This window comes from Pectinophora gossypiella, chromosome Z (assembly GCF_024362695.1).
Source record: "Pectinophora gossypiella chromosome Z, ilPecGoss1.1, whole genome shotgun sequence".
Classification (NCBI taxonomy): Eukaryota; Metazoa; Arthropoda; class Insecta; order Lepidoptera; family Gelechiidae; genus Pectinophora; species Pectinophora gossypiella.
The window spans coordinates 16209351-16332495 of record NC_065433.1 but is presented as its reverse complement, the minus strand read 5'-3'; the positions used below and the strand labels follow the sequence as shown (position 1 = coordinate 16332495).

Sequence of the window (123145 nt, the reverse complement as noted above, 5' to 3'; positions counted from 1 at the left end):
TACAGATCGACATCTTTACATATTTATAAGCATTTATCTACACCTAACCTACTTAAAATTGCGAACTTAGAGATTATGTGGAACAATAAAAAAATATAAATATCCATTTAATAATAATATACAGTAGACTATACTACTATAATGCCAGGAATTTCAGTTAAATTGCGTTTGAATACCTACCCCGAAAATCATTATTCGTGTTTGTCATTATACTTAACATTTACTTTTGCAAGTTTCTCGGCGAAATGCAGCCCTTCTCGTAAATTCAGAATAGCTTGTTCGTTCTTTATTACCACACTCATTACTCATACAAGTTTTCCACTCGTTATAAGTATTTATAATCGATTCAGTATTTGAATAATATTACAATACATATTGCTGAATGACGTCATCTATATTTACCTACAGTAAATATACAGGGTGTTAGTGACATCGTGACGGATACTGAGGGGGATGAATCATACCGTGATTCTGAGGTAATATCAAGGGGAATTTCTGTTTTTTTGGGTATTTTTTAATTATTTATCACTCTATACTTTTGCGATGGAAAATTCCACTTGGTATTAACTCAGAATAATGAGCTGAATCATCCCCTTAGTATTCGTTACGATGTCACTAACACCCTGTATTTATTGTGTGGGACTTAAACACAGCTGGTGAGGAGTGGGTGTATATAGTCTCTACCTCTGCCTACCGCTCTGGGGATACTGCCGTTATGCTATGTTTATGCTATTTGTGCCTTGCTGGATTATTTATATGAATTTCGATTTTGCTAGCCACTTCAGACGAGTCCACCACAACAACGATCCGGGATAAACATAGAGTCGCAGTCGAATAATGGCTTGGATGATACCTACTTAAATATTCATTCATTTGTTTAATCCACAAGAATATATTTGTGTCAAATATTTGTAATTCGTGGGTGAGATGTAAAAATTTTTAAAACTTGTGTTATGCCTGCTTTTCAAATCATGAGCCTTGTTTGGTAGATAAAAGGAAATCGGCATAGGAAATATTGGTACCTACTTCCTCTTGGAATGAAAACTAATGTACTTACTGGTTTTTGATTCTGCGTTGGCTGAAAAGTCCTATAATGGTCAGGTGACGTCAAAATATTCAATATATAAATTATTATCAATATTCAAGGTCTCGGAGACAAAAGCAAGTTTATTGAATATATCTATTTTCTATGATCTTAAGAGTGATTGGGAAAGTTGTCGACAGGATTCTTTTTTTAAAATTTAATTGGCAAATAAACTTAATAAGTATATTTATCGTTATTGTTTATCATATGCCGCGGTGAATATGGCGCGTATAGCTGTTACGAGAACCTTTGAAGGGCTCATACTTTTGACCCGTAACAGGTGTCCATTTGTAATGTTCAAAGAATATGCGTTACAACACGGATATCGTAACAACTACTTGTACCTAAAAGTTCATAAAATTATAAATTACCTTTAATAAGTTCCGTGATACAAGGAAAGTGGTTTTCTTTTTCAACCGTTTGCCTGTCGTAAACATGGTACTTAAATGTATCAAGTATCAAACTTTGTGGAATTACTTATCAGGTGTTAAGTACTCGTTTCGCTAGTTGACGTCTGTGACAACTTTATAAGTAAGTATGTTTATTTTGTAATTTAGTTAGTTAAATAAAGAAATATTATTCTGAATCTTACCAATATATAAATCGTGTTTATTTCATCTCATCTACTAGGTCAAAAAGTACTCTTCGGATGCTTTCAATGAAAGGTTTTTTTTATCTTGTACGATACTTAGGTAGGTACTTAATTTTTAATAATGAAACTTTTTTATTATACATACGAGAAATAACATTTTGATAGCTCGTTATATCCGACTTTGGAATGTTTCTGTAAAAGTATTTCCGTTTTATGAAAAGTTGTCTCATACGCTTTTGTTTTAATGATGTCATATTTACAGAGCAACACGCGCTTCCAGCGGAGCAAAGACGCCTGCGCATGGTTACTCTCTCCCTCACTCGTGCGTTTTGCTCTAACGATATTTATAAAATACAGACACATAAGCTTGAATCAAATAGGTACGTAGAATATTGTAAGGTATAATGGCCCCGATTCCTGCAGACACCGCCTAATTTTATTTTAGGTTATATCCGTCATTTTCGTATCCGTCGAAAAGGAAAGGGACGGATGATTCACAGCTCTTAATTTTAGAAAGAATGAGTAAATTAATGTGTCGGGTTATTGACTGACGTAAAATTTTTAGACGGTTGGTTTAGATTTGTGCTTAAAATTGACGTGTGTTCCATAAATTTTATGCTTGTCGATTACCCGTCCCTTTCCTTTTCGGCGGATAAGAAAAGGACAGATATAACTTAAAATAAAATTAGATGGTATTTACAGGAATTAGCACCATTGTGTAAGTAAGTATTTAAAAAGCATCATAACTTATAAATACTTATACTTAGCTAAGTATTGGGCATATGGTGCTTTATACTGATAACTTAAATATTATGGTTTTGCGTTATTAAAGATGCACCATTAACTCTTGGCAAAAAATAACGGGTTTTAATTTATGGTGAGCACTACTCCATTTATTATTTATGAAATAATTTAGAATTGTTATTTTAAGGAGTAAGTTCATTGTAAATATCAAAAATCATATAACCGGAGATCCGTTTGCAAAATATTAGAAAGTGCTATTTTAATTAAGGTTCTTCTGTTAGCCACCCGTTAAGCCTTTCAGGTTAAATTTTATGACATGGAAATAGAAAGGCATAGCTAGGTTTTAGTTCAAAGCTGACCAGAAATATTTTTTCGTTTGTAAACGGGCCAAATATGAAATACTCTATAGACCAAATCATTTTATTTTTTTATCTGTGCGCAATAGACTACATGTTGGTCTGCTATGAGCTTTTTTATTATTTATGAGATCGCTGTTTCAGTAAACACTTGTGTCAATGAGTGTTACTCGCCGCGTCTGATGATTCTAGCAAATGGTACAGTCTAATGATAATATAGGTTTTGTCTGAACCATCGGATCAATCTGATTAAAGCTCAATGCACACAGAGACTACCGGGGGCGTTACAGAGGCGGGGATGTTTGTAATATTCGAGATTATGTACACAAAATCACATCATAATTTCAGGCACGGCGTGGCGCAGTTTTATATAGGTAGGTATATAAAAATATTGTATAAAAATATATAGTAAGTATATTTAACACTATATATACTGTTATCTGCGCTTGAAACTTCAATCATACACAGTACATTTGAGGATAGTGTGTACAGTTGAGTTGATATAGCCGCTTGCGACTCTTTCGCCAGGCGGGTTTCGATGCACGTTTGATCGCCTTCTGCCATACAATCTTTGTAACGGAAACAAAAGTTTTGGGATGCAGCTGGCCTATCGTTGCAGGTTTGCATGAAAAAACAAGCAGCATCCAAACAAAATGCTTATTTTGATGTGAATTATTGTAGATTTACCATCCACAAATGACATTGTAAATTACTGTGCCATCCCGAAAGAAATATAAGTTTTTAGGGCATTTTTCTGTCGGGTGAGTTATGAGGTGGATTACCAACCTCAGCAACCCACTCACCACCACACTCACTCACTAAACATTTTAGAGATTGCTTTATGTTTTTTTTTATTACTTTATGTTATCCTTATCTTTGTATTTTGTGTCCATTGTGCTCAATAAAGTGTTTTATCTATCTATTGGGCTACATTTTGTTTGGCTATACTATAAAGCCGGTTACCAAGATTGCGAAGAATGTCCCCGTACGCCGTTATACTCTCCACGAATATGAAGGTGTATTCACCTTAACAATAAAGCGTAATACCAGTTAGGTTCAAATATTTATTGTAGGTACTTAAAAATCTTAGTTCAGTATCATACAGCAAAATAAAATAAGCACATAAGCTTTAAGGCGAACTAATGGTCAGTCTAAATACGGAGATTTTACGGAAAGGAAAACCGGAACTTACTTAGTATTTTTCACCAGAAATATGTTATTTCTCTCATGATATTTATTTTCAACAACTTGAAATATTTCATTTACAACATCGGTGCGAAGCAATAATAATCTTCCCTTTCTTCGTTCCATAAGTCCTTTATAAGTTCAACTTTAATGCTTTTTGAATGCACGTAGGTTTAGCGAACTAAGTTGCGAAATGTGAGCTTTGAAGGTCTTCGTGAACAATGACTACAGTCTATCATGTACTGTTTCTGTTTCACAGCTGTCAGGCTAACGGCCGTTTTCAATAATCTGTCTATCTAAGGTTTTCGCTTACTAAATTTGATACTTGTTTTGACGTATTTGCGTTTCAATAACGTATAGATTGATTAACAGATAGGATGCTTTGTCACGGGGCCGCCATTTTCATTATTGTTGGAGATTATAATTACAATTTAATGTACGTGCCACGTACATTTATTAAGTATGTACCTACTACACTTCTCATCAAAAAAATCGAAACACCTTGCAACTTTACGTTTTGTCAGGATTATCAGAAAAATGTGTACATTTAGGAATAAATGTTAAATGTCGTTTAATAGTGAGTAATATGAGCTTATCAAATCTTAATGTTAATGTTCTAAATTTAAATGAATTTTTCATAGGTTTCGTATTTTGTTAAATGAGTCATTTTTATTCCGTATTGAGTATAAAGGAAATGGATAAAACAACACACGTAAATGAAAAAAAAAGCTAAAAAACGTTTATTTAATAACTTGTATTCCCTCCCCGAGCTCTAATTACTGCTTCCATACGGTTCTTCATCGATCGGATGAGAGTCACGATCACATGCTGTGGTATATTGTCCCATTCCTCTTGGATTGCATCTTGCAGCTGGCTAAGTGTTTCTGGGGCAGGATCTCTTGCTCGAATTCGTCTCTTTAATTCATCCCACAGATGTTCAATGGGATTCATGTCCGGGCTTCTTGCTGGCCATTCCATAATAGAGATATCGACTTCGTTAAGATAATCTCGTACGACGCCCGCGGTGTGAGCCCTAGCATTGTCGTGCATGAATATGAAGCCGTTGCCAATAAAATGTGCATAGGGCATCGCATGAGGCTCGAGACACTCTTCGACGTACCGATGACAGTTTAGTGCAGGCAGACGTGGCCCAGACACGAAAGCAAGCTCTGTCTTACCGTCGGCGCTGATTCCTCCAAACCGTCCACGAACCGCCACCATAGCTGACCTTTTCTTCAATGCAGCATTGTGCATAGCGTTCTCCGTCTCTTTTGTAGACCTTGTTCCTTCCGTCGTTACCATACAGCATAATTTTACACTCATCAGAAAAGAGAACTTTGCTCCACTGTAGGTATGACCAATTTAGGTGCTCACGTGCAAAGTTAAGGCGCGCTCTTCGATGGTCTGCAGTTAATTTCGGCCCATTTGCTGGCTTATGCGGTACCAGTCCACGATCCTTCAACCTTCTTCTAATTGTAGAGTCACTTACAGCCACCCTTCGTACAACACGAAGCCGCTGCTGCAGTTGAAAAGCGTTAAGGCGTCGATTTCTTAAAGAAGTTGTTACAATAAATCGATCATCTCGCTCAGAAGTGACCCGATTCCTGCCAGATCCTGAACGGCGCGTGAACAAACCAGTCTCCCGATAACGTTTATAGACTCTATGAACAGATGACAGGCTTAGATGCAGTCTTGCAGCCACAACACGCTGACTAAGGCCAGAATCCAGCAATGCCACAACTTGGGCGGCTTCTGTGGGCGAAGTATCCATACGTTTTAGAAAAAAAACCTTTTTTCAGACGTCCCAAAGTCACAGTATTGAAATAAAAAAACAAAAAGTTTAAGGATAGGCGCCAATTTTTAGTTTTTAAACGCTAAATGTACTCCAACCCTAAACACACATTTGTCTCAAAACAGTGATTCATTTCGTTTATAAGATAAACAAATGAAATTCTAATTTTGAATTTAGAATTTTCGCTTATTACTGTAATGGCCAAACTGCCAGCTATACATTTATGTATTTTTTTTCATCGTATGAATTCTTTTTTGTGTTAAATTCGGACAGAAACAATGAAAACGGAAGTGTTTCGATTTTTTTGATGAGAAGTGTATTTATTAATTGATCTTAATCAACGAGCTCATTGTTTTTGTTCCATAATAATATTTTAGACCATAATTTTGAACCTGTTTAGCTGACTAAACTTGCACTATTTCGTACTCTGGACGGTATTAAATTAAATAAAAAGAATTATCTCAGTTCGATTTGTAGTCTACAAACATACATCTGTAAAATTTGGCGTAAGTTTAGAAGCCCACACAATCTAACATTATACGAATATTGGGCAATTTCAAGAATATTTACTATATAAATTACCATATACAAATCAAATTGTAATAACATTCTTTTTTAAAGTCGGTTAACAAAATGCCTTGACTGAAATCCATTACCATGTCCGCCGGAGGCCTTTGTTGCTCTATGAATACTGCCGATAGCTGAGGCCGATAGCTTTTTGGCATGAGCTGTCATGTCAATATCGTTTTGACAGGCTATCAGTAAGTAAAACAACCAGTGGTTGCATTTTCCTCTATCCGTCGATTCCTACAGATAACGTTCCGATGTTTATAACATCTGATGTTTGCGATAGGTTTGATTCCAGCTTTATCATAGTTATTGTGCAATTAATATTAATTTCAAAGTTTCTACTAAGTACAAAATGTTCTTAATGTTGATGTACCTATATGAGAGCCCTTTAATACACACCCATCCTGGTTTCTGGTACCTCCCAAGTAGCATTCGGGGTTCTATATAAGATGTCTAGTCGTTCACATGTACTCTACAAGCTGTGTATGTCAGCTGTATATGAGCTGTATAGCTTGCTATAATGCTTTTATTGAACCAGTTTGGGCACAAATTAGACAGCCTTAAGTTCACTATGGCTGTACATTAGAAGTATAATAGCATTATAATAGCAGTTTAAGTAGTAACATCGGACTTAAGGCTGACTTACGGCACTATATGGAACGCAGTGTGAACCATACAACGTACATGAGTGTAATAAAGAGTAATAAGTGGCTAAATACACAGCCTTTACAGTTAAAATCGGACAAAAGTACTCCAGTAAGCTACCTTAAATTCACTTGTGTCCTAAATTATTTCCACATTTTAATATATTAGTTTGACAATTGTACGGAGTGCACGGATTCGGGGCAAACTAACTCCGGCGGATTATTATTATAATATAACACGCGATTAGTACCTGTTTTATATACCATATCATGTTAATGCCATGGGAATGCAACTTTATCGTGAAATGTATACATATTGACAACTAAAAATTTCACGCGCCTCTGTAAAAACGCTTTATTCATTTTGAAATATTTAAAACTGGCTGAGAGGAAAATTTACATTTTCAGTTTTTGATATTTTATTGGAATTATAATTATACTACGGTAATTAATTTTAACATGAAACCAAAACTCATTCGCTCTATCTGCGTATTTTGTGATAAATCTGCATTAATCTTGTAGATTTATTTGGTAAATATTTTAGGTTACGTAGAACAAAATGGTGGAAATGAAATACGGCTATGTGAACTGTTATAACTCCTATTTAATGCGGTGAGCGTATATTAGGTTCACATGTGTTCTGTTAGAATGCTGTTATCTATATGAAGTCCCACATTTGTACCACTACAGCGCCAATGCCAATTAATTTATTCTAATGTGAACTTATGTACAGCTTTAAGATGTAGTTCAGGACAATTGTGTATCTTTAATTCTTTCTTCAAATACTGAAATTTTAGAGATCCGCAATAAAAATTATTAATGGCCGTTAAATGCCCAGTTAAAAATGCCCAGTTACTTATAGTCAAGTATGAATACCTAAAGTACAAATTTTGTAACAAACTAACAAAAATCACCTTTTCGTGTGAGACACACAGTTGGCGTCAGAGTATTTACATTACAAAAACACTACTCTGTTCAAGGAGGTATTTAAAATAATGTAAAAAAACTAGATAAACAGGGACAACATTATGCCCTGCGACAGAAAAGGACAGAAAATAATTTGTTTGCAATCACCATTATTTTGAAGGGAACTTTCAGGTTCAGGCATAATATTTTCCTCTGCATCATGTACGGAACCACCAACAACGGTTGCAATGGCGCTTGGGAAAAAGTGTAATAGAATATCACATTCACATTCATGTTCAGCTTACAGCAAATAAGAGTAGTACTTGTGGACAAATAAACTGCTATTGATGTTAATGGACAACACATATGGTCTTTCTAACAGCCTAGAGTCCACATGTGAATCATTTAAACACTTCTGTACAGATAGTAAAAAAAGGTTATTTTAAGTATCACAAACAAGTCCTAATACAGCTACTGGCTGTATAACAGTCTAAAACAAGTAAACATAACAGCCTTTGGCTTTATAAATGTCCACAAGTGTTATGTTAAAATGCTAGCTCTATAACATCGAACTAGTAGGCCGTTAAACAGCGGTTGCCGTATCTCTACCCTCCTATAATGCTCTTAGTCAGAAAGCTGACTAAAGGATAGTTGTTAGAGTATTATAACACCCATAATCGTATAAAAGTATTACTCTACACTCCTATACGTCCCTTAGACAGGTATAGGTGTAATTAATTGCAATAATGCAGCTAATACATCACGAGTGAACTGTAGTAATGCTTTAAGTTCACCTTGGAACTAAATGTGTACTCTTAAATGGAACAAAATGCTACTTGGGCTATTATAGAAGAATGTTAAATCTTTATACAAGAAAACGCAATTAAAAGATAAATAGGCTACCAATCATCTCAGACACTCATACTCGGGTAAGTTATTAAAGCGGCCGTTAGTGTTATTTCCCTTTTGTGTGGATTTTAACCAGTAGACATAGTCGGCTTCGGTCAGGTCATGTCTAGGACATCACACACCTACCTATACCTACGATCAAATCAGAGGCGCCGAGTTATATTTGAATTTGGGTCAAAATGGGAAACTGCACGACGCAGATCTAAGTATTTTCTTCGACGAAACTAGTGTTCCGGCATGATGTCTGGAGAAGCTACTACGGGAGAGTGGTCAGTTGTACCGCAGATTAGGTAATAAGTAGTGTTGTACTGTGCATGTGTGCCGATTACAGCCTTGGCGTAAGCACTACTAGGCCGATTACTTAGTATATATTTCGCCCAGTTCTTTCTCCCTGCCTAAACTAGTTATTTTTTCACGTGATTTAATGTAGATTTACTGCAAATTACTAACTTAATTAATAACTTGGCCATAGCCAAGTTAATGTCACTTGGCTGTAAATTGGCTATGGCCAAGTTAATGTCATTTAAAGGCAATTACTTGGAAAACGCTGTATATCTTCATTTCTATCATCAGGTGAGTTCGTAGCGAAACACAAAATATTTTGAATGAAAAAGAAATTGACAGGTAAGTAATATTACCTTGAACACTTCAATCAATAAGTGGGCAAAAATCTAATTTATTTGATTTTTGACAGAACTCAAATGTCCGTCGGAGCAGACAGTTACAAAATAGGCGTCTTCCTTAACACAAGACATGTCAGAGAGACGCGATCAGAACGTAATTGAAATAATTACTTTAGCATTCGATTACAGCTAGAGCACTTTTAAATACCAGTAATATAGTTATGACTGGATTTTCGAGGTTATTTTTATCCCGAGCTTCATTTTTGCGTCCTACGCTTGTAAAACAAAATCAAAATTTCATTCCCCTTTGAAATCCAGCAACAGATTTTCATATCCCGGTAAAAAACTACTGGCGAGTTTACAAAAAAAGCTTATGACGATATTTGTGTATTTTTCTAAGACATTACAAGTAAAAATAAACGTTATTTTTTCAATTCAAAACAAAACAACGTTATTGTTAGACTTTGTTAAGGTCGAGTGCAAGTGTTGAATTATTTGTAAGAAAATTAACGATAGATTGATTTCTTTCATCGTTTGCTTTGGTGGGGATTCCCGGTTCCTTTACACTTTGTACACTTGTTCAGTTATTTTTTCGTTTAGGTATTTGTTTTTAAGTATTTCACAGCGTCAGCCATAGTACGGGAAAGTGACAGTGACTTCAGAGGGAAACCATGTGAGATGCACTTAATTACAACCTTTTGAGCTTTTTATGGAAATTCCGCAGCAGTTAATTTTAGAACGCCTTTGGCTCAATATTATACTTGACACCAAGGTTGATAAGGTCGATCATAGATCTCACAACATGAGAGAAGAAGTTAATTCTTTGCAACGTTACGTCTCAATCCAGAATAGATAAACATACCATGTTACTGTTAGACTTTAGACTCAACATTTTAGACATATTCGGGCAATCTGTTGTATGTATGGCAGTGTTTTACCTCGAACATTGGTTATTTTCGAAAAAGTAATATTGTATGTGCCAATCAAGGCAAAGCAATTGGGCTACCACTGTTGGAAATCCGCTGTACTATCACTGTGAGGGCCTACAGGAATGATTTTAGTTTTTTTTTTCGATATTTTGTTTGGATCTTACATGATTACCAAGCGCAGAGTTCTTATGATATATGTTACGACGTGCTCAGCGGTGAAAGAAAATACGGTGAGGAAACCAAGATTCCCGAGAAATACGTTTCAGAGGTATGTGACCTCTATTGGGCTGGCTTTATCCCTTTGCGTGTTGGAAAGTCAGACAGGCAGTCGCTTCTGTAACCGGCCTGTCAAATCTTCAGGTTAGGTAGGGGGACCCTGTGAAAACTGGCATATTAATGCTAGGAAGTTGGTGATGCCAGTGCAAATCGTGCGTTATCAGACCAATTGCTAGCATGTACGAGTATACTCTCACGGCGCGACATAATCTGTTTGCAATCATTTCAATCCTCCAAAGCTAACTTCGCATAGGACAAGGGTTTTAACTCCTAACTATGAATATGGCAATACATTAAAATGATTACATAATAGATGGAATTACGAAGTTGATGGTTGACCATTTTCATTTTCAGCTCCATTATAAATTACGGCAGCATAGAGGGAAATTATACCTTTCGGGAATCCTACAATTATCATCGCCAGAGGATAAACATGACTAGGTAAAAAAAGAAACAACATACCTACATAAACTCACGATTGTGATACTGAAGGGTAGGTACAGCTTTATGTTATGTAAGTATCTTGGTTGATTATTACGACATGCCCGAGATAATAAGCAGCTGAACGCATTTTATGAAATTCAATCAGAATTAATATATACAGGAAGTTAGTGACATCGTAACGAATACTGAGGGGGATGATTCAGACCATGTTTTTGAGTTAATATCAAGTGGAATTCTTCGTCGCAAAGTTCATGATTTTTTTAAAACATTTATAAATTATTTTCATTTGTATACATGATTATGGATAAAGTATATTGTTGGCTATTGTCCTTCTTGTGCTTTCTTTGCTGTGGCAAACTGAATATAAAATACTCACATTTCCATGCATGTGTCAATTTTTGGATGCGTTCTGGGACAAAATCTTGTTATGCACAACATTAATTTGCTGTTGTGTGACATTCTTTAGTACAAAAGATGTTCCAATAGCAAGTCTTGAGCGGTCTTCAATATTTATTGATAAGAATGGCCATTTTCTATTGCATAGGGGTTAGCAGGCTTTGTTGTGAAAATGCATTTTACTTCCTGTTGCCGAAGCCAATTCTATTGCTAGATTTGTGACATAATCTTGATAGTAATCCGTTATCTCTTTCTACGCTTGCTCGGTAGCTTGAGGGATAGCATTGGGGAGTCGTAGACTTACATTATTTTTAATGTGCACATCATCATCATCATCATCATCATCAGCCCATTAACGTCCCCACTGCTGGGGCACGGGCCTTCCCTATGGATGGATAGGGAGATCGGGCCTTAAACCACCACGCGGGCCCAGTGCGGTGTTTATTAAAACACCGGGCCCAGTGCGGTGTTGGTGGTTATTAACGACTGCTAATGCAGCCAGGACCAACGGCTTAACGTGCCTTCCGAAGCACGGAGGAGCTCGAGATGAAAACTTTTTTTTTGTGGTCACCCATCCTATGACCGGCCTTTGCGAAAGTTGCTTAACTTCAACAATCGCAGACCGAGCGCGTATACCGCTGCGCCACCGAGCTCCTCAATTAATGTGCACACTTATACAAAATAATTGTTTTGTTCGAACCATGTGTTCGTTGCCACGAAGCATTGTAAAATCATGCTTACAGTGAGCCGCTGGTCCACTACCAGCCGCACATTCACAATGAGTTTCTTCAATTGTGCCACTATTTTTATTTTTTCTTCATCTGCGCTTTGCATTGCGCATTAAAATATGTGTGACTTCCCCCATAGTAACACGAAGAGTTACCAAGCATTTAGACTCATAAAGATGGTTTTCTTTGAGTGGTACTTGAAACCTAAAACAATAATAATAGTCATGACACTTCTTCACTATAGTCACACCAAGGGGAGCATTAATAAATAGGGATTGTTAAGAATTAACTACGTAGATATACTTACCTATACTTACCTGCATCAGCTGATGTCGGGCACCCCCGCGCGCCCCTCCTGCGTCGCCGCGCCGAAGTCATTCTACCAGTCATTCATTCGCTCTCTCTTTCATACTCACTCGCTCGACCACGCCCAAGCCGTACACGCACAATTTTATCATGTAAATTACCAGTATTGAAGAATAATTATTACAACAGCATTATCAAGAAAACGTCTTTTATTGAAGTTCCTGAACATAGTGGCCTTACGACCCGGAAGATTTACCTATGGATTGATTGGAAAAACATTCGAACATTCGAGCTCTCACTGGATGTCGACACGAAACAACGAGAATTTGCAAGAAAATATCTGTTCGTGAGCAAGAATTGATAGCAGTGGAGTGTACACGACAAACAAATGTGAATCCAAGTCATGGTACATGCGTGGAATACAAGGCAAGTGGTCTGAGTTAGTCAACAAATCAAAGTGAGTCCTGGTTTTATCATTAATATCGTAATTGTAGATTCCCCCGCGTGATTTCCATTAGTACAAGTAGTTTACACACCTAAATCTGTCTAGTTCTGTGCATATTGAGTTCCTAATTGCGTTATCTAATGATTTCAAACGCCAATACCTACTTCTTATAAGAATTTGACGCATTCAAGTAAGTCCAACATAAGCTGACCCGTCATTGCTACGCGCCAATATATAGCTGCGTATCTAGTTACACTGGACGTTAGATCGCGATCTATTTTGTTCGAATTTTGTTAAAATATTGCAATTAAATCGTTGATAGAGTAGTTTTTTCGATAGATTTACGTAATAATACTTTTCATATTAGATTTTTGATAGTTATTTCATATAATAAATGAGTAATTTGTGACTAATTAAGTGATGTAAACTAAATACCTACATGTTTAACAATTTTATAATTTGTTCATTATTCTGTGGCATTATCTAGGATATTTTGTTGTTCATACAACATATAAGCTATTAGCAATATAATAATAATAAAATTAAAGCTCTTATTTCATAAAACAATTTTGGTAACCTTAGTTCTAAATATTTCAACAATAAATTAAAGCAATAAGCAATAATAACAAGTAAATAACAATAAACATAACAATAATAGTGTATAACAATAAGTTCATCTTAATAAAACATTTACATAGACATAAATAATACAAATAATACTTTTAAAAAGCAAGATAATTTCATTCAAAAAGAAAATTGGTATAATACCTACTTACATATTAATAATTTAATTAAGTGGTTTAATTAGCCTAGTTTTATTCATATTCTTCAACCTAAATAACAGTTAAAATAGTTAATAATAGTTATAAAAAATAAAATATTATAGTCAGAGTTTAGTATCTAAGCGCATGGTAGTGTGCAAAACAAGTTCTTTAAACATTACTGGGAACTAATAGGCATTGGATGGTTTAGTATTGTGTGATTAAGAATTGTTCTAATTAAATAAATTAAGAAGCACATTTCTAAGTAATAAATATATAAGTAAATTAAGTAAATAAACTAAAATGAGTGAATTATCAGAATTAATTAAGAGGAGAGGAGTGTGTAAAAGTCGTCTTACAAACTTTGAGAAATATTTACATACCTTTGAAAGTGTTAGTAGTTGTAATGAGGTCCAAGCTCTAGAACTAAAATTGCGTATTACAAAAATTGATGAAAACTTTTCGGAATTTGAAAACATTCAGTCGAGTATAGAAAGTTTAACAGAGGGTGAAGAAGCATGTGAAGTACAGCAGGCACAAAGATCTGATTTTGAATCTCAATATTATCGAAATGTAGCCAGAGCGCAAGCATTATACCGCTCATTTAAGAAAACACCGTCGCATAAGTCTGACAAGAAAGAAAGTACATGCAATGCTTCTTTAGCTTCTAGTGAACATGAGGAGGATAATACAGTGAAGGAAACGAGTTGTTCTTTAAAAGGGGTAAAGTTACCTACCATACAAATACCTAAATTCTCCGGTGAATATTCAAACTGGCTCGAGTTCCGCGACACCTTCGTTTCGCTCATTCATAGCAACACGTCTATAAGCAGTATCCAGAAGTTCCACTACTTGCGAGCCTCTCTTGATGGAAGCGCTGCCCTGGTCATACGTGCTCTTGAGTTCTCGGCGTCGAACTATACCGTTGCATGGAGTTCCTTGTGCGAAAGGTACGACAATACGCGGATACTTATCCAAAATCACGTCAAAGCCATTTTTACCGAAGAACCTGTTAAAAAGGAATCCTCTGATTGTATTCGTAGACTTCTAGATGCATACAACAAAAATCTGCGGGCACTACAAATATTAGGTGAGCCTATAAGCTCGTGGGATACGCTAATAATATATATCGTTTCATCTAAATTGGACCCTCGTACGCTGCGGGAATGGGAGGAATACAAGATTAAATACAAGCAAATTTCATTCAAAGTATTTTCTAAATTCTTAAAAAACCGGGCTGATCTTTTAGAAACTATCGAGTTGAGTACAAGCAAACCACAAAATACATCAAATACAAGCAAAAATATTAAAGCTCTAGCCGCTACTACAGAAATAACACAAAATAAAACTTACCTTTGTCCGTTCTGCAAGGAAGAACATCCGCTGTATAGATGTGACAAGTTTACACAGACGCCTCTAAATGAAAGAGAACAGTTCGTGTTCGATAGGAAGCTGTGCATAAACTGTCTCAGATCCGGACACAACAAGCGTGTATGCCGGCTAGGTCCGTGTAGAAAATGCAAACAGAAACATAATTCTCTGTTGCACCGAGAAGTAACTGAGGCTGCTCAGGCGACAACCACCGCACTCTCTGTCAATAATCAAGGCGGTCAAGTGTTACTCGCCACTGCAATTGTGAAGATCAAGGATAGCCAAGATAAAACTCACGAAGTGAGAGCAGTTCTCGACTCAGGTAGTCAGGCTTCGTTTATGACCGAGTCGTTACTGTCCAAACTGTCCTTGAAATCACAAGACATAAATTTCACCGTTGCAGGCATTAATAATGCAGTCTCTTCGATTACAAAGAAGTGCGATACAATAATACAGTCCAGGCTCAATTCATATCAAACAAACGTTACGTTTTAGTGCTGCCAAGTATAACGACATCCTCGACTAAGGTCGTAGATGTGACTGCACTAAACATCCCGTCAAACATTACGCTGGCAGATCCTGAGTTCTATAATCCGTCAAGTCTAGACTTGCTCCTTGGCGCAGACATTTTCTGGGATCTGCTTGGCTCGAATCAGGTACGAGTGAACAAGAATTATCCAGTGTTACAAGAAACTAAACTGGGGTACATAGTCTCCGGTCCCACTGGAAATCCTCGTAACACACAAGTATGGTGCAATCTAAGCCAATTCGATACAATACAAGAACAACTGAGTAAATTTTGGGCTATCGAAGAAATACCAGAACCTCACAAGCCAGTTTACTCCAAAGAGGAAACCTCTTGTGAAGAGCACTTCGCCCACAACTTTGTTCGTGAAGATGATGGACGGTTTTCGGTGGCAATTCCCCTTAAGATGCCAGAAACTGTACTGGGTGACTCTTACGAGAGAGCAAAGAATTGTTTTCTTTCTTTGGAGAGGAGGTTTCAAAAACAAGAAAAACTGAAGGCCATGTACAAAGATTTCATGAAAGAATATGGCGATTTAGGGCATATGACTAAAGGTGACATCAACAAACCGCCCAAGAATTCATATTTTCTGCCACACCATGGCGTGCTGCGCGAACAGAGCACCACTACTAAATTGCGCGCTGTCTTTAACGCGAGCGCGTCCACTACTTCCGGACTATCACTGAATGATATTCAGATGGTAGGGCCGACGATACAGAGTGATTTGCTCTCCATACTTCTAAGATTTCGGCAGCATCGCTATGTTTTGGCAGGAGACATCGAGAAGATGTATAGGCAGGTGTTAATCCACAAGAATCAACGTCATTTGCAGCAAATTATTTGGCGTGATGATCCGTCAAAACCACTAGAAGTGTACACGTTAAATACAGTGACTTACGGCACTGCGTCTGCACCCTTTCTCTCGGTTCGATGTCTAAAGCAATTAGCCGACGAGTGCAAGAATGAGCAAATACGTCAGATTATCAACGAAGACTTCTATGTGGACGATTTGCTCACAGGGGACGCAACTGCTGAAGGTCTTACAAGTATTAAGTCACAAGTAACAGACGTGCTAGCATCAGGATGCTTCAACCTACGAAAGTTTAGATCAAACTTACCTGCTTGCAATTCTTCTGAATCCTCAGACGCTCGTTCTGTAGTCGATTCGAATGAACATCAGCAGTCGAGTGCACTTGGTTTGAAGTGGTCGCTTCCTGATGACCAGTTACAATTCACAGTTAATGAGAATCAATCTGCTAAGATTACAAAAAGAGTCATTTTATCGACGATCTCACAAGTATTCGATCCCTTAGGCCTTCTTAGCATCTTTATTATCATTGGAAAAGTTCTTCTTCAAAAGCTTTGGCTTCATAAATTACAATGGGATGACCCATTGCCTCGAGAAATCTACAATTTGTGGTCAAAATTCGTTAGTAGCTTGTCCCTTGTCAGTCAAATTAGCATTCCGAGACACGTGGTTTGTGATTCTCCTACAAATATTCAGTTGCATGTCTTCAGTGACGCATCAAAGGACGCTTACGGTGCCTGTGTCTATGTTAGATCTGAAGACACAGAAGGTAATGTCACGGTTCATTTGCTGTGTGCAAAGAGTAGAGTGGCGCCTTTGAAAGCGAATACAATACCGCGTCTTGAACTATGTGGAGCTGCTGCTGCTTCAAGGCTTCTAACGAAAGTTTTGATGTCCACACGTATAAACGTTAAAACATGCTTCTTATGGACGGATTCTTCTGTTGTCATAGGCTGGTTAAAGACACCACCAAACAAGTTGAAGCAATATGTTAAAAATAGAGTGGCTAGTATACAAGAATTGACCGAAAACCATACTTGGCGGCACGTGCCTACTGCATGTAATCCTGCAGACCTATTAAGTAGAGGTGTCACTACTTTAGACACCAACAAAATGACTTTATGGTGGAACGGTCCCCAGTTTCTAACACTCTCTGAAAACTCTTGGCCAAATAAATCTTTTGATTATGTCGAATCTGATCTTCCAGAAGTTGTAGCTAATGTCGCTTGCTCACAAGAATCTAATGAGTTATTTCCATTTTCGCGTTTTTCTCAACTAAGAAAACTAACTAATACCATGGTCTACGTCTTACGGTTTATTTCTAATTGCAAAGATTCCAAAAATGCAAATAAGGGTTTCATTACACATACAGAGAGGCAAAATGCATACAATACTTTACTTAAACTATCACAAGAAGAAACCTTTAAGGAAGAATCTAAATTATTAACTAATGGTCAACAGCTGCCACGCAAGAATAGGCTTCTGTCTTTAAGTCCATTTGTTGATGATACTGGAGTGATTAGAGTAGGAGGCCGTATAAAACATGGAAATTTCAGTTATTCCAAGAAGCATCCCGTCTTGCTTTCGTCTAAACATCCATTGACAAGGCTGATTTTTGAACAAGAACATCTCCGTCTATTGCACGCGGGACCTCAGTTACTTCTGTGTTCAATACGAGAACATTTGTGGCCTATCGGTGGTCGTAACTTAGCAAAGCACGTTGTGCACAAGTGTTTACGGTGCTTTCGCTTAAACGCGCAAACTGTTACTCCGATTATGGGCAATCTCCCAGAGCGACGCCTCCATCCAGGGTATCCTTTCCAGACTTCTGGAATGGACTATGCAGGTCCTATAACAGCGTTAAGTAAAAAAGGTCGCGGAAGTAAAACCGAGAAAGTATACATCGCTATATTCGTTTGCTTCACTACCAAATCCATTCATCTCGAGCTTGTAGGCGACTTAACCAAAGACTCCTTTCTTTCTGCTTTACGGAGATTCATAGCCAGACGATCTAAACCACAATGCTTATACTCCGATAACGGTACACAGTTTGTAGGCGCACGAAATGAATTACGTAAATTCTTTAAGGACAATGCTCACTTAATAACTAATGATATGTCACAAGAAGGTATAGATTTCAAGTTTCTACCAGCATATGCTCCTCATATGGCAGGACTAGCAGAGGCAGGTGTGAAATCTGTAAAGGCACACTTACGTCGTGTATTAGGTGATGCTCATTTAGTTTTCGAGGATTTGTATACTGTCCTAGTACAAATCGAGGCAGTTTTAAATTCAAGGCCCCTGACTGCCATGTCGACAGACCCACATGACTTGACTCCACTAACTCCAGGACACTTTTTGGTGGGACGACCTCTTACTGCTTTGCCGACTCCTGCGCTGATGGATGTCAACGAGAATCGACTCAAACGTTTTGAGAGATTAGAGCGCATGCGACAACAATTCTGGGCTCGCTGGGCCAAGGAGTACGTCGGTGAACTGCAGCAGCGTACAAAATGGCGTTCATCTAACGGAATCTTGCAAGAAGGGACACTCGTATTAATTAAAGAAGATTCAATTCCCCCGATGAAGTGGAGTCTAGGACGCGTGATCAAGGCTTATCCAGGCACAGATTCTATTACCAGAGTTGCAGATCTTCGCACAAGCAAAGGAATTGCTCGTCGTGCTTTTAATAGAATTTGCCCCTTGCCAATAGAAGCACCAACCGATGAGGAGTTGAAAGACAGGCCTTTCAACGCTGGGGGGCATGTTAAGAATTAACTACGTAGATATACTTACCTATACTTACCTGCATCAGCTGATGTCGGGCACCCCCGCGCGCCCCTCCTGCGTCGCCGCGCCGAAGTCATTCTACCAGTCATTCATTCGCTCTCTCTTTCATACTCACTCGCTCGACCACGCCCAAGCCGTACACGCACAATTTTATCATGTAAATTACCAGTATTGAAGAATAATTATTACAACAGCATTATCAAGAAAACGTCTTTTATTGAAGTTCCTGAACAGGGATAATAATAGTTTTTACATTTCTGCAAACTCTTCAATATGTACCTTTGCCATTAATGGAAGGACGGTGCTGGCGTTCACATCTCTGAACTTATCAATTACTTAATGGAAGAGTGGGAGTCTCATCTTCTAGCTCCTCTTCAACTCCCAATATGTTATTTCTTCATAAGACTTAAGTCAAAAAGCGATTAAAAAAAGCACTTCTACATAACCTGAAAGTATAACAATGAGATATTAATTTACTTACCTTTCAAGCAATGCTGCCTTTATACCAGCAGTGGCTGCATGTCTCTTCCTTAACTCGTCTTTGAGACGGCTTACACTCCACGTCGCATAGATTATTTTATGTTTTATTAGTAATTTAGATAATAACAAACGTACAACATGGCGAACCGGAGGAACTTGTTAGGAACACTCAACAGAAGCGCTCAGTTTTTAAACCAATTGACTTTGACATACTGAGACTGATCTGATCACTGGAAAAACATCAGTATATACAGGGTGTTAGTGACATCGTAACGAAAACTTTAAGGGGTGGTTCAGGCCATGATTCTGAGTTGATATCAAGTAGAAATTTCCGTCGCAAAAGTATGGATTGGAAAATAATTAAAAAGAAAAGAAAAATTTTTATGAATTTTTTGACACGAAATTCCACTTGATATCAACTCAGAATCATGGTCTGAACCATCCCCCTTAGTATTCGTTACGGTGTCACTAACATCCATACCTACTTATATGGCTACCGTATGTACTTGTACGGGGTGTAAGTGTCATCGTAACGAATACTGAGAGGGATGATTCATCAGATTATTCTAAGTTAATATCAAGTGGAATTTTCCATCGCAAAAGTATAGAATTGAAAATAATTTAAAAAAACTAAAAAAAAATCATGAATTTTGCGACGGAAAATTCCACTTGATTTTAACTCAGAATCATGGTCTGAATCAACCCCCTCAGTATTCGTTACGATGTCACTAACACCCAGTATAAATTTTATACAACATTATGATACCGTATCAGTCCATTCTCGGATTAACCAAATTGCAACCAACATTAACATGAAATGATTAACACGTTTCAGTACGTAATACTTACCTTATAGCGTACTTCACTTTGATTTCTATGTAACATTTAAGTACTTACATACTTAATAGTTATGCACACTTATAGCCCACCCAATAAACCAAAAACTGCCCAGGGGAAATAATTTGTGTACGAACGAATGTTGGCATAAATGGAACGAATGTTGGTATGAAATTAATAAATCAATTGTTTTAAATACTCATAGTTTTTGAGATACACGCAAAAAATACTAGAATAAGGGGCCTTGACACTTACTAGACATAACAATCACAATTGTACCATTCAAGTTATAAATACTAAAGTCATAGTGGCCAACGTATTGAATGAAGGAAATTAAGTACAGCGGATTTTCTACAAAATGCTTCTTCCCAGCAATAACCTTATAAAAGGAAATGGTATTGAAGAAATATTTTAGAATGTTAGACATGTAGGCTTCACAGTCGTATGTCGTCGTTAGATATGTAGGCATGTCGCCCCGATATAATGTAACTAGTATTATGTATATATTATTTATGTCATAAATCTCATTCTTACCGTTGAAGTGCGAGTGAGACAAACGGTCCACAAACCGAGGGAGGACTTGTGTCCTTTCTAAAATAACGGACCATTGCTTGGGCGATAACCTGATCATCTGTCAGTGTGTAGTGTTTAATCACATCAATCGGAGAAATCTGATTATTTGTGCTTCTGCCCACCCCTTTAGCAACAGCGCGTGAGAGTTTTATGTATACGTATGAAACATTTATTTTATTCAAATTACTCGGCTTCCACTCCCGCCAAGCCTTTAGGAATGGTGACAAATTTAGAAAAACGATTTATCTCTCTTTGCCCAAAAAATTAACAAGTCCGTCGTAAGTACCTACGTCTATTCTGTCGGCGTATTTTATGTTGAATTTGGTGCTCAATAATTAGTGCCCTGTCAATGCCGCCTAGTGCCTATCACCAGACATTTGCTTTCAACGTATTTTAGAAATAAAATAACAATAATTTAAGGTGACCAGCGATCCTGACGTCGTGTACATAGTTTAGAAGCCAAGATACGGAAATATTGATGAGCCAAAAATTGCTGCCCAAGAACTTATAACACGGACAACCTATAAATTAGTGTTAGTTATTTTGATCAGAATAATAATGTGTGGAAGATGTAATTTTGCCTGGGTGTAATAAAAAGGGTCATCATTTATACCCAAAAACAAAGATGAAAGATGCATAGTGTCTGTTATCCATAAAATTAGAAGGTTAAACGAAGGAAAATCTTTACAACGCCATATTTTTTTTTGAGAACTGGAAAGTCACTCATTTGTTTAAAAAATTCAAGAGCAAATCAGTTTTTTTACTGAAGTGTAGTCAAAGCTAGATGTATACTGTCATTGTTTATTCCCTTGATGGAAAACGGTAATTTAAATTAGAAAAATAATTGTGTTACAGAAGAACTAAGCTGTCGTTATATTTTTTCAATTAAGTACTTACTATTCAATCGACATCAGTCAATAGTGTAAGTCTTGTGTATCGGTGTCGAGTTTATTTCTCACAAAAGTATTTAACTACCACAACATGTATTGTATTGAATATTCTCGCTATTGTCCCGCATCAACAAATTAAAAAAAAAACGTACTTATAAAATTAATACCATAATATCCCGATCATTTGGTAGTTTTACCCAAAAAGTTTTTGCAAGCAGCACACATTTTACCACTTTGGAAGAATCTGTCGCGCAAACTATTCAGTATAAAAAAAAATATATATTAGAAACTTCAATATCGTTTTTAAAGACCTATCCATAAATATCCCACACGTATGGGTTTGATGAAAAATTTTTTTAGTTTCATTTCTAAGTATGGGCAACCCCCAGAATTTTGTATTATTTTCTATTTTCGTGTAAAAATATTAATGCGATTCACAGAATACTTCTACTTACCAAGTTTCAACAATATAGCTCTTATAGTTTCGGGAAAAAGTGGCTGTGAGTTACGGACGGACGGATGGACGGACAGATCGGAAGTTCACCACGCCACGATATCATTTATTTACCTGCATGATTAATTTATTGGTTTCGTCAAAAAAGGAAACTAGTAAAAGATTCGAAGCAATTCATCTAAAAAAGTAATATTGCTATTTGACATTTGTTTGCATTGCGCACTTACTTTTATATGCATGTCAAATTGCAATTATGCTTTTGTAGATGAACTGCTTCGATGAGGCCTTTTGACCTCCCAGTATTGGGAGTGAAGAATATTATTCAGCTGCATAAATTATTATCCCAGGAAACGTACTTAATTTCCAGCTAAGCTAAATCTCATGTAACAATATGGTTTGGATTCTCCGTAAGTAATAATCTTTGGTTCTGTGCAATTGCAATACACAAAATAATCCTGCCTATAGAGAGGATTTTCTAGGTGGAACGTCGGTCGATGGATTCCCTCGAGCGCGTCGTTTAGCGTTGGCAATCAAATCAACTAAAATCCTCTATCCGTTAAATCGAAGAAGCAGTTTAGTGCAATCATAATATTTAACACAAAAAAATCTTTGAGAATTGGGATGAAATGTTTTTGACTAAATGAAGCATCGGAATGTACCGTAATATAGTCGTGCTTTCATTCTAAATGCCAGCAAAAATCGTTTGGTGTACTTAATTTAATTTTAAATACTGTCGTCTTTATTTGCTGTTTTCTGTGGCGACATAGGAAAATATTTCGCTCTTCGTTTCTGTTTACCGATTACCTACTAGAGTCCGCTTGATTGAATCTAGTAGGTACGTCGCGTTCCGACTAGGTATACAGTAGAGAGTTCGATATTGGTTTAGAAGAGCATCAATAGGTACTTTATATCCGACTGCGGCGAAGCAAAAAGGAGTTAGTCGACGATGTTAAACGAATGAATGATGTACTTACAAACAAAACCTGCACAACAATTAAGTAGCCTTCATACACAGGCTCCAAAAATTTGCAATATTACGAGATTTTTCCATAATCACCTGAACTCACTGAGGTAGACATGGGGTGACAGTATGAATGCCATCTAAATATTAAGTATATCTTTACAAACAAAGTTTTACTTTAAGTATATCAGCTGATGACACATTGTCAGTAAACATCACGCATGTATATAAAAAAAAAATTGCTAACCCATGCCACCGTCGAGACCCGCGGTAACTCAGACTGAAGATCACTTGACTCTCGTTATGAGGTCGCAGGTTGGAATCCCAGCAGGGGCCTAAACCAATGATTTTAGAATTTGTTTTCGAATTCATGTTTGGATTATAAATAGTTATCACGTGCTCAGCGGTGAAAGAAAGCATCGTGAGGAAACCCACGTTCACGAGAAATGCGCTTCATGGAAGTATGTGACTTGACCTGTATGGGCTTGTTTTTCCCTTCGCGGGTTTGAAGGTCAGAAAAACTGGACCTGTCAAATCTTCAGATTGGGAAAGCGGGCCTCATAAAGGAACGCGATAACAGGGTAACAAATAGAGAGATGGTGATGATGTCCACAGATGATGACTCTTATTGCAAACAGATGCATAAAAAACAATCGGATGCTAGGCGAGTGTTATTATAAGCCGCGGGCGGGTTGACGCTGCTACTTTTATTGTAGGAAGGCCTAAACGAGAGAACCGGAGCTCGACGTCAATTTTGTTTGTGTGAAAATAATTTAACATCCCTTTGCCCGGTGCACAGTAACTAGAGAGTTCGAGTAACGAGTAGTTTTGTGACACTCTACTTTCCGTACTACGTGAAGTTAGTATGATATAATATTATGGAGATATAAAACATGTTATAAATCTCATACAGATCTTCAAAACAATGTTACGTACGTCTAATACCCTACTCTACAAATACGAGTAGTTTAATACCTGCCATATTAGTAGTCCGCTGAAGGACGGTACTGAAAAGTATCGGCGCTCTAAGGACGTAATATACGATCCCGACGACTCGATTACTCTAGCCATAGAGGCGGATAATCATCTCAGGACAACAAACACTTCAGAACCCCGATACCGACCCCGCCGGCGTGGTTGACGATTTCCCTCATTCACCGCTTATCGCTATCGATCCACTAGGGTCGATTAATTTTTTCAAACATTATCCTCTCAGACAACGCCCTGAGGCGAGGTTCGCGCCTAACTGGGCACCCTCAGGCTGCTGCCTTAAGTGTTGTATTGAGTAAGAGCCCTCAGCACTCCTCATTTGTCCGGCCAAATAGTTAACACTTTCAAGGACAGAACGTCTAATGACGTTCCGATCCCAAGGTGTCATATTACCTATTATGAACCATCAATGACCCATGATCTCTGTCCGTGAAAGGGTTAACGCCATTTGCGGCAAATACAGGGTGTTAGTGACATTGTAACATTGTAGTAATGAAAACTTTGAGGGATGAATCGAATTGCAAATAATTAAAATGAAACTAAAAAGATCATGAATTTTGCAACGGAAAATTCCATTTCATATTAACGCAGAAACACGGAATCATCCCCCTTAGTATTCGTTACGATGTCACTAACACTCGGTACTTATACAAGAAGTCACGTCAAAAAAAAGTCATAGTAGTAGTAGTGATACAGGAAAATCATGTTGCATGTTGCATAAGTTCAAATAAAAAAAAAGTTTTTGATAAAATTGAAATATTCATTACAATAATACTCGTAAATTCAATGAATAAATCATTTTAAGAAGAAGAATAAGAATAAAATAATTTTAAATCTGGTAATTTGTGAAATAATAGGGATTAACTATTTACGATTATATGTAATTACCTAATTAATTTTAAATATTAGTATTTTCAAACTTCCGTATTGAATTAATTGTATTAAGCTTTACTAAGTGACTACGCATAGGTATTTTGCCAGTTTTGTTACATTTACACAAGAAAGGTAAAGTGTTTTACTTATTAGATAAAGATGTCGTTACGAAACGGATTTGTTTACCTACTTACCTGTTTATTAAGTCAGAAAACGTTAAAACCGGCTACTCTGAACCGGAGTGCGTGTATGAAGCTATTGATGAATGTGGAGAAAGCAAGAGAAGTGAGTCAGGATCGAAGCAAATTGAATTCTATAGTCTCTGCTTACCCTGGCGGAAAATAGGTGTGAGTTTATGTAAGTATGTATGTAAAACGTTAAAAAGACCCAACCACAAATGACTCAGTTACTTACTTAGTCTCTAATTGTTTGTTCTTTCAATAAAAGTAATTCTTCGTCTATTATTACTCATGATATACGTCTGTGGGCCTACAAGCGAAATTTCTGATTATCCTGAAGTCTAGAGAAGAATATCCAGTAATCTACAGCAACATAACCCCCCGTTATCCAATAACTATCAAATCCTACTAGTTTGAAATTCGCAGAAATGGTATTTATAGCTTTTCCGTGTAACGAACAAAATACTTGCTATCGATTCATACAAACTGGAAACTCACTAAGTATGGGATTTTTGTTTTTATAACACTCACCCGCGATAAGGAAAACTCACAAAGACAAAATTCATTAGACAAGAAATCTGATACGGAAGGGATTTGAACCCGCAGCTCTTGTCAAGCAAGACAAGCGCACCATTATACCACCGGGTCCTCCTCATGTCCATGCTGTTAAGGTCTATAAAAATAAATACCTAATAATAACATAGCTATATAAAGCTTTCTCCAAAGCTTTCTTTTTTGAGGAGCTCGGTGGCGCAGCGGTTAACGCGCTCAGTCTGCGATTGTTGAAGTTAAGCAACTTTCGCAAAGGCCGGCCATAGGGTGACCACAAAAAAAAGAAAAAAGTTTTCATCTCGAGCTCCTTCGTGCTTCGGAAGGCACGTTAAGCCGTTGGTTCCGGCTGCATTAGCAGTCGTTAAGAACCACCAATCCGCACTGGGCCCGCGTGGTGGTTTAAGGCCCGATCTCCCTATCCATCCATAGGGAAGGCCCGTGCCCCAACAGTGGGGACGTTAATGGGCTGGTGATGATGATAAAGCTTTCGAGTCGCAGGTACGCGCTGTCAGTATTTTAAATATTTAACCCCCGCCCGGACTCTACGCGGAGAGGTGTTAAGTTTCATCCTTTTGTCTATCTGGCTGTCTTTCCTCGTAGCTCCAGAACAGATGGTTCGATATGGCGGCGGATTTTTTTTAACAGCCTCCGTGGTGTAGTAATTAGAGCGTTAGGCTCATGATCTGGAGGTCCGGGTTCGATTCTCGATGGGGACATTGTTGAAATTACTTTGTGAGACTGTCCTTTGTTTGGTAAGGACTTTTCAGGCTTGAATCACCTGATTGTCCGAAAATGTAAGATGATTCCGTGCTTCGGAGGGCACGTTAAGCCGTTGGTCCCGGCTATTAGCCGTAAAAACACCTCCACCAACCCGCATTGAAGCAGCGTGGTGGAGTATGCTCCATACTCCCTCCGGTTGATTGAAGGGAGGCCTGTGCCCAGCAGTACCTAAGACGTATATAGGCTGTTTATGTTATGTGTGTATGATATTTGCGAGAAAGTTGTCAGACATGATTGAATGATCCAGGGTCTGATAATGACCTGAATGAGGAATTTGACAAAAAATGACAAAAGACCTCCGAGTTAGACCTTGTTTGGCATGTCTTGATGAGCACTCTGACCCTAGGTGGTGGTGTAGTGTGTATTCGGAGTGAGATGATGACCAGGCGGTCATAGGATGCAAAACCCCCAAGTTTGGGTTTGTAATAGATCAGTCCATCAGCAACAAATTAATCCATCGCCTTAAAAAGAATGTGATCTTAATCAGTCAGTCAGTCCTCAAAAATCCTTTTAGTTTTCTTCCAGGGGATTTGACAGGAGAAGTTTTGACAAATTGATTAAATGATGACTTTGTGGGTTCATAATCAGAAATAGTGGTGAGTATTTTGTTTTTTTTAACCCTCAACGCTCCCCATTACTCCGGCCAAGTAGTGAATGCTAACTGAAGCAAATCTACAACTTATAATGCATTATATTATATTAATGACTTAACTATGTATCACGACGGAAAACAAAAACAAAATAATATTTTGAGTCTGGTTTTTGAACAGTGTTATCGGAGTTTTCACCTGTAGTTCGAAATGTGTGGTTTGGATGTGTAACACATGTAACTCGAGAGCAACTGCGATGGTTTGTTGTAGTTTTTTACCAAAATAAATGTTTTGAGGTGCCACCTAGCTAATTCGATAAAACCTTCTGCATGAAAAAGGGAAGGATTTCTATGAGAAATGTAAAATCGTTCTATTTTTCCATATTAAAACAAAATACAATTGATTGATAGAACTAGGAAAATCAAATGTGATAGGTAGTAACACCAACCAAAATTAATGTTACTGACGGTTGCAAGTCAATATTATTTATGAAAATATTATACAGTGTGTCCGTAAAAATGTATTTCTTTTTCCGAAAAACTGAAAGACATACTTACACAAAAATAAAATTACTATTCTTTTTTTACATTAAGTAAATTATATTCATATTTTTTGGTAAAAAGTATGCATAAGCATAACAAAAAGTAGGTATAAGCATATTGAAAATAAATTTAAAGCTTATTACTTGTATGATTATCTTAATAATAAAAAATGCCTGCTATTAAATGTGTTCCTCTAGTTCAAATAACTTGTAATGTACACCTAAATTGATTTAAAAGATGTATTGCTGTTGCAGTTTCTTGACATTTCTTCTCCTCTGCCATAACACCTTGGGAAATAACGTAGCTTCAAAAATGGTAAATTGACCCTCAACTAGTTTATCGATGATAATTACGTGAAATAAATGATTCTGATTATTCTGGCACTGCTATTAGTATCGACATCTAGTATCAAGTAGCGCAATCAAAAGTGCATAGTAATGTAGTTACTCCATGCTTAGACGATGACTACAGCAAGATACACTCAAAAATACATTTAATAAAAACACCTGTGACGCCATTAAATTATGCCTTTGTCAATCTACTAAATAAAAGAGCAAAAACTTTATAAAAGAGTGGTAATATGGCGTTCATTCAATGCGACATTTTCCATTTTGAAAATAGGTCTCTAGTGGGAAAAGCTAGAACTAATATAGTGCAGAGCTGCAACTGCACTCGCAGCAAAGTTGTGTAGTTTTGTAACTAGTTCCGCATAACGCCAACAGATGTCATAATTCAAAACTGAGATCTTGCTGAAATCTGTGTTGCTCTATGGTGTGAATACAATAGAGGAAATACGCCATTGGACTCCTCAAGACGATTTTTGTAACGATTCGCCGAGTGGACGAGAAGGAACGACTGCGTTTGCTCGGTTCGTATAGCTCATGTGTTATTTATGTGTAATATTATAAGTTCTAGTTGGTTAAGATGGACGGTTTACATACAAGTTAATACTACCTTGCCGTCGGCCTAAAAGTTGTTTTATAAAAAAAAACATTGCTGTATATTATATTACTGTATTATTGCCTCCAAATTCACCCAAGTCCTTAACTTTTTCGAAATGAAAGAATTTGTGTAATAAAATAATTACCTATTTTTCTTTCAAAATCTCTGTGGCGCAATAGAAATTGTCATTTCTAAAAAATAAAAAATATTTTTAGTCTTTGATTGATTATCAATATTTTTAGTAGACGTCTAATACGATATTTCACTTTAATACTGAATTTTCTTTATATTCTATTAAAAAAAATATTGAAATCACTGATTTATACATTTTGGAATAAGTTTTTTCCCAAAAGGAATGTTCGTACAAACAGCAAAATTACTTCAATCATCACGTCTGATTCTTCAGACGTATTCGATTGAACCAGCGGTACCCCAGTTGTATGTCAGGTAATTATTTGGTTACGTACCTACTATATGCTAAACCACGGCCGTATGGAGATCCCGGACTCAAAAAGCGTTTTAAATGCGCCACTGCTCGATTAGCCCATATCCAGATAAAGAAAATAATCAGGAGGATGGGATCCGAAAAGGGTTTCTCCAAAATCGATAATGGAATGCTGTAACGCCATGAACTATAAAACTCCAATGTTGTTCATTACCACACTCCAGACACATCATACAAAAACACCTCGTTTTACACAGACACTAAACATTGACATTATCATACACGCGCATCTGTGTGTGTGACGTTTGACGCCATACGAAAGACGTCTAAGCTATGTCCGAGGGGGGTGAGGTAAATATAGCTCAGCCGCTGGTGGGGAGCGGAGGGTTGCCGTTCTAAACGTAGTTATTCCTTATTTTATGCCACTACGTTAACATTTCGAATACTTAAATTAAATGAATACTTAATTAATATTTTACGTCTTTGTTTTGTTCTTAGGTTACGGACGTACAGCAACTTATGTAATCGAGTTATTCCTCAGTCGAAGTATTTTCCGGTCATAATAACTACTGCCAGCTACAGGCAATGTAACCCTTCTTCAAAGCAAACTGGTGATGGGGCATCAAAACATAAGATTGTATACAAACCCTACGTAAAGAAAATGGTTCTTCCCCACGATGCAAAGAACATGAAATTAAAAAGGCCAATGTCGCCACATTTGACAGTTTACGGTCCTACTTTGCCAGCGATGACATCAATTCTTCAGCGAATTACTGGTAAGGCACTTGCAAAATCCCAATCATAATTTCATATGGGATTTCTTATACTTAAATAATAATTTGTGATCGTTTTAATCGATCATATTGTTATTAATATCACGTAGTCGTTCGAAAAAGGTTCGGCCTAGCTCGATCATAGTATCGTATTCACAGCAGCAGCTATGGGCGTTGAATCATGTTGTATAGTTTGCATTGTATTAAGCTTGGTGACATGGCTTTACCTCAATGCGGGTTAAAAGTTTCCATGGTTAAAAGCCTATCGCTGGCGTAATAACGTCGCTTGGCGTCACAAGGTTCAAGTGGAATTCCAAAATATACACGAAAAAGATATGTATTAGTCAACGAGAGACTTTCCAGGCTACGTTCCCTAAAAATAATAAAGATGGCGTTGTCCAAATTTAACGTGATAATTACCTGTTTTCTCATTACTCGGAGTATATAATATATAATATAAAATATAATGTAACGGCAGAAACATACGTATATAAAAATATTTTTGCATGTACAGAATTATTTTGCTACCTATGTTGCTTCTCTTAATTTATTTTATTTTGAGTTTTATTTAAAATGAATATTTATTTCTATTAAGACACATTACGATTTCGAAATTAAAAAGTAAACTATGTAGAGAATCAGAAACATACGTACTTCGTCACGTCCAACTAGGCGTTTAAGTGTTTTGAATCTGACCTGGTCCAAACTAACCCATTACACTAGCGGCATTGCCCCGTTGCTCAGCCACTGACAGGCGTTGGACCAGGTAAGACTCAGACCTAGGGTCACCCCCTGACTTTGAGTCTCCAGCCGATCTCCCTGATCAATTCCCTCGCCTCACTACCCCAAGGACCTGCAGTCTCAAAAGCCACGGGCATAAACACGTATGCAGTTTTGCAGTGCACGTGTGTTTCTCTTTATTTTGATTAGAATAATAATGGGTGGAATATGTATTGTGCGTGAATGTTATAAAAATGGTCATCATTTATACCCAAAACCAAAGATCAAATGAATTAGAAGGTCAAATGAAGGCATTCTTTTTTACAGCGACATCTAAGTATACAGGGTGTTAGTGACATCGTAACGAATAGGGGGATGATTCAGACCATGATTCTGAGTTAATATCAAGTGGAATTTTCCGTCGCAAAATTCATGGTTTTTTTTTAGTTTTTTTTAATTATTTTTAATTCTATATTTTTGCAATCGAAAATTCCACTTGATATTAACTCAGAATACTGAGCTAAATCAGCCCCCTCAGTATTCGTTACGATGTCACTTACACCCCTTACCAGTACTACAGGTAGCCATACAAGTAGGTATGGGTGTTAGTGACACCGTAACGAATACTGAGGGGGATGATTCAGACCATGATTCTGAGTTGATAATAAGTGGAATTTCCTGTCGGAAAATTATGATTTTTTTTTATGTTTTTTTAAATTATTTTCCGTTCCATACTTTTGCGACGGAAAAATCCACTTGATATCAACTCAGAATCATGGTCTGAATCATCCCTCAAAGTTTTCGTTACGATGTCACTAACACCCTGTATGTTTTTGCAAACGTAGGCTAGAAGGTCTTCTATTATTTCTACAATATTATCTTTGATTTGTTAACAGGTACTATGGTGACAATGTATGCGTTGGGTATGGCATCGGTAGCTTTATTCGTACCTAAAGGCGTGACGGGTTTGGTAGAGTACATCCAGAGTTGGGATTTTCCAAGTGTCCTTATTATAGGTGTCAAAACCATAATAGCGTCTAGTTTCGCTTTTCATTACTTGTTTGGGATTCGGTTTACGGGATTCAATTTGGGCAAATTTCTGGAAATGAAAACTGCGTACAGCACTGCGTACGTATGCATCGCTCTATCTATTGTCGGTGGGGTAGCCGGTGGTCTAATAGGTCATGTTTATTCATTCATGTAGTTCGTTCATAATAGTTAAAGACACATCCATAATTTCTTAAAAACTACGCGTCACAGAATAAGAAGGTTTTCGTAAAATATGTGAAGATAATGATTAAACTATAATACGCATTATTCTTACACAAAATATAACGAAAAACCTCGCATTATTCGTCGCAATAAAGTAAATATGATAAATAAAACCCGAATTTCTACTTTTTGATTTTAGTCTTTTGTAATAATATTATAATGACTATAGACAAGTAATATATAGTAGCTCTTCAAGAAAATGTCAAGCAGAAGTCAAATAATTATGCTTCATAATCATATGGGTACATTAATTGTACAAAATAGATACTTACGTTTGAAAATATTATGAAATGAATATAAAACTTTAAATTATTATGTGTATCACCATAACATTGTAACGGCTAATAGCCGATAAAATATGGTATTGTATGAATATGATGTGATTATAATCTAACAGAAAATTGTAATCTAGAAAAAAATGCTTATAATATTATTAAATAAAATTTACGAGTAAATGTGTCAAAATCGTGTATCGTTATCGTGGCTAGCCGTTAAATAGGAAAAGAACATGCGCACAGGCATGCATACGTATCAGACCATTAAGTTACCTATAAATTAAATATAAAGTATACCTAGGTGTTCTGTTACAATCTGTTATTAGTTATAACGCGATTTTCCTAGTTAAGAGACTTTTACGCTTTTTAAACCTAAAATTTAGGTCAATGCAGTAGACTAACCTAACCGACTTGGTAACAAAGCTAAGCTAGCCTATAAGGGGTATTTTTAGGAAATTTCAACTTATAACAGGCTAAACGCGTTTTAACTAATGATGGGTTTAACTAAAACCTGTGATGAAACCATATTTATTTATATTTTATTTAGTTTTAATTCAACTATATTACATTTGTTTTCGATATCAGTTATACAGAGTGTTAGTGACATCATAACGAAAAGTATGGGGGATGATTCAGCTCATTATTCCGAGTTAATATCAAGTGGAGTTTTCCATCGCAAAAGTATAGAATTGAAAATAATTTAAAAATACACCTAAATATCGCGAATTTTGCGACGGAATATTCCACTTGATATTAATTCAGAATCATGGTCTGAATCATCCCCCTCAGTATTTGGTACGATGTCACTAACACTGTATAGTGTGATGGTTTGACCCAATATGGTGTTTAATGGCTTTTTAATCATAACTATAATAAAATATAAGTACTTGAATTTATGAATTTTTACAGCAATAATAATAAGAAAATCTGTTGCGGTAATGCTTGGTAATATATAACATACAAATAACAAAAAACTCTTACCTAATATTTTTAATTTAGTTAAATTAGATGTAAACTTCAATTGATTTAAAATTAGTTTGGGTCAAAGCTTGAAAGCGGTTAAGGTTACGCTTCGATTATTATCGGTATGAAATCCCAGTACCGGTTTCCTATTGGTACCTACATAAGACGGTAGCTTAACCGCTTGTAGCTACACCTTCACCGTTTTCAAGCTGTGGTTTCGGTACACATTATAATGTAGTATCATCATCATCATCTTCCTATCATTATTCCGTTTTTCACAGGGTCCGCTTACCTAAACCGAAGATTTGACAGGTCCGTTTTTTACAAAAGCCTGTCTGACCTTCTAACTCGTGAAGGGAAAAGCAGCCCAACACAGGTTAGGTCACATACCTTGGAAAATTTATTTCTCCGGAATGTGGATTTCCCCCACGATGTTACATTATAATGTACTACCAATTTACATTTTTATTTAAGTTATATAAATAATACAAGTTTATTTTTCCACTGAAGTTTTTTTCATTTGGGGAGTTATAGTAGAAAGTTGTTAGTTTATATTTATTTAATTAGAGTGATTGTAAAACTTTAATTATTATACAGTCTTTTTTGTTATTGTTTGTATAAAGGCGATGATTTCAATTTCTATCTGGTGCTCGAATGGTCGCTCGCATTTCCGAAATTCTTTTGAACATCTTATACCTGCATATCGTAGTCCACATAAATAAGTAGTTTCCTATGTCAAAGGTAAATTATGAAAATCTAATTACTGAATAAAGACAGATCTAAAGGTGACAAAAACGTTTTATTTTTTATTTATGGATTTCAATTTAAAAAATATGAAACCCTGACACCAGGGTTGATAAGGTTGGTAATCCACATCACGACCCACACGATAGAAGAAGATAAAGAAAAATGTAATAATAAGTGCGACATTATGTCACGTTTTTCTATGACGTCACAGGTTGATTTTTCATTCAAATTCCAGGGGAATTTCGTGTTTTGACGTTTAGTAAAAAGTAACTGATTTGACTAAGAAACTGCCCTATTAGGTAAGTATGCATCATTTTCTCCCAATGCGATAACTAATAAGTATTTTTATTTCCTTTCCTATCATCAGCGCGTAGTATCATATCGCTAGTCGCTAGTGTGTAGACATAATTCGAGGCCTTGATACGAAGAAACGTCTGAACGATACGGGGACACCAAGCATGCCGCACGGTACTGTAGAAATAAACAAATTCTACTGTGAAATGTTAAGCCAGTTAAAAGAAAATCTTAGCGTCGCATTGATAGGATTTACTTTAGCACACAGAACTATAAACCTAGTATCGGTAGCAAAACTATAATACGGCTGAAGCCAGGTCATTATTTACCATTACGTTTGATTTTATATAAAAAATAAAAAATAATAATCACGCCTAAAAGAAGAGGTGTATAGTAATATGTACTGCTCGCTAGCTATGTTTAAATCCCATTTAATAGGGAGCACAAATGCCAATAGAGTCAATAGATATCTTGATTTACAAGCAACAGGGTAAATAAGTAATATTAGCCCCGATTCCTGCAGACACTTCCTAATTTTATTTTAAATTATACACTTCATTTTCTTATTCGCCGAAGAGGAAAGGGACGGAGGACTGACAACTGTAAATTTTAAAATGAAAGTATAAACATAAATAGGCTTCCCCTCAATCAACCGGAGGGGATATGGAGCATACTCCACCACGCTGCTCCACTGCGGGTTGGTGGAGAAAAATGAAAGAATAACCCGGGCAAATAAAATAGGCATCTCGCTCATATGTAATCCGTTTGACACGTTCTGTCGGGTTTTTGGCCAATATCTGGAAGGGCTTTTTATTTCTGCCTAAAATTGACGTGTGTCCCGTAGTTTTTATGCCTGTCGATTACCCGTCCCTTTCATTTCCGGCGGATTAGAAAATGACAGGTATAACAAAAAATTTACTTAGACGGTGTGTACAGGAATCACCACCATCGCCATATAAAATGTGATAATTTTCTTCTAATCTGAGTATCAAGTCCTTATCAACGAGTTTTGGTGGATACTTCTTCTATCGCACACGATACACAACAACAACCCACAGGTTGTGAGGTGAATTACCAATCTCATCAACCAGGGTTGATGAAACCACGATGAAACAAGGCTTTCAGGCTTATTACTGAGCCGCCAATGGCCCCTGATGACTCATGTAACGATTATACTTAAATCAGTAATTAGTATCTTATCTTACTTTTTGGACAATCAGGTGATCAGCGTGTAATGTCCTAACCAAACTAGGGATCACAAAGTGATTTTTGTGATATGTACCCACCAGGATTCGAACCCGGGACCTCCGGATCGTGAGCCCAACGCTCAACCACTGGACCACGGAGGCCATTAAAGTGCCACCGAGGCGGATAAAGGTAAGAAGAATTGGTGGAGGAGCATAGACGGCGCGGTGAAACTGCGCACTGGTATACCCAGATTGTTATACTATGTAGATACTTCACATCAAACCCACTATCCGTATGTCGGTCGGCGTTAAGTCTGAGACGTTCGCATGAATGCAGTGGTTTGAAAACTCGGTCAACTGGATGACTAGACACTGCCTACTATACCTACTGCAGAAAGTTGCTCTGTTATACAGGATGTTAGTGACATCATACCGAATGGAGGGGGATGTTTCAGCTCATGATTCTGGGTTAGTATCAAATGGTATTTTGCGTCGCAAAAGTTTGAAACCAAGATTGGTACGTACGATTTGTTAATATAAAAGCTCAATTGTCAATAAAACTAAATTCTAAAAACTTGATTTAGTAAATAAATAGTATTGACTAACGTGGGGTTGTTTAGGGCACTGAAATACCTTAGCCATTACCACACACCGGACACTCCATAGAAAAATCTCATTCTAATTGCGAGCGAGACAGTCTGCGCGCGCTCCCACTTACTTCTTAGCGACTTACGCCCACTTAGACCAAAAGACGCAGATGGGAGCCATCGGTATGGAGCAAGTCACGAAAGGGGCAAGTCACATCGACTGTAACCTGGAGCCTGACAGAGGGCAGCAGTAACTGTCAGTACTATTCAGAGTAGTCTATCGGACAGCACAGTCGGACAGGAGTCCTAGTATGGCTTTATAATAGACTAGGTACTCTGGGCGCCGTCCCACTCGCGTCAGACAGAGTACTGCGGGGCGGAAGGCAAAAGGGAAACCACCGCCCTATTTTTCCCTAAAAAAGCAGCATGGAAAGTGCTGCACCAACAAGAGCGTGGCTCATAAATTGATGATGCCATTACAGAAAGCATTCAAATAACGCCTGGTTCTACGCCGCTACGACTCCACTCGTGCACAACTTTTGTCTCTAGACACCTAACCAAGGGAGCCGGTGAATTTTGCAGAGAAAACTTATATGCACTCGAAAGCCTCGTCTTTCCATCGCGTGTGGTTGCATTATTTAGGTTGCATTTTATATGAGAACTGTCACGTCAATGTGACAGTTCTCATATAAAAACAGAGACTTGAGTATGATCTTGAGGGGAGTCTCAGCTGAGATTCGTTTATTAATACCGCCCTTAATTCTAGCAAATGGCGGTTTTGAACGTTTTGACTGCGCTTACGCACGATGTTTGACATTTACCACTTGGTGTAAATGTTCGATTTTAAAATATCACTGCGTTTTCTTTTTCCGGTTATTACAGATAAGTCATAAGTAGTACGTAAGTACTTATAATACTTACGTACTACTTACAAAAGTGACTGATTATTTTCGAGGGGACATAGTGGTGTTCATTGGGGGATGGACGTTTGGGGGTTGAGACGAAGTATAGGCTCATATGTGGGCACATGACACGATGATGCAACGGATCGTCGCAATAGATCGATACAATTCGTTGTACTTACTTTTACACGACTTTTAAAATGACACTAAAATGCGTACGCCATTTCGGAACGCAGCTACATATTATTATGCGAAGCAATATAAAGACGTAACTAAATATGTAAGAAGTCCCAAATCGGAAACGAAAGTCCTACTGATTGATGGATATTACCATAGATTTAGGATGTGCTAAAAATCTATGAATATTACGAAGAAACTAGTGCAAAAAATTATCAATTCTTCATAGGCGTAATAAATAGCCTAAAGCTCTACGAACGGGAGTCATTGAACTCGATCTTCGATTCTCCGCACCAGGGTACCTACTATCCGCATTACGCTCCACTAAAGTATAATCTGCTTTTAAAGTAATATAGTATGTAAAGATATACTTTAAAGATATTATTTATAAAGATAAATAACGTTGCTTTTACAAACATTCACACCACATAAGGAACGAATATTCAAAGCTAGGCGCTATTATATTTCAAAATTTGAATTTAGTAATTACATTAACTTCTACATTAACCTTGATGTCAAATAATCACATCCATTTTCAAATTATTGATCACAAAATAAGTCTGAAAGTTAATTTATAACCCACTTAATAGTATCCAAGGCAACCCAACGTATTTATGGTTAATTTCAAATACGTACATCTACATTATATAAGAAATAACAGATTTTTGCAATACGAATACTTAAAGTCATACATAAAATTACGCCCGTAAACCGCGATGGGGTTGCCCCAAGTAACCAGGAGACAACTAGCAATTACTCTTCGTACGCCATTAATGTATAATAATATTAGTAACGTTTACTATAAATATATTTTTTTTAATCGAAATTATAATAACCCAATTGTTCCATATCCTTGTGTTGTGTATATCTATATGTTAATGTTTGTGCAACAAAGTAAGTATATTTGATTTTTGGTTTAATAACTCAAAAACTGTCAATAGTATCGACGTAATGCATCGCTATAATATGTTGATAGCTATGAAAACTATAAATTAAGCTATATTCTTATTATCGGTCAAGTATCGATGATCAACAACACTAGTTTGTACTTACCGTATAAAATATCTCAAGGTCAACCCATTGCACGTATTTACTACTAACTACGAGTATTGCATTATTTACTTATTGGATTACCTACATACATAGCATCGCCTGGTTTACGTAAGTATACATCCGCAGTTATTCTAAAAGATCGCGAACCTATAATTCTAACCTTATTAAAAGTTTCTGTAACATTAAAACTACGTAAACTACTTCAAAATAATTCGGAATAATTTCGAAAATTCACATTAGCCTCCTAAAATACTCTAGAATAACTATAGAGACTTGAGGAGCGATCGATGCTTACGACAAAATCTTAACGACTTCCCAATGTTAACTCAGCTTACATGCAGATATCGATTTAGGCGGTTTTTTTAAATATTTAGTACATTTTTGTGTATAATACTTACCTCACAACAGCTAGCAGCCAGTCAAAATCTACATTTCCATGGCACTATGTTAAATGTTATCACTGGTTAAGGCACTGTCTTGGTTTGGTTCTGCGGTCGCAAGTGGAAGTTGGGGACGGAGCGGCGCGTGATCGCTGTCCGCCGAGTATTAACCTAGTGAGGGGAAATCGGATGAGTCGGGTCTTTTGTCACCCGCCAGCCCGCCACTTAGCAGACTTCACCCTCACACCCACGCTTACAAGCTTAGGCGGCTCAAAGTCACTTTTCAAGAAGTTAAAATTTTAAATACTCGTGACTAAATAATATGCAAGTAACAAAGAAAATGTAGAAATTGCATAACTAAATATTTGATGCCGACGTTCTTTGTCCGAACAATAGGTTTAGGAAAATCGACCGAAATATTTCAAGTAAAAAAAGCGTGTAACCCTAAGAACAACCCTATAATGCGTACCTACAACGCATGCGCGCAACGTGCCGGCCTCGCCCCTCTTGCTTGATCCCTCAATGAGTGACGTCATAGACGAAAAAAAGGGGACAAAATGGGCATCCAATTATGGATTTGATCAACTGTTGAGTATTCTAGATCCATGTAAAAGTCTTTGGAGTATTTATTTTCTAATATTTAGTTGTATTAAATTTGTTATTGTCAGAGTTGTATGGCAATGCCGGTAGGTGAGGGGGTTATAGTAGTAGAATAAGCAGCCGCAACTTTCGCTTTCACCGGTATCGATCGTGTTCCCGGAATGCAATGCAGGGGTCGCCACTACGCGTAATCGGCACGCGGCATCGTAATTCTCTGTTCTACTATAAACTCCCTTTCATTTACGAATAAATCTTGGTCGTATTTACTTAAAAAATGTATATTTTTTTAAATATTATTTCTATATTTTTTATTTTTTTCACGTTAGTCATCTTACGACGGATGTACCTTCCTTTGACTACCTTATTGGAAATATAGCCGTAAGCGTTATTTTTTAATAGATTTAGGCATTTTATCCAGCCATAAATTATTAGAATATAATTGATTGAGTCCGTTCAGAAAAGTTACCTAAACTCTAGTGCAGGTAATCAATGGATGGGTAACCCTTTAGTAGCTTTTATAGTAGCTCCTCGCCTTGGAAGAAATGTATAGAGTAGGTGGGGAGGGGGGCCTGTTGTATTTCCTAATGTTTATAGTCCTAAAGTCGATTTTCCGAACATCATTTTCCTAATATTTAATTGTACTAATGTTCGATCATCCTAAATATTGATTATCCTACCGTAATACTTGTCCTAATATTCTTTAGTTCTAATATTAATGTCCCTAAAGTTTGAAATTCCGAATTTTTCATTCCCTATATGATCTATTTGACATATTTTGGTTAGTTGTGACCATCGAGGCCCGAAGGGCCGAGAGGCGGCGGTGAAGATTTGTTTCGTAACGACAGCAGTCACGGGTGCGAGCGAAGCGAGCACGGAAATTCGCGGCACCCCGACACTGTAGATATAGGTTACGAAGGCTGTATGGCAGGGGGCGAGCAAAGCGAGCCCCCTGCCATATAGCCGAGTGGGTTAGGTTACTTGTGACCATCGAGGCCCGAAGGGCCGAGAGGCGGCGGTGAAGGTTCTCTATTGTATTCCCTAAAATTTCTTATCCTACTTTTTATTTTCCTTCACATTTTATTTAGGACTATACATTTTAGGAATATAAACGATTGTAACTATGGACATTAGGGCTTACCATCATTAGGATGAAAAAAAATAGGGCAATGAACACTAGGAGTTAACAAAATTGGACTAGGATCATTAGGACATTCGATACTTAGGACTAAAATGTGAAGGAAAATAAAAAGTAGGATAAGAAATTTTAGGGAATACAATAGAGAACCGGTGGGGAGTTGGTAGGTATACCAACCATACCCCTTTCGGTTGATTAAAGAGATGCCTGTCCAGCAGGGAGACTTATACAAATAAGTTATTTACATTTATGTCTTATGTAGATATAATGCTACACTTCATGCTCGTTATAAATACACAACGCTGTCGGAGAATACATATTAACCACTGACATAATAATATTATAAATTTATAATATTTTGCGAATATAATGTTTTGCGAATGTAATATTTTGAGAATATAATATTAAGAGAACGAAGGTTATATTTTACAATAAAATACCATATAATATTTTTAATTTGTCAGAAAATAAATTTAAAGCTCATGTGAAGTTTACGAGATTAGTGATTACCTAAATGATAAAAACGTGTCTAGTAATGTCTAGTTATTAAATAACTTGTATTGTATATCTAAATTGATTTAAAAGATGCAGTTTAAAAGGTGTTGTTGTTGCAGTTTCTTGACATTTCATTTTCCTCAGCCATAACACCTTGCGAAATGACGTAGATCCAAAATTATAAAATTGACCTTCAACAAGTTCCATGATAATTACGTTGAACAAATGATTCTGATTTCTGAAAATTGAAAATGGAACCCTATTTATTATCTACTGATAATAACCTAAACAGCTGGGCCAAGTTGTATAAGAATTGGTAGGTACGTATGTAAGTATTTACATTATGTTGTAACCAGGGACACAAAATGGCTAGTCTCAAAGTTCCAGGGACGGACTTGGAGTGCTTACTACGATGTAACCGAAGTCGCGAACAAGGTCACGAACGGAAATAAATTTTAACGTCAGAAAGAAGGAAAGAAAATATGTATTTTTAATTATTTAATGAAACAGCGTAAGGATAACAGTACTACTGGAGGCATAGACCAGTCTAGTCAGATTAGTTGCAGTATCAACAAACAGATTGGCTCAAGTTGTGTGTGTTCTGTCGATCGTAGAACACACACAACTTGCAAATAATGTTATAAGACAAATATGATGAACCTTATGGGCATTACCAGCTTGTTATATGATGTAGCAGGATTGTATAATCCGCTTAGCCGGCTAGCAGTTTTAGAAAACAGGGCCGTTTTGTAATGCGGCGGGTTATGACAGTGTTCATTCTATCGATCGCAGTACGTGAGCAATATCCAAAAACTCATCATCATCATCTCGCTAAGGTTATCCCGTTTTTCACAGCATTATAAAGGCGTAATGCTATATTATTTTTATTCTTTATTTTTATTTATTTATTTATTAAATCTATACAGGGTGTAAGTTACATCGTAACGAAAACTTTGAGGGATGCTTCAGACTATTATTCTGAGTTGATAGTAAAAAGTAGATAAGTAATTAGAGTTAATGTAGAACTAATCGCCTATCTAGATTTTGTTTTTTCAAAGTGCGTAATTCAAAAGTACATCGCTGGCTAACTGTTACAGGAGAAGTATTTTTTTATATAAACTAAAACGGAACAAATGGTGTATTATACATATTTCGATAAAACAAATATAGAACTAATTATTTAATATATTCGTTAAAACGCAGGCCATGGTCAATCGCTAGGTACAGATACATGAATTTTCCGACAAGAAATTCCACTTGATATTAACTCAGAATCATGGACTGGACCATCCCCTCAGTATTCGTTACGGTGTCACAAACACCCATACCTATTTGTATGACTACCTGTAGGTATGTAGTGGTATGGGGTGTAAATGACATCGTAACGAATACTGAGAGGGATGATTCAGCTCATTATTCTGAGTTAACATCTAGTGGAATTTTTATCGCAAAAGTATTGAATTGATAATAATTTAAAAAAATACTAAAATAAAAACAATAATTTTGCGACGGAAAATTCAGAATCATGGTCATGAATCATCCCCCTCAGTATTCGTTACGATGTCACTAACACCCTGTATATATTATAATAAGCTGGTAATACCAATAAGGTTCATCACATTTGTCTTATAACGGTATGATTTATTTCATACATACCTAAATATTATGTTCCGTGTTATTGGCGGACTCTGTGAAAAAAGGGATAACGGACGGGTAAGCAGAGGCGTAATAGTACACCCACTCCTAGATCGTAATAGGGGCGAGCATTGCCATGGCCACATACATTTAATACTTTAAGAGGAGCAGACTATACATACCTACGGAATTGTCATGACAAGAGACACACAGCAAAAACTTGTCACACAAATACATCAACATGGGCCGAACTTAGGGTAGATATTTTTCAATATTTTACTTTACAATAATTATCAATGTTGTGAGATATTTATATTTAGTCTGCTCCTTGTTTTGAATGTCTGGTAACCACGTGATATCAGTTATCTATGATCAAGGTGTACTATAACAGTACAAGCCAGATTTCGAACCCGTGACACTCCGATCGAAGTCACGTGGCACGAATACAAAAAAAAACATCTTGGCATTGATTTACAAAACATCTAGGTATGTGTAGCTAACACAGAGCAACAAGAAACTTCGGCAGATGTGAAACTAAAAAGCCACTAAAATTATTAAGTAGGTACTTAATATTTTCACGTTGCAAAATGGTACTTCACAAAAAAATATTTCGATCCACTTCCTTCCATCCTTTCTGTTTTGAACATCCACTACTAAAATCGAGCATTTATTATTTCAACTATTACCTTTCAAAATGAAATAGATAAATGTAAGTAAGTAAACATTTATTTCGATAACACTTTTTATATTTTGGACAAATAATAAAAAAATACATAAAAAACAAATACATATTCACAAACGTCACCTTACATCACCAATTTGACATTGGCGTTTTAGATAATATTAATAATATATTTTTAACGAAATATTGAGATTTACATAACTTATTACGTAATAATAGTAAATTGTTGTTGTTTATATATTTTTTAATACAATGATCATTTTAACGAAGGTATGTGATAATCTGTTTAATTGGGACATATAAAAATGGGAGATATTTTATAATGTTTATTTTTATTTTAGCTCGTTCGACCTACTCTGACGTGGAATTTAAAAACCGTACCTTCAAAACGTAAGTATTATTTTTATCAACAGCCTACTATTTAGTATTTACTCAAAATTCTTATTTAGTATATTAGTATTTAACTAGCTTCAATTTGGCCAAGAGTACTTACTACATGCTTCTGTTTATTATGTGGGTTGTGAGGTGGAATACCAGCCTCATCAACCCTAGTGTCCGGGTTATGATTGAGCCGCCAAAGGCCCCTGACATGGCTCATGTAACGATTACTCACTTACATCAGTAAATAGTAACCGGGACCAACGGCTTAACGTGCCTTCTGAAGCACGGATCATCTTACTTTCGGACAATCAGGGGATCAGCCTGTAATGTCCTTACCAAACCAGGGATCACAAAGTAAACTTTGCGATATAACTACATCGGGATTCGAATCCCGGACCTCGGGATTATAACCCCAGCGCTCAACTACTGAACCACGAAAGCCCAGTAGTGACACATGTATGATGGTTACTTTTGTATGGTTATGATTTAGCGCTCAAAATATTATTTTTGCCATGGACACCGGCCAAATGGATCACCAGAATTAGGTAACAAAATTGAGCAATGTATGGGATCAACATTATCCCAAAGTTCGATAGTTCAAAGCTCGCTCCGCTGACCCTGATTGTCCGGATCATTAGACCTGACACTCTATAAAACATTCCGAACAATGCATGTAAACTGGGTAACGACTTCGTTCATTTGCTGTTTTGACAAAAGGTTTTTTGTATGCCTAGTACATTAGGTGAACGTTTTTTTTTTTTTGACGTTGCTTATTGAGGATTTGCCGCAGATGGCATTAACTACTTGGCCGGATTAAGTGAACGTAAAGTTAGAAGCGTAGTAAGGTAACAACGTAAAAGGAAAGAAGACAAAATGTTCGTTCTCTGTGTAAAAAAGATTAGAAAAGGCATATGAGATACAAAGCGCTGTAGGTTTCTTTTCCCTTAAATTATTTTCTTTATTGCAATTGGGTCGTGTACTAGTTTCAAAATAAATTATGAAATTCTGATTACTAAATAAGGACTAAAACTAAACTAACGATAAACGTTTATTTTGTCTATTTAAGTAACTTATTTATGAATTTTAATAAGAAAGAACGTAATAATAAGTCTGACATTTTACCACGTTTTTCTATGACGTCACAGTGTGCTTTTTCATACAAATTCTATAGTAATTTCATGTTTTGACGTTTAGTAAAAATTAAGCGATTTGACTAGTTGGAAACTGGTCTATTATTTGACACGAATTTGTGAACTACGTCCCATCGGGATAAGCGGGGATCTTCGATCCTCACTCAACAAAAAAAATATACATTTTTAACATAATACATTATAATATAATGTTAAGAACTAGTACTTCTTCTCGTTTTGCCTTTACAATCAGCAATACTTATAATTCTAAGAGTGTTTCTCCACCAACCAGTCTTCAAACGGAATGCGGCATACGAGATCACCCACCACCAGCACGACTGTGTGGTTATTGGCGCCGGTGGAGCGGGACTGCGTGCTGCGGTGGGACTAGCGGAGAAGGGGTACTCCGTTGCCATGGTTTCCAAGCTGTTCCCCACCAGATCTCATACCATCGCTGCGCAGGGAGGAATGAATGCCGCTATCGGTAAACCAAAAACTAGTCGTAAGAACAAAAAAGGGTTTTTACGACTAGTTTTTATGTGTAGACAGGTTGATTTTTTTTTTTATATTTTATTTTTTTATTCGGGGAGCTTACAGCATTATTTACACATTCAAAACCTTAATAATAAATAAAGGCTAATTACAAGCTACCACAGATAGACACCTGAGTTTAAGGCAAAAGGAAATAAAAAATCCGCTGAGCCGCCAGTACCTATTTGAAATATACCCATGCACACAAAAGTTTCATGGATAACCACTGAAATATGAAAGCAACACTTTTTATGACTGCCGTACGCAGAATATGTGGAAACTGCTTTTGTTTGGTTCGCAATAACATTTTTTTGCTATAATTTTGGACGTAACCTACCTTTAATATTCTTTTTGTTTGTATTAGTTGTCTGATTTTATTTTTACAAACAATTCATAAGTGTGCTCTCTGGATAATGACATTGTACTTGGGTCAAACTAAATAGTTCGTATATCTAGGTAAAGCGGTACTTAGTTTCGAATACCCGAACCATCGAAATAATATCTTCTACGTCTCTAGTATCAATTTGTGTACAATTTTATTGGCAGGAAGCATGCACGAAGACTACTGGCAATGGCACTTCTATGACACCGTAAAAGGGTCGGATTGGCTCGGTGACCAGGTACCTACTTTAGTAATCTATTTCATCTATTTTTTCTCTTTTTTATCTCACTATTATAATAACTATAGTGCCGGCGTGCGTGTATGAAGCGATTGATGAATGTGGAGGAAGCAAGAGAACTGTGTCAGGATCGCAGCAAATGGAATTCTATAGTCTCTGCTTACCCCGGTGGGAAATAGGCGTGAGTTATGTATGTATGTATATAATAACTCATACTCACACTAATACTTTTTTACTTATTGGCAGGACAAATGGGGAGTGTTGAGGGCTCAAAATTTAAGACAACAGGCCTGAGGGTGCCCAGTTCACCTCTCCACCAAAAATAGGCTTTTGGCACATATAATAGGCATGTTACATACATACAAATAGGCATGTTATGTTAAAAACTCGCAGTAAAATTTCATTTTGCTCTCTAGAGAAGAAAAGTCATGAGAATTTTGAAAACCACTTTCAAGCTACATTTTTCTGATATACTTGTTATCGTATCATCTAGGATTCGATTCAGTACCTGACGCAGCAAGCTCCGAGCATCGCCTATGAACTAGAGAACATGGGAATGCCGTTTTCCAGGACTGCTGACGGCAAGATCTACCAGAGGCAATTTGGAGGCGGCAGCACCCATCAAGGAAAAAAAATTGCCAAGAGGACTTGCTGTGTAGCAGACCGGTAACAATCAGGCCCAGACTCCACCAATGCAGAATTGCTTAGCTGTGTATTACGTAACCTCTATTCATTGTTTATTTATTCAGTTAAGCATAGCTCAACGTAGGTGGAGTTCAGGCCCTATTGAACATTTGTGCCGCAAAAGGGTGAATTATAGTTCACTTTAAAAAGTCGTTTACTGTAGGTATGAAAAAGTCATTCACCTTTTTACTGCCATCTGCACCAAAAATGTGAAATTATTGAAGAGGGTAGTCACCCTTTACATTAATTTCACAGATTGTGAGAGTCCTCACAACACGACCCCTAGCGCGGTGGCAGTTATAAGAGGAAATAGTTCTCACTCTCTCCGAGAGAGGGCGCTACTTTCTATGGCGATTAAACACCGGGGTAAAGCGTAGAGGTTTAGCCCTTTCATAAAGATTTTTATTTTTTACTATTTAGATTTGCTTTTTAAATTAATTTTTAAGTTAAAACGTATGAGGTTAGTTTTACAAACATCCTCACCAAACTGGTACAGTCAGATGACAAATAGCACTTGAATTCTTATTAACTTACACACTTCCCGGGCAAATGCTTATAATGTATCTTTATTATTGTTATAAGTGAATTAAGGTACACAAATACTAACACAATTAGTATTGAAGCTAGAATAGTTACATAGAAAACTCGATTATTGAGTAAAGGGAGTTTTGTTTCACAATGATAGCCCTCGTCCGCTTGTAAACACCTCGCAGCTTCTTCACTACTTGGTCGGACAAATGAGGAGTGCTAAGGACGCTTAGCGTATCACTTCAGACAACAGGCCTGAGTGTGACTAGTTCGCGCTGAATGAGGGAAAATGTCGAGCACGCCGGCAGGATCGGTTTCAGGGTCCTGAAGTGTTTGTTGTCGCAAGCTGACTGGCCGCCTCTATCCGATCATCAATGCAACGTCCGGCGCAGTTAGTACTTAAATTATAAATCGTTTCTGAAACAAGACTGTTAATAGAGAACCAGCTCTTTCAAGATACAGACTTTCAGAAGAACTTTAAAACAGTATATGATTATAGACTCTCAAACAGCGGTGTAATGAGATTAAAATATAAGTAAAGTTTTAATTCATTCATAAATATTTTGTCTTGCAAGTACCGGGCACGCCCTTCTGCACACCCTGTATGGATATTTGACGAAGTACAAGCACGTAGCTATGTTCACCGAGTTCTTTGTGATGGACATCCTCATGCAAGATGGCGCAGTGGTCGGAGCACTCGCCATGGACATGGATGATAGCAGCTTACACAGGTTAGAGGGACTAGCTTAATGCCACACGTTTATAATTGTAACCCATGCGAATTAACTAAACTTCTTGACTCTAAGTATCTATAAATTTAATATAAAATATTGAGAAATAAATTATTTTTTATAGGAGTATATATTTAATTCACATCGGTTATATATCATCATCATCATCATCATCATCAACAGCCTATATACGTAGCATACTCCACCACGCTGTTCCAATGCGGGTTGGTGGAGGTGTTTTTACGGCTAATAGCCGGGACCAACGGCTTAACGTGCCCTCCGAAGCACGGAATCATCTTACTTTTTCGGACAATCAGATGATTCAAGCCTGAAAAGTCCTTACCAAACAAAGGACAGTCTCACAAAGTGATTTCGACAATGTCCCCATCGGGAATCGAACCCGGACCTCCAGATCGTTAGCCTAACGCTCTGACCACTAGACCACGGAGGCTGTTATATAACCCCTACCCTTGGGGTTATATATACTCTTAAACATTTTAGCGCTTGTGGCCGGATACAAACATTACCTACATATTATTCGTACCGAGACACGTGGAGCGTACGGGACATGCGGGGCATATGTGCCCGCAGGCCTCGCAATGTGATACTTACCTGCATATTACACGTATTGAGGCATACCTCAGTACGAGTACGAGTAATATGCAGGTAAGTATCAATTGCGAGGCCTGCGGCGTAACACGCGCGACGCGCATTGCTCGCAATTTTTGTATCCATCTTAACCCGCGTACGTATCAGAGTCAATCCAACGGGTTAGGCATGAAAAGGCCAGACTATTCGAATTAGTTTTATATTAATATTTGCAATATTAAGTCATGCAGATTACACTATCATGTGATACATTAAAATAATTATTTATTTTAGCAATAAATAAAACTTTTTTGCACACCCCATTGGGAGTTATGTGCGTGAATTATGTGATTTAAACTAGTACAACATATGAAATTGCACTTTTATCAAAAGACAACTTTCCTGCACCACTTCAAAATCTAAAGTTATCCATACATTCACTCACAACACGCACGTACATAAACTTACATCCAACATCGTTCAGTATCCAAATTATACATCTGTTGGCCACTAGATTCCAAGCTAAGAACATAGTGATAGCGACTGGAGGCTATCCCAGGATGTTCTTCTCCTGCACGGCCGCCCACACGTGCACGGGCGATGGGTGTGCCATGGTTTCACGTCATGGCATTGGCCTCCAAGACATGGAGTTTATACAGTTCCATCCTACCGGTAATTACTTTGTTATTTGTATAGTTTGTATTCCTGGTATGTGTGTATTATTAGACTCACCGACCTACTGCGGGGCAAAACCCTTATTACATTGTTTTAAGTTTACGCGGTTATTATCATAATAAAATTAAAACACATAATAACGGGTTCTTACCGCGTTTAAATGGGGATATGAGACTCCCGATATTTCGACACTGTTGCAAGTGTCATGGTCCCATTTAAACGCGGTAAGAACCCGTTAGTATGTGTTTTAATTAAAACCCTTATTCCATTCAATCCTGTTTTTCTTTATTAAATCCGATCGTCGTGGAGATCCTTGGGGGAGGCCTATGCCCAGCAGTGGGCGTCATACGGCTGAAATCCTGAATTATTTCCCTCCAAATTCTTCGATGTATTACTATACCTACAGTACAATCAATTATACAACAGGTGAATCGTATAGAATTTGTGTTTATAATTTAGTTTTGTTTCACGTGTGGGTTGTGAAGTGGATTACCAACCTCATCAAACCTGGGGTGTCAGGATTATTATTGACCCGCCAAAGGCCGGTAACCGGGGCCAACAGCTTAACGTGCCTTCCGAAGCACTTCTTCATACTTTCGGACAATCAGGTGATCAGCCTGTAATGTCCTGACCAAACTAGGGATCACAAAGTGATTTTTGAGATATGTTCCAATCGGGGTTCGAACCTGGGACTTCCGGATCGTGAGGCCAACGCTTAACCACTAGACCACGGGTGTACACATAAACTGTGTGCAGGTATGTACGGGTCTGGCTGTTTGATGACTGAAGGCTGCCGAGGGGAGGGAGGCTTCCTAGTGAACAGTGAAGGGGAGAGGTTCATGGAGAAATACGCGCCAAAAGCTAAAGACTTGGCCAGCCGTGACGTGGTGTCTAGATCCATGGCGACCGAAATCCGGCAAGGTAAGACAATTACTTAGTTAAGTTTGGTTTGTTTTGATGAGCAGTCTGGCCAAGTGGCTGTTGGGGGTTGGTATTCAGGGTCTGATAATGACCAGGTGGCAATTTGTACGGAACCCTCGGTGCGAGAGTCAGACTCGCAGATGACCGGCTCTTTAATACCATTTTCTCCTTTGCTGCGAAAAACAAAATAAAGAACTCTGTCAGCTAAGCAGCTAAAAAGCATCTACTTGGGTAAAATTAACCAAGTGATTGTGTCCCTTCAAAAATTATAGACCACTATAGGGCAATGGGCTATACACTGGTGGGACTCGCACTTGACCGCTTTTTTATTACCGTGACAGGACGCGGTGTTGGTGAAAGAAAAGACCACATATATCTCCAATTACATCACCTGCCAGCACATGTGATTTCTGAAAGATTGCCCGGAGTATCCGAGTCTGCTCATACATTTACTGGAGTGGACGTGTATACCCAGTCTGTGCCAGTCATACCTACCGTCCACTACACCATGGGAGGCATACCTATTAACTGGAAAGGAGAAGTAAGACAGAGTTATTCTTTATTCACCCATTGTTTCAAGGATCAATATGCCATTGCCATTGGTTTTGAACAATGTCACCCAGGAAGCCATGATCTTCTTCTTTAGTCTTTCACATCTGTAAAACATGATGTATTACGTTACAGGATATCCTATCCCATTTTCTACAAGGTTACATAATATTGTCCCACTTATCCATGTATAACCAATAATTAGGATCTTTTTTTACCATTCTAGAGCCAATAAATTTATTTCATTTCGTTTCATTACGCATTTGGCAAGACATTTGAAATCAAGCTGTACTTACACATGTTATCCGACTATCGGATTTGAAATTATCACAACCTCTCACCACTATCACATATCTCCAGGTAATAGTCCACGAGAATGGAAGCGACCATCCTATACCAGGGCTTCATGCAGCCGGGGAAGCGGTCAGCAATTGCCACGGTGCAAACAGACTCGGTGCCAACTCCATCCTCGACGTAGCTGTCTTCGGCCGGTCCATCGCCAACAACATCTGCGAAATAAGCAAGCCCGGTGACAAGCAACCCAAAATAAGGGATGTGAGTATATAAATTAATGCTTTTCTAAACTAGGGTAAGGAGGTAATATAACATAAACAACCTATATACGTTCCAATGCATAACGCGTCTTTCGATTATACCCGGGGAGAGAGAGAGAGAGAGTGGAGCTTATTAACCGTAGAAAAAGAGTGCGGAGCATACTCCACCATGCTACGTCAACGTGAGTCGACGGAGGTACTATTTGGCCCAATATTATTCCTTATTCTATGCCAGTAGCCAACTCATTCGCCACAGTTTTTCAAACCATCGACCGAAGATTTTTCAACTTATATTTTATTTATTTATTTATTTATTTATTTATTTGTACACAATGAAACAGACACAAGAAACATACAAAGAAAACAGATATATGGATATAGTTTATGTTTCAGAATATCGTGGAGGCTTCGTTAGATAATTTAGAAATAGTTCGTACAGCAAAAGGGAGTGTTCCCACTGACGTGCTGCGTTTAGAAATGAGACACGTGATGCAGAACAAGATCGGAGTATTTAGAGAAGAAAATTTTTTGGCGCAAGGTACTTCAGACTTGAAATTTTATGTACTTGTAATGGTACAAGTTACTTGTAATTTAATGCCAGATCAAAACCAACCAACAACCAACAAAAACTTAACAATTTGTTTTTATATATCTCAAACTCCAATATCTTCAAACTCCAATAAATAACAAAAAGAACCAAAAGTCGAACCTACAACAGTGGTAGTGCTACGTACAAAAGTTTCTTCTTTTCCAGGCCTTGCAGAAGTTACTAAATGTTTCAATAAATTCAAGGACATTAAGGTGACAGATCGTCACAAAAACTGGAACTCTGATTTGATCGAGACATTGGAGCTGCAGAACATGTTGCAGTGTGCAGTACAAGTCGCCGCATGCGCAAAGAACCGCACGGAGAGCCGCGGCGCCCACTTCAGGGACGACCACCCTAAACGAATTGACGAAATGGACTATAGCACATCGACGGAGGGACAGGTAAAATAAAAAATGCAATATTTTACTAATTTAATTCCTTGTATCCATTACAAATAGTAAATAATACCGTTTACCGATCTACGAGTACAATGTCCTTTGCAAGACTTCAACCAAAATGTGATCGCAAATATCCATTCTAAATGACAGATATTACACAGATACCGATATTCTAGATGGCTAGCTGTACCTGTCGTAGTAGGTTGAGTCACAATCATGAATAAGATAAATAAGCAGCCACCCCTGATAATCACATTGATGCCAAAGTACATTATGATGGACGGTGACCGGAAGAAGAGAACAGACCGGTTATCAACATTTTTTTAAAGATCTTTTCAAATGTAATACTTTGCTGCCACGCCAACATTCCCATATCCAACTGTAACTACTTATTGCTAGAAAGCTAAGTTCCATAAGATTTTCTACCTTTTTGATTAAGTGATCAAAAAAATCCTCGCAACTTTTATTAATGCATCCAAGACTTGAACATTCACACGCTTATGTTTGTTCCTCAATCCCACAGACAAAGAAGCCTATAGAACAGCACTGGAGGAAGCATAGCATCAGCTGGGTTGACCTCGACACCGGCGCGGTTAAAATCGGATATCGTCCAGTTATCGACACTCCTATGAACAATGACGTTGATTGGGTTCCACCGGTCCCAAGAGTGTATTAGTTTTCCAAATTAACGTTGGATTTCTCTAGGCATTTGCCTTTACTTTGCTAAATACTATATGAAGTATGGATGGAAGAGAAAATCTTAAGCTTTCGTAATATTGATAGACACAAAATTGTATCTGTTGTGAAATACAAATACAAACGGAGGAGAGCGTCATTTGAGATGTGAATTGTAAGTTTAATTTGAGGAAATGTACTTATACTTTAAATATTACACGTTCTAATATGTTCCAATATTTTTTCATGATTCCCTTTGCGCTTTGCGTAACCGTAAGCTACATTTAGCTTCAATTGTAAGAAACTCTGTCGCTTTACTGTTGAAGTAGTTTTTGCCCTTTTTCTTCGAACTTTAGATTAATAATTAATATATAAAGATATATTATTAAGAAACGGAAGTTAATACTTAAAATTGACAGCGTATTCAAATAGTAAACACAGTACAATAGTATTACTATCATTCATCGCTGTAGTTTTCAACAAAGGTTTGAAGAAAGTGGGTAAAGTCTACTTCAAAACTAATTCAACAGTAAAGAGACAGTATTTCGATATCCTTATATGACAAAAGTGTATGTTGTCGGATAATATAACTTTGGATATTCCTTATAAGATCAATAATATACTCCCTGTTTTTGCCCAATGGCTCAAATTAGCTTCAAAACGTTTTTTCGATTCTGCTCCGCACCACCCAAATCCCCTGGTAGTTGCGGCTTCCGAATACGTTCCGCTTAGGGACGGTACTGAAAAGTATCGGCGTCCGAAGGACGTAATAAACGATCCCGACGACCCGATTACTCTAGCCATAGAGGCAGCCAATCAGCTCGCGACACCAAACACTTCAGGACGTGGTCGACGATTTCCCTCATTCAGCGCTTATCGCTATCGACCCACTAGGGTCGATTAATTCTTTCAAGTATTTTTCCTCTCAGATGACGCCCTGAGCCGAGGTTCGCGCCCAACTGGGCACCCTCAGGCCTGTTGTCTTAAACGTTGTACCGGGTGAGAGCCTTCAGCGCTCCCCATTTCTCCGGCCAAGTAATTAATGCAATCTGCGGCATACCTACAATAAGTCACGTCATAAAAAAAACTTCCTGCATTTAACAGTTTACTGTTGTACGTCATTGAACAATAGGATCGAAGGGCACCGCTCACTAAACCCTGTGTAGTGTGGGCCGCACCTTACTACCCACTGCCAGGTGTTACATCAACTCGATCGAATCAATCAGCTAAGGTTGGGCTCCGAAATCTGCGAGTAACACTCGCCGTGAGACGCATTGTCATGAAACGTAATCGAAACTCTTCTTAGAAATATTAAAATATCGGGGTCTTCGTAGAAATATTAAAATATTGGGGTATTGTTCCTTATACTTCTTCAGCGTTATTTTTTACTCAGATTCTAGTGCAATACGTTGAGATTGCTACTTAGCAATAAGGTCGCCTATTGTAGTACTGTTTATAACACTAAGCTAGACTATACTGCTTATCGTGGGAATATTGTAGACATCAATCTAGAAATAATTTTACGGTACTTTTTTATACGTTTTCTATGACGTCATAGTGTGTTTTTTTACACATATTCCAAATGTGTTTTGACATTTAGTAAAAAGTACCTGATTTGACTAGTTGGAAACTACCCTATTCTGATCTGCTAACCTTCATTTTAGGAGCCACAGTGCCAGGATATTGGCGGTAAATTAAATATGATTAAATATGCACGGGGCTCTCCTCTTTGTTTTTATTGAAAGGTCATGACGTGATGGTTATTTTTGATCGGCCCAAAAAATTAAGCACGGTTAAAATGCGCCATTAATATTGTGAGTGACTCGTCGATAAATATTGCAGTATTTGATGAGATATATATATCAGTTTTCTGAGTAACTGACTATAAACTTTATGCAAAGTGTCTTTCAAATAGTTTTTTTGAATCTAACTAATCACTAGAAACGATCTAATCACGTATAGAGTAGAATACGTTGGTTGTGTTCCTTGGTTGATTTTATTCTTGATGTAATTTGTTACACGACAACGTCTATGCATGAGCTGAAGACGCAAGGCTAACACGGGATCACACTTTTTTATCGAAAACGAGTCAAATAGAATGAAAAGTTGTGGTCTGATATTTTAAGCAGTGTTAAGTACAACACTCATAACTCTGCTTAATCTGAGGGTAGTATTAATAAAACGAATCTCAGTTGAGACTGCTCTCAAGATCATGCTCAAACTAAGTCCCCGTTTTTATATAAGAACTGTCACATTGGCATGATCTTGAGGGTAGTCTCGAAGCTAAGATTAATATGTTAATACCACCCTAAAACGGATTACAGGTGATTGAACGCACATATCTTAATATAAGTAAGTAATAACTTAAACAAATGAGTATTACTACCATGGACGCGGCATTGAGGCTCTATATTGAAGTAGGTAATGTATACAAAGTCACGACTGGTAGGTAATTAGGCATGCTCAATGAAAGCTCGGCGATAATCAGCGGGGCGTCGAGGGCGGCGCCCTGCGCGCCACCGCGGTCCCCAGTACTCGATACTTTGTTCTCACTTCATTTTAATGTGTCAAAGACAAGCACTTTATAAGGTTAGTGCTGATTAACGTTTTCAGAGCGTGAATGTGGCTATTAAAGAAAAAGTTGATGCTCTCAAAACATAAGTACTTGATGAGTTACTGTGATGTTACAGTGATACAATAAATTACTTATATCACCTCGTAAAAGTTTTAACACTGAAAATATCAGGGTTTTCCGACAAAACATAGCACAAAAAAGGTGAAGTAGAGTGTTTGTTTCTACGTGGATGTTATGTAGAGCACTTTGTTGTGTCCGGGTACATCTCAGCACGGGTAGTCCCGGGCTGCCTCCCTACGGGGCTGCGGGCGATAATCCTGCGCAGGCGGGCGCAGTCCCCGCCCGTAGGCGTGGCCACCATTTCCGCGCCGCCCCGCACCCCTCTGCCTCCGTCAACCGGACGAGCCGCCTTTCTATTATCCCTGTTTCCTGTCCGCGAGCACTCGCCTGCTCCTCCGATATATCGATTTGTTTATTTTTTTCCCGCGCAAACAAGACTGATAGTTTGGACGTGTGGTGTCACCTTGGCAGTGTTGTGGGTGAGGTGTCGACCCCGGGTGTCACCCGTCACCCAACCCGCCATGCCCTGCGCCTTGCACCTGACGGCCCACGGGCCGACACTCGCAGCCAATCAATGAAGGTAATTAATTGCAACATATCTCTTATATCCTGACACGTACTCACACACTATGAGATAAACTTTACAACTACTTTACAACAATAAAACTGTCTTAGTACTTTATAACAATATGTATAGGTATGTACTAATTTTACGGATGATCACTATTTGATTTATATAGGGTTTGCCCGCAATGAGCCCAATTGAGTATCAATTATAACTTAATAATTAAACGATATAGACTTATCAGACCAGGTAACTCTCTACTGTTGCATTGGGCCCTGTACCTCTGAATTGTTATCCAGATTCATATAGGTAAATGAATGAAACAAATATTTCAATGATCTTCAGCACTATGTAAAGTCTCTTCACCAGGCTACTTCACACAACAACTGCTGACTTCTTGTGTCATGTTGTCTATTTATATACGTGTACCCTATAAAAATACACAATAATGATACGATTGAAGTACGTTTGCTGTTTACAAGTAACAGTTCGAGTAGGGTAAGTACAAATAAAAATCCAGGGTAATCAACTTTGTCTGTTAGCACCAGTGGGTGACGTGCCGTTCGCGGGGATATACCCACTTTGAGAACATTTACACAAATCAAGAAAAACTTAATAATAAGTCGGACATTTTATCACGTTTTTCTATGACGTCACAATGTGCTTTTTCATACAAATCCCACAGAAATTTCGTGTTTTGACGTTTAGTAAAAAGTAACTGATTTGACTAGCAGGAAACTAGCCTTATTACCTTGATATTGCCAACGTGTTACATAACTCACTCTGTGGAAGAACCGTTTGTCCCAACGCAAAGAAATCGTGTACCCATAGTTGATATTGAAATCCTAAGACGGACGTGATTCGTCACGTTAATTTGCGCTATAATTGGCACGTGCCAAGATAAATAATACAATTAACTGAATAACTAGTGATTGATTACCAATCGACACTTACGTTACATCACGTAAAACCCGATTTCTACGTCAGCTCCGGAATGGTTAAGAGAAGAAATGCTTAATTCCAATTTACATAATCTACATAGGTGTTAAACATAGCTGGCGAGTAGTGGTGGTATAAACTATACAACGCTTCCTACCCCTAACGGGATACAGGCGCGATGCTACGTCATGTTTATGTTAAAAAAGCTACGACTAAATACGATTAACAATGTTGGTATGGAAAGCTCGCTAGAACCATTCTGTAGCTAAGTACAACATGCATACATGACACAGGTTGTACTGAATGCAATAATTAATTCAAAACTGATTTATGCGAATATTATTCAACCCAGCTAGTACATACAAAGCTGACTTCAAGTACATCGCAGTAGATTTATGCCTCTATGGTAATCCACGTGGATGGTACGCGCATACATTTGCGTTGGTAAGTGGAACAGCATAATATAAACCAGTGTTATCTTTCTACTTGGCTCTCCTTAGTCTTAAATTTTCCTGCTAAGGAAACGAAATTTCATCGAGCGCTTTATTTCCATTTAAAAAGTATATTTCTACGTTGATTTACAACATTTTTGTATTAAAGAAACTGCATGGAATTATTAGCATATACTCGTAATACATGATAGTAATAAGTAAGTAAGATAGTAATATATAATAGTAGCATGTAACTACCACGTAAGTACCTACATGTGTATTGGCGAATGTACATAATATTTCCCTTTGTTTCCCTAGGCACTACTGCTTCGCACTACCAGTCGATTTTTCTTTCCCATGACATGACTATTCTCATTGGCTAATTACACTCGTACATATTATTTACCCGTGAACCGATTCACTACCGTTGAGACTACTACTAAGTAGATTTAAAAAGTACACATATTTTAATTCATTAGGTAGGTCAGGTCTATTGTAAATAAAATAACTGGTAATAATACCGTACTAGTACGAGTAGTAACAGAGGAACGTATTCACATCGTGATCCTAAACAATTATTTATATTTTTTTGGCTTGAATGTGACGTGATATAATTTGCTAGGACAATTCCTTAGGTGTACATACAAACCTTTTCGGTTTTTTTACACTGTTTTTGTATATCTGTTTTTGAACTAAATAATGAAAATAACTAAATAAGGAATACCTTCAAATTATAACAAAAAAATTGATGATTAAAGATAAGTAAATATGTACTTAGAAAAGCTTTAAAGTTGCTGCTTTTCACTTCATCATCCTTGTATGGTATTAATAATAGGAATATCAATAGTTTCCGGCAATACAATATAGCACTTAATACAATGTGATATGAAAAAGTTAGCTGAACACCGTAAGTCACATTGCAATGTAAACGCAGGCCTAGATTATGAAGTAAAATAGACACGGCAACGTATACGCATGTAGCTTGAAGCACAGGCTTGCTTGGCATGGTTCACACCACGCCAAGCCAAAACCACATTATTCGCTGTTTACTGGCATATTATAACATGTTCTGTAATTTGAAACAATGAATGGCGTGACACAGGCACGAAAAGAAACAAGAGAAATTGGGTTTTCAAAGAAAATGAACTTTTACTCCTTGTGTTTAAAGTTTTTGCTTGATGGATTCGTCAGCGAACCCAATGGTTCGCCATGAACCATTGAGCCATTGGGAAGCTTCAAAACGTTTTTTCGATTCTACTCCGCACCACCCAAATCCTCTGGTAGTTGCGGCTTCCGAATACGTCCCGCTTAGGGACGGTACTGACAAGTATCGGCATCCGAAGGACGTAATATACGATCCCGACGAACCGATTACTCTAGAGGAAGCCAATCAGCTCCCTACTCGAAACACTTCAGGACCCCGATACCGACCCCGCCGGCGTGGTCGACGATTTCCCTCAATCAGCGTTTATCGCTATTAACCCACTAGGGTCGATTAATTCTTTCAAATATTTTTCCTCTCAAACGACGCCCTGACATGAGGTTCGCGCCCAACTGGGCACCCTCAGGCCTGTTGTCTTAAATGTTGTACCGGGTGAGAGCCTTCAGCGCTCCCCATTTGTCCGGCCAAGTAGTTAATATCTACAATAAGTCACGTCAAAAAAAAGCTTGATGGATTCGAGACCCATATGACCTATGAAAGGTCACAATCTTGTAAAATATAATTTGTAGCTTCACAACTCTCGTTAGGTACAACGCGCGCGAATGTGTTGTATATTGATTAACACTAAATCTATTTTGTGCAGAAATATCAAACAATACGTTTCTACAGCCGGTTCGATAGGTAGATATATAAAAGTGTTTCGGAGATAGAATGTTCGGAACCCCCCGGCCAAAGTCCGAGCTCGATTTTGCGGTCGATTTGCTTCGTGATAAGTTACTACCAGTGATGTGTCGTTCCGGGGAATTTTCCCATTTTGGGAACGTTCCTGGCAGTAAAAAGGCGCAAAACTTAAACAGAGCTTTATTATCTAACTTTTAGGCAGATAATACCAAAGTACAGGAAAGAATAAATTTAAAAAGAAAAGCAGCCTGTGTCCTTACTATTATAAAAGAGTTTTTAGAACGGGAACATCCCCATTTTGGGAACATTCTCGGGGACGACACTTCACTAGGTACTACTGGCTTCTAAACTATACGTTAGTATAGTATATTATCCCTTAACGTATATATATATAGTGCCTACAATGTCTGGTCCGAGATGTTTCTGTATTTGCCGGCGTTCCCTCAATTACTTTCGGAAACGTGACGATAATGAAAGCTAAGGTAAACAAAGTAGGTATTTATATTATGCGATAGTAAAGAAATAATAAAAAATATTTTACCAATGGTTAGCAAGTCTCCATGAATCTCCACTTATGTCAAAATGTACAATCAATTCTATACAAATATTGTGTTTCAAATCGACATAAGGAATGTTACTTTCGTATGAAATGACCTCTATGGTATGTCTGGTTAGTTCTGCATCCAATGCAGTTTTATATATTCATATATAATAGTAACAACGTCACGACGCGAGTACGGGCTATTGGCCATGTCAGTTATAATCTATTCGATGTAGTTAGTATTAGTCTCTATGTCAAGACTAAGGTGAAGGCCAGAAGTGAGGCCGTGGACTGAGCAGCGAGACCGACAGCGGATGACACTTTTAGCCGCATATAATAAGGTAATGCTCAGACTTCCGGCGGCAAAGCAGCGCGCGCGCCGCGCGCCGGTGCGACATTCGCCCACATCGACAAACACATCGCACCACAAAATATCAGGAAGGCACAAAATCTATGGAATCTGGGCATACGTGATACATCCGGGTATATTTTATATAACACACAGCTCTGTAGCTCGGGGAAACTTAGACAAGATCGAAAATAGAATATTGCAAACTTATTTATTACAATATTTATTAATTTACTTACCTTTTTAAAAACATGCCGGTCTGCCCTAAATAAAACTAAATAACAAATATTAAGAACATAAATTATTAGTCCTACCTTCTAAAGAAACTATAATTAAACGGCATTTTACTTGCCGTCTACTTATACAAAAAATAATATTATATAAATTATTATAAGCTATTCATGCTAGATTAATAACGACAAGACTATTACATTAAACATTTAGTACTTATTAAAAGTTATCTATTAACGTCGTTTATTAGACGCAGGTATCTCTCTACATAAACAAACACAATCTATTATATTATAAACACATCTGTTTGAAGAGACGGTTCATGTCCGTGGTCAAATCGAGCAGTATATAAATTGGTTATACGAGTTATACGACACATTTCCCTTAGCCCGGATGCAATCAATTGAACGGTATAGCGCACGGCGCAAGCGCTTCGCCTACAGTTGTCGAAAGGCCACTGTAAAAAGACCATCGTATCGTTTTTTGGCCGACAAAAGCAAGCACTAGTCACTTCCTGGACTTGAAACAATAGTTTATAATATATTGTGACTTTCTACTAATAAAATATACTATACGTTCTGAAGCGGGCGCGACACGGAAGCTCATAATCTAATCATTGAGCATGTAGTTCCTGTGTAAAAAGTGAAAACATTAATTTTATTTGCGGTGCGGTGTGTTGAACAGTGTTAATTTTTGTCAGTTTAATAGTTTTAAATAAGTTTGTTTACGGCGAGTGGTATCACTGCAATGTGATACCACAAGACAATCTTAACCACGGAGAAGGTGAAGAAAGACACAAAGCGAGCAAAGGGCAGAAGAATATCCGACATGAGGTGAAGTTCTCACTTAAATATTTAATACAATAAACTTAGAGGCAAAACAGGAGAATGGAGATTTATTTTTAGTATCACGTAGATTAATATAGTGAATAGGCATTTGCTAGGTAAGCGTGGATACCCTAGACCAAATCGTCATTTACCATCAGGTGAAATTGTGGTCAAACTCGACCCTTTATTATTTGAAAAAAAAAATCAAAAACTATAGACAATTGAAACAGTTAGTATGTCGTGTTGATTGCTTAGGATATTAAGTTATTTTTGGGCTTGCATTTAACCACAATCTCACCTGAAGGTAAGCACATGTGGTACTAGATACAGGTTTACCTAGTAAATAGCTACTCACTCTACTTTTGAAGGTTCCAAGATTGTAGTGAGAGGGAAACAGACTGCGACAGGTCATTGTATTCCGCAGCCGTTCTTATAAGAAACGAATATACGAAACCACAAGGGATGACCACAATGTACGGGTTAATGTCTGCCGACGGTTGATCTTAGATGGAATGACGTGGTTGGGTTCAAATCATGAAGTACCTGCACACACTCCCCGAACTGTATCCTGTAAAAGACAAATGCTGTTGATTATCCCGAACATATCGTTAATCACATCCTACGGTATTCCATAATGTGCGTGCTGAATATATTAAATATAGAAGAAGAGTTGTTAGTTTGTCACTATCATGGTCACTACACATTAATTACACCATTATTTAACTTTAGCCATAACAATACGCGTTGTAGATTATGTGCATTCATTAAATTGCAATTGTAATATGAATATAATAGCTCATACAGTAAATCGTATTCCAATCTTCTTAGAGACAGTTCATTGAAATCGTGTTACTAATACTAAACTAATGCATTTCGGAAAACATCATAAAACTTAAATAACGTTCTACTTTTTATCATAGTTGACAAGTATCAAAGTTTCACGTTTTTCATTAATGAAATAAATTTAATAGGCGAATGTGAAAACAAAATCGAAATTCGTCGAAAAATGGAATAGTTACAGCCATCCGAAATCAGGGAGTTAGAAAGAAATGGCATGAGAATCTCGGGACGTCACAGTGCCTAAAGCTTCAATCAGCTACTGTACAAATACAAATATCATTTTGCTGAAACGGGACGGACAATTCCGCCACTACTGACTATAACGAAAAAAGGATTTCGGATTATCGTGTGTTGATTGATGGAAAGTAAAAGGAAAACAGTCAACTATCCCATACGTATTGTGATCATTTTGGTTCCATGAAAAACCGTACAGTACATGTACATATGTTATTATGCGTAGGTGCGTAATTTAGAACATACTACATAAATTGCAAAGCCAGCTTTTTGTGGTAGGATATCGTAAGCTGCTATTCCAAGCTGGAAAAAGTAATAAATAAAGCGACACTTTGTCCCCAGGGTTGACTTCCGCGGACTAAAGTGTGCGACCGCCGTGCGCGCCGGTGTCAAAGCTGCAATGTACGAAAGCAGCTGCTCCTACGCTGGGGCGTTGGAACTTAAACGCAGCGCACTCAAGGAGGAACCCTGGCCGACTACAGAATGGCCTCCTTATCGCCTCCACCAGTCGACCTTCGAGCAACTCAAACAAAGTGTAGAGAAAGCCAAAGCAGCCCTCCAGGACAGGTCAGGCCTCCTCGGTACTGCGACGGCATTTGGAGATTTCTACGGAGGACAACTTGGCCAAGACGCCACCAGCACCATAGGCTTCGGAAGAACCGCACGGACAGATGACTCCATGCTTGGATCTATAGATAAAAATAAAGGAGTTGGTAAGTGATAAATTGTTATTCATCTTATTCTATAAAGTGTATTCATTTGAGGACTAAATTATTTTTACCCTATCATTTTATAAAATACTTGAAGTTATCATTGACAGTTTTACGAGTAAGTTTACGTAGTTCTCTGCTGTGCCCATATTTTAAACATCTATTGTAGACTTGGAGGAGATAGATGCTGTATATCATGATATATAACGGGCGACATTCATAAAGAATAGTATCGATTACCTAGCTCACGTGCAATGGAGAGTGCGCAAAATGTGCTCTTAGGCCGCAGCTCGAAGTTCTATTTTAGCACTAAGAGACCTGCTACGTTGAAACCCTTTCAGATTAAACGGTTGATGTTGCGTAGGTATAAAGAGATAGAAGCAAGGTGGGGAGCGAACATCTTCTACACAGATAACAATCTGAGTGAAGGGAGCGACGCGGGGGCGTGCGGGATTTTACCCCATGGTTGTCATAGCAACGCACCCGCCCACACCCCGCCCTCGAGATCATCGCATCGGTACACAGCCTTAATAAATACTAGTTGTGAAAATAAAATTTTATTATCTCGGCGAAGTTCATTATTTCGAAACTTAGCCGGGGGTAAGCACAGTTCCCGGGATTTAACGAGCTCTTGATTGTGAGAGAAAACTTTGCACTAAAAAAATTCAGCGAGGTGCAGTTGATGCACATAAATACGAATTTGGAAACAGCTCTGGAAAATAATTATTGTACTATTAAACTCTTTTAGAATTGGTTTAAAAAGATGGCGACTTTTGAAAGATGTGTAAAACAAAAAATGAGGCATCAATGTAATATATATTTTAAATTCAATATTGGTTTATATTAAAGTACCTATTTAATAAAATGTTATCAAACATCTTTTACCTACATTTTAATGTATGTTCTCAGGCTATTTACAAAAGAATTATTACAGAGCACGACGGCGACGGCCCTCTCAGAAAGACAATAACCTTTTTGCCGTTACAAAAACATTCACAATTTATGAAAAAAATGTAAATTCAGCGAAGAATGATTTTCATTGTTTTCTTGGCAGAGGTGCTTCCAACAGGGAAGATAGAGTCTTTCCGCTTTGGAGGTTAAACGAAATAAAAGCAGTTTGAATTTTGAATTGAACTTAAAAGCTATTTTTCCTTAATAAAGTGGTTCGCAGTCGAGAAAGTTTTACGAGTACCTACATTCAAATCATACCGTACTTTGCATTGTAAAATATGATTTACCATTTGAAAAAAGTAAAAAACTTTCACGAATCTTTTTAATGGAATACGATTTTGGGGTAACGCCAATTAACATTTCAACAAGTAATAAGAATATTAGAACAAACAGCAGTAACAGCCGAACACGAGTCCATTTGCATAATATTCAAATAAGTGCAAAAATCCTCGCGCTCCCCGGGCGTAGGTAGCCCTAATCTTACAGTCATTAAGAGCAACATATTAAAATTTATAAGCTCGGGGGGCTTAACTAAAGAGTTGTTAACACGAAAATGATTGTGAAACGCCCCCTAGCGCCGGCTACCAGCGTTTTCCACGGCTATCACACTTAAATATCTATACGGTGTACGGTGCAATTGTCATCAATTATGATGCCATACTTTAGATGGTATCGTGATAAAATATATATCAATAAATCATACAACAACTGGGCTGATACGCGTGTTATTGATTTTTTAACGTTTATTGCATAAACGAAAGGGCTGGGGCTTGGTTTGTTGTTCCACAATTTATATTCATTAGAGTAGACGGACGCGGGCCGAGTCACCGCCGCCGCCGCCGAGTGCTCGCGCGGCTCGGGAAACACGTCGTTCCGAACTTCAGCCAGGTGAGCGGCGGAAAGTGCTTTGTTCCGCAAGCCGGTTCCTTCAACAACTGCACTATAACGTGACATAATATTAGTTTACAAACCCGTAAATGGTACTGGATGATTTCATACTGAAACTTTGCATTTAAAAGATTGATCAGGTCAATCGATAATGCGCTTGGCTGCTGGGCAGAAGGTTTACAGCTCTCTTTCTAGATTTGGCCTGCAGTGATTTGGACTTACTCGTATTTGTGGACGTCTTCATGAACCTCCTAGATACTCAACATTGGCAGTTCGATCGATTATATTTGTCTATATTTTTAAATATTGAAAAAACAATTCAAATAAGTAAGTAAAAAAGAATAAATCGCGAGATCAAACTAAGTACAGTACAATATCATCAGTGAAGCTCGTCAAGCTTAGAAGAATTTATATATTTACGCGCGACTAAAAGGGAAATTTATTTATCAGCAATATATCAAGCTATAAAGAAATAAAGAGTTTTACCTACAGTTTGATAACGGCAAGGCAAAGAAATGGTCGGGAAGGGAAAGGTAAAAATTCCTGGGCATCGTGAGTGTTAGACGTAAACACCCTAGTCATGAGTCATGATCCGGCGCCCCGCAGTCTGACGGAATCAATATCTGCGGATCACGCCTGATATGATAACAGCTGTTAGTAGACGCTTTCAATATATTAGAAAACGAGGCGCGTCGTCAATTCATCGGCGTGTACTCGTAGTTAGTAGTTACCTGAACTTACAACAACATACACATACATACATAAACTCACGCCCGTATTCCCTGAAGGGGTGGACAAATAATCAAGAAACTATTTACAGCCACTTTTGATACAAAGTCCTAAGGTGGATAATGATAAACCGTATGATGATGAGGGATCAACCTATCGCTCTTACAGATGATCCATCATGTTCGACAGGACGCACAACAAACGTAGTAGAAACATGTGTAGCTTTGTATCTATTTCTGTACTGGTTGATATTTAACAACTACATTTTTTTCAAATAAGTACAATCCAACCGAAAGAATTTGTATTTAATTTCTTTATTTTTTCAATACAGATACAATTAAATCAAACAATTCATAAATAAAACATCAAGCTTAAACCACTTTACACCACTAAACCAATAAACTAATCCGCTCACTTGAAAATTCTCACAGGACCATCCCCATCACTGCATAACGCAAACAAACAATTATTGTACAATCAATACCCACTCGCGCGCACAAAGTATAAATCAGAGTCAATAATAGCGCGCATTACGCAGGGTGACATCATTTTTAGTTTTCAAGCACTGACATTAGGTGGCGCGCGTCCGATGCGCGCGCGCACGCTCGCAAACTGCGTTTGTTATGGTTCCATTTCATGGGAACCGTGATGCAGACAATATAAAGTTAATTGTGCGACAGAAACACCAGTAATGATAATACTCTTCCCCTCGCCAAAGATTTATGAGTTGACTATGACCATCCGAAAAGTGCCCCGACTCATTTATATTGTGCATATAAATAGCAGTAAACATATTGTGGAGAGTGATTTCTAATTTCAAATGATGGATGGCATATTTTCAATAAGGGATTATCTGCACTACAAATTATTAGATTACTTACTGTATTTTTTTATAAGTATTAACCTGTATTTGCTTTCTTAGGGTCAGACAAGTTATCAGGAGGTCTCAGCAAGGGCTACACGACACCAACCCTCTCGGATACATTGCGGGCCACGAAATGTACAGGTTAGTACCTAGGATTCCATCTAGGGGGTTAAAATGACCACATCGAAGTAATTCATCTAAAAAAACAATTATTGCTATCTGAAATTTGTTTGCATCGCACACTTACTTTTATATGCGCAAATGCCAAAATGCAATATTTCCTTTTTATATGAATTGCTTATATGTGGCCTTTTAACTCCCTTAACACACAATCTAAAAATACACTTTGTGTCTTTATATTATTGTTAATATAATACTTACATGGTAACGTATCGTCACTGGAAAGGCAAAATTGCGTAAGCGCCATAATATCCTAAATTAGCAGTCCATGCTATTGTTAGACAGAAACTATGAAAAACAGTGAAATCTTCCGTTGACATCATCTAAATTGGATAAATAGGTAAAAGTTATAATGATATAAGAAAACTTTAAAAGGGTTTTCTCTTAATCTTTCTTTCCAGTGACGAAATATACATAATTAAAACACATAATAACGGGTTCTTACCGCGTTTAAAGCAGGCATATGAGACTCCCATAAACGCTTTAAACGCGGTAAGAACCCTTTATAATGTGTTTTAATTATGATTATAACCGCGTAAACTTAAAACCACGATATATACAATTTAACTATAATATAAATGTTTACTGAAATGTAATTGAATAGACCTCGATATATTCCGAAATTGCACAACGTTACCCAACTTTTTGCATCGTTATTTTTAACTCGTATCATTATGAACTTTTCTACCTGATATCGAAGAGCAAGTTCCGTGCAGACAGGGCTAATTTCATAACAGTGTTAGGGCAAAACTTGGATGTCAGTCCACATGGCATGTTGCGGAAGGAAGTGTGTGATATACTTTACAAACACTGTGGTGTTTACCAAGGTTGTGTGGTCTGTCAACACAAGGAAATAAAAGCACGTTCACGTAACATACTCTGTGTAGAGTATGCTATTATGTTATAATGTATTTTAATATTTTCAATGTGCATCGCCGGAGAAGCACAAGAAATGCCAATATTAAAATGAAAGAAAGAAAGTTTATTCAGTACAACAAACAAGTAACAATTATAAATAAGGCCCTGGCTCCTAAACTAGTATAACTGTATTTCTGTATTTCAGAAATAAGAATTTACTTAATGATATTTGTAAGTAGGTATGTATTCATAGCTAAAGGTCATATTTTTTGTATGGGGCTTGTCGACAGGACTAAACAAACATTGGCTGAAAATAATAGCTACTTGCTTTTCACCGACATCGGCATCATATCATTAATATCGATATCGAAATATAATTGTCATATTTTCATTTACAAATTGGAAAATAAATTAACAGTAAATACTTTAGACAAGAAGTAGCTTGAATACATCAAGTCAAATTGTTCTTAACTGTAAATACATAATATCGTATCTTCATTATACCTAGTAGATGGTAGATACCCTAACACATAATACTTTATTCATGCTGCGGATCTCGTGCACAGTAAACCTACTTTTATCTCTAATTTATTCGTTGAGGGGAGTAGGTATTATTTTCATGTAAATACGCGTAGGAGGGCGCTCTCCGCTTTCGGTTATCTCGCGCCGATGACGTCATCGCGCTAACCTGATTAATGACGTCACATCCCTACCACTCCCTATGTGCTTAGGGTCTTACTTGGATAACTAGAACAGTTTATTATACTAATTACCGTAATAGATTGATAATGTGCTTTTGTTTGCTCAAGACAGCACAGCACTGCTATCAACTAACATATTGCTAGATTAATATTCCCTAGTCGATATATAACTGTCTATCACCATTGGAGAGCATTTCGTATAAATACGATGCATAAAAATTGTGTAGTTATGGCATGACATTGTATGTACCTATTATTAAAAATGCTTAATCTAGTGATTAAGCATTTTTAGGTTATTAGTAAGTTGGTACCTACCAGCACACGTTAACCACTTATTTGCACTTAAAAAATACGCCTACTTCACAGTAAAGTTAGTATGTATATTTACAAAAATGACAATAATAAAATAATTTTGTGCAAATATTATAATTCACCGAAGGCTTCACACCTGTGTTAACAAAAGACATCAACGCAAACCGGAAATAAATTATATTTTCGTCTAATTACTTACGGCAAGTATGTATTTTTGTATCCGTGGTAGCCCAGTTGGTAGAACGCTTCCTCTCAATTTTAGATTGCAGGTTCCTAAACCAATGATTTTCGAATTTGTTTTCGAATTCATGTTTGGATCATAAATGATTATCACGTGCTCAGCGATGAAGAAACCCACATTACCGAGAAATGTATTTCGGAAGTATGGTACCTAACCTACCTGGACTAGTTTTCCTTTCGCGGCCTGGAGGGTCAGTCAAGCAATCGCTTCTGTAAAAAAGCGGACCTGTCAAATCTTCAGATTAGGTAAGCGGTCACCGTGGAAACATTTTCGTATTTTTTTTTTAAATAAGTATTTCCAAGCAATCTGCAATCGAATTAATTCAATTAAAACTAAGCTTACTTTTAAATTTCAATTATAAGTAGGCGAAAAATTATGTGACTCTTAAATACGAGTATCGTATTTCACCCACAAAACGGCTTTTTATTTAAAATTGCTTGGAAAATAGTTGAGAATATTTAACAATCGGCACTCCCCAAAGAGTCGAGCGCAGTATTCCAAGCGTGAACTCAAAGGCTGAGGATCAGAGAGCCATTGCAATGAGACAATTAAAAGTTACCTTTGTACCATCAAAGCGATAGTCATTACGCTTGGTAGCTCGGTCAAATAGTAGTTATCATTGTCACAGTCACTAAACCGGAGGGCAATTTGGGGAGTACTCCTGATATCGTTTCTAGTGCATAATAAATACCTATTCATTTACGAAAAAAATATATTGTTACCAAAAAATACTTTCTTTACAAAAGTGAGACATTTTCCATTTAGCTTGATCAGCAATATGGTGTCTTATTTGATACGGTCAAAGATAAATTGTAAAATTCTAATCTAGAAATAGAATCCAGTATATCATGATCAAAAATCTATCTCTCTATGACATATTTTCGAAATTTAATTAAGAATGCAGTAACAATAAGTACACTTTTACTGATGACGTCACATGAAATACTGGCCAGTATTTCCATACAAATTCCATGAAAAAAAATCTATTTGACGTTTCGTAAAAGAATCTCATTTGACAAAGTAGTTCAATAGCCTACCTTAAATTAGTCAGTATGCTCTTGTTTTTTTTTTTTATGACTCTTCAAATATTTTTCTATAGTATTCTAATGACAGCCACGTGCTGCGACATGTAAGCTGTTAATGAACAGCTCTCGATACTTTGAGACCAACCACTCGAAGTACTTCAGTGCGAACCCCATCAGATTGCGAGTCATTACTTAATAGGACCCGATTTTGCCACTCCAATCTTTCCACCATTTACGACCATTCGTATTTATTTGTAGGTAGGTAATCCTTTTGATGTATTTAGATCACAACGACATGACGTTACCCTTTTTAACTGTTTTATTTGACATTACCCGTTCTAATGGCCTCCGTGGTCCAGTGGTTGAGCGTTTGGCTCACGATCCGGAGGTCCCAGGTTCGAATCCCGGTGGGGACATATCAGAAAAATCACTTTGTGATCTAGTTTGGTTAGGAAATTACAGGCTGATCACAAGATTGTCCAAAAAGTAAGATTATCCGTGCTTCGGAAGGCACGTTAAGCCGTTGGTCCCAGTTACTACTTACTGATGTAAGTAAGTACTTAGTTGTTACATGAGTCATGTCAGGGGCCTTTGGCGGTTCGGTTGGTACCTCACAAACCACACGATAGAAGAAGACTGTTTTATTCTTTAGTTCCTATTTTACTACTTATGACCATAAAATAAGGAATAACACTATATATAGAACGGCAACGTTCCACCCCCCATCAGCAGCTGGGCTTTTACCTCACCCCCCTTGGTCTTACTTTATTCTTCAATCGTATAGCGTCACACGTGACATACACTGATGCGCGTGTACGATAACTACAATGTATTTGTGTAAAAGGAGGCTTTTTGTATGACGAGCCCGAGATGTGTTCGTGTGTTGTATTTTAATACAAAGTTATGTAGTGCGGGTATAATTAAAATCTTATGGCGTCTTTTACATTGTTTTGGCAAATAAACTCATCACGACGGAGAGAACATAGATAATTCCTTCGTACTTAACTTAAACGACATGCCGGATAGAAAAACCTCTGTCTACAAACGCCATAATGAAGCAACTCATCTAAAAGAGCAATATTGCTATTTGGCATTTATTAAGTTAAGTTGAGTTGCTTAAATGTGGCCTTTCTAAATCGCCTCACCGTGCTCTGATTCCCAGTTCAACAAAAAATTAAATGATAAGATAAGTTATTATATTATTTCAATTACCATAACATTTTAATAAACTTTTCAAGTTCTTTTTTATTATCAGGGGTGTCATCCCCTACCACGCGTATCAAATGGCTGCGCGTGCGACGCTGCGAACCGCGCCAATTTGCGGTGACAACCATAATACGGCGGAGATTTTTTCTCATACTAGTATAATGAATATCTCGATATCTCGATTAGGGTCCGAGAGAGATAGGCACATATTTTAGGGTTGAATTGATTCGGTAATTGTTTCGCTTCCGCCATGCGACGGTGAGAATATTTTGTTGCATAATCATTGGTTTTATGTTTGGTACCTCCTATTTATTATATTACTGTAAAATATTTAAAGATAGACCGCATAAAACAGTGAATTGGTTGAAATAAGAATAGGTTGCATTTTATCTTAAGTATATTTTCTAACTATTGGACTTTATTTGAACTTTACTGCAGTTTTTCGCGTTCTGTAATCTTATAATAAATTATATTTCATTTAAACACAAATACTCTAAACGCTGACTTTTTAATACCTTCTCTCACTGAAATTAACTTCATGTTCAACTGCATAGGGAAAACGAAATGAGAGTTTATCATACATTAGTCCGTATCGAATCCCGATCCCTCGGCAGTCCATTAGACAGTCAATCATTCTGCCATTTGGTTCCGGTAGGTCTCAGTAACTGGTTGGGTGGAGCCCACTACTGATTTGTCAAGGATACGGATTAGCTTTTGTTGGTATTCGTAATGAAGATACTACCCGTGAGAACTTGGGAAATTAGCTGTTTTTGAATAGCGTTATATTATTGGAAAAATAAACTATAGACATTAGTATTTTCAAGTTCTACTATCGTGTGGGTTGTGAGGTCGACTACGAACCTCATTAACCCTGGTGTCAGGGTTACTATTAAGCCGCCGCCGTTTATGTGACGACTACTTACTTACATCAGTAAGTAGTAACAGGGACCAACGGCTTAACGTGCCTTCCGAAGCACGGATCATCTTACTTTCGGGCAATCAGGTGATCAGCCTGTAATGTCCTAACCAAACTAGGGACCACAAAGTAATTTTTGTGTCCCCACCGGGAATCGAACCCGGGACATCCGGATCGTAAGCCCAACGCTCAACCACTGAACCAAGGAGGTCGTTTTATTATTATCAAGTGAACTGTGTGCACGAAACAGGCGTAACGCGTTGTTTTATTTTTGCGTCTACCTCTTTTGATAGACGATAGGTGTAACTTCACTTACTTACCTTTATCCATTCCTTTATCTTCGTTTTACCAAATATCATGCAAAAAGATCAAAAATATTTTTATTCAGTAGGTAACATAGTTACGCTCCTCCCATGCCTCCAGTACATATTGGTCGAGCCGACTCCAACGAGATTCATAATTCACTACGTTTACAAGCTCGGCCAACATGTACTGGGGACTTTCGAAAACATAATTCAAACATAGAGAAACAAATTAATCCTTTGTTATAAAAATATTTTATTCTACTCGACATTCCTGGACGGTAATTCGAAATACCAGTATGCTAAGTAGTAGGATAGGACATCAATACAAACATTAAGATTACAAACTATTCATGCCTCGTGATCCCTTTAATGCGACCCCTGCAAACTTTATCGTGCGAGACCAAGTTAACAAAATAAATGGCTTAAATTTCTACAGGGATACAGTATAAATCATTGTTGCGATGTATTTTGAACGATGCTTTTTGATAAAACTTCCATGTTACAAGCAGAAGCGGAATGGTCGTTTCTTTAAACGGAAGTCATAAACTTATTACTGGAAATTTTAAACAGTAGCCTCTCATATTTTTTTCGCTTTCACATCACTATTATACTCTATTCGCAGACATTTAATACTTGAAGAAGAGCAGACTTAATATAAGTATGTACGGATTTGTCATGGCAAAAGTCTATCAGCAAAGACTTGACACACAGATACCTCAGCGTGGGCCGAACTTAAGCTAGATATTTTTCAATATTTTACTTTATAATAAAACAGGGGAAAAATTAAAAACAATACAACTTAAATTATTTAAAATTCGGTTGGTACCTATATTGCTAAGGACATTGTATCGTGATCAGGACGCAATAATTGCTACACATTATCAATGTTATATGATATTTTTATGTTTAGACTGCTCCTCTTAAATTCTTAAATGTCTGTGATTCTATGCACACTACATGTAAATCGTACAAAAAATATTGTCAAAGATTCCTATAACAAACACATCGATTACGTAAAGTAATCCTAATATATAAAAACAGAATATAAACTCACGACTATAAGGTACCTTATTAGGCGCAGAGATACATTCATGAACTGAACTGAGTTTTCACGTTGTAAGTGGCATACACGTGCGTGACACATAAATATTGATACAATATATTCTTCGAATAAACATATTCATTACTGTCTAGACTCAGGTTTTTTCGCGCATCACTGTTATATACTGTTTTATGGCCCCTCTTTATTTTTCTTCTTCTTCTTTACTATAGTAACATATCGCATTGAATGGTTATACCATCGATCAGTTTGTGATTTATTTACCTAATAAGATACATGGGACATTGAGGGCTATTAATAATAATAATAATAAAAGATACAAGTTTCGGGTGGCTGAGATCACCACCAAGGATGGCCTCGTAAAGACTACACTAATAAGTACACAATGCTAGTGCACTGCGCCCCATTTTTATGTAAGTGAATAATTCCCGCTGGCTGCTAGTCGCTTGCGCCGCGGATACTGGAACATCGAACGGGCACGCGGCACGCGGCATACTCCGGATGTGCTAGGAGCGTGCGCCGGCGACGATTCCACTGCTCAATGGAACGTACGGAGGCGCACTTAAAACATTCTTATTGTACATACCCCGGTCATTGTCGACAATCCCTTCGGAATTTGTTTAAGACTTGAATTTTTATATTATTCCAAACCGTTACATGTTACATAAACAAGTCTATGCGTCTTCCTTCTAGTAAAAGGTATCCCCTTTGACTAAAGTAAGAGCATATTTCTTAACGGATTCAATATTGTATCAATAATGTATAGCAGTTAAGAAATGGGCATGCGTTATATGTTGCATCTGGCAAAGCTTGCAGAACAAATAAATTCATGCTGCTTCCTCTTTGCAACATTATGTCTGAGTAATTTCTACTAAATTTGACTTTTTACAAACATAGTTTTTTTCTTCTACGATACTTCGACTTGACATGTACTCTGTCTATAAATATGTCATTATTTTATAGTTAATTTGTAACCTAGATTAGTGTAGGTTATTTATATTGTAAATATTAATTTAAAATCTTACCCTCATGATAGAATACGTTTGATTTCCCTAAAACTGGGATGCGACTGTCAAGAAATTATACAGTTCACGGATTACAGCCATAATGGCTAGCAAAGATTATTATGCATGTTGGCTAGAATACAAGAAACAGTTAGCAGTAGCTCTAGCGGAAGATGCTCGCTTGCAACTACTGGCGAAGGCCCTGGTCGGCATCAAACCTCAGGCGACGGCTGTGGAGATAGTGGCCAGGGTGTATACCAAGTTCTGCAACTTATACAACAAGCTATGTGAAATCTACGACCAAATGCTGCAACCCCAAAGGCAAGAGTATATCAAAAAGATTATAGACGCTATAACGTGTCGTTTATTAGAATTAAAGTCCGCGCTAGAAAATGTTGAAGCTTTCGAATATACTTATACTGATAATGCTCTGCAGCAAATGTTAATGGTCCCACAGGACGTACAAATATTATGTCCCTTCTTTTATCCATTCGAAATTCGTCAACAAGAATTACAGTATATAGTTGATCAAATATTAGCCGGAAATCGACTTGGAGATCCATCACCCACCGCCTCGGAAATTGAACGCAGAGAAGAAGAGCGACTAGAAGAAGAAAGAATAAAACAGGAAGAAAAAGACGCGGAAATAAGAAGAAAATTGGCTTTAGGTGAAGACATTATAGAATCTGAACCGTCTATTATATACACTCCTGCACAATTAGAAGCAATGCGGAAGGAGGAAGAATATACCAGACATACAAGAAATATTCAGAGAATGGAAAGAGCGCGAAGTATCACTTTTTTTAAAATTCAAAAAAAAGGGCGAGATCTTAATTTGTATTTAGATTTAGCTGGTCTAAAAAAGCCTAAAGCTAGAGAACCTCTCAGAGCACGAGCTGTGGCTTTAATACAAACGGTATATAGAAAATTTATGTATTACAAAAGAGAACATTTAAAAGAAGAACAGCTAAAAGCAAAGCTTGGGATGATTATAACAGCGTGTCAACCCCCATCAGCCACTATTCAATTGGAAAAAGTTAAAGAAGCACGTAGAGTTTTTAGACGCGCATATTATAAAAAATGGATTGATGAAAATGTTAAAGAAAGAACTAAAATTCTTAGGTGGAAGGAAGGTGAAATTTTAGAAGACATTTCTGCTGAAATACGGCAGTGGTTCAAGGAATGGTACGATGAAGTCAAAGTGTTTGATGAATTTCCCTGGCCAGATGAAGGTGGTTCTATATTGGTCGTCCGAGGTGACACATTCACATTAGAAGAATATATTGAGTGGAAAAAGGCTGAAGAAATAAAACAAAAAAAGGAAGCTCAGAATCCAAAGACTAAAGAAGATATTAAAGCGGAAAAACTCGCAGCGCGTGAAGAAAAACGAAGAATAGCGAGGGAAGCAAAAGAAAAAGAAAAAAAACGTATCCTTGATTACAAGAAAATGCGACTTAATCCAGATAATGATCCAGGAGTGTACATAGACATCGGTAAAAATGTTGATCAAGTGCAAGATATGTGGTTCAACTATGAAAACCAATGGAAAGCCCTGGATGTGCCTGGACCTGCCATAGAAATAATTAAGGGTCATATAATGGAGCTCATAACAGAAAATAAATATCAAGAAATACAATTAGAATTCCGACCTATAGTAGATGAAATGATGAGGCTAGAGTTAAATTTGCTGAAAGCTTCTTTAAAAATAGACTACGCCTTTGCAGGGGCCAAAATACCAATTACTAAAAAAAGAAAGAAACCTAAAAAGGTAAAACCGCCTAAACCAGAAAAAACTCCGCCTGCTGTATTGTTTCAAAAATTAGTCGACGCCGGAATTGTAGTAAAGTACCCTCATACTACTCTTAACGATTATTGGGGTGATAGGAATTTTGCTGCTGCTGATACCAGAGCAATCCCGTGGGTTCCAACTTTTCCTCCTCCTTGTATGGGTGACGTTCAGGAACAAGTTAGAATTCGATGCCTTTTGACTCTTGGTTCGAATTGTTCAAATGCAGTCCGGTCTCAATTACTAGTAGGGCCAAAACATTCAGGCAAGCGGACCTTAGCATACGCTATCGCCACAGAAACAAATTCAATTTTGATGGACTTGTCGCCAATGTACGTTTACGACAAAATGCCTGGAGCCAAAGGTCTAAAAACTATGTTTAACCTGGTTAACAGAGTCAGTCGAATCATGCAACCGACTGTAATTTTAGTGGATGGAGCAGATAGATTGTTTTATAAAAAAGTACCTAAAGAAGAAAAGATTTTTGACCCTACTAGGCTATCAAAGGATTTCTTTAAAGAAATCGTTAAACCGCTAAAAGGGCCTGATAAAGTTTTAGTAATCGGAACAGCCTCAGAACCGTGGTTAGCGAAGACACCACAAATGCGCAAAGCATTTCCTAGTGTAATTTTACTTCCAAGAACGGAGTACGCAAGCATATCATTTATTTTGACTAAAGTTCTCATGCGATATCACGGTATTGACAGAGATTTTAACGTTCACAGTGTGGCACAAGCTTTACGGGGATATGATATTAGCACAATATTAAAGAGTGTACGCAATGTTTTGAATGGTAAGAGAATCGCTGAGTTGAAGTACAAGCCACTTCATCCCATGGAACTTGTCAATGCCGTGCTTGATAACGAAGGAGCTGTTTGTACGGAAGCTTTCGACTATGAACAGTTTAAGACGTGGTACTTATCTTATTCTCCATTCGGAGGTAGATACGTGGAATACATGACCATGCTGGAGTCGCAATTAGCATGTAAACTAAAAGCAGAGAAACAGAAGAAGAAAAAATAGTAGGTTTTATGATTCATGTGGGTGACAAAATTTTCCAAAGAATAATAAAACTTGTATTCCTTATTATAATTCCCATTGTTTACTTTAGCCTTTTACTTTTATTTTGGTATATCTTGCAATTGATACGTTATCACAAGTATATAATGTAGGTAAGTATACCTTGTATTTTCACCTATCAAAAGTCAGCAATAATATTTAGTTCTTCCGGTGCAACTTTATTCAATAAAGTTCTTTTTATAAAGTTTTGTTTTTGCAACATTGAGTTTCTCATTTCACGCATTGTTGTAATTATCATCGTTCTTTTTTATATTTGTCTTTCGAATATTTATTTATATATTACAACCGTGTTTCGTGTTCTACAAATAATATAAAAAATATTGTCTGAAAAATATATTAGACGGCTCAGTTACACGCCCTTTTGTGAAACCCTCTCATTCAATACGAATGCTGGCACAGCGTACAAAGGGTGCGAATTTGAAGAGGGGTTCAAACCGTGCACGTTTGTTTCCTCGAAGTGTATGAAGTTCGTAGTAATTTTGGTAGAGGGCGTTATTCGGCATAGTGTCTCAGGAGCTTTTAGTTTCGAACTAAAACACGAACTTTTTGTCAGATGGCGCCTGTTTATTATTTTTTCAGTGCAACTATTATTTTCTTACTTTTATTATCAATACTAATACAATGCGTGTATAGAAACCGAGCAAAATGTATTATAATGGTTTATATTGTAGGTACTGCTCGCTTACGCCTAAAAACAGAACATTTACAATTTTGTAGCAAGTAGATAATAACCTTGATCCCCATAAAATGCACATATTCATTAAAAATCGTTTACTATGAAGAAGTTGTTATTAATAGACATGTCTGAAATAGAAGGAGACGTGACAATTCGTCAGGCGAAACGCCCGAACCCAACAGTACAAATTACGTACCTATAGTGATGTCTAGTGATCTGTCGATTATTTGGTATAGTAGCCATCTAATTTGATTTTGTCGACTAATAACTGTTTCATGCAACAAGGGCTATTGTTTCCAAGCCCATAATGTCCGATTTACCATACTCGTTTTCCAGTAAGCATTCTAATTCAGTGTATGAATAGTGCTTTAGAAGGTTATTGGAGTATTATGAACCAGGAGTGGAATGCATTTACTAGAATGAACACATTCAAGTCCTCGTTTACATTATTCCAGTAACACTCCAGCGCTGGATTCAACTGGACTGGATATTATAATACGTACTGGAATAATATGAATCGAGCATAAAACTAAACCACGAGCTGAATAATCTAAGAGCTATTATAAAATTGACATTGTTAGACCGCAAAGTTTAAGACTCCTCAGTTTTTTTACATAAACTAAATCACACCATCCTCTGAAATTTTAAGTGGGGACAAACCATTTTTTACTTATGTACCTACTGCTGATTTGGACCCATGGTTTTGATGCCTCGTGAAGCATTCTGAGTCGTAAACTAAAATGAGGTTTACGAGTGTAGGCAGTTGACGCTGGCAGTTCGCATGAAAAAGTGTTGCCTGGTCAAAAATATCGACACAACCGCCTAAGCGTGTCGCAACACTAGCTACCCAAAAGTGGGTCGTAGATAGGTGCTTACTGAACAATGGGCGGGTGTCGACTGAACCCACTACCGTTGGCTTCACCTCTCCGGACGCCGCTGTCTCCGTTCCCCGCCGCCATTTCCGCCCGCGGGGGAGGGGGGGCTTCCGTGAACCGCCGCCACAACTACAATGGACCCTTTATATCTTCCTACCGCTAATCTACTAGCTGATAATATGATTAGTACGATCCTTTGTAAGCTGCTCGTATGTATGACGCGGTTTTCAGGCGGTGGTGTAACTGCACACAAAGTTACGCAACGTTCTCAAATATTATGTTCTGGGATTTCTTGCAATAAAACTATATTATTTTAAGGAAAAGCGACTTTTGTAATTCCATCGGCTGCATTGCGTAGTTTATTATAAGAGTTTACTTAATATATTGTATTTAAAATAAATACAATGTTCTTCTATTTTTTTCCTTCTTCTTCTTCTATTGTCGATATTGTCTATGTCGAAGGTTGATAACCGACCACACCAACCTTGCAACCAATTTCTTCTTTCTCTATCAACCAATATTGATATTTCTAGTTAGTTACCTCTGTACCTACTTAATTACAAAATAATGTAAGCAAGTGTTGACTATTTAATTTTTTTCTTCTTTTTTCCATCGGACGATTACTTTCCATTCACTCCAAGCGGGTCCCAGTCGCATCGACTGCTTGATGCACGTTTTTCCAGCAGTTTTTCTCAATGTGAAATGATGAGACAACGCCGAAATGATCATTGGGGGTTGTTGATATTGGAGTCCATTTTAGTACATTTGTTACATAACTATACCAGTACGCATTTGAATGTCGGATCATCAATAAGATAATAATTATTTTTTATTTCCTACCTATATTGCCCCACTTCAAGGCCTCCCATCCCTCCACCTCTCACAACGGTTTTCGGGTAACTGTCACCAATCTGTACGATATACATCAAGATCGTCACGCCATCTTTTTCAGGGTCTATCTCATTTTCGGTACTCGTCCTGAGTCCTAAGGTAGCGAGAACGTATCGTTATCGGATTTCTTAGAGCCTCGTTTCTCCGACATAATCATCTGAGACTGCGCCGTGAGCCGTGGTTCGCTATCATCTAGACATCGTCAAAAATATTCATAAACTGCCTATATACGTCCCACTGCTGGGCACAGGCCTCCCCTCAATCAACCGGAGGGGGTATGGAGCATACTCCACCACGCTGCTCCACTGCGGGTTGGTGGAGGTGTTTTTTTTACGGCTAATAGCCGGGACCGACGGCTTAACGTGCCCTCCGAAGCACGGAATCATCTTATTTTTTCGGACAATCAGGTGATTCAAGCCTGAAAAGTCCTTACCAAACAAAGGACAGTCTCACAAAGTGATTTCGACAATGTCCCCATCGGGAATCGAACCCGGACCTCCAGATCGTGAGCCTAACGCTCTAACCACTAGACCATGGAGGCTGTCAAAAATATTATCCTAATTTATTTTCCGCTGCTTCAGTACTACACCAGTAGTTGTGAGATTAGACCCAACACATCCATTTACAACCTCCGTGGTCTAGTGGTTAGAGCGATAGACTCACGATCATGAGGTCCGAGTTCGATTCCCGATGCGGACATTATCGCAATCACAGTCTCACTAGAGACTGTCCTTGGTTTGGTAAGGAATTTTCAGGCTTGAATCACCTGATTGTCTGCAAAAGTAAGATGATTCCTTGCTTCGGAGGGCGCGTTATGCGGTTGGTCCTGGCTATAAGCCGTAAAAAACCTCCACCAGCCCCCAGTGGAGCAGCGTGGTGGAGCATACTCTATACCCCCTCCGGTTAATTGAGGAGAGGCACGTACCCAGCTGTGGGACGTAATAGGCTGTTTATGTTATATTATGTGCATCCATTCACTGATTGTCATCCGATCATCAACCTGGCGTGGCGTAGAATGCATCGAACTTCCTCTTCAATGCAATCAAGACCAATAAGCTGACTAATCCGCGAAGCCGCCTCATAATTTCTTTATAGTTTCTATGTTTTTATATTTCTTGTAAGTACGTGCAATAACGTATGTTGTGTTATGAAAGCCACATATCAGGACGATGGTCTTTCAGCGCGCATCGCTATCAACTCAATACTCCGAGCCGCTTCTTTCTTTCTCAGACAACGCCCTAAATCGAAGTTCGCGGCTTGCTAGGCACCCACAGACCTGTTGTCTTCAATTTTGTACCTTGAGAACCCTCAGCGTCCCCATTTATAAGTACTTACTAGATTAGCAGTCACTTGACGCAAATCTACAATAAACATCATGACGTAAATATTACCTTACTAGTATGATTGGTGAAGTGGGTCAGGATCGAAGCAAATGGAATTCTATAGTCTCTGCTTACCCCGGTGGGAAATAGGCGTGAGTTTACGTATGTATGTATGTAGTATGATTGGTTAACGTTATGGCTTTACTGGTATAAAGTCTGATATTTTATAAATATGTATATTCGGTATTTACAGTATAACTTCCTAACTAGCCCTGCCAACAGAATACTTGCGTTCAGTTCGCACTGTGAGGTTCGCTCCGTAAACTAATTAAAATCTTTCAGGGAAAGCTTTTCAATGAAACTTCGTCTTTGTTTGAACCTCTGCCAACTATGACGCTCGTGAAGCCTTTGAATAAACCCATTATACTTTGTGAGTATATTATACTCACCGTCATCATGAACCGATATTAGGATTCAACCAGTTGTTTAAATATAAACTCAGATTAAATTGACATAACCTAGTACTTACTTAGAGGAGCTCGGTGGCGCAGCGGTATACGCGCTCGGTCTGCGATTGTTGAAGTTAAGCAACTTTCACAAAGGCCAGTCATATGATGGGTGACCACAAAAAGAAAGTTTTCATCTCGAGCTCCTCCGTGCTTCGGAAGGCACGTTAAGCAGTTGGTCCCGGCTGCATTAGCAGTCGTTAATAACCACCAATCCCGCACTGGGCCCGCGTGGTGGTTTAAGGCCCGATCTCTCTACCCATCCATAGGGAAGGCCCGTGCCCCAGCAGTGGGGACTTTAATGGGCTGGTGATGATGATGAGTACTTAGTATAATATGATTCTTTAATGGAGTGATTGATTAGTAGTCGTTACATGAGCCATGTCAGCGGCCTTTGGCGGCTAAATAGTAACCCTGACATCAGGGTTGATGAGGTTGGTAATCCACCTCACAACCCACACTATAGAAGAAGTAGACCCATTGATACCAGCGGGGAGCATGCTCCACACCCCCATAGAATGCGTACAGCCACTTATCTTCCTCGGTACATGATAAATCGGGCGATGCGAAGACCACCGGTCACTAGAAGATTCACCACATCTCTTAGAACTTTGTATCAAATTCTAAATACTACTTACGAGGACTCCGACAAGACTTGATGTCAACATTCTAAAAAGGCAGCAGACCGTATTTGCTTCCTTACCAGCACAAAATAAACGCTATGGACATTTTCTGTTCTGAGCATCAAGTGAATTCTTGAAATCAGTGATTTAAAACAAAGTACGCGAAGACACTAAGAACAAAAATACCTTAGGTACTTTTACTGAGCAACTTCGTGAAATCCGGTAGAGTAAACATTCATGATTTATGAAAATTACATGTATTTTATGTGAGACTTCCTTCTTCTGCGAAAATAAATGGAAACGAACGGGGAAAACATCACGAATGAATTTCGCGCGCAAATAAGCGTTGGTTATCGAATTATATCGTCGATTCCAACTAATTCGGAGGTCGGCTGTGCACCGCCCCCCACACGTTGCTCCTAGGGAGGGGGGGTCCCACTTCACCCCTCCCCTCACCCTAGTCCTCACCCCGCAACTCTAAACTCATTTCCTGTGCGCCGCCTGGTTGTATTAATTTTAAATTAAGTACGGCTAAAGCGACGAGCTGTCGAATAACATGTAAACAAATGTACTTACTCGTATAGTTATGTAATTAATGTACCTACTTACTAAAATTGACTCGTATAATCAACACCTCATGATCATTTTGGATTTGCTTCGCCATTTCACATAAGTAGATCATCTAATAATATACACACAAATTTTGAAATAAATAGAATATTTAATTTTATTCTACAAATCTTCTAAAGTCTTACGTGCGTTTTGAAAAAAACGTTAAAAAGGAAAGAAATTAAATTAGATTACAGAATACATCCAATACCTATTATAATAATCGAATTAATTAAACATACCTACTAAAGAATTTGAATATTCTAATGTTTAAGCAGATTACCGAATTTACAATCATCACGCGTCAAAAAAATCCAACAAAGGATAGGCTCAACAAGCTGAAAATTAAAAATCACGAATCGAAAAGGCTTTAATCCTGAGCTCGCCGCCTAGCAGCGAAGCGGCAACGTCGCGTGACCGGAAGCGCCCGGAGCGGCAACGTCGCGCCCGCATCGATCATGGCTGTGCACGCACACACCCACACACCCCTATCTATGTCCCACGCACACACTCGCAGGGCTTCTTAACGCCTTGAGGTGTCAGAGGTTATTTAAATTAAGCCGGAGCTGTAGGTACAGACGTATATTATTTACCCATGTACTAGCAACGGAAGTTCTCCCGGCTGAGTCTCGCATATTGAATTGTTTTTTTTGATATCTGTTCTAGACACCATTGCTTTATTAAGCAACAGCAATAATTTATTATAAAACCAGACAAGAATAATAATTTATACCTTATTGTACTACTGGCACACACTTCATCTCTGTAATTTTCAGTGATTTAGTAAATCTCTCTCAAATCTAAATATATAAAAGTTTTATTTTTCATTGGTAGTCATGGAGGCGTTGGCAAATCTATCAGCAAATTGTTTAATTACAGGCTGCCATCAACCAAAAAAATCTTGCTTGCTAACTGGTAGGTTACCCTACCACGTCGATCGCTAAAGCTCGGTGAGGTGACGGTACTCAGTTCACCTTGCGAAGAATGTATCTCTCCCAATTCCATTCCCAAATCTCTTTGTCACAAATGGAATTTATGAGCTTATGTTTTATGTTACAGGCTGCATTAAAAATGGAAGGCTTTTTATAGAAACGTGTCCGCATGACAGCTTCAATTACAGACACCGACGTTTTGTCGGAGTAGAGTAGTTAAAACATGTCGCATGTCGTAATTATGTATTGTGGGAATAAAGAAGTGTCGGATCTTCATATTGCCGAAGTCAAATCTTGTCGGATAACAGTTTGTCAGACTTCAGTTTTTAACCCACCGCACACAAATTTTTGTATGGATGTAGCGTTATTTTTAGTTTTTTAATAGTTTAGCTTTCCTGGCGAGAATTTATACCGGGTTGCTCGGCATAAGAAATCTAGATAAGCAAACCCCCTGAAAAACAAATAACGTTAGGGCGACGATGATATTTCTGTAAAAAATATCTCATTTCCATTCCAACTTCACTTTATTCGTCCATCGAATAACAACTTCTCGTTTGAAATCACTCCAATACCGTTCGCGTTGGCAAACAAAAATAAAGCTACTCAGCAGCAAAGGCTACCAAATGAACAGTTTGATTTGAATGAATTCGAAATACTCGGTTAAAAAGAGCGTGGATATTGGAATACATCTATCTACAAAGCTAATTTCAGACGCGTTCACACATTGGATGAGTACCCGTTTTGTAACTTGCATTTTACTACATTAGTTAGTATTTTTATACGCACATAAAACCATCAAATAGACAAATACATTTTGGAGGGCTGAAAAACTCCAACCAGAAGCCTTCACCCGTTGAATGGTTGCATTATTACCACCACAACGGCCTTCGTAGTCCAATAGTTGAGTGTTGTACTCACGATCCGGAGGTCGCGGGTTCGCATTCCGGTGGGAACTTATCACACTTTGTGATACCTGGTCTAGTTATGACATTGCAGGCTTACCAGCCGATTGTCAAATAATGATGACAACATCTCCGGAGAAAGGGATCTATAAAAGACAATTTTATCAGCTTTCTCTGCTTTTAAAATATTTTTGTCAAGCGTACTCTGATAGGTAAGCGGATCATGTTAATGGAGGATACCATTAGGAAGTTGATGATGACTCCGATAGCTTTTTGTCTAGCCAAGTAGTTAAGTAATACCATCTGCGGAAAATCTACATTAAGTCACGTCAATAAAAAAATCTGATAGCCACTTACTGGTCACCCCGGGTCTCAGGTGTGTGATAAAATGTCCTGAAATCACTAGTGCTAGAGCAGAGGAGGTTATACCAACGCTTTACCCCGCTCTCAATATTCAATGTATTATAATATAATATAGATCAAAACCCAAAATTCTTTGTTACGACACTAGCGACACGATAGTGTATTTTATATCATAATCATAAATCATAAACAGCCTATACGTCACACTGCTGGGCACAGGCCTCCCCTTAGTCAACCGGAAGGGGTATGGAGCATACTCCACCACACTGCTTCACTGCAGGTCGGTGAAGGTGATTTTACGGCTAATAGCTGGGACCAACCGCTTAACGTGCCCTCCGAACCACGGAATCATATTACTTTTTCAGACAATCAGGTGATTCAAGCCTGAAATATCCTTACCAAACAAGGACAGTCTCATAAAGTGATTACGACAATGTCCCCATCGGGAGTCAAACCCGGACCTCCAGATCGTGAGCCTAATTCTCAGACCACTAGGCCACGGAGGATGTTGTGTATTTCATCTACTATTGTTTTGTTGAAGAAACCAACAATGGAGCAATGTGTTGACAGTACTCCAGTACTGTCCATGCCCCCTCCGATTTTTAAAGTTTTTTGAAAGTAAGTAAGTAAAATTAAACATTTTACTTACTTACTTTCTTACAATACGTTTTGTCTCGAAAACTTCGATGGAGGGGACGCCTGTCCGTTTAATGTTATGTATATTAATGTTATTATTTCATGGAAGAGGCAATAATAAGGCATACAATTACGGTGTTTGAAAAACAGTCACACCTGCCATCGTACAGTCGCTAGCTGTATTCAAGCGACTGTCTGTTGAAAGCTTTGTCTTTCTCATTGCGCTGTCGACTGTCGATTCTCTCTGCTGGCATTTAACAGCAATGAAATGAGGTCAAAACCTTTCAGCAAATTTTAACGGCGGTTTATTAGCTCGCTGTTGTTCATAGGCTATGATAAAGCTTGTAACCTCTTTGTATAACAATTTTAAGGTGATGTTAACAAAATAAAAATAATGCACATTATATACTTTCAAGTTTCTTTAGTAATTATTGACTTTAGTATGATGCTCCAGGTGTAAGAGACTTTAGCTAAGCTACAAACGATTAGGAAAAACGACAGATGCAGCTATAAATATATGGAATGGCACATTATTTCAATCTCATAAATGTTATTGCCATCACTGTCTCTTTTCAAAATCGTTTGTATAGAGGCAGTGACGGTTAACCCCTCTGATAATATTACATTATTAATATTTATTCATTTTAATATTATAACTACATAAACAATAACTTTTAGCACAGTATAATGTCAATTTGGAAACAAAAAATATAGAGGTATGTTGCATCACCCACGCTAACTCGCGGTTCGTAGCAAGTTGCTACGTGCTACATACGTAGCACACGACAGATATCCGAACCGACACCTTTTATCATGTTTCGCCTTGTAGACGTATTATCATTTAGCTTTCCATCTCCTCCTACTTGATACATAACAACATAACATAATATAAGCTCACGACTGTATCTCAATTGGGGTAGTCAGAGGTACGTCCCTCACAAGATGAACTAAGTACCCACACCTCATCGAGCGTTCTATTAGATCAACGTGATAGATGGTGAGCCGTATCTCTGTCTACAATGGTCGAGACAACTGTGCTAGTGATAATAACTAATAGTTCATTGGTGCAAAACCGGAACCGAGGTTGATATATGATTGAGTTAATAGACCCATTAAAAGTTCAGTTAATTTACTTTTTATGTAAAAAAATCTTTTTAATATTTACACAAAAGCATATTCATTTTAAATACGGTAAGACCCGTTTGTAACAAACAAAGCACCTGTAAAGGTGATCCAAAATTCAACGAACAATATGCCTAAATTCAACCAATTATATGGACAATTATCGCGATAGAAAAAGCCGCGCAATTCGTAAAAATAATAAAACTCGACACAAAAGGCTCGGGGCCCGGTGCTGTCATTGTTCCAGGGTTCGAATACCGAGTCAAATTTAAAATAAAAACAATATGCAGATGATGACAAACGATTGCCTCGAGCCAACAGCCGACGATTCTTCGATTGCCAACGTTTGTGAAACTAGAATACCTACATTTAAAATTGTATCGCAGTACTGGTAGAGTAGGGAGAGTATTAGAAAAAAAGTAAGATTTTTGGGGGGGGGACCCGGGATTAATACAGAGTAGGTATGTTATATATATATTTCTCTATCTCAATCTCCATTTCAAATAAAGAACGTCTATTTTCGTCAAAAAGTAAACGCCGTTCGCTACGGAACCCCAAAATATTAAAGAATCGAAATTCAAACGGCATAAAACAATTTTTGCCAAACGGCCGGGTGGATAAGCCGCTAGCTAACAGGCTGTCGCGGCCCACAAAGCGTCCTGATTACCGACGACGTCGAAGCTCCTAGTCATTATCTCCCGCCCACCCTGTTTATTTTTCTCAGATAAAGATTAGCCAGAGTGCCTTGCGATTGGCGGGGTGGCGTGTTGTAGCGAGTGGGGGAGGGTAGTGGGCGTGGTCCGGGCCATGCCCCGCCCCCCGTCCGTCGCGGGTGGCTGAGTGTATCGGCGTCATGCGCGCCGCGCGAACCGACATGTGGTTGCAGCACCCGTAGCCATGATAGATATCAAAAGCTCTGCCGACTATCTCAGTCGGTCAGGCACATTTACCAACTTCTCTATGCTGTTTGCGGGTGAATATACCTTTTATTATTAGTGAGGTGTTGTGCAGTGCTATGGTGTGTGAATGGGTGTTTTTTCAGGGTGTTACAATGTGTCATATTGGTCTGATTTCCTTGATGAACCGTCTATATAATGTTCAGTTTGTTAAATAGTTTTTCTTTGAGACGATTTTATAAAGGATCAAAATTTAAGTACTTCCCCAGACTTTTACAAAACGTACCTATCTATGTCTTTTATAACAAAAATTTTAAGTGTTTTTCGTCAGTTCTGCCTAATATAAAACTAGAACGTGTCAAAAGAGGCTGGTGAGAGTGAGATTGCGGTGATATCGTCCCCCTCACAGGGCCCCCGAGAGCTTTCAGCCACTTCGCTTTATGACACCTCGAGCCAGCGTAATGAGCCCTGAGTGTCTCTATCTCTTAATAGCTTCACTTCCCTTTCTGTCGTCCCTTACAGTACAAACTAAAGTAGAGAACACGGTTTTGTGTCATAATACGCTATTTAAATAGGTATAATAGTAGCCATAATACCTACTTTACTCCCGACAGTAATTTAAATATTCAAAATTGCAGTTTAATTAGTTTAAAACAGTATTAAAATGAGTAAATTTATTTATTTTACTTTGTTATGCCTTCAACGAACATGAGCATATTTGAATTTAAATTAATTGAGTATGATTATTTGTAGTAAACGTTAATTTTATAACGTAAATTTAAGTTTAATATGATAGGTTAGCCGATTTTATAGCAGCTCGCAATGAAATCCCTCAATTTTAAAACACGTAGCAGTATATAATTTTCAGTTTCTTTGCGAATAGGTACATACATTAGATCTCCGTGTGAGAAGAATTTAATTGTGTTTTTCTTTTAAAAGCATATTATCAACATTTTTTTTTAGTATTAGGTACATAGAGTCACACCGAAATCCCTAACGGCGGAATAGAATAGAATATGTTTATTTAACAAAAAACTTAATACTGGCGGACCCCGCACTAGGGTTTCCCCTGTATCTCGGAAATCCTGAACATTTGTTGCCGCAAGTCATAAATGAAAGATCCCGTGGAGCCGTTCATGATGAACCGAATTCTAGAAGGTGATCAGCCCGTCGCCCATATAAATAGTTCATCATTTTTGAAAGCTCATTTGTGATAGCTCATTTGTGATTTGCTGGACAGCTGATGCCCCCTATAATATGAATACACTCATAATAATTTATAGTAACATAATGACTACATTTTGACCACATCATTACCGTTAATAGTGTTTGAGTTAAATTATCAATTTAAGACGAAAAAAGTAATCTTTACTGTTTTTCGATTGACAAATAGTTTATTAAGTACAGAAATAAACATATTTTTTTTATTGTTCTTAACTAGCTTTTCATTTTCATTCCCTTGGGGGGTGATTTCAGGGATAAAATCTATTCTTTGTTGTTTCTCAAGTCTTAAACCAACTCCATACTTAATTTCATCTAAATCGATCAAAAAAGTAAGAAAACAAAATTACTTTCGCGTGTATAATATTAGTGTGTCTAACTTTAATCCAGTCTTAAATGATTGTTGTTGTTTGTGTGTTTTGGGTAATTCTTAATAACTATCATCATCAGCCGTACGACGCCCACTGCTGGGCATAGGCCTCCCCCAAGGATCTCCACGACGATCGGTCGGTTAATAACTATATACATATATAATTTCAAGCCGGCTTCCCACGGGGGTAAGCAGAGATTATCGATTTCCACTTGTTTGTTTCGATCTTGACTTTCTCTTGCTTCCTTCGCATTCATCAACTGCTTTATACTCCGTATTAAAATAAACTTTATTATAGGTATGTATTTTGAATGTTTGAGTGATATAAAGTATAAGTAACGGGTATACAAATATTCAGACGCTATTTCCGTCGGCTCGGCAGAGCCACAAGAGCTGTAGTTTCTTTTGGTATAATGTTCTTTTAAAATCCCCATTGTTTAACAATTGTGTCTGGAAATCTCGGCCTTAGGAGATTAAGAGGTATAATTCTAATGAAATGTTTCATGTAACAAAGTTGACCCGACCATTATAGACGGCGATACGGTACAGTCATGAGCAATATCATGTACCCACTTTAGAACCCTGTCGCACTATCATATTTGACATTTAATGAGACTTACGGTTTAATTTGTCAAAAAAGTTAATGTGACATGGCATCAAAGTGTATACATATTAATACTCGTGACCGTACCACCTATCACGTCCGTCTAACAGTAAGCTCGGTGAAGTGTGGATACTTACTTACTGCATTTTGCGATGGATGTACACTGGTACATCACTAGACCAGACCAGGTGGAAATATAGTCATAAGCGCATGTTGTTGTAATGTTATAATTAGGTAACACTTTCAAGGACAGAACGTCTAATGACGTTCCGATCCCAAGATGTCGGATATTGGCTATTATGAACCATCAATGACCCATGTCCGTCAAAGGATTAAGTCAGATACATTCAGTCGACTTCTAAGGATGATAAACTTCATGAAACACATAATATTTCTGTTCGTAAGATATACAACTGAAGGTTATATAAAACTATTTAAGCATACAATAACTCAAAATATAACATAACATAACATATGGTGTATTGCACACACAGGGAAATACAAATTACAAAACAAAAGTGATATAGAAAGAGTACAATTTGCGGCCTTATTGCTAAGTAGCAATCTAATATTATACAAATTATTATATTAGAGGTACATAATAACCATCATTCTGTACTTTTTAAGAAATGTTAATCATTATTTTATTTTATATCTTCATGCTTCGTATCCTGTCGGTGGTACGCGTGTAATATAACTTATGTTATGGCATAACAAGTTATAGTGATTTTATAGTGATTAGTAATAGTGATTTTACATACTTACATATAGGTATAATCTTACTTTAAAAACAGTAGTTTTAGGCGGATGAGACGTTCGTTATGTAAAATTGACGATTCAAAGTATAACTATGTTACCTATTGAATAAAGATATTTTTGAATTTGAATTTGAATATTTTTTGCGTTTTTGATGTCGCCCATACAGCCTTCCGAACACTATACAAAAGACATCAACGAATGCACTCTGGAATTATTTTGTCCATTCAAATATATAAATTAATTAAATACTTCAAACTCGGATACATTATTTTACTTACTTATTGACATTTAAAATATAGCAGTACGTATCATAATAACAAAAACGAATAGCTGTGAATGAAAAGTTACCCGTTTGTAGATAGATACCTTTGGTTTTGTTTCGTTTAGATGAACATAAGTATAGTTTTGCGCAATTATAAACTGTTTTTAACTAACATAACTATTGCAAAAGATTATCAAATACTTAACAGTTATTTCCTTCTGCCGTCGGCAATTATTATGGATACTTTATTAACATGATGTTATTATAAGGATCAGCTGAAATGTTACTAATTATCGGTATATATGTTTATAATTATAAACATGTTTATACGAAACAAAGAAGAAATAGGGTGACGTTTGTCGAAGGGATAATTTGATAAGTTTATTCGACCTCCGACGCGTAGTACACCTTCAGTGTCTAAAAATGGATCCAGAGACGTGAGAGATGATTTAGATTGTAAGGCCTAGCCTTTGTTTTGTTTTGACGAAGCCTGTGGTGTACTTACATTCTGTTTTTCAAATTAAAAATATTTATTTCTGAAACTGGTCCATATTTAGTTAGTAACAAAAAGCTTTTTCAATTCAATTCAATTCAAATTATTTATTTCAGATTAATATCCATAATTATAAGTATAAGTACATCAGATTAGATTAGATAATTAAAAATAAATTATATATAAATATATATGAATATAATAATATATATAATAATTATAAATATAATAATTATATCATACTTACAAAAGTTTTAGGAAACACCATGTTTATAGAGAGGGACTCCGATCTACCTTTTCCCTGAGGGTCTCGGGCGGAAGAAAGGAGAAAATGCCGACCCAGGTCGAGTGAAAAAAATGATTCATAATATAATATATAAAAATATATTTTTTTATAATTATTATTATTTTTTAGTATTTTTTGTGCAATTAAATAAAGGTTTTTATATAATATACATTTATATTTACCCAACTGCGGCAGAAGGATTATAATTTCGAGTGTATGTATGTACATGTAACATACATACATTCGAAAGTGTATGTATGGAACACTGTATGTTCTTTGGTACGTTGATGGATGAATTTGAGCATATGAGATGTCATTAGATTAGCTAGATAGATATTTGTATGAATAAGTATACTGAAACTCTCTGGGTACCATCTTAGTACACTGTATACAATGTTTATAATATTATATTACTATATTATATAACGGATTAACCGAATGACCATCTTCCAGGAAATAATAAAGATTTTAGTATATTATTTAGAACCAGTACATTATAGTGCGGGCATTTATCAATAGTCATGAGATTAGTAGACTTTTAAGAGCAAGAGGTATGATGTAATAATTGTACATCTATCACAAATATTATTATTCTATGCTGGGTATTGAGCGAATAAAAAGTAGAGCGCATTTAGATGCTAATCTTTCGAGGCACGGATTACGATTTATCATAACCATCTTAGGACTTCTGGCCGAAAGGGGCTTTAACACTTTCAAGGACAGAACGTCTGCAGATGTTCAGCGATGACCCGAACCTAAGTGTCATAATATTATGAATAAAAGGTCAATGATCGGTGTTCAGTGTCTGAAAGTGTTAAGTTGTCTTTTGATTCCTTGTAGAGCTGAAGATTACGAGCGTGATTTTGTAAATGCGCCGAAAATAAACATACAACAACATAAACAGACTACGTATATACGTCCCACTGCTGGGCACAGGCCTCCCCGGAGGGGGTATGAAGCATACTCCACCACGCTGCTCCAATGCTGGTTAGTGGAGGTGTTTTTTCGGCTAATAGCCGGGTTAAGCCGTTGCTTAACGTGCCCTCCGAAGCACGGAATCATCTTACTTTTTTGGACAATCAGGTGATTCAAGCTTGAAGTCTTTACCAAACAAAGGACAGTCTCACAAAGTGATTTCGACAATGTCCCCATCGGGAATCGAACCCGGACCTCCAGATCGTGAGCCTAACGCTCTAACCACGGTGGCTGTGTGTGACCGAAAATAAAATACACTTAAAATTACATGTACTTAAATAATATTGATTAAGTTGTATAATTTGTTTTCAGATGCCTCATACAAGAGTACGTGGTCCACTCATGCAACGTCACAGGGTTCACAAGGTCAGTTCATTACCATTCATCAATTAATAGATTAGGTAATACGTTAGAAAAGAAGATAAATAGATAATGTATATTTTAATTCAGCCAAAACAGATTTGCTCTGCCATTATTAGATGCCAATGCAACCTACAGCGCAACACGTTTTACCTATTTAACGTTACTTTTGCCCAAGTCTTTTGCGTAATGGCCAAAAAGACGTCAGGAATGAAGATAAGTGTATAAATCAACGCATCTGACTCTTTCAATTTCTTCTCCTCGCGGTGTAGGTACGTACTTAGTACCTATATGTTAGGAACAAATTCATTTTGATTTTTAGTGTACACGCGGTTCAACTACCCAAAAAGATAAATCTTCACAAATAAACATACCCGCCAAATGAAATTCGTAGTGTCGTCGACCCAAACATTATTCGTCAGATTGAAGCCAAAACAGTAGGTAACACTGAACAGAAAAAGTCGATTTCTCTTGGTAACACCAAAAAATAACGTGACTGACTTTTTATTCGCGCCGAAATCAAAACAATGCGCCCCTAAAATGTAGCACGCGAGCGCTTGCAAGCGTCGCGCCGGCACGTGGCGGCCCGAGCCGACAATATGAACTTAATTCTTTGATTGACATTTACAATATTTCGGTAAGTGATGCAATATTTTGATGATTATCACGGGGGAAGGCGAGCCATTATCGCTTCGCACGCTTCGCTCGTCGCGTCCTATTGTCGATGACGATCCACGCTCTTGACTTTCATTTGTTGAACGCGAAAATTGCGCATTTCATTTGTATTATCATAGTGCGATTATCTTAGTTGCTCGAGTGTGTGCGGATTGAGAAACTAACCAAAAAATCTAATGTTATGTGGTAAAAAAACATAATATTATAACATAATAATATATTTTTACTTATAAGAATGCGTGGTATAAATTTGCAAATTATACGTTATAGTCGTTACTATAAAGGGTCAAACATTACAAAGGTACGCAGTACACGGTCTACAAATTTCGATAACATTTTAATGTAATAAACAAGTTTCTCGTCTTTCACTTCCAAGCATTTTGTAGTGTTAATAACCATAATCAATTAATATCACATTAAATACAGCAAATGAAATATCACTCTCGGGGGACTGGCGAAGAGTGACGACTCTCCGTGACGATTTAATGCAGTACACAATAGCTACAAACTACCGCTCCAAGGGGACACATTATAACAGGCGTCGATGACAAACCACTCGATATCGTAACGTATTTTGTCACCCAAATAAATATGAAATACGTTTGGTAGCATCATCGCTTCCCGCCAAATCAGAACTAATATGGTGAAACGTGAAAATGTTAGATAGAATAGCCAAATGTCTGAACAGTGAGGTTAAAAAGGCCACGTCGAAGCAATTCATCTCAAAAAGGCAATTTGACATTTGCTCATTTAAAAGTTAGCGCGCAATGCAAACAAATGTCAAATAGCATTATTGCTTTTTTAGATGAATTGCTTCAATGCGGATTTAATCCCCCTGTTCTTTTTTGACTTAATAAGTAAGTAATAAAAGTCTGTAAGTACACCAGTGAACTTGTAACTATTAAAGCCTTTTTTAGTTGGATGTTTTAATCTGCATGAAGTAATAACAGCAATTCAATGGAATAGTCTGTGTTTTCTCCTTAGCGAGTGAGAGCTCTCTGTGCTCCCGATTTGTCCGGCCAAGTAGTTAATGCCATATGCGACAACTCCCTCCCGCCGGCGTGGTCGACCTTTTCACTCCTACACCGGTGTCGTCATCGACCTACTCATAGTCGCTTTTCTCAAACATAATCTTCTCAAACGATGCTGTACTTAAGTCGAAATTCTGCAGGCGTTTTGCAGGGTTAGAGCCGCCAGCTCTCCATATTTATCTGGCCAACCAGCGAATATCAACTGAGGCAAATGGATAATTTGTCAGGATAAAAAATAAAACTGTATCTTCTTTCACCCTAAGGTTGCCTGGCAAAAATTGCTGTTTAGCAATAAGGCCGCCTATTGTGCTTATGTTTTATTCGTATGTTTATGTCCTTTGTATATGTTGTTGTGCAATAAAGTATTATTGATTGATTGATTGATTGATTGAACTGTGCTTCCTGATCACGCTTACGTCAATGTTCTTACAAGTTTTCAAAATTATCAGCTTCTATTAAATATAAGCTGATTTTTCGTATAGTATTAAAGAATAGCACCCCAAAATGAACTTGTGAGTTTGTGACCCCACTGCCCTCAGTCGCCTTCCCCTGTGGCGTGTTCCAAATTAACTATAAATTGACCCACAGCTTTATTTTAACTAAACGTTATTTATTAGCTGAGATTTTTCAATTGAACCTTGATGTATCATTAAGCGATAATGTTAGTTTTTGTACGTGTTTTGATTTTATAGGATGATGCTCGGAAATAAAATATTATTTGGATTTATTTTATAAAAATAAGATACATGTAAGTAAGTTTTTGAACATAAGCTAACATAAGCTCACGACTATATCCCAATTGGGGTAGACAGGGGTAAATACATCGCATAATGAACTAAATACCCACACCTCACCGAGCTTTTTGCCATAAAAAAGTAGCTTAAAATAGCGGCAGTATAAAAAACCCATATTTTAAATCAGGGGTTCAGCTAAAATGAGACGTCGGGACTAGCGGCGGCTGCGAAAATTAGCTGAAAGTGGCTTTTGGCTGCCATTTTATGTCTCTCTTTTCGCCGTACTCGGCCAACGAGGAAGAGTGAGAAGAAATAGGAGGAAAAACCGCTTGAGGCTAGGAGGGTAACAGCAAGCACCCTATTGTTTTGCGTGCCGTGAAGCGAAAACGAGAGCTTCATATGAGCGGCTTAGAAAGAGAGATTTGTAATTTCAAATTAAAGTCTGAATGTTTTCGTACAGCTGGTGTTATTTTTGTCATTTACGCTGCCATAGCAAATATCTTTCTTTATTCGTCGTCAAAAATATTTGGATTGTAGTCTTATTGACCGTCTCATCCGCCTAAAACTACCAGCTTCTCAACCTGTATACCTAGAGGAAAAGTAGCTGCAAGAAAAACCTCGACACAGGGTCTTAAACGTTTTAGATAAAAAAATATAATTTCAGTTATTTGGCTGCCTCCATCACATTTCTTTAAAAACAATCTAATGTTTTTACATATAATTTTATTGGATATTTATACTGTGATGCTAATGTTACAATATTTTTATTTTTAAATTTCTAAGTCACGTCTTGGGTCTCAATTTCTAAATTGCTCGAATGGCTCGCATTTGCAGAACATCTACAGAAGTATATTTGCGAAATACTCGATCGACGCCGTAATTAACTTCGGCACCAGACTCTGCTTCTAAATGACTTTGAAGGACAGTAAATGGAAAAGCTAAAATTCCAAATCAAAAAAGGGAATAAAACTGAAAACCTGTTAGCAGCCGGCTTGCAATTAATTATGGATTGAAACTCTGTTGACTGCCATTTAACAGCATTTACATCCGGAGTGAAAGTGGCAAAAAAACTAAACAAGTAAGAACCGAAGTCCTCTACTTAGTTATAGATATACAAGGGAAGATTGCTTTATAAAATAAATTGAATCAATCCGCGTGGACGGGTGTCCGCTATGAATTTCATTCCGCCACTCACCCCTATCTCTAGCATCACAGCCAAACGCCTTCACAAACACGACAATCCTTTGATCTATTGTAATGAGATATCACATTGCGGTATGTTCTCTCGCCGCACTTCCATACGAAAACATTATTAAAGAGATGTTGACGGATTATATTGTCCTTTTTAACATCATAGATCGTTATTGTATGGGCGGTTGGGGATCACTTAGCATCATACGATCCATCACTTTATGCTTAGGACTTCTTATCAAAATTGGCTACCAGTTGCGAAATCATATAATTTAAACATTAGCTAAATAATATACTTATATTGTACTTGTACTAACTGGTCAATAAATGCACATAGAATTCGACATATCTGATCACGTGCTGAAGGTGAAGGAAAACGTCGTGAGGAAACTTACATTCCCGAGAAGTGCATTTTCGAAGGCTGGTTTTCCCTTCACGAGTTAGAAGGTCAGACAGGCAGTCGCTTCGGTGGAAAACCGGACCTATCAAATTCTATTAGGTAAGCGAACCCTATAAAAAACAAGATGATGACAATTCGATATACCCTGAAAGCTAGTTTTCGATAGTCTTGTTATTATAGGTATATTTGTTTAATATTTATGATGCGCAAACAAGTTAGGTGATAGCTTACGTTCGATCGTGGTCGCCAGATAGTGTTACGGATGATTGATGCTGCAGTTAGGGCCCTGTCTCACTAGGAATCCGTCATGGTTGCGCCACCAGCGTAAAATTGTTCAGGATTCGGTTGCCGGCCACAAATTGGTTGCGAAACCAGGTGAGGTAGCCTTCATACATTTTTTTGATGTCACAACCGTGGAAGCTTCACCATGACGTTCTAGTGAGAAAGGACCCTTTGTAGCTATGTTGGCGTGTTGTAGAGAAATTAATAAGCATCTACCAAAGTGAGTTTGGTCAAGTACATTTTTGGTTATGTTCTATTTCTGTGTAATTAATTGGGTGCAATAATAAATAAACAAAAACAAATCATGCATAGACTAGGTACTTATTACTTTTTTGTCTGTTTTTTATTCGAGGCAGCGCTAACCATTCGTAAAGATTGAACAATAAACACCGAATATTTTTCCTACAATCTCAACATTGAACATCAAAAAAGCATGTCACTATCACACTATTCATGTCCCCTAAAATCAGGCAGCGTAAGACATGAAATCAAAAATACACCCAAAATCAAAAGGAGTTTCCACAATGTTGCTCTAACACTAACAACGCGTGAAATCTGATTGTGAGCTTCAAAGAGAAATCCTAATCCTCGGTGGGGGTTTTATTCAAAATCATTCTTTAGTAGAAAGGTATTGGGGGTAGATTTGTGTAGCCCCCAGCCCCGAATTGCCTTAGGCGTTATCCTCAGTTGAACAAAGTCAGGGAGCAGATTTTGATGCACCAAGCGCTGACGAGGTGGCTTGCATAATTATAAAGCAGTTTGGGGCGAACAAATTATTGAAAACCTAATTAACTATTTATATTTTCACTTTTGAAATCCAGTCATTGTTTTTTTGTTCAATAATACGTATACATCACACAACGTCACGTCATTTGAATCAAAGTCGATTTATGTAAAATATGTACTTTAATCATGCTAAAACATAGCAATTTACCTACTTAATACTTCAAATAAATAACTTAATAATACTACCTATTATTTAACGTTTAATAGAATTCGAAAAATACAAAATGGCTTTTTGGGATGGTGCTACCCATCCAAGTTTGTAAAGATGACTTCAAAGACTCCGCAATTTATTTTGAGATCGACCAATTTCATGGACGCAATTATTAATTATATTTTATTGTGTTTTTGAGTTGTTATTGATCTTTTGTAAAGTATTGTTTTACGGGTACCGTACCACGAAAGGAGAAGTCAGAAAATACTTGATTATTGTTTTTATTGTTGCAGGCTATGGCACCAATTCTTTATCTGCTATGTCGAAATCGACACTGGATGCTCACACGCATCTCCGTCAACCAGGTAAGTGGATTTTTAAAACTTTCTAGGTACATAATCATATAGTTCCTCCTGTGGTAAGTTTTGATTACTTAATGATGTAAAGTTTTTGAAGATGTCTATATCGTTACATCGTCTTCTTCATGTAAAATTGAAGGATAGCGTTGAAGGAAGGCGTACTTACGCGTAAAAGCAATATTACTTACTTACAATTTGAAAATAAAATACACCAAGTAGGTAACTCTTGATTATCTTTTACCACATAAATCATAAAAAATACATAAAACAGTCATCTCGCAGGCTAACAGAAGACTCAACCGAATCCGAGTGAAATATCTAACGAACTATAAATCTTGGACATAACGGCGCGGGTCCCTCGCCAAACACTCCTCGTACCTCTGTTTGTTGGGCACGGTCAGTTACCCAGGGCACATAAAAGCTTATTTGTGTCTCGGCCCATTGTGTCCAAACATATTCTTTTCTGCTCCGGGTCGCACTCGGTGAAAGCGGTCGAAATGTTGATTTCACACGAAACGTTTGCTTTCATCACCTTTAAAGCCCCACATGGCGAGTTAACACGCTAAGAGATGAAAAATTACAGTCGTTTTTGTTTTGAACTTTTAATATACACGTATTTAAATAAAGTTCCTCGTTCCTTCGCGCCGGTTCTTACTACATGACCAGTGGTAGAATTGGCGATAATTCCAATATGCATAGCAATTACGCAGGAAGAGTGAATGCGGTATCACAGTTCTGAATTATGAGGTTGATGACATGTCCCGCGACGATGCGTCTTTTACAGCGAGTGGCTTGGCGTTGAAAATTAATCAAAAAAACAATTATTTAATTCAAAATATTTATTGTAATATACATAAATTTATTACATACATTTATTGTACAAACAGGCACTGAACAGAAAGATTAATTTCTATTTTAATAGAATGACTATGAAACCATGGAAGGCATTGCCCAAAATTTGACTGTAGGTACCTACTACAATACCCACCAATTACAATAAATGTTTTCTGTCCTTATACATAAGGATAGACGCAACGTACCTTGTCCTTATACATAAGGACAGATCCACTCACTATAAAGAAACCCTTCGTAGCATGAATCGACATTCGGTGACTCGCTGTCCAAGCCATAATTCGCAGTTTTCCTTATTACCTTCTCGCTAACCAGTTACCTACGTATTTTTACCTAACATTACATTTTACATAAATTAACTGTTGCATTTAAAATAAGTATTAATAGGTATCGGTAACTACTATTGATACGAAAATCTGACTCCAATCAGCGATCTACTTGTGATTTGAATCAGTGAGCTTTCTGAATTTCTTTAAATTAAACTCAACAACTAAAATCAACTAGCAAACTGAAATGACAAATACAATTGTTATTTACCAACGCGACTGAGGGAATCTAAAACTCTATAAACATCAGCTGTCAACGGCTTGACGTAGACTAGATAATGGCGAGTAGTCTGTTAATCTGCACTGATCGTTGCTGCAAAAGAGCGTATCACGTGCTGGCGCCGCACAGGGCGCTATGCCCCGTCCCCAACCAGCGGCCACACGTCGGCGACATGCCACGCGCCCGTCACGAGCGCAAACAACGTACCACGCACTATATTTTCTAATGAAATCGAGACATGATACCCCACTACCACGAAACTTCACGCCAAAACGTGAAGCATCTCTTTTGTTTAAATAATACATTTACATCCATGAAATCATACAAGTACTTAAATGAGAAGATAATTGCCACCACAATTAAAAATCTGTGTTAACAGCCTCCGTGGTCTAGTGGTTAGAGCGTTGGGTTCGATTCCCGATGGGGACATGTCGAAATTACTTTGTGAGACTGTCCTTTGTTTACTAAGAACATTGCAGGCTAGAGTCACCTGATGGTCCGAAAAACGTAAGACGATTCCGTGCTTCGGAAGGCACGCTAAGCCGTTGGTCCCGGGCTACTAGCCCAAACACCTTCACCAACCCGCAGTGGAGCAGCGTGGTGTAGTATGCTCCATACCCCCTCTCCGGTTGATTGAGGGGAGGCCTGTGCCCAGCAGTGGGACGTGTATAGGCTGTTTATATTATGTTATGCATGTAAATAATCTGTGAAAAAATATATTATGTTTCTACAGTTTCCTACGTAATATGCTCATTTTGTACCTATTGTTCGTATTTTTTAACATTGATATACGTAAGCGTTTTTTAACGAACAAAGTCATTTTATACTGATTATTCTGGTCGATGTACATTTATAACAAACTATTTTACATACATACATACATAAACTCACGCCTATTTCCCACCGGGGTAAGCAGAGACTATAGAATTCCATTTGCTTCGATCCTGACACACTTCTCTTGCTTCCTCCACATTCATCAATCGCTTCATACACGCACGCCGGTTCAGAGTAGATCGTATTGAACCTTTTCTAAGGACATCTCCAATTTGGTCATCATAAGTCCTTCTCGGTCTTCCTCTGCCAGCCCTACCATCAACTTTCGCTTTATATACCGCTTTTGCAATCCTATTATCCTTCATCCGCTCTACGTGTCCAAACCAACCTAACATTCCCTTCTCAAAACTATTAAACAAACTACAAACAAAAACAAACTATTTTCTTCTCACATAATCCTTATACTTATTAAGTAAAACAATCACGTCTGAAGTAAAGTGGGGTCTAGTTAACTTGATGGCTATTAGGACGGTACGTAATGAAAACCTCTTCATTTGGGATCTGAGAGATGTTTCTTTATTCATTGAAGGAAATTATTCACTAAGATTTCAGAAAACGCTGGCGCAATCTCTTTTTTCTGACACTAGATTGTTTAGGGTTCTTACTTGATGATAAATGTCTAAAAACTTATCTGCCAAATAAGTTTCTGAGAGCAGTAGATACTTCTATCTGTTGGTTAAGTTACGGATAGGCTATCAAATAGTTATCAGCGGGAAGCATCGTAAACGTCTGTTGAGTTATTGAAAAATCTTTCAGCTAAGGTTATATTTAGATGTGTATTTTTGTTTAATTATCCTCCGTAAGCAAACAGCAACTGCCCGAAAAACTATTTTAAAACGTGTCACATTAACATTCTTGGTTAATTCGCTAACATATTCGCTTACGTGTTCAAAACGCAGATAAATACACTGTAACTCAAACCAAAGGCGCCTCGGAACATGGTTTCAGATATTACCTACTATGCGTGTTGGAACTTGAACGACTGCGAAACATGCAATCCATACTTAGACATCTGAAAATGCTATTTGAATTCTGTTTGTCACACCCAAAAGTAACATAAACGTGATAAAATAGAGGCGTTGAATGACGTTGTCATTATTTGGTTCGTGTTTGATAATGTTAAACACAATGTTTGGGAAGCGATTGATCGCGCCCACCCACAGGAGCTCTGACGACCGCACCGCAAAGTCAAACAAGGGACCAGCCAAGTAGGGCTGGCTAAAGCTAAGTGTTGTTTTCAACGCCCTAATAATGTATAGCTGGTAATATAACAATGATCGCCTCGTGGAAAGAATGGCATTATACATGAGTGAGTAGATTATTATCATCTTTTAGGTTTACTGCTTGTCTTAAAATCAGAGTGATTGTGTCTTTACAAATATGACGGAAAATTGTTATGGGCTGATAAGATTGATCATATCCAACTCAGGATTTTGTATCAACAGTGGCTGCAAGTTGTCTTTGTTTACTTGTGACTCTGCTCATCCCATTAGCGATTACACGCATGAGTTTATGTATGTATGTAATGGAAAATGGAAGATAAAAACAAAGGAGACAGTCCCAACGCTCAGGTGATAATAATTATAAATGGTAAGACAGTTTGCAATAGAATTACTTATATTCAAGCTTAATAGCAAAATAAACAAAAAGACATTATATCTGTACTACATACAAAGACTGACACGTTACAGAAGTCAATTGCAGGCATCTTGTCGTAAATAGTGCAACGATACTTAATTAACGACACATTATGTTTAGTATTAGTAACGGAAAATCGTTTTCTGACGACTACTCCAAGAAAGGAGTTTATTACTGTGGATTCATAAACAATGTATCGCTGCTTACATTTCCAATGGTTGGTACTATGTAGTTATTTCCTCTCACGAAGTAACCTTCAATTTAAATGTAGTCTTCCTTCAATTTCAACGCCAGGAAGCGCATCCGCCGCAACTAGATCGTCTAGAATCGTTGAAGATTGAATCGTTATAAATATAACGCCAAAAGAATAAAAAATCTTCGAACAACTTATGGTCCATGTTCCACCAATTGAACATCGAACGTACAAAACAATTACCGAGCAATAATCATATGTCTTAACAAAACGTCAAAATATATCTGCGGGGTGGTTTTTATTGAATCCGAGATTGGGGTTCAGCGAATCGCAATCAAATAGCTAATGCTATAGGGGTCTCGGAATTGCACTAACGACGGCGAAGGGGACTGGCCGTAATGCACTGAAATCGATTAATTATCCTTTTATTATTATTTTATGGCCTCATAAGAAGTACTCGTTTGTTGTCCTCGAACCTCGTATTGCGGGACACTATCTTGCCTTTATCTTATTTTAGACGTTAAAAGACGGCATCGAAAATTACGGTGATAAAATAAAAACCTATTTGCCAGACAACGGAATGATTATCACTACCTTGTCATCGGGAAGGATTTAAATGAGGACAGCATAGAATTGAAAAACTAACCAAAATAATGTTTTGATAAATTGGTATATAATGGAAATAGAAGACGACCATCTGTAGAGCAATAAGTATTTGGCATAGAATCTAAAATAAAATTAAAAAACTATATTTCAATGGGACATTGTCATGGATGGACTTGTGACTATAGCGGGTGTCATAATTGGAATACAAATTCGCTCTTTGACGCGGCCGCACGTCGGAGGGCCGTGATTTGGCCTTTTGTGCGTCACGCATTAACTCCTTCGAGCCTCTGGCTACACCCTGTATTCACCCACACAATACACTCCATGTTAAACTCTAACCCCTCGGTTTAAGGTCAAAGTTTCCATACATTCATGCATGACTAGCAACTTTAGATTTACGGTCAACGCAATATGAACTACATTTCACCTTCAGAAAAATCGACCTTTGGAGCTTGTAGTTTCACGTTAGTGGCATAATGTACTGTGTACGGAGCGAATAAGACTTGATTCGCCTTTTGCGTGTACTACTATCGGCGAAAGATTGGTGCTGGTAATGGACAAGTAATTACTGTAGAAAAGGCTAACATCGTAAGGTTCATTTGGTGCACCAATCAGTGGTAATGCCGGCCGAAGGGGTTCGAGTGCCGACGGCCCTTGTAACCTCGTACCGGTACTTAAACACAGTGAAACGTGACCTTCTTGGTCTTCGATTAAGGATTACTTGAGGTTTATTGGGAAAACAATATGAGTATACAGAATACAGATAAGGACGTTGTAAAATAATATACCATAAATAATGTGTAGCACTACCTTGCTTATTAACCTACCTAGGTAATGGTTTGATAAATCACTAGTAGCCTGAAATCACTACGAATTTATATGTGGTACTCACTGCAAACTATCGAAATAAAAAGCTTTTCAAAATCTGTTCCACGTGTGAGGGTAGGTACCGTTGCCCCTGCGGTAGTACAATAAATTTCATATAGACAGGCACAGTGTTTGCTGTAGGAATGTTTTGTTGACCCAATGTCGCGGGGAAGTGACGGAGCGTCCCGCCGACACAGCGGGGGAGATATATTGTCCATTGTAGGCTCGCGAAAATACAAACGAAAATACACCAGATAAAATATACTGCCATTTACGTTTAGTTTGATAACAAAATTTCACGCGTGAACCTTACTGAATCTTCTTTAAAGTTCTTCAAGCTGAAGTATAATAAAATCGATGAAACATATTAAAAAACTCAGTTGAGACTTTCCTGCAGCCAACGAAGTGTAATAAACCAAACACGATCGAGTACAAACAAAATAAAAACAATCGCATCACCAACGAATAACTGGGAACAGAAGTCACGCCGGGACGTTCGTCCCACCAATTTTGATCTCAAATGGAAAACGTAATCACTTTCGACAATTCTATTTGGAGAGTTCACGGGATGTAACTTCGTTTGTGTTGCAGGTGCGGTGATTCCTGTCTGCTTTTCTTCCAGAAAGATATAGAATATCATAAAAATCTTTGTCAAAACGATGTTCCAACCATCGTACGCAGAACAATAATGGAAGCAATAAGTAAGAGTATAATGAATTACGAATAATCTGAATTTGAAGTAATCAAGTGAAATCACAGGCTCGTGCCTTTTGTGCCGCTTATAAATATAATCATCTCGCTCGTCCGTCCGGATGCTAATGCCAATCGTAGCGAAGAAGCGTCAAACGGTGACATTTATAAACGGGTGGCGTGTCACCCTAAGCGACTAGCGGGCTCTGACTTTTCTAATAGAGGAAAGGTAAAGTCCACCTTTTGAAGTTATAAGTAACTCGTGAGCCTTTGAGAAGCCTAGCATAAAGTTTGTTTTTAACAGTTTATCTTACAATGTTCGTATTGGTCAGTAGTAGCAACAGGTTCGAAGCCATTTAACGCAGATTTTTGATTGAACTGGATCGTGTGTTTAACCCTAATTCTAGCAGAGTTTTCTAACAAATTGACATTGTCATTGACTCAAAAAAAATAGTACTTAAGTACTTACTTGCTTTTTACAACATCCCCCACTGTCGCACAATTAGGTCGTAGCATATCGACTCCGGTCTCAGTTGATCATATTCCGCTCCGCCTGTCGTCATTCCGCGTCGCTTCACCACTCAGCCACGTACCAACGATCCTTGCTATAGTCATTTATCATAATCGTCTCGATTAGATCGCGCCTCGCCCCTACATCGGGGGCCATTTAACCACCCTCGATTTAACTGTTATTGTGAACATTTTTTGATTCGGAACGTGTCTTTTGTTACGAAGCTTAGTCATACCTACGGTGAGTCGCAACATTCGCGAGATCCATCTTTCATCTTCGTAAACGACGCTTTGACAGCCTTTGATCGCGCGCGTGTGGAATCACTCAATCATTAGACACTGTTAATAGTGAACTTCCGGAATATGGTATTACTTAGCTATTTTTTTAATTTCAGATTAACTAGCTACTTAGACAAACGTTTAAGTCCATATTTCCTTTAAATATCTCATAAACAACCCTACGCGTCACTTTCCCAGCACCTAAATAATCGCATTATTATTCATGCAAGTTTTAAGCAAATGAAGTCTGTTACTTTAAATTACACCTCTATTAACGGTACGTAAAATGCAATTTTGTTCGAAAACAAATAGGTAAACATATTCTGCATTTGAAATAGGATTATGAGAATCAATTAAACAGTAGCTCAAGTTTTGAAAAAGTTCCATGAATTATTTTCGCAATTGCTGTTAACAGTTTGATATCTCAATTCAGTTCAAATTTTCCTGTCAAGCTATAATATGAAGAGTTGGAAAAAACGTGTTCATTTTCATTAAGAACACGGCACGTCTGTAGTGAACAACGAATATATCATAATTTGTAAAACCACGCGAATAAAAATGATAGTAACTGTTTTGAAAGCACGGTGATAAATAAATTAGAATGCGCTACCGCATTAGAAGGTGACTACATTCACTTACTTTGTGCAATATTTTAACGTTCATAGTTTGAATCTTTTCAATTTCAAATAGATTTAGATCCTAGGTAAATTGAAGCTTGTAATGATTGAACGTGACGTAGATATTGTTAGACAGGACATGCCAGCGAGTGCCTAATTGTTGTAATATATTGTTGGATTTATTGTATTCTGGCACATGTATATCAACACTATAATAACCCTCAAAACCGCGTTGGGTCATTCCGCGACTATTATTGGTATGAGTACCATTCGTCACAAGTTCTTATTTAACAGTCCGTGAGTTTCGAGTGTCGTTAACAATTACTACTTTATTATAATATTAACAAAAGGCGAGAGCTGTCGTAAGGGGGCGCTTTTGTTTCAATTTTAGAGAATTATTACGTTGATTTGCATATCCAGCGGTAGCTACCCCCGTTACTAAAATCAGGGGGCAATTTTTTATGGTTAAGAGTTTTATAGCCCGAAATTAGTTTGGATATTTCTTTTTCTCTCACAGTTCCAGTTAGCTCTTAATAAAGATTATATTTATAATTACTGGTTTGAATGTACTTAAATGTTTTACACTTAAGATGAAATGAAGAAATTCTCACTTAAAACTAAATAAAAAGAGAAACGAGAATAAAAGTCACAACAAATATTAATTCTTAAATCTATAACACGAAAAATTTAAAAAATTCTTAAGAAATTAATTTGGGTGACTGGTGCCAATACTGCATACCTAAAGAGTATTTGTATTAGGTCACCAGGTCACTCGCACCTGACAATATCAAACAATGTAATAATGCTAAATCAACATCATTTATTTACCTTACTTACTTTACTACCTTAGGCCTTCGTGGTCCAGTGGGTGAGCGTTGGGCTCACGATCCGAAGGTCCCGGGTTGGAAAAATGGGACATATTACAAAAATCAGTTTATGAACCCTGATTCCGTTAGGACATTCCAGGCTAATCACCGGACTTTCCGAAAGAACGAAACTTTCCGAGAGTCAGCCGATCGCCTCATAGTTTTCTTCAGTTTTCATACGAGTGTAATAACAGCGTAGCCGTCTCTTCAAAATCCTATGATGACTGCTTAGAATAAAGTTATATTACGACAGAGAGATTAGAGATTACTTTTAAACCATATATATTTGTATGTACTTATATATATTATATAAAATATTTTTATCTACGTACACAGACACGCAATTGCAAAAGTCACGGCCTGGATTTGATATCTTCTAAAGAATCCAGTCTTTAATCACAGCAATTCAAGGCATGTAAAGTTTTCTTCGACGACAGCGAACCGAAGCAGGCCTCTATCTATGCAAATTCAGATACCTGCAAGTCCCCTGAACTCATTATACCTATTTGAAATGCAATCTATGCAGTGTATCTTAGTTTTTTCGGTCGGCATAGTGTTGTTAGCACAGTTACTATGGTAACCCTTATCTTTACGATGTCTAGTGATATGTCTACTTGTAGGGCCTCAAATCTTGAGTGTCCGTATTACATCAAATTGCGTTTTGTGTTTATTATAAACACCACTTAAGAACTTCATAAATAATACACAAAACGTTTAAAATTTATTAATTTTGAATAATAATTATTAAATTAGGAAAATATAACTAAATAAATTATTAATGATTTATTCGGATGAATTCTTTTTTCATTCATTTCACACAATGGTACAATGTTGTAGCATGTAATAGACGTTCATAGGTACACACGTTACCTCGACTCGTTACACGTACTCACTTTGGGAACGTTCTCAGCCGTAAAAAGGCAAAACTTATGTAAAAAGAGCCTTATTATCTAACCTTTAGGCAGATAAGACCTAGAATAGAAAAAAGAATAATTTGAAAGAGAAAAGCAGCCAGTGTTCTTACTATTAAAGAGTTTTTACGGCGGGAACTTTCCCACATTGGAAACATTCCCGTGAACGGCACATCACTGCTTGTCACTAGCATTCGCGTAGTGTATGTTATATTCTTTGACACTAGCTGCTAACAGCCTCCGTGGTCTAGTGGTTAGAGCGTCAGGCTCACGATCTGGAGGTCCAGGTTCGATTCCCGATGGGGACATTGTCGGAATCACTTTGTGAGACTGCCTTTGTTTGGTACTTTTCAGGCTTGAATCACCTGATTGTCCGAAAAAGTAAGATGACTTCGTGCTTCGGAGGGCACGTTAAGCCGTTGGTCCCGGCCGTAAAAACACCTCCTCCAACCCGCATTGGAGCAGCGTGGTGGAGTATGTTCCATACCCCCTCCGGTTGATTGAGCCTGTGCCCAGCAGTGGGACGTATAGAGGCTGTTTATGTTATGCTATATACACTAGCTGCAGTCCAGAAGTGTCTGCGGGTGGGTAGCGATAGATGGAAATAACTTCCAGGCTTTGAAGTACGGTTAGATGCTTTTTTAAATCATTTATACACTACGGTAGGCTTCTTGTGCTTTCATTAAATAATTCCCAAATAAACCTAACAACATGTATAACGATATTTCACCATAAATCATCATACAATACTTTCAGCAGTAAGTTGTACATCCGAATCACAATTCAAAAGGTTAAATTTTAGTTTGTATTTAAAATATTTTTTTCCTGTGTTTCAGATCCATATCAGATGTTCGGACCTACAAGCAGTCGACTAGCAAACTCAGGTATTGTGCCAACTTTTAGTTTTAATTTTCTTCATACTAAATTTCACAGTGGTCTATTAGCTACGAGAACAACATGCGGCTCTCTAAGCTTTATTCGGTGTAATGGGAGTTGACATAAAGCTAGTGGCTTTCACGCGTATTTGTATTTATTTTTGACGTGACTTATTGTAGATTTGCCATAGATGGCATTAACTACTTGGCCGGACAAAAGGGGACCGCTGAAGGCTACAACGATTAAGACAACAGGCCTGAGGGTGCCCAGTTGGGCGCGAACCCCGGCTCAGGGCGTCGTCTTAGAGGAAGAATATTTGACAGGATTAATCGACCCTAGTGGGTCGTTAGCGATAAGCGCTGAATGAGGGAAATCGTCGACTACGCCGGCGGGGTCGGTATCGGGGTTTTTGGCTTTAACGCAAGCGCGATGGAAATCTATTGCCCACGCCGGCTACACGGCGTCTTCCGTGCAAAATAGTGCTAATTATATTGACTGAGAATAGCATGGGCTTTTAGTTCTCTCACTTCAGTATTTGCTACTTTTTACTACTTAACGGCCTCCGTGGTCCAGTGGTTGAGCGTTGTGCTCACGATCTGGAGGTCTCGGGTTCGAATCCCGGTGGGGACAAATCACAAAAATCACTTTGTGATCCCTAGTTTGGTTAGGACATTACAGGCTGATCACCTGATTGTCCAAAAAATAAAAAGATCCGTGCTTCGGAAGGCACGTTAAGCCGTTGGTACCGGTTACTACTTACTGATGTAAGTAGTCGTTACATGAGCCATGTCAGGGGCCTTTGCCGGCTCAATAATAACCCTGACACCAGGGTTGATGAGGTTGGTAATACACCTCACAACCCACACGATAGAAGAAGAAGGGCTCTTGTGTGATAGGTATTATGGATAGTATATTTTTGCACTAAAAATATGCAAAGTCATATTTCCTACGATAAATTGAAATTGACTCGATATTAGCCTTTACTGTTTAGCTTCAACTTTTCCATATTTGTAATACGAAGAATTTCCGAAGCTCTCTGCTAGGTGAAAGTGACCAGGGGTGACCTGTGCGGCGACCCTTGAGAAAATGGGGTGCCTAGCGCCGTGCGCACGCGAGAGCGATAACGATCCACGTTCAAGGGTTTATGGGAATTAGCTGTGACTGTGACATCGGTAAATAGCCAGATATAGACAGATAACACAAGTTATTGCTTACACTGGAAAACAGGTTCCAAAAAATACCTTAACTAACAAAACAAAAATATCAAAACAAAATGATTCTCAATTCTCAATTATTTATTGCATTCCATATAGTACAATGGGGTGTTACATAGGCATAGGGACTAAAACATGGACCCTATAGGGCACAACAACGTTGAAGGGAAGGGAGGAAGTGTGTATTAAAATTAAACTTATTATTTAAAAAATTCTCTACAGTATAATAGCTCTTTTTAATTAGCATTGCTTTAGATGTTTTATGAATAAATTAGTTTTAGTTTCATCTCTTAAGTACTTTAGGAGCTTATTATATATTTTAATGGACATTGCTAATGGGCTCGTGGCGTGTAATTTTTACCGAGAATTTAACAACATTAATCTGCCTTGGTGTCGCAGCTAATACGGCGTAGGAAAGTCACTTCGTTTTTTATAAAAGTGAGGGTATTTCATGATTTCGTAGTATGTCATGATCGATTATACGTGCGTGGATCTTGTATGCATTTTAGGTATTGAAATCCTAAGATGCATACTATGAACTCTGTATACTTCTTCGATACATCCGTTATAGTGTAAGATGAAAATAATAACTATTCTCGACCATTACTAACGTAGACTGTAGTTAAAGTTGGCGTTTGATTAGAAAGCAATAAAAGGTATGTAATTTTGAGTCAATCAATTTCTAATTAGCGCGTACGCACTCGAACACGGGTACAGGGAGACCGTAAGCGCTAGGGCCGTCAATCCGATCACATCGTAAGTAACAATCACGCCGCGCACGCAAGTAGATCGTCGATAACACGTCACTTATGTGGGAACGAATGACGTCATGAACCCCGCCGTTTTATGTATATTATCTGTCTGCGATCGGCCTGTGGAAGTCAAAATGTTAATAGGCTAACTACCTCGGTCGCGGCCGGTGCACGGCACACACTTATCACGACACCTTGAATTTATGTAAATTGCCAACATTATATCAATATTAAACTCGTATCAGCTTGCTTATAAACTTGGTTGCCGACTTACTTTGTGTTTGTAACGAAATTGTGGTGGAATGTAGGTATAGTTTTGTAGAACAAGGAAGCATGTTCAAGTTACGCAAGTGGTTTTGGTACAAGCATTTTCAAAAGATTTTGTACGACGAAAAGACTATGTTGCCAAACTGGCAAAGAATCGATTTTACTTTGAATATTTTCCATTGGACATGGATGTTTTATAAAAACGCAATAAAAACATCACCACTGTTTCGAAAACTCCCACAAGTCGATGTTAATTGCTTGAACCTACACATTACCGTCCCTTTTTTCACCTTTAAATCAAACCGTGTAATTTAGTTCAATAAATCTCACCCGACCGGCGCAAGGGCAGGGTGTCTAACATAAAGACAATTAAAGACACGTGGCTGGCCTACTCTCATTACCAGTTCACAGGGCAGGGAAGTGACGTGATTTTTACCTACCCTACGTCATTTCCGGTTAGCCGCCTAATTTAATATTGTACAGTTAAATAAAAAGTTCCGTAATAGGTATAATATGCTATTTATAATATTTATGGGCCAACGTACCTACCTATCTAAATGAGTTCCTCAGACACAATAGGCTAGTTTCCAACTAGTCAAATCAGTTACTTTTTACTAAACGTCAAAACACAAAATTACTATGGAATTTGTATGAAAAGCACACTGTGTCGTCATAGTAAAATATGATAAAATGTCGGACTTATTAATACGTTTTTCTTGTTTAAAATTCATAATTAAGTTAAATAGAAAATAATATTATTTTCGTAAGTTTTCGATGTATTTATTTAGTAATCAGAATTTTGTAAATCTCAATAAACCTTGACACCAGGGTTGATGAGGTCGGCCATCCACCTCACAAGGAAGCATAAAATGAGGTACAAAAACAGTCATATCTGCAGTTGCACTAGGATTGAATAACAAAGTTATATAAGAGATATCATATCATAATTGCAAAAAAAAGAAATCAATGTTCCATGCCTTATACGTTTAGCAGAAAAATTTCCACGCTTCTATCTAGTTAGATAACTATTAACGAACTCTCCGATACCCGATATGTGTTCACGTTTCCCTCGACATCCGCCCCCGGGCACAATATTTTCCCGATCAAAGCATTAATTGTGAGTCATAAAACCGATGAGACACGAACAATGAAACAAGAAATGTAATAAATTATTATACGGCTTTATGAAACATAAGAGTAGGTACCAGGTAGCTGATGAAATATTATTGAAAATATAGAAAGAAAGAATCATTTATTACTCCCGGACAACATAGACACAGGTACATTACATTCAACACAGGACAGGAACCACAAGGATATCAATACACAAAAAATAAAAAAATAAAAAAAAATAAAAACACACCGAAATTGTAAAAAATAACAATAATAACAGTAAGTAGTCCTAAATGCAACGCACTGACGGCTTGATCATTTGCGGTGGCGTCCGAAATAAAAAGACCTCGCTCAGCATAAGTCGCGTGAGCCACGACGCTGGTATTCGGTGGGCCCTGCCGAGTGAGGCCACGGACATCGCGTCTATAAGTAGGTATATAGGTACATAGATACGCACTACTTAACCCTTTCACGGACAGAGATCATGGGCCATTGATGGTTCATAATAGGTAATGTTAACACCAACCTTCCTCGACTCCACCCTCAGTTGAAGCGACCACAATGTCTACCTCCAACTCAGCCCAAAATTGGTATTCTTAGACGTTTAATATAGTACGGCATGCATTATTTTTGTATTATAATCTTGGCAGACTTCAAGCATACTCGTATATGATCGAAGTCTTCTTCTATCGTGTGGGTTGTGAGGTAGAGTACCAACCTCATCAACCCTGGTGTCAGGGTTACTATTGAGCCGCCAAAGGCCTATGACATGGCTCATGTAACGACTACTTACTTGTCAGTAAGTAGTAACCGGGACCAACGGCTTAACGTGCCTTCCGAAGCACGGATCATCTTACTTTTTGGACAATCAGGTGATCAGCCTGTAATGTCCTAACCAAACTAGGGATCACAAAGTGATTTTTGTGATATGTCCCCACCGGGATCCGAACCCCGATGATCGAAGTTGGCAGTATGAATATGCCCGACTCCGGTAAGGAAAGTCCTCAAGTCGAGGACGTACTACCAAAATGCTCAGCTGAGGTCGAGTCGAGTGGACGAAGTGTTGAGTAAAGTGTTAGCTTCTATAAAGCGGGTAGCGGGTACAAATATAGGTACTAATTACAATGTGTTTATGTACCATTACGCTAACATCGTACATTCATTCATAAACTCACACCCATTTCCCCTGGCTATATTATTACGGAATTCCATTTGCTTCGAACCTGACATATATCTTTTTTATCAATCGTTTCTCCATATTTATCAATCGTTTCATACACGCACGCCGGTTTAGCATAGATCATACACTCATCCTTTTTAAGGACATCAAGAATTTGGTAAATGTACATCCTTCTAGATCCACCTCAGCCAGTCTTAGCAACAATCTAAAACCTTATATAACGAATTCGTAATCCTATCAATCTTCACTCGCTCTACGATATCAACAACAATATCGTCCTTGATGATTATACATTGTCATAAAAACGTCCTAAAAAAACAACGCAAATGGAATGGAATGTTAGCAAACGAAATTCCATAGTCTCTGCTTATCCCGGTGGGAATTAGGGGTGAGTTTATGTAAGTATCACAACGTCTTTCTACTTCGTTTAGTGAAACGATCACCCAACTTTCGACTGACTGCTCCCGTGGATTCAATATAAAATAACAAGCACTAAACGTCAAAAGATAACTTCTCTCATCACAATTTTGCTGAATATAAATGTATATATTCGGTAAATATATACATTTATATTCTTAATATATATATATTCCTGCTAGTATTGTACTCAGTGTGGGGATGAATATCGAACATAGCCTCGTGTCGTGTCGTGGATCGTCGAATAAATCGCGCGGATGCGACACTCGTCTGCACTTAGGTAACGTCGGCAAACACGCTCTTTTTTTATTTTAGTCAGCATAACATTTCCATTGTAATGTTGATCTTACCTATTTATATCCAGTGTTTTTACCTTCGGTATCCTTCATAACTCCTCCAGTGTTCGCAGACTCATAAATCAAGAAATACTTAATAAAGTACCTACTTACTAAAGTTACTTAATATTACAGGAGCTAGTGCACCTTCATACCTTATAGCCCGTATTACAGGCAGAAGCAGTCAGGTACATTTTACCACCTCCATTACGTAAGATTATAATTTTATTATCATACAGAATCTTCTTCTATAACTATAAAGCAGTTAGTAAAGAAGTTGAACGAAATATCGAAGTGTAGTCAAAACTTTGCAATGGAGCTCAATATTATTTTACACTTTTTAATTTTATTTTTACCCGCCTGACGCTACGCAGCGTTCCACTCGGGCGCACTCTCACTCGTGCGGCCCCTAAACATAGCCACCCAATATACCGACATGCTTCCACATGAGACCCCCACTATTAACCCACGAAACCAGGCGCCTCCGTGAAACATTGTCAACAGAGAAAATATGGTTTCTTTTTTGAGAGAAAATATATCTTTGTGGGAGAGGAATTTTCAGGGTTAGAATATTTGGGTGCGATGTCTCAGACGAGTCGTTATTATAATCGCAATCGCTAAAGCTATATTTGTTGGATTTTCTTTTTTTAATCTACCGAAATAGCAAGCCGTAGTATTGAGTTTACTGAACTTATTTAATGTTTACAACATTCGCTCTAATGCTGTTAGGCCCCATACCTTGGGCGTCGTATCTAATCGGCACATTCTGGAGAAAGACTCAACAGATGTCACTTCAAAAAAGATTGTTTCTTGTCACTGATACCCAGGACCTCTACTAGTTCTGGTATTAAAAGTGTCTGGCAATCACATCATAGTTCCTTTGATATTCCTGTATTTTACCATTAATTTATTATTTGTACTTTTTGCAGAATTCGTTTTGTTCAGGTCTGTCACCACAAAATGAAGTCGTCTCGCACCCTCCTTCGACCAGCTTTATTTATGTCTCCCTCCCCTCTATTTTGTCTCCCATTTAAGGGGGAAATTTACATAGAGCACAAGTTATATGGTGCCGAAATAATGGTCTGATAATTGTCTCTTTAAGGATGCTTTATGAATTCAGTATTACCTATTATAGTATATTATTACCAGCTTGAGGGAACAGTTATACCACTCAATGGAAAAGGTTGATTTGTACCTATCTATAAGATTATTAACATACAATACATAAATTCATGCCCATAATCTCTAATGAGGTGGACAGAGATACAACGGCGGGGCGGCTCAGCCCTTTACTTTCGTTCCGGTACGCGCGACCTTTGACTCGAAAGCTGAGATTTTTGCCTCTCATCGACAATACAACCTCTACACTACTAATAACTGGACGAAGGGGTGCCGTCATCACATCTTACTAAATTGTGACCGCATCCTTAACCTTTCCACTTGAATGAGCACACAAATTACCAGAAGACAAACTGCAACCACTCTTCAATAGAAACCTTGAGATTGATATTATGATCGATGAACCGAATGATTCAGTTCATATTAGAAAAAATACAACACCGCTGTCAGTTTTACTGCGTGGCTGAGGAGATACTAACACTAAATTGTCTTTCCTCTACAACATTAGGTACATTAAACTATTTAGTATAATGTTTCTAAAGTAATTGTTTGCTTTGATTTATTTTATATGTATTCATTCTTTGCAACACAAGAATACTTAATTATAATTGACCTCTATGTGTTAATAGCAACTACTTAACTTAAACAATATACTAAGTCTGTTAGTACATACATACATAAACATACATAAACTCACGCCCGTAATCCCTAATGGGGTGGGCAGAGCCACAAGTAATTAAAGACAACTTGCAGCCACTGTTGATACGAAGTCCTAAGATGGATATGATGAACCTGTTAGTTCCCTTATTAAAAAATCATCTCCCTAGCATTATCCCGTTTTTCACATGCCTGTCTGACCATTCAACCCGCGAATAGAAAACCAGGCTGATACCAGATGGTTTCCTTCACCGCTGAGTACGTGATAATCATTTATGATCCGAAAATGAATTCGAAAACAAAATTCGACAATCGTTAGTTTAGGCCTTTGCTGGATTCGAATCTGCGACCTCGAAGTGAGAGACAAACGTTCTACCAACGGGCTACCAGGGCTACCCAAATAAAAAATAAAATACGAAATATCGATAGCTACGTTTCGCCTACTCCCAAGTTTCATCTACTGTTGATTAGAATTGTAATCAAAGTGTGTCCACAAGTGAACTTAATGGAATCGATTATTGGATTACGAATGAGATCTGGAGCCAATTCAGATGGCCTGAATCCATTCGATAGGATGAGATATAACATTGTTCAGTCGCCCGAAGACTCGCCTGTGTAAGTACTACCTATAGATCAGTAGCGATGTGATTAGAAATTTGATTATGAGAAAGTAAATTGTAAGTATGCAGAATTGGAAAACATAGAACGCAGGCAAATTAAACAGACAGTGAGTTTGTAGCATTATAGATCAATATAGACGTTTTGGAGCCGTGGTAGCCCAGTTAATAACCAATAATTGTCAAATTTGTTTTCGAATTCATATTTGGATCATCATCATCATCAGCCGTACGACGCCCACTGCTGGGCATAGGCCTCCCCCAAGGATCTCCACGACGATCATAAATAATTATTACGTGCTCAGCGGTGCAGGAAAACATCGTGCCACATTCCCGAGAAATGCATTTTCGGAGGTATGTGAACTAACCTGTATTGGACTGGTTTTCCCTTCGCGGGTCGGAACGTCAGACAGGCAGTCGCTTCTGTAAAAAAAGCGGACCTGTCAAATCTTCATTCAGGTTAGGTTAGCGGACCCTGTGAGAAACGGGATAATGCTAGAGAGATGATAGACGTTTTGGACTACCACGAGTATGACGGGTATCGAAAGTAGCTGCAAATTGTTTTCTGATCACTTGTGGTCCACTCACCCCACCACTAGAAGGCTGTTTGAATATTCTACTAAGTTATCTCTTTTCGTAACTTCAAGTTTTCCCTTTCAGCCTCTGGTTACACTTAGTTACTTTTTTACCTACCTAGTTACCTTACCTAGTTCCTTTTTTGCTTGGGAGGTTAACAGTCGAATACAGGCAGTAAATCTAAACAAATCTTAAGTAACTGGTAAATCGACATTCTGTAACGTAGAGTGTAATTGCGATATTATTTCAGGTTCAGGTCAGATACAGCTGTGGCAGTTCCTATTAGAATTGTTAAGCGATTCAAGTAACGCCGGCTGCATCACATGGGAAGGAACCAACGGCGAGTTCAAGCTGACGGACCCTGATGAGGTGGCTCGCCGGTGGGGCGAGAGGAAGTCGAAACCAAACATGAACTACGATAAGCTCAGCCGAGCGTTGAGGTAACAGGCCAGCTTATAACCACGCGCGCACTGCGACTTATCGGGTACCCGCCTGCCTTGCGACTGAATGTATAAAACTTGCGACTTTCGCCTACATACTCGATCCACCCTCTTTGCATGCTCAAATAACTCCTTCAACACGATGTGTAGGCATATTAATAAAAAAAACTAACCTAATGTGTGCCAACTTTGTGCAGATACTACTACGACAAGAATATAATGACAAAGGTTCATGGGAAACGATATGCGTACAAGTTCGATTTCCAAGGGCTGGCAGCGGCCACGCAACCGGCGGCGAGCGACCCAGCTTACAAGTATCAGAGCGATCTTTTCATGAGCTCGTACCACCACTCTGCTAAACTGTCGTCTTTTATGGCCCCACACGCAGCCATGCCGACGTCCACAGGTAATAACGAATTGAACATTGACGCGATGTGTGCCTTGCGAATAATCTTAAGAAGTGGTTTCTAAATCATAAATGCACTAATAGCTCGGGTAGATTCGTCTGCTCATTTAAAATGCAGATTTTTTTGTCAAAGCTAATATCCACCAAAGAAAAACAGTGTTACCCTAAGTAGCTAAACAACTGTTAATATCATGCACCCTTCACAAGCAGTGTGGAGTCGAGTGTAATCTGCATTTCAGTGCTAATGCCCGGTACACTTGCTTGTACAAATATTGGCACAATACTCGAAACGGGTTGTCACTGGCACGGTCGCCTATACACTCCATTTAATGGACTAGGCAAACTTTCACATTGTCATTTGAATTCTACGATCTGCTGGAAATGCAAAATTGTATGCGGTAGGCATGATTTCATTTCAGAAACCACTTCGACTATTTCGCCTTGCGTAACAGGCTGTGCGAACGACTGTATTTTTTAATAATTGATTTTGATTACTTATTGTAGTCTTTTTTTATAAATATAGTACTAAACTCATTTATATTAAGGGTTTATTTAATTAAATTTGCTATGTATGAAATGTTATCGCCGTTTGTGCTATTCCAGGTTGTAGCAGGGCACAAAAGGCCCTAGTTTCGCTATATTAGTATTACTTAGATGAGCAACATTGTTCCAGCGTCAATATTTCCTTCGGCCTCATGGAGCAACTGGGGGGGAGGCGGCAGCAACCTCTACTCCCCGCACTCCATGGCACCTCCCCACGTGACGTCACATCTCGGCTCCTACCCTCACTACGCATGACCAGGCTTATAAACCGACGGCAGCCACACGACGACTACACACACATTAAATTAATTACCTAATAATTTGGTTCCAATTTTAAAAAGTCACAATCTCGACTATTTTACCATTAGACACGCTCATTTGTGTCATTTTTAATTAAGTTTATAGTTATATACTTTTTGTTTATAAAAAGTAGATATCAATAAAAGTGAAAACTCAGATATACTACTTACGATGAAACTGAAAAACTGTTTAGTTACAATACAAAACGATTTTCCATGCGATACGCAAGACTAGTCTTTTTATCAAAGAAATTTGTAAATAATAGACGGTATTCATAAATTATAAGTAGAATTATTTATTTAGGATATCAAATAACGAAATATTGCTCGTATAAACTGCATGTAAAATTTTAACGATGATAGGGTTGGATAGGTGCCTACTTCTCATTGAACCAAAGATCTGTCTCATATTCTATGTTTCTTGTAAAGTTTGTTCAACATTTCTTTTTTCTGGCGTTCTAAAAGTCTAAAACATATTTTATGTGTAATATAATAATGGTACCTCACCTAACCATTTTAATTTTTTGCTTCTTTGGTTATATCATATTTATATAATTAATAATTTCCAAGTCGTAATAAAATAAGAGTGATATATTCAGTATTATCTGTAAAATAAATTTTAATACATTTTTAAGTGTCAATATTTATAAAAAAAAACATTTAAATTAGATAGGTAGAATAGAAAATCAAACATTTTTGTTCTGTAACTTAACTGAATATTATAATACCTAATTGGATTTGCTTTATGACAAAAAAAATGTATGGCTCTATCCAATATATTTTTTAATTATTTTCAGTAAAATTATGTGTTTTTATTAATAATTAAAATGTACGAGTAGGTACACGTCCTACATGTAAATATATATTACTTACGTAGACAACAGTATTATGAAAAGCAATTTGTTTTGTGCTAAAATAAAATCATGTAGTTGTGATCAAAATGTGTTGTATTCTCTGTAATGAACCTAATTATTAAATAAATATGTTCTCATCTGATTTCAAAGGCTGGATTTCAGATGTTGCCATACTGTTAAATTTACATCAGACACTATCAAAGTAGGTATTTTTTCATGTAAGTATTCAAGTTAATGATTTCGATAGCGATATATTTTTTTCGGAAAAAAATTCGTGTTAAATTTAACCTAGGATAAAAATATAGAATTTCCCACGATTATGTGAAAAATAAAATGTTCAACTGAGTCTTAGGTACCACTTTTGTAACACTAAGAAAATATTTCGGAATATTTCCCTCCTTTTCAAAACGTAAATGAAACTGACGAACTGTGTAATACTTATTTAATAAAATATTAGTTATTATTTTTAAAGTGCAATCGTAATAATATCTGTAAGTAGTGTAGAATAAAATACCTAATACCATAAATAATTTATATGACGAATATTTTATTTTGTTTAAATAGCCTAAGTATTATTGAGTCAAATTGCGTTCTAAGAATTACCTGAGGGCTTTATAAAGTTAAACATTTTTATAACAAAATATCTAATTTTGGTTGACATGTAAATATCGTGAGATCTTATAATTTATCTTCTTATAAGTTAACACATTTCTTTCGTTAACTTCTTTAATTCTTTTATGATTGTGTGGAGTACTACCCGTTGCATGAATAACGTTATCTACGTAGACACAGTCATATCTACACAATCAGGTTTTGAACGATAGAAGCAATTTTAAATGCTGTCTGCGTAGATAATCGTCGTATGTGTACTGGTCGAGCCAGGCGATGTTTGTCGCGTCGAGCGCTGTATAACACAGAGCGAACTGGTTCTAATGCACATTTTTTTTTTCTATATATAAGTAAGTAACATTAATTTATTACACACAATACTAGTCAGGGTTACTAGTGCAAATTGTTTCTACAAATATTTTATTGTCCTTTATATTTTTTGTTATATTTACATTATAATATTTATTTATTAACTGAAGTTACCAATTAGAGGTTGTCTCTATTTCCAGTCAAATCAATTCATTATTTATTTAATGGAGAGTTTTTTTTTAAGGTAAGTAGTCTAAGTTCCGACGGAGTCTATATTTAGAGAGGTTCTGATAATGACAACATCACCAAATTCAATAATTAATAGCAAACAATGGCCTCGCCATTACCTACTTCTTTATTCCTCGCCATTTTTTTTTCGCCTCTACTTTTGTACGGTTTATAAAGCAAAAATAAAAAATACCTACGAGAGCAACAGATTTTGATACTTTCCTTATAGTTATTGAAAATTTAACTTCTTTTCTTACCCACCTCTAAATACCTTCTTCACTCGAAAATTACCTGGCTACCCAGTTTTTATTTCACATAATTCTTATGCACGTCTCTGCCTACCCCTTAGAGATACACACGCGATGTTATATTATATAATGTAATACTTACATATAGATACTTAAAGTACTGTCTACCTCTAAATGGAATACACCTATGTATCATACTAAACTTATAAATAAGTGGATAATTATTTAACAAACTCCAATATATTTTCCACAATACAAATCTACAAAGTAAATTAAGGACTTTCAAGGCCACGTTCCCCAAAAGAAAATAGATGGCGCTGTTCAGACGTAAAGTGATAATTACCAATTATTCAAAAATATACAGTGTAATGGCAGAAGCATATAAAAAATAATTGTTGCGTGATATTTGGATCAGATCATGTATAGAATAAAATTGTTGTGCCGTGTGCCTGGGTGTACTAACAAGTGTCATTATTTACACCCAAAAACAAAGATAAAAGATGCATGTCTCTTATCCAAGACAATTTTTTACAGCGTTATCTTATTTTGAGGAACGTAACAGCTTAACAGTTTTTACCCATTATTATTCTGATCAAAATATAAAGTACCTAGCAATATATGTAGCAACATAATTCTATACATGAAGTGATCCAAATATCAAGTAACAATTATTTTTATATAATAAGCTCTATAACATAAACTGCCTATTGTAGCGATAAAGAAGAGGAACTCGCAAGCAATTAAATAAATTTAATGGGAAATGCAATTTAAGGAATTAAAACTATTATAAATTAACACGAACATAGATAAAAGGTAACCTCACCTACCTCCGTTGATCAACGAAAGTTTTTAAAGATTATGCCAAAAGGAACACCAAACACAAACGATGCCGCGCGGGGCTTTAAGAATTTTGAAGAAGCTTCCTAAATAAATATTCACAAATAGCGGAAATAATATTTAAAAAAAGGTTCTGGAATATAAAAAGAAACAAAAGCAATTTGGTTCTTCGCAGCCGTAGATATTCCGTCGATCCGTCCGTCTCGTAGGGACCGTTGAAGCGATACAGCTTCAGGTCAGGAAACGGGTAACGGCAAGTGACAGGAACCGCAGAGTCGGAGCGATCGTAGCGACTTCGCAGTCGCAACTCGAATCATATATAGGATCCGTGGGGATGGGGCGGCTTCGCACACGATGTAGCTCCAGGTAAAAACCAAAACCCAAGGGGATTTCCCTTATCTACAAAGATAAATAATAAAATAGAAAAGAGGAATCAAAGAAAAAGAAGAAAGAAGAGCAAACCAACACGAACTTACCAGGGAAAATGAAATACTATAATTATATCACCAAAAATTACGTTTTACGTTTCACAATTAAAACAGCACGTTTAAAAACACATACAGAACATTAAATTAGATTTTCCAGATAAAATACAAGAAAACCAATAGTCAGCCACAAAGAATATCTCTCAAATGTCAAGAAACAAACAAACAAACCATGGAGACAAATTCATATTTCAAATTTTAAATATAGCATACGTCCAAAAAGCCAGAAAAAGAAAACTTGATAAGCAAAAAGATTGCGCTGCAGCAAAATTACGCTGCAGTCATCCCCCTTCCAGAGAGAAGAATGGAAACCTGGAAGACTAGATGAAGTAAAGTGCAAGAACAGTGGAAGGTGTAAACGAGAAGGTAGGAACGGTAGACATGATCAAAGGTAAAGCTAAAACGAAATACGAAAAAGAAGGGTAAGGTGGATGTAAAATGAACTACCAAAACGGATGAGTATGACAAGAATGAAATAAAACAACGACAAGACGAAAATACTAAAACTAAACGATCCCAGATTGAATACCACAATCACTATTACAAAGCGGTTAACCACAAGGAAACCTTGAAAGAGTAAAAAAACAAGGGACGCACCTAAAACTAAAGTGAACACGTCGCGAACGCGCCAACGCAGACTTAAAACCTAAACAAACCGGTTCTAAACCTAGACAAAGAAAGCAGAAAAGAAAACAAGAACAACAAATAAGAAAAGTGTTTACAAAAATATACAAAGTTTAAAATAAGTAACGTGCGAAAATAAACACGCATGTGTCAAATACAAAATGGGGTCAACGCTTTTAAAAATATGTAAAAATCCAACACCCTGACACGTCATGATGTGTCAGGTGTTCAAAAAAACATGACATGGCAATAGGTGACAATGGTGATGACAAACAACATGCATGATAATGACTATGATGGTCCAAGGAGAATAAATTACGGAAAAAAAAAGTTAAGGGACGAATGAACATACTTCGCGAAGCACCACCGCCACAGAAAAGAAAAAAAAAGTGAAACTTCGCGGGCGGAAGGAAGGGATTTAAATGTAAATTTATTTCAAAATGTCTTTAATGTGATACGTGCCGACATGACCAGTATCCGTAT

General features: G+C 37.5%; 4 protein-coding genes across 5 annotated transcripts; all 4 read left to right on the top strand.

Moving 5' to 3' along the window:
- The first annotated feature begins 29800 nt into the window (after positions 1 to 29800).
- LOC126380612 (succinate dehydrogenase cytochrome b560 subunit, mitochondrial-like) lies at positions 29801 to 31970 on the top strand. Its single transcript, XM_050030143.1, has 2 exons — positions 29801 to 30049; positions 31663 to 31970. The coding sequence occupies exons 1-2, from the start codon at positions 29935 to 29937 to the stop codon at positions 31968 to 31970; spliced, it is 423 nt and encodes a 140-aa protein (XP_049886100.1). The 5' UTR covers positions 29801 to 29934.
- A 3241-nt stretch (positions 31971 to 35211) lies between these two features.
- On the top strand, positions 35212 to 52705 carry LOC126380611 (succinate dehydrogenase [ubiquinone] flavoprotein subunit, mitochondrial-like). The gene is made up of 12 exons (XM_050030141.1): positions 35212 to 35218; positions 44954 to 45145; positions 45739 to 45812; positions 46306 to 46478; positions 47600 to 47755; positions 48858 to 49015; positions 49775 to 49939; positions 50281 to 50480; positions 50849 to 51043; positions 51436 to 51580; positions 51797 to 52032; positions 52553 to 52705. Exons 1-12 carry the CDS (start codon positions 35212 to 35214, stop codon positions 52703 to 52705), a joined length of 1854 nt encoding a protein of 617 aa, XP_049886098.1.
- An 8000-nt stretch (positions 52706 to 60705) lies between these two features.
- On the top strand, positions 60706 to 119032 carry LOC126379903 (DNA-binding protein D-ETS-3). 2 transcript variants are annotated; one of them, XM_050028898.1, is made up of 9 exons: positions 60706 to 61071; positions 62482 to 62852; positions 66340 to 66423; positions 92592 to 92645; positions 98183 to 98254; positions 108494 to 108541; positions 117031 to 117220; positions 117418 to 117626; positions 118300 to 119032. In XM_050028898.1, the coding sequence occupies exons 1-9, from the start codon at positions 61067 to 61069 to the stop codon at positions 118422 to 118424; spliced, it is 1158 nt and encodes a 385-aa protein (XP_049884855.1). In that variant the 5' UTR covers positions 60706 to 61066; the 3' UTR covers positions 118425 to 119032. The 2 variants fall into 2 exon arrangements, with proteins under 2 accessions (XP_049884855.1, XP_049884856.1); XM_050028899.1 differs by lacking the exons at positions 60706 to 61071; positions 62482 to 62852; positions 66340 to 66423 and adding an exon at positions 87275 to 87386.
- On the top strand, positions 74194 to 76899 carry LOC126379906 (IQ and AAA domain-containing protein 1-like). Its single transcript, XM_050028902.1, has one exon. The coding sequence runs from the start codon at positions 74194 to 74196 to the stop codon at positions 76897 to 76899; it is 2706 nt and encodes a 901-aa protein (XP_049884859.1).
- Positions 119033 to 123145: the final 4113 nt, after the last annotated feature.

Excerpts from the sequence above, each read along its gene's own strand:
- LOC126380611 (XM_050030141.1), top strand. Across the intron at positions 51,044-51,435 it reads AGCAACCCAAAATAAGGGAT|AATATCGTGGAGGCTTCGTT; the intron begins GTGAGTATATAA and ends TTTATGTTTCAG. Across the intron at positions 51,581-51,796 it reads AGAAAATTTTTTGGCGCAAG|GCCTTGCAGAAGTTACTAAA; the intron begins GTACTTCAGACT and ends CTTCTTTTCCAG.
- LOC126380612 (XM_050030143.1), top strand. The coding sequence starts at position 29,935 with ATGGTTCTTCCCCACGATGCAAAGAACATGAAATTAAAAAGGCCAATG. Across the intron at positions 30,050-31,662 it reads AATTCTTCAGCGAATTACTG|GTACTATGGTGACAATGTAT; the intron begins GTAAGGCACTTG and ends ATTTGTTAACAG.
- LOC126379906 (XM_050028902.1), top strand. The coding sequence starts at position 74,194 with ATGGCTAGCAAAGATTATTATGCATGTTGGCTAGAATACAAGAAACAG.
- LOC126379903 (XM_050028898.1), top strand. Across the intron at positions 92,646-98,182 it reads AACGTCACAGGGTTCACAAG|GCTATGGCACCAATTCTTTA; the intron begins GTCAGTTCATTA and ends TTATTGTTGCAG. Across the intron at positions 117,221-117,417 it reads AAGCTCAGCCGAGCGTTGAG|ATACTACTACGACAAGAATA; the intron begins GTAACAGGCCAG and ends AACTTTGTGCAG.